The sequence below is a fragment of the Rhinolophus sinicus genome, linkage group LG14 (genome assembly GCF_036562045.2).
Source record: "Rhinolophus sinicus isolate RSC01 linkage group LG14, ASM3656204v1, whole genome shotgun sequence".
Taxonomy (NCBI): Eukaryota; Metazoa; Chordata; class Mammalia; order Chiroptera; family Rhinolophidae; genus Rhinolophus; species Rhinolophus sinicus.
The window spans coordinates 50,781,608-50,910,479 of NC_133763.1; the positions used below are offsets into that span (position 1 = coordinate 50,781,608).

General features: G+C 44.2%; 3 protein-coding genes across 13 annotated transcripts; all 3 read left to right on the forward strand.

Annotated features, from left to right (window-relative positions):
• The first annotated feature begins 11,230 nt into the window (after positions 1 to 11,230).
• RPRD2 (regulation of nuclear pre-mRNA domain containing 2) lies at positions 11,231 to 77,258 on the forward strand. Of its 4 annotated transcripts, XM_074318765.1 has the most exons (12): positions 11,231 to 12,476; positions 40,505 to 40,634; positions 52,075 to 52,175; positions 53,027 to 53,104; positions 54,374 to 54,426; positions 54,997 to 55,123; positions 56,491 to 56,666; positions 64,526 to 64,808; positions 66,049 to 66,309; positions 67,798 to 67,998; positions 71,097 to 72,278; positions 72,419 to 72,650. In XM_074318765.1, exons 1-12 carry the CDS (start codon positions 12,272 to 12,274, stop codon positions 72,505 to 72,507), a joined length of 2,886 nt encoding a protein of 961 aa, XP_074174866.1. In that variant the 5' UTR covers positions 11,231 to 12,271; the 3' UTR covers positions 72,508 to 72,650. The 4 variants fall into 4 exon arrangements, with proteins under 4 accessions (XP_074174866.1, XP_019595493.1, XP_019595495.1 ...); XM_019739934.2 differs by having other exon boundaries at positions 71,097 to 77,258; XM_019739936.2 differs by lacking the exon at positions 53,027 to 53,104.
• A 4,093-nt stretch (positions 77,259 to 81,351) lies between these two features.
• On the forward strand, positions 81,352 to 94,230 carry TARS2 (threonyl-tRNA synthetase 2, mitochondrial). Of its 7 annotated transcripts, none has more exons than XM_074318769.1 (18): positions 81,352 to 81,543; positions 83,212 to 83,408; positions 83,723 to 83,846; positions 84,753 to 84,877; positions 85,671 to 85,788; positions 85,885 to 85,949; positions 86,197 to 86,275; positions 87,383 to 87,529; positions 87,702 to 87,800; positions 88,099 to 88,286; positions 89,188 to 89,350; positions 89,565 to 89,702; positions 89,855 to 89,932; positions 91,592 to 91,692; positions 91,900 to 92,001; positions 92,144 to 92,216; positions 92,759 to 92,873; positions 93,865 to 94,230. In XM_074318769.1, the coding sequence occupies exons 2-18, from the start codon at positions 83,302 to 83,304 to the stop codon at positions 94,011 to 94,013; spliced, it is 1,971 nt and encodes a 656-aa protein (XP_074174870.1). In that variant the 5' UTR covers positions 81,352 to 81,543; positions 83,212 to 83,301; the 3' UTR covers positions 94,014 to 94,230. The 7 variants fall into 7 exon arrangements, 5 of the variants coding, with proteins under 5 accessions (XP_074174870.1, XP_074174869.1, XP_074174868.1 ...); XM_074318768.1 differs by lacking the exon at positions 81,352 to 81,543 and adding an exon at positions 82,783 to 82,913; XM_074318767.1 differs by lacking the exon at positions 81,352 to 81,543 and adding an exon at positions 82,807 to 82,922.
• A 152-nt stretch (positions 94,231 to 94,382) lies between these two features.
• Positions 94,383 to 100,201, forward strand: ECM1 (extracellular matrix protein 1). Of its 2 annotated transcripts, none has more exons than XM_019739942.2 (12): positions 94,383 to 94,887; positions 96,049 to 96,099; positions 96,180 to 96,281; positions 96,437 to 96,517; positions 96,619 to 96,708; positions 97,001 to 97,057; positions 97,215 to 97,229; positions 97,380 to 97,702; positions 97,965 to 98,339; positions 98,844 to 99,064; positions 99,223 to 99,310; positions 99,719 to 100,201. In XM_019739942.2, the coding sequence occupies exons 1-12, from the start codon at positions 94,818 to 94,820 to the stop codon at positions 99,947 to 99,949; spliced, it is 1,704 nt and encodes a 567-aa protein (XP_019595501.1). In that variant the 5' UTR covers positions 94,383 to 94,817; the 3' UTR covers positions 99,950 to 100,201. The 2 variants fall into 2 exon arrangements, with proteins under 2 accessions (XP_019595501.1, XP_074174872.1); XM_074318771.1 differs by having other exon boundaries at positions 97,004 to 97,057.
• The last annotated feature ends 28,671 nt before the right edge of the window (positions 100,202 to 128,872 follow it).

Sequence of the window (128,872 nt, forward strand, 5' to 3'; positions counted from 1 at the left end):
CAGGATGTTATGGGTCAGTTTGTAAGTGGATTAGAATTTGGGAATTTAGCTTATTTCCTCTCTTTACTAATTAAAAAAACCAATCCTTTTCTAAAAGGCAGTGTGTAGTTTCTTTTTTTTTTTTTTTTTTGTCCTTTTCCCCACCACCCCCACCCCAAGAATCTGCCTAGATGTGGCTCTGTTTAAGCACTTAATGTTTCTGGTTTAGCTTTAGGAGTATTTGGATCAGAATAAGTACCCACTACAGTCTAAAATCTTACCACTTCTTCCATTTCACGTTTGCTGTTGAGGATACAGTGGGAAGGGATCAAACACAGGAGCCATTAGAGCTCCTGTAACTTCCTGCTATTGGAGCTTACTAGGAATTTGTGTTGGAGAACGGATACTTGACCAGAAGTTAAATTATAAAATTAACGCTTTTTTAAAAGTTACGTGTTTCAGGTCCTAGTTAGAGCTCCAATTTTAAGGCAGTAGTAGGCAGCAGTAGGATAGAAGGTGGAAAGAGAGAAGGGACTAGAAAAGGACTTCAGGAAAATCACCACAACCTCTGTAACCCAGACAAGCGAGGTGACTAATTCCTGGAGCAGGATGAAATCTCAGAAAAGCCTGCTCGCCAGGACTCAGCAGTGACGAATTCGGGTGCTGGCTAGTGATCATCTCTATTATCTGTGACACGGGAGCTAGAGAAGTGAACTCGTTTTTGATACCCCTTGATTTAACCAAATTCGGGGAAAATTGTCAGAAATAAGTGCTGCTTTTTGAAAGGATTTATCACAAATATGCGTGTAAATTTATACACAACTTCAAAAATACTGCATAAGGCCTAAAAGGTATATTTATAATATGTAAGTCACAGGTCGTTTAATAATGGTGCCATGCTCTGAGAAATGTGTAGTTAGGTGATGTTTGTCGTGCAAACGTCTTAGACGGCACTTACACAAACCTAGATGGTGTTGCCCACTGCACACCTGGGCTACAAGCCTGTACAGCACGTTACTGCACTGAATACTTACAGGCAACTGTAACACAATGGTATTTGTGTATCTAAACAGTAAAGGTACCATGCAAAGTGGTATAAAACCTGGTGCACCTGTACCAGGGTAGCTTACTGGTCCCCTTTACCGTGAATGGAGCGGGCAGGACTGGACGTTCTCTGGGTGAGTCAGTGAGTGAGCGGGGAGTGACAGTGAAGGCCTTGGACGTAGTGTGACTCTGTAGACGATACATTCTATACACTTAGGCTACACTCCATTTATTTAAATTTTTTCTTCAATAATAACCTTACTATTACTTTATAAACTTGTTTTAATTTTGTTTTAACTTTTTAACTCGTAATAACAGCTTAAGACATAAACACACTGTACTGTTGTACAAAAATGTTTCATTCTATAGCCTTTTTCTATTCTTAAAATTCTTATTTTTTAAACTCTTGTGTTAAAAATTACGCTGCAAACACACCCATTGGCTTCCACTCACACAGGGTCTGGATCATCAGTGTATCACTCTCCTGCCTGGAGCTGTCATCTATGACAACGCCTTCTTCTGGAAACACCTCCTGAAGGATCTGCCTGAGGATCTTTTTGGGGAGGCGGCACTCATCAAAAATAAGTCCATGGTGATTGGCTTGGTTTCTTTTTTTCATCATAGATTTGCTTGTAAGCAGACAATGCACCATGAACATTTCTCTCATTAATAAAAAACCTTTTGGTGTTGGGGTCCATATTTTCAAACTTTTTTAAGGAGCTTGTTGAGGTCTGCAAAAGCTTCTGCCAAACCCTTCACTGTAAATTTTCTTAGGGGTTCTCCTGCAGTGTCCTTTGCTCTTGCCTTTTCAACTGTGCATTCCCGTTCGCGTTCCAGGTCCAACAGCTCCTCATTAGTCAATTCCTCAGGAATCTTCTCTAGGAGCTCTTCAGTACCGCCCTCATCCACACCCAGGTTAAAGCTTGCTGTCTCAACCACGGCTTGTGGATGTTTGTCACCTTATTCTTGGAGAACTGAAGTCATAGATGAGTGTCTTCGTCTCAGATGCCATTCATACACTCCTTGGTGACACAACCCCAAACTCATGCAAGGTTCTTGATGCAGTCATAAATGTAATTGTCCCAGAACTGGGTCAGTGTCTTCTCAGTTGCAGCAAAAGTGTGGGCAAAAGGTCCTCAAGTAGGAGGCCTTAAAAGCTACTCCAAGTCCTTGATCTATTGGCTGGATCAAAGAGGTGGTGTTGGAGGGAGAAACAGCACTTTGATATTGGGATGAAAGTCACGAATAAAAGCAGGATGTCCAGGAGCATCATCAATAATAAGCAAAATCCTGAAAGGTATATTATTCTCCAGACTAGTTCTCCATTTTGCTGGCATTGCAATTCAGGAGGGCATCTTGAAAGATCGTCCATGACTTCTTACTGCTCCTGTAGTACACTGACACTGTGTGCTTATTAACACGTAGCGTACGGATCACAAGAATCTTCGTTTTTTTTCTGAGCCATGCGTTAAGGACGGATAACGAGAATTCTCGTTTTTACTGTTGATTCTTTTTACTTTGCACATTTTATTGAATTATTTGTGTTTCGTTAATAACAAAGGAAGCTGCTTTCTGTAGTATCACACCAGGAGGGATTACTAACATCATAGGTGAGTAAATCCTAAAACATTCCATAGAAAAATAATAAATGACATAGAAGCATTTACGCTTTAAAGAGAAGAGTGCATTTTAAAGTAGTTTCTTTTAAAAACTTGTCGGAACAGAGGGGTATGAGGGATTTAAACCCCGCCGTACGCAACGTGTTAATATGCTTGAACGCCCTGGGTTCTCACTGTGCCAGATCATAAAGGATTTTAATTTATAGCCCATAATCTTGTCCCCTAACAAGACTGTTACCCTGTCCTTAAAAGCTTTGAAACCTGGCATTGACTTGGCCTTCTTATGGATGAAAGTCCTTTCAGGCATCTGTTTCCAGAATAGGGAGGTTTCATCCATATGAAATATTTGCTCTAGCAAGTAATTTTCTTCCCCAATCAGCTTTTCTTGAGTTCCCAAAAATTCTTTAGCTGCCTTCACATCAGCACTTGCAGACTCACCACTCATTTCCACATTATCTAATGAATAATGATTCTTGAATCCTTTAGACAATGCAGAACTAGCGGTAAATTCAACACCATAATTGGGTCCAGCCTTTTTTTTCCAACACTTGCAAACAAACCTTTTGCTTGGGCTGTGACCTTCATGGTGCTGAGAAAGAAACACTCCTGTGTCTGGTCTTCAATCCAAGTCATTAGAAGTATGTCCATATCTAATATACGCCCTTGTCGAGTTTTTGTTAGTCTCATTGCCTTCAATGAAGTACATCCGTCAGCAGCTTCTATCACTTTGTTCCTGTTCCTGAAGATTGTAGCTATGGTGGAACAGGACGTGCACCTTTGTAGTCCTTAATCACTTTTAATTTTGTTTCCAGGTCAATCACTCAGTGAGGCCTCGTATGGGCAACATTAGCAGGGGGTTTTGTATGCGTAGGGGCCATGATGAACAAACGACATGAGATTAAATCAAGAGAAAATGATGCAATCAAGAAACATGGCAAACATGGGATGTATGAGGCTGCTGCTGGCGTAACACAGCACACTGTCTTACAGCAGACTTTATTTCAGTCAGTAGAAAGAGTATACTCTAAAATAACAATACGAAGCAGAGTGTAGTAAATACGTGAGCCAGTAACACAGTCGTTTATTATCATTATCAAGCATTATGTACTGTGCATAAATGCACGTGCTATACTTTTATAAGAAAGGCAGTGCAGTAGGTGTATTTACACCGGCACCACCACCAACACGTAAAGAATGTGTTGCACTATGACATTATGTCAGCTACGATGTCACTAGGCAATAGGAATTGTTCAGCTCCATTATAATCTTATGCGACCACCGTCATGGTTCATCATTGAGCAAAACGTAGTTAGGCAGCACGTGACTGTACTTTTGTTCATTATAAAGTGCTCACAATGAGACTTCTTCTTATTGTCTTGAGCAAGTCTTTCATCTTCCTGTGCCTCAAAGTGTTTTTTGTTTTTTTAAGGAGGGCACAGCTCACAGTGGCCCGTGTGGGGATCGAACCGGCAACCTTGGTGTTATTAGCACCACGCTCTAACCAACTGAGCTAACTGGCCAACCCCCTGGGGTTTTTTGTTTTTTTTAATTTTCTTGACCCCATACCGTATTGAGCAGTGTGCTCAATAAGGATTGCCTCCTATATGAGCAGGCATATGAGCAAAACAGATTTTAGAGGTGAGGAATCCGAGGCTTAGAGTGAGTACGTAATTTGGCCCAAGGTTGTGGTTAGTAAGTGGTGGAGCTTAATTTGAACCCAGGTTTGTTTGACTAGAGCCCAAATGCTTAGCCCCTACATATATTGCATACGAAATACGGAGAAAGGAATAGATGTGTTCTTTCAAATGAATGTTAATCTCAGAATAGTTCCTATTTGGGATGCTGTTATCACCTAAAATACTTTGCAAACTTTAGTAATTTCTTTCATAATCTGTTTCAAATTACATACAATGTCTTTCATTAATGGCAGTTATTTGTCCTCTGCAGAATTCTGGAAACAATTTTAAGTCATTTGAAATTTACAATAAAGTGAGGTGATCTAGGTAGATAATGTTTAGCTTTCTTCCTTCAAAAAAATCTGAATATAAAGTCATTGAACTGATTGTTCCCCCACATATGTGGCTTACTTGATGAATTTCCAAAAATATCTTGAACCATGGCAATACCATTGGAATAGATACCCAACAACTATTTTCAGACAAGACAATGCAGTAATAATTAACACTGTTCAGCAATTTACAGTTTTCAAGGTGCTTCTGCAGGATATTCAATGCAATATTCCTGGGGGTAAGAGGAAGATACAAATAATTTCATTCGGGGCAGAAGATGCTATTGTACAAAAGAGAAATTCCATCCAGTTGGAATGATCAGGGAAGTTTTCATGAAAGAGGCAATTTAAGGTAGCACTCGAAAGATGGGTAGAATTTTTATAATAGAAGAGGACATTTTAGTCAGAAAGAACAGAATTAATTATAAATAGAAAACTACAGGATATATTTAAGGAAAACAACAGTTTGCAGCCCAAGGAACTGTGGAGGAAAAGCATTTGAGACAATACTGGGAAGTTAGATGGAAACAATCATGGAAGGTCTTAAAAGCCAGGACTTTTACTTAACTTGGTAGGTAACAAGAAACGTGTGTGTGTGTGTGTGTGTGTGTGTGTGTGTGTGTGTGTGTGCAGGAGAACTAGGAGATTAATCTGGTAATGGTATATAAGCTGAAGAGATAGACTGGGAAGCTGATTGCAATGCTGATACACAGTTCATTAGAATGGTAATGATAATGTTAAGTAGGGAGAAGAAGGGAATTCATGCAAGAGATTTCTACGTAGATGTCTATAGAATTTGATAACTAGATGGGAGGGCTGGAATCAATAATAACTAGATATCCAACTTAAATAAATCTGAATGCAGGTGATAAACTTAATCGTTGGGAGAGGATGAGGAGAAAGAATGAGAGAAGGGCTTAAAAATGAAACTTTGGTAAACACAAGGGGTGAGAAAACTAGCAGAGCCTGAATTTGAGTAGTCTGGTTCTAGAGGTCTTGCTCTTAATGGTCACACTCTCTAAGAGAAGAGTGAAAGGCTAAGATTGTAAACAATGCACTAAAATTGGCAATGAACAGGTCATTGGTGCCCTTGAATAGGGTGTTTCCTCAGCACCTGCTACTACAGTGCTTACCTATTTCACTGAGAAAAGAGAAGCAACTGAGGAGAATTCTGCACATTCTCACCAACAAATCTACCTGCCTACATAAACCTTTTACCTAGATTCTCTACCTTCCTGTCACAAGAAAAGAACTGTCTGTGGCTCTATCACTTGATCCTATCCTCTTCTATCTACTTACTCAAGGAAATCAATCCAGAAATTGTCCCATCTCTATCTTGTATCAATATTCCCCCCAAATGTACCATTTGCATCAGCTACAATTATTTCCCATCTTGAAAAAAATAAACAAGCCCTTGATCCCGCATTTCCCTTCATCTTCCGCTCCCTTTCTCTGTTCCCATTTTATTTCTTGAAAGAGTTGTGGTATTTCTACTTCTCCTGTTCTCTCTAGAAGCCTCTCCAATCACTTCACTTCCCTTGTCAAGATCCCCAATGATCACCTGGTGGCCAAATTCACTGGTTATCTCAGTCCTCATTTTATGCCACCTGTATAGCAATACCTGACAGTTGATTACTCCCTCCTTCTTGACAAATTTTCATTACTTGGCTTTCAGAACAGTTTTCTCTGGTTTCTGTTTCACTGCTCATTCCTTTTCGATCTCCTTTGCAAGTTGCTCTTTATCTCAGTCCTTGGACCTCTCTTCTATCTATACTCACTTCCTGGACAACCTCATCCATCTCACAGCTTTGAAGGTCATCCATATACAGATAATTCTTAAATTGATGTTTCCTACCTACACCTCTCTCATGAACTTCGGACTCACGCAGCTGATGCCATTTATGTGTCTGGTTTCTCAGCCTCGAGATGTCCATAATTGAAATCCTGATTCCTACTCATTTCTCACAAGACTGCTCCTCCCTCTTTCCTCCCCTGGTCCATCTGAGAAAATGGCAACTCCATTCTTCTAGTTCATGCAGTCTCAATGGGGCCAGTATCACCCCATAGGGGAAAAATAATTGGTTCTTGGGGCATAAAAAATAATCTTAGGCATTACAATGCTTTGTCACCCTCCAAAGCTCAACTCTACCCAACAAAATCTTATTCCTCAATTTCTCTCATTTTTCGGGGTATGACACAAGCAGCAGTGACACTGAACTCACGGATGATACACAAAATGTATGCAAGGCCAGTGCTACAAAACTATGAGAAATAGGTGGCTGTGACTGGAGAACTTTCTCTCCCTCATTTGCCCTATTTTGAAGCCATAACACAGGAAGTGGTCTACACATGACTATTGGCTGCCATTTACTACCTTGTGAATGTTATGATTCTCAGTGCTTTGCATCTGACTTGGGCTTTGAGAAGCAAATAAATATAGCTTATATTTTATTATTTAATTCTACAAGTTACTCAATTAATCTTTAGCTATGTCAAATGCCGAGAAGAAAAAATGTCAACAATAGCTCAATGAATATCTAGCAGCTAGTAATTTTCTCATGCCAAATAAAAGTTAAAAGTTCACTAAAATTTTAGTATATTTTCAATTGTTTTACTTTATCTGTAAAATAAGTTTTTTAAATTAAATTTATTGAGATGACATTAATTAATAACATTATATAAGTTTCAAGTGTACAATTCTATAATATAGTATGTTGTATTGTGTGCTCACCACCCAAAGTCTAGTCTCCTTCCATTACCATATATTTGACCCCCTTTACCTTCATCATCCACCTTCCACCTCCCTTCCCCTCTGGTAACCACCATACTGTTGTCTGTGTCTGAGTTTTTGTGTGTGGGTTTGTTGCTTTCAATTTTATATCCCATATATGAGTAAAATCGTATGGTTCTTGTCCTTTTCCATCTGACTTTTCCCCCTTAGCATGATACTCTCAAGATCCATCCATGTTGTGGCAAATGTATTTCTTCCTTTCTTATGGCTGAGTTGTATTCCCTTAAATATATGTACCACATCTTCCTTATCCAATCATTCATTGTAGGACACTTAGGTTGTTTCCACGTCTTGGCTATTGTGACTAATATTGCAATGAACATAGGGGTACATATATCTTTATGAATAAATGTTTTCAAAATTTTGGGGTAGATGCCCAGAAGAGGAATTGCTAGGTCATCTGGTAGCGCTATTCTTAATTTTTTGAGGAAACTCCATACTGTTTTCCATAGTGGCTGTACCAGTTTAAATTCCCCTGCTGTGTAGGTGGGTTCCTTTTTCTCCACATCCTCTCCAACACTTGTTATTTCTTGTCTTATTGATAATAGCCATTCAAACAGGTGTGAGATGGTGTCTCATTGTGGTTTTGATTTGCATTTCCTGAAGAGCTAGTGAAGTTGAGCATCTTTTCATATATCTGTTGGCCATTTATATGTCTTCTTTGAAGAAGTGTCTGTTTAGGTCCTCTGTGCATTTTTTTTTTTTGAACAGGACTTTATTGGGGAACAGTGTGTACTTCCAGGACTTTTTCTAAGTCAAGTTGTTGTCCTTTCAATCTTAGCTGTGGAGGGTGCAGCTCAGCTCCAGGTCCAGTTGCCATTGTTAGTTGCAGGGGGCACAGCCCACCATCCCTTACGGGAGTCGAGAAATTGAACCGGCAACCTTGTGGTTGAGAGGACACGCTCCAACCAACTGAGCCATCCGGGAGCTCAGCAGCAGCTCAGCTCAAGATGCTGTGTTCAATCTTAGTTGCAGGGGGCACAGCCTACCATCCCTTGCGGGAGTCGAAGAATTGAATCGACAACCTTGTGGTTGAGAGCCCACTGGCCCATGTGGGAATCAAACTGGCAGCCTTCGGCATTAGGAGCATTGAGCTCCAACTGCCTGAGCCACCAGGCTGGCCCCACTCTGTGCATTTTTTTTTTTTTTTTGTATTAGTTTTAGGTGCACAAGACAAAGTAATACTTAGATGTTTATCATTTATATCCCTCACACTGTGTGAACCCCCCTCCCCCATCCACTATCCCTCTGACATCGCACAGAGCCATTACATTTCCACTGTCTCTCTTCCTAACGCTATACTCCGCTTCTTTTAAGTATATACATACATATATATACATACATATATATAAAATTATAGTTGGCATTCATTATTGTTCAGCTTCAGCTTCAGGTGTACAGTGCAGTGATCAGGCGTCTATGTCTTCCCTGAGGTGGTCTCCTAAATGGGACAAGTGTCCATCGGATACCCTACAAAATCTTTAGCATTTTTTAATTGGATTGTTTATTTGTTGTTGTTGTTGTTGTGGAAATATAATAGTTTTGAATAATTTAAAAAAATGATTACATTGCTATTATTATATGTTTGTTTAAGTTGTAATTTACATATGTAATACATTACAATTTATGTAAGTAAAGTTTACTCAGCAAATACAGTTATAAAGTTGTTAAATATTAATAGTTTTAACATTTAAAATATTTAACTTAAAGATTTTAGTCATTCTTAACTGCATTGAATAGAAAGAGTAAGGTCTGGGTGGCCAGTTAGCTCAGTTGGTTAGAGCATGGTGCTGGTAGCACCAAGGTTGCCGGTTCGAGCCCCACATGGGCCACTGTGAGCTGTGCCCTCCTTAAAAAAAAAAAAAAAGAATAAACTTCATGTTTACTCTTGCAGAAAGCACAGATATACACATAGTATTATACAGATACACAGCATATCTGTGGCATTAAAATTTCACAGGGGTTGAGGGGATTAGGAAAAAATATCTAAAATGAATCTTTAGCGACAATGATAAGGAAAAAAAGGCTTTGAGAGTTGCTCAGGTCAAAAGCCTTGGTGTCAGACTTGTTTCTCCCACACTCCCCTTAAATCCATGGACATGCTTTTAGGCTCTTCCCTCAAAATAGATCCAGGATCTGACACCACTTCTCGTTATCTTTTTTGTTCACACTCTGGTACAGATCACCATCATTTCCTTGCCTGGATTATTCCAACAGCCTCCTTAACTGGTGGCTCCGAAGTCTATTTTCAACATAGCAACCAATGTGATCATTTAAAAAGATCACCATGTAACTTCTCTGCTTAAAAGGACTCCCCATCTCATTTCAAAGCCAACATCCTTCCAGTGGCTTTGCAAGGTTCCACATGCACTCTCTCCCTTCACTTCTCAGACCTCATACTGTACCACTTGTCCCCTCTCTTACTCTTCTCCAGCCACACTGGCCTCCTTATTCTTCCTTTAATATGTCAAGACATTCTGTTTTAAGAGCCTCTGCACTTGCCGTTCCTTCTGCCAGCATGTTCTCCTCCTCCTTTTCCATATCTGCTTGGTTACCTTGTTCTCGACATTCAGATTGACAAGGAGAAAATTCTGAGAAGTCCTAAATTAAAATACAGCAGGCCAGAGAGTGGAAGGAAGAGACAAAAAGGGGTTAATCAGGTAACAACGGCAGTGCAAAACCAACAAAAGACTGATTACACTGCCTTAGTGTGTCTTGGAACTATTAAATTAACTTCCAGGTGGCCATTTCCAGATTATCTAAAAAAAGAGAATAGCTGGGCTGTGACTGAACCTCAGGGGTCTCTGTTAGTTGTTTACGCATGAGTTTTATGGACTCTCTTGGGCCTATCCCCTTTGTCTATAGCTAATGTAAATTCTTTCAGAATGGCTTACAAATTTCTCCTCCCTACTCCATGTATAAAAATGCCCGCAAAACTCAGAGACTTGGACATGTTGTCTTTCCTACCTAGATATGTTGCTGGTGGTTTAGACTCCACGCCCCAAGACCTGTCTTCTTTTTTCACCAGCAATGGGCTAGTAAACTTTCTTTTAAAAAGGCTTTCAGCCATGAAGTTCAAAATTTTTTGTTTATCAAGATAAAGTGTCACTTCCTTCCAAAAGCCCTCCGGATTCATTAAACCACCATTCCCATGCCCATCTAGGATCACCCACACAATACCACCCATCTCCCTTACTCTGCTTCATACTTCCTAATAGAACTTACTACTCCCTGACATGTATTTGGTTGTGGTCTCCTGACACTAAGCCCTAGAGGGAAGGAATTTTTGTCCGTTTTGCTCTATCCAACATGTAGAACAGTGAGTGCTTGGTTCAACACGTTCAACAACTTTCTGTTGAATACTAGATATGCTTGAAAAACAGATTCTCTGCCTCAAGAAAAGTGAGTCTACTGGGGTGACATAAAAGAATTGAAATATAATAATTACATGTGTTCAGTGGGACACGGAAGCCTCCAAATCTGCCCAGAGGATTTACACAGACAGATGTGATAGAATGATGCTAATCAATATTACTTAAGGCTCTTGTAAATTATAATGTATTATGGAATTCTGAGATTGTGCCGAAGGTGGGACCATATTCTGTCTTTTATCTTTTACTCGTCTCCAAAATTTTACGGGGAAATTTTCGTTTCACTTACTTTACTTCCTCTTCATATAATCCACATAGTCTAGCGGCTATGAATGGTATGGTCCAAGGGGAATGTAAAATGTTTCGTCTGGGAGTCTGCGTAGTGAATGGCTAGCTGGAGCTGGCGCATGCGCACCTGTCAGAGGCACTGCAAGATGGCTGCCAGCCACTTGGTCGAGCGTCGGTGCCCCGAGGAGTCAGCAGCGGCGGCGGCGGCGGCAGCCGCCAGAAAGTAATAGTGGCCGCTGAGCGGTGGGAGATTCCCGGCCTTGTTATGTGAGCTGGATAGCCCCAAGTGAGAGACCTCGCTGGGAAGCAAAAGGCGGGGCGGCGGAGTAACCCCCTCCCCCAACCTCTCCTTAGTTTGACCAGTTCCCTTACCCTCCCCTCCCCGCTTTTCCTCCCAGTCCGCTACACGCTGATGTGCTGCGCAGGCGCACAATTGAAGCGCCTCCTCGGCTCTAGGAGTTTGCGGGCTCCTGCGCGCGCTTCTCGTTCTTCTCCCTTGATTGGTCAGATTGCCCCGCCATGACACCTCCCTCTGCTCTCTAGGTTGAGAAGGAAACGGGGAGGCGGGGCCAAGCGGCGCGTGCGCGATACTGTTGCTGTTCCTTTGCTGCTATTGCGTTGCAAAAAAAAAAAAATCCTGACTAGGTAGCCTTGGGCCTTTTCTGTGCTAGAGGATCTAAAGGAGAGAAAAAGATTTCTGCAACCGAAGGGGCAGTCGGGTAGTATGAAATTTAAGCTATTAACAGCCGCCCTAACAGGAGTGTGGGGATAGGAGTGGGAAAGGGCCTTAGCGTAAAGAGCCCAAGAGTATAAAACCATTAGTTTCGGGGCCAGGCGTTTTGAAAGGCTTTGCAAGGACCTGTTTTCTGCGTAATTCTTCCCTGATTACTGACTGGTTTACACACAACCCCTTGAACAATTCTGATAAACCTTCGAAACCCGCAGCCCCTCCTTGCAGCGTGTAGGAGCCGCCAGCGTGCCTAGCAGCTGGCCCGCCGATCCTACCTCCAGAAGAGCCTAGCGCGTGCACCCCCCCCACCCCCCGGCCTCCTTCCCCACCTACGGCTTTCACGCACTCGCAGTGATTGTTTTGCCCGCTCCCGCCGCCGCCGCCGCCGCCGGCGCCGCCGCCGCCGCCTGAGGAGCAGCAGCGCTTGTGCAAACCGGGAAGATGGCGGCCGGCGGCGGCGGAGGCAGCAGTAAGGCCTCCTCCTCGTCGGCCTCTTCAGCAGGGGCTCTGGAGTCCTCGTTGGATCGAAAATTCCAGTCGGTAACTAACACCATGGAATCTATTCAAGGCCTGTCGTCTTGGTGTATAGAGAACAAGAAACACCACACTACTATCGTCTACCATTGGATGAAGTGGCTCCGGAGATGTGAGTGTTGGGGGTGCCTAGGGGAAGGGAAGACCGGGGAAATGGAAGGAAAGACCGCCCGAATCGCTTGAGGTTTTCCCAGGGAGCCACTGCATTCGGTTGGGGTTGTTCACAGTAAAGCTTTGACCCGAGTGTTCCCAAACCCACACTCCTCCATTCCTAGCCAGGGTTTTCCTGAATTGCGGGAAGCTTCGCATTTCGTGGATCTGTAGCCACTGACTTGGTGTGACCTTGGGCCGTTGGCCCCAGATCTATAGAGATTTACACATTATATCTTTTCAAAGCCTTGTGAGGTACCGTTGACTTGACTGAAGCTTCACGGAAATTGTCGCGTCCGTTCGTTTCTTCTATAGGCCGTGAGGTGTTAATGATTTCTGGTTTTCCTGATGCTAGACACGCTCTGATCTTAATCGCCACTAGTACATCCAACTGTTTCGCTGGAATATGTTGGACCACTCTGTTTTCTACTGACCTGAAACTTGGGATGTGTAATAAGAAGGGTTTATCCGGATGAATGTTAAATAACGTGCGCTCCACGTTAGAGCTGAGGCGACCACCTGGGAGGTTTCCCTGTTACCTGTGTTTGCTGCAATGAAATACAGGCTTCTTGATAGTGACCGGAAACTACTGTGTGTAGTCAAGTATTGTCAATAATACTTTAAAATGAAAAAAAAAGAAACCATATCCGACTACTTTTTAATCACTTGAAGTACCTTTTTAAGGAATTGAGTTTGGTTTCATAGGTAATCATCAAAACAGGAAATCAAGAAATGAGCTTTTTGAATATATAGTGCTCCCCCTCCCCCCAGTTATTACTTTTTTGCCTTTGTGGGGCAGTTTTTCCACTTTGCTGCTTTACTACAGAAAAGAGGTCTAGTAAACTGTCAGGAAACGTGGATGGTGTGTGCCAAGGATCTCAAATCTTTTAGGAGGAAGTGTGGAGAATTCACTGTTGCTTCCTGCTGAGAAGAGAGGGTTAACTCTCTTCTCAGGGATTTTTGAATTTTAGGTCTTTTGTTGCTTCTGTATTTGAATGTCAGCTCTTTTGCTCCCTGACCATGGCTTGTCATCAGTGATACCCATCATCGAGTTGTTCTTATTCCACTTCTGCCATGGCCTCTGAAGTGTTTTGATTTGTGTTTACCTTTTCGGGAACAGATGGATAAAACTCGCAAGATCATGGGCCCCAAGCTTTCAACCATTTGTATATGTAAAGTTAATGTTGGGAGAGATGTTTTGTGGCTCTTTGAATAATAAATGCTCAAAGGGTTGTAGAACCAAGACGGATTACCTATATTTGCCGATAGCAGATCAAAGTTACTTTCTTTTCAAGAGGTAAAATTAGAATGTATAAAACCAAATATGATAACAGTCCTCAAAGACCCTTACATATTAAGTATCTGCTATGTACCTAGACCTTTATTGTCATTTACAGTATATCTCCTACCTGAAAATAACCCTCAGAAATAGATTTATAAATCATTGATATACAGATGGGGAAAATAAGGCTTGGAATATTACCTAAATTGCTTAAAATTACACAGTAAAGTGGTGGAATTAGGATTTGACTTCACCATATCGGATGACAGTGGCCACATTTAACTTTGTAAAATAACGTTCTCAAGATTACTCCTTAATGCACTTGGTCCACCAGTGGGAGCAAGCAGTGTTCATGTGAGCCTGAGGACGTGTTTTCCTTAAACAGAGTCTCCTTCCTGTTTTAAAATATTTTTACTAAATTATGCGAGCATTTAACATTTTCTACCTTTGGGCTCTGGTGCTTTACCTGTATGGTTACATCATTTGCAAGAATACGTTGGTCCTCATCCCTGCCTTGTGGGATTACAAATGACAATTGCAATATTTTTTTCTAGTCAGCAGTGATGAGATACACTGGAGTCAGAATTTTTCTGTCTCTGCTATTGTTGATATTGTGCCTGAGTTTATTTCCCTTGTTGATCTCTTACAAGGGCAAAAAATGATTGGTCTGGGAAGAAAAGACATCATTTGAAGTGCATTATATATAGTTTATAAAGTTAAATGCTTTTGACTTTGTAAAAACCTGGTTTTTGTTTTTCCCTACTGGTATGCAACTTAACTTTATAAAATAGTTAAAGGTAATTTGTAGTCGATTTGTGTTTACAGTTGACCCTTGAACAATGCAATGTTTTGGGGTGCCAATGCCTGAGCAGTCAAAACTCTGTATAACGATTGACTCCCCTCAGACTCAACTACAAATAGCCTACTGTTGACTGGAAGCCTTACCAATAACATAAACAGTCAATTAACATGTATTTTGTATGTTACATGTATTATATACTGTGTTCTTACAATAAAGTAAGCTAGAGAAATAAAATGTCATTAAGAAAAATCATAAGGAAGAGAAAATACAATATTACACGTATTTGTTGACAAGTACAGCCATGTGTAATAACTTCATATTTCTTCACAGTTGGAATTATTTTAGTTTGAGTTTGGTTTCTAAGTCAGCTTTAGGCAAATTTGTGAAGTAGGTGTTTTTGGCATTCCTGCCTTTCTGTCCATTTTCCTGATGGCACTTTTGCTTCTCTTTTTTTTCTGGCATCCGTTATTTAGTAATTTTTATTTAGATCTCTGAATTTAAGTAACTATGTTAGCTCTTCCAGAGATATTTTCATTTTGTCCTTTATTTCATAATGTATAATAAGAAATTTTTGTTCACTTTAAAGGAAATAATTTAGAGAAGGCAAAATATATTCCATGGGTGGGTCCTACTGATTTTATTTAGGCCTTTAATTTGTTTGACGGAGGCATTCATTACCGACATTTCTTAAGTGATCTTTCTGTAGCATAAACAGATGTCATTCCTGTGCTGTAAAATCCTCCAGTGATATCCCATTGCAGCAGGGTTAAGATCTAAACTTCTCTTACTATGGTCAACAAGTTCCTACACTATCTGCCCTGCCTACGACGGCGCAAGCTTCTAATCCCGTCTTCTCATTTAGGTGCAAGCTCAAATATTAACTCCTCAGAACGGCCTTCCATAAGGACCTTATTTCAAGTGGCCTTTTCAGTTGCTTTCTAGTACATCACTTTATCTGCACTATGAAATTAGCTTATTTATTCACATATTTATTGTCTGTCTGCTCCCACTACATGACAGGGCTATGCCTTCTTGGCTGTCGTATCCTCAAGCAGCTGGAACAGTATTTAGCACAGAGTAAGCAATCAGTAAATATTTGCTCACATAATTTTGTGAAATAGTTAATCGAGAACTTGAATTGTTCTAATTTGTTAATCAGAAAGAAACAGTTATAATTTAGTGAAAGAAATCGTAGATGGTTGTCGGCAGGTTGAAGATACAGCTTGTATATGGACTTGATGTGTAATTTGACCAGATTATCATTTCTGTACTTCATTTGTCACTCCCATTTTTAATGTAAAATGGGAAGCAGTACGGAACAGTAGAAAAATACATACTTTAGAATTAGACCTAAGTTCAGATCATAATTCCATCACTTAATACCTGGGTGACTATGCAAAGTACTTAAATTGTGAGCCTCAATTTCTGATCTGTAAATAGAGATAATAGTCTCTCAGGATTGTTGTCTAGATTTAAGAAGATAATACATGTATTTTAGCATATGTCCTGGCGTAAGGAAAACATTCAGATTATTATGTTGACGATCATGACGCAGAAAAAGATAGTCTTAAGATCTTGGGTATTTAGAATAATTACGGCAGAACTTCGTTTTGGGTATAGTGCTGGAAATTACATTCCCAGTCAGGGGCCGATGAATTGGACCTGCCTCTGTAGTGAATTAGCAAGTGCTCTGAAGAACTAGTAGGACAAAATGGAAAGTAATTGTGTTTATGATATCTCCATGTTGTCTTGTTTCTAAACATCGAATAGTTGGTCTGTTTTCTGTAAGGTGGTATGAGAACTTAAGTGAGTTTTTGAAGGAAAGGGGATATAGGAAAGTAGAATTATTTGTACTGCAGAAAATCTGCTAAGCTTACCCTTGAGTTATTTTCGGTACAAACTAAATATGTACAAGATTCAGAAAGTATAATACCTACCCCTCTACTGATCAACCCACTTTACCGTGTTTCCCCGAAAATAAGACCTAGCCGGACAATCAGCTCTAATGCATCTTTTGGAGAAGAAATTAATACAAGACCCTGTCTTACCCGGTCTTATAAGACCGGGTCTTATATAATAAAATGTATTACATAATGCCGGGTATAATATAATATCGGATCTTATATTAATCTTTGCTCCAAAAGACGCGTTAGAGCTGATTGTCTGGCTAGGTCTTATTTTCGGGTAGTAGTTATCAACTTAATGGTCAAATCTTTTTTCACTTAATGGTCAAATCAACTTAATGGTCAAATCAACTTAATGGTCAAATCTTTTTTCTTCTATCCCCTTTCTTTTTCCCCTCCCCCCTTGAAGCAAATCTCAGTGCAGTCTGGTATTTTTTTCTGTAAGAAAGACTGCTATATAAACATGGACTAGCAAAAAGAAATCTCTTCATACAGGATTAATTTTTTGCAGAGAATATGCAAAGTGTAGTTACCATTTTTGATCTATGGCAATGGTTTCTCTGTATGGGTCTCAGGATCCTTAGCTGGACCGTGACGATGGTGTTCAACAAAAAATTTTAACTTCCATGGCTGAGAGTCTTTTTGAAAGAAAGGGTTTATTAGGTCATTGCTAGCCAAACGGAAGACCAGTCTTGGATGTGGAGTCTAAACCACCAGCAGCTTGGCTAGGTAGGGAAGACAGCGTGTCCGTGGTCTCTGGGGTTTGCAAGCATTTTTATACATCAGGTAGCAGGAAGGGGGAAGAAAGGTGTAAACTGTCTGAGGGAATTTACATTCCATTAGCTATACGCATGGGGTGGGAAGTGGGGCCAGCTCTGGGATAGGCTCAGAGTCCACAAGAAGCAATGTCCCCTCCTGTGGATTGGCTGTGGGCAGCAGTCCGGAAAGCCCACGTGTAAACAAAAAGCGGAGGCTCCTGGAGTTCAGGGGTGCTTGGCTGGAATAATTTGCGGAAATAGCCACCTGGAAATTAATCTGAAATTCCAACAAACACAGAAGGAATATGAGCAGTCTTTTGTTTTTCGGTCCGCAGCCATGAACAGACTAACAGTTCTGTGTCCTTCTCGCATTCTCTGGTCGTGTATTTTAATTTAGGATATCTCAGAGTTTTCTCCTTGTCATTTGTAGCTGGACCATGAAGATGGTCATAATTTTATAACTAACTTTTATCAAGTGCTTACCATGGGTCATGCACTGTTTCAAGCATTTTACACACATTAATTCATTCAAGCCTCACAACTCTTTGAAGCAGGTATTATTATGATCCCCATTTTACAGATGAGAAAACAAAGGCACTGCGAGGTTCAGTAATTTGCCATGGTTACAGAGCTAATACATGGTGGAGCCAGAATTCAACCAGGCAACCTTGGTTTCTAGTGTGCACTCTTAGCCACTGTACCAGACAGCCTTTCCCACTCATAAAATACTTTCTACAATGCAGCAAACCCTTGATAACCTTATTTCTTCAAGATTAGGCCGTGTAGATGAACTAGAATGTTGAGATTTTAAATCTTAGTGGGTTTTTTGTGTGTGTGTGTGTGTGTTTGCTTTTTGTGGCCAAACTGATTATTTTGTGTGGACTTGAAGTTCTGATAGGCATTTATTTATGTTTTTGATTAATAATAAAAGGGGAAAACAAGTTGAACATGTTGGTTATTAAAGCTGCCTACTAGATAAAAATCTTTAAATGTGAGGTACATTTAGATTAAATAATAAACGGTTTTCTGGTGGCCAACACTGGTTGGATACAACAGTGGTAAGTGGGGAGTGCAGTCTGCCATCTTATATTTGATATTTCAAAAATCTGAGGGTCTAGGACCATTTTCTGCAGCGGTGGCCTCCGAAAAGGAGCTATTCCTTTAACTGTTTACTTTGTAATCCATCCTGTGTAGGAGACAGGTAGAGTATAACAATGCTGCCGTAGGCAGAAAGGTTTGTAATCACATATCATATGGGTACAAATGACTAATACAGGTGGGCTAGCTCTAGATTCTAACCGAGTTCCAAGGTAAATTTTGCTTATAAGTCCCTAGTTTACATTCAGTTCTTTTCACAAATATTTATTGAATATCTACTGTGCCGGGCACTGAGGATACAGCAGGTGAACAAAATGGAGAGATTTTTTTTTTTTTGCCCTCATGGCGCTTGTACTCTAGTAAGAGGAGACAAATAAAATTAATTAGTAAGATATTAAATATATTAGGAGCTAAAATATTAGAAGTGCCGTAGGGAAATGAAAAGCAGGGAAGGGGGATACAGCATGTTCAAGGGAGTTTGGAGTTTTAAATTAGGTGGTAAGGGGAGGCCTCCCCGAGGTGGTGATGCCGAGTAGGGAGGGGAGGGGAGAATGTTCCAAGAGAAAGAGAACAGAAAAAGACGAATATTTTGAGGTTAGAGTGTGCCAGCTGAGTTTAAGGAACAGCAAGAAAGCTTTTGTGGCTGGAAAGGAGTTGTTAAAATGCGGGTTAGCAGATGAACTCAGAGGTTATGGGGGTGGGGAAGGCAGGTCACAAAGAGTTTTCGAGGCATTGTAAGGACTTTGGCTTTTATTCTGCATGAGATGAGGAGCCATTTGAGCAGAGGAACTGAACTGATTTATGTTTTTCAGTGGCCACTCAGGTTGCTGCAGAACAGATACCAGTTAGGGGGCTGTTGTAGGAATCCCGGGGTAGGATGGTGGTTTGGACCAGGCTGTGGCCAGTGCAAGTGAGAAGTAACTTATTTCTGGATCTCTTTTGAAGGTAGATTCTACCAGATTTCCAGATGGGTTAAATGGGGGGTAAGAGAGGAGAATACCCCCCCATTCTGAAATTATATCCAGAAATAATTTTGGGGGGCCTCTGTGATTAGAAAGAGTTGACATTTATTGATATGGGAAAGGCTGTAAGTGGAGAGATTTTGGGAGGAAAATCAGAGATTTAGTTTTGAATATGTTAGGTTTGGGTTGTCTACATTTAATATCTTTATTAAGATATAATTCACAAATAGAAACTTCAGTCACAGTGTACGAGGCGGTTGTTTCAGGATATTCACAGAGCTGGGCAACAGTCAGCACAGGGTGTCTGTTTAATGTGTAGATTGTCCTTAGAGCCACCAGGCTGGAAGGGAGCTACAGGCGGTGCGACCATCACAGCGTGTCACCTGCTGCACACCTGGGCTACGGGCCTGTGCGCACGTCACCGTACTGAGTACTGCAGGCAGTGGTATTTGTGGATCTAGGCCTCTCGAACACAGGAAAGGTACTGTGCAAAGCGGGATAAAAGCTGGTGCACTGGTACCGGAGTGCCTTACTGGTCCCCCTTACCGTGAATGGAGCGGGCAGGACTGGACGTTCCTCTGGGTGGGTCAGTGAGTGAGCGGGGAGTGACCGTGAAGGCCTCGGACGTAGTGTGAGTCTGTAGACGACACACTCTGTACACTTAGACTACACTCCATTTGTAAAGCGACGGGGCATGAAATCAGGCACAAGAGAAAATGATGCGATCGAGAGACGTGGTGAGCACGAGGTCCTGAGGCTGCCGCCGCCGTAACACGGCACCGTCTACAGCGGACTTGTTAAGTGGAAAGCGTGCACTCGAACGATCACATGAGTCTCGTATAGTAAATACGTCAACCAGTAACAGTCATGTATTGTCATTTTCACGTAGTATGTACTGTACATGATTGTATACGTAACTGTGTACTTTGATACACGTGGCAGCACAGCAGGTCCGTTTACAGCGGCGTCACCACCCACAGGGATTACCTAGAGCTGCGATGTTACGGGCTCTGTCACTAGGCGATAGGTGTTTTCCGGCTCCATTATAATCTTACAGGACCACCGGGTATGTTCGGGCTGTCACTGCCGCGTTAGAAGTCAGTGTGGCATGAGGACCACGAGGAGATAGAGAAGAGGGTCAGAGAGGAGGCCTGGGGCACGCGGTGTTTTAGATGCCTCTTTCTACTTACTTAATCTGATGTGTTCTTGGCTGTAGTTCTTTTTGAGGTTCAAGGTAAACCTGAGCTTAGCTTCCCAAAGAAGTAATAAATCTGTTTCGATCTCTTGCATGTTTCCACTCTCATTTTAGGCTTAATAGCACATCTGGATTAGTGAGGCATAAGCTCTACTGCGATTCCCAATTGTAAAATTATTGCATCATCGGTCCTCTCCCTCCAGTTGGATGCACAGGCCACCTTTTCTTCATTCCATCGCCCTAGCTTCATACAGATGTGGGTGATAGTTTCCATATTTCCTGACAATGTTTCAGAACGTGGAACTACCTTAATTATAATGTATAATGATTGCAATCGTATAAACTAAAGGAGCATTTTTATCTATATTACGAGACTTTACAAGCCTTTAAGTTCTTCGTTTAGCTGCTGTATCTCAAATGCAGAAGAGTGGTATGATATACATGGCCCCAGGTGCATCTGATAGAATATGTAAGAAATAATTCCGCTGTACATCCGGTAGTAAACTGAATGAATTATGGAGCACATAGACATTCCCATAACTCAGTGTGAAGCAATATTGACAAACTTCAAACAGTCTGTGGTATGGAAATATCTTGAAAGGAAAATTTCGTTGGCAATGGAAAAATACTAATATTAAAATTTGCTCAAACAGGCCAGTCCAAAATTACAGGTTTGGCTGTAGAGAAGGGATGAGTGGATGTATGTGTGTAATTTCTGAGGGAACAGAGACTTTCCGATTTTATTCTGAGTGATTGGGCTTCCTGCGTTTCATAAACTGGTAAGTAGTTCCTCCTAGGCTTTGTCAAGCATTTATGATCATGTTTTTCACTTTTCTCAAGTATTTATTGTTTTATAGCTGTATTTTGTAAAGTCCAAAGGGGCTAGGTAAGTTAGTTGTTTTAAAATTTCAGGTTAATTTTAAAATTTCAACTATCTGAGAAATGAGGACAAAATGAGGCTTTTTAATGTGCAGAAGGCACTTAGAGACCCTAGTTAAAATTACTCAAAAACTTATCACTTGTACAAACCAGCTTGACTTGAGTTTCTCATCTGTTTGTCAAGGAAATATAGTAGTTGGTGTTTTGTTGTGTTTTCAGATTTCACTGTCCCCACAGATTTAATTATAGAACACTGGGAAAATGCACATCTTGTAGAGAAAGTAGTAGAACCTAGTTACTCCTTTTGGGAAAAGGCACCATTTCCATCTGTGCTTTGAAACATTAAAAGTCTTTCTGGCAAAGCTAAAGACAGTTTAAAAAATACTTCATTCTCTGTATTCTTCTCAGAGAGGAACATTGAAATAGAGGCTCTTTGATGAAAGAAGTGAAATGTGTAGTAAGCTGGGTGTAAGTTTTGGTTGTGGCTTTTATCTTTTCCCTCATCTCTTTTCGTCCCTCCTCCTCACTCGCTAGTGAGTAGTTTCACTTACTTTCACTTACTTTCACTGTATGGTTCTTGGGTACCCACTAGCAGAGAGAGAGGGAGAGGGAGAGAGAGAGAGAGAGAGAGAGACTTTATTACCCCTTAGTTAAAGTTGCATTGTTAGAGGTGAAAAGATCTTTTAATGTTAGGAATTATAACTTAACAATGTTTAATTTTAAAAAGGCCAGAATGAATCCTGTGCTGTTGTGTTCCCCTTACCATCACAATAGGTTTAAAACTGTAGTATAATGCATCATTTTTAAAAAGCTAATGCATAGAAAGTGCCCCAACTAGAATGTAAGCCCACGACAGCAGGGACTTTTTTTTGTCCACCATTCTGTCCTCAGCACCTGGAAGAGGGTGTAGAACATACAAAAGGCTCAATTAATGAATCTTCCTTAAATCTGACCCCAGACCACAATTCGAGAAATGCTGCTATAGACGTTACACAGTTTTGTCAGATTTACGTACGTAAGGAGATGTACAGTATTGTACGCCGTTAGCTGGCCGATAACAGGACTTTGGACTCCAAGAAGCATTGTTATAGTCAGTACTTCACCTCTTAAAGCCTCCAAACGGGGATGAGAATAGTACAGCCCACCTTATCTGATTGTCGGTGATATTAAACATAATTCATATAAAGTGCTTTGCAAGCTACCTAATATTTGGAAAGCACAGCAAATGGTAGCTGTTGTCATTTTTAAATGCAATTATGGTATGTCTACATTGTATTACACCATGTTTCTCATTCAGGCCTGTCTACTTAAGTTTTAAATTCTTCCAGTTAATCCTGCATACTCGAGGTGAAATTTTAAGGTTCATAATCCAAAGGAATGAACTTGGATTTTTATTTTAATACTAGTGAATGCCTGGAGAACACATTAATTTGAAAACTGTTTACCTATTTTGATTATTTTAAGTACCTACTTATATAACAACATCTTACAGTTCCAGAAATTCATAGCATTTAACAATCTTTCATATGTTTTCGTAATTATTATGCCAATAAGAAAATACATCTCAAAGAAGGGATTTCAAAGGTATAACAATGTTTTAGTATTGCTGGATTTTTAAAATAAATAACCTATTAAAAACAAGAGGGTTTCTAAAAAATTGAAGTTGGAGTAATAAAGACCAAATATTAATCATATTTTTATTTAAATTTAAAAAATTTAAATTAAAGATTTTCTTTTTTTTTAAAGAAAATTTCATACCAAGACATTTTAGAAGCTCCCTCTCACTTTTTAAAAGATTTAAAAAACCTGATCATAGAAAAGAGGTTTGAAATTCATTTATAGGGCTTCCTTACACGTATATACTGTGGTGAGTATCAACTAGGTTAAGAATTCATTTTCATCTCTCAGATTGCCATGTGCAGTACTTATGTGTAAACTGACAAATGTGGATAAGATACAGAGAAAAGAAAACATAGCAATGAACAAAAATAACAGTATGACTTTGTACTTTGTACAACAGCAAAAAGTGGTGATGTTTAGTTTAGGATTTCACTGTCAAAGTTTAGAAACTAGCGAATTAGAGTTAAACCTCGTTTCATGCTACTGGACTTTAGTACCTTTACCAAAATGCTTCATGAATTTCCAAGGAGGGTGATGGGGGATAGGATAGTCAGCATTTTCTAAATTCACTTGACCATGGAATCGGTTTTTTTTTTTTCTTTCTCGTTATCTCACGTGATTAGCGTTGCAAGAAACATGCTTTGGGAAGCTTTGTTATGGAAATTTTTCTAGGAAACCCCCAATTAAAGAACAGCACTAATTTATATTTGTGTATAGTAAAAAAGGCTTCATGGAGGAAACAGTCATTCAAAAAGATGGGATGCAGGTGAAAGAAGGCATCCCAAATATAAACAAAGGTCTGCATCAGAAGCAGGGAGTGACCGTCAGAGGTACACGTGGCCAAGTGAGGAAGGAAAAGACAGAGAAGGAATAAAAGGCATGATTTTTAAGGCATAAGGGGCAGAATGTATGTTAAAAAGAAAGTAACTGTGTGTAGGCATTCAAGCTACCATAGCGATTGTAACACTGGAGCAGTTATTTTTTTGTAATACTGATTCAGTATAATTTGGGATTTTATTCAAAGCTTTTAGAATTCCAACACCGAAATCAAATCAGCAAGGTCAGATATTGAATATATTTCATACTTTTAAAATAATCATATTCTAAAACATCAAGTAAAATATGAATTGATAAACATAAATATTAAACAGATTAGCACTCTAATAGGAATCATCAGCTGCTCCCAGCTTTGCTGCTTCCTTTGACCTTGGTCTTTTTGCCTGAGACGCCCTTATAATTGTCTAGTGTGGTACAAATGGTTGGGTTGGACTTTTTGCATATTTCACTCCCTGACCAGTGCTTTCAGAACCATCCGTCTCTGGTTAGTTGTTCAAAACTGCTTGAAGTTTTGATTCTTTTCTTGGCCAACTTGGGAAAGCTTGCCCTAATGGAGGTCTAAATCCTTTCTTTCCTCAAGGAGAGATACTTTTTTTTATGGAGGGTTTATTCCCTTAGGTGCAGACCCACCCTGTAAGTGGGAGGTGACAGGGTAGAGGGGACTTAGTCCGGGGTTGCCTGAGCTGGTAACTAGAGTAAGAAGTTTGTGGTGCAAGTTAGAGGGAAGGCGGTGGGTGAGTGGATAGGAAACAGATAAAGATAACCAAGAAAGGTGAGCAAAGCTGCTTTGTATTATGCCAACAAAAATACTGTGTTTGGCCTTTAAAACAACACAGTAAACTGCAATATCTGACACTGATATTATGGTTAAAAAAAAGAAATAATACATTTGGGCTAAATGTTAGGGTGCCATTATGATGATCTAACCAAATGACAAAGATCTGAATTAGTACAGTGGTAGTGGAGAGGGCAGACAGGATCTAAGGTGTTTAGAAAGTAGAATTTGGTAGAACTTGCTGACCAGTTGCGTGTTGGGGAAGAAGTTAGAGGAAAGCTTGGAAGCTGGATGCTGTAGATTCGTTCTTGGGTGACAGGGAATTTGGGAGGAAGAGCTAGACGATGAAAGCAGGTTTGAACATATGACGTAGGAATGTTTCCCCGAAAATAAGACCGGATCTTATATTCATCTGTGCTCCAAAAGACGCATTAGGGCTTATGTTCAGGGGATGTCATCCTGCAAAGTCATGCTAGGGCTTATTTTCAGGTTAGGTCTTATTTTCAGGGAAACACGGTAGAGGCCGTGTGAGAAGAGTTGTTAGTAGATAATTAGCCATTTAGATAATGCTTATAATCCTAATGTTGGCTAATATTTGTTGATAGTTCTGTACTTGATGCTATGCAGGGAGTTTTGCGAGGATTATGTCATGTGATATTGACACCCTTTGAATAGGTAGGCGCTGTTGGTGTCCTGTTGTGTAGCTAAGGGGAGCAGTGTTTCGAAAGGGGCGTGCCGTTGGAAATGGGGGCTGCGCTTTGAAGCCAGGTCTGACGGACTGAAATCTGTTCGTAACGTAACCACATACCGTATTGCGGAGGGAGCTTTGGGCTAGAGAGGTAGACTGGGAATTGTAAGCCTATTGATAGCAGGTCATGGCTGAGCCCTTCGAGGGGCAGTGTTTTAAGTGAGAAGAGAATAGGGCCAATCAAAGAACGGGAGAAACACCAGTTTCGGGGGTTAGCAGAAGAACAGGTGTCCTGGGTGGGTGGAGGAGAGAATCAGAACAAGTGATTGCCCAGAAACTCAGCGTGGAGCAAGCTTCCCAGAGGAGCTTCAGGGGAGCATGGTTCTGAGGAGGCGCACAATTGTACTGGGCAGAAGGGTGAATGGGACGACTGCTGTGTCTGGTTAGATGGCACGCTAGCTATTTTGCAGGATCCTGCCACTAAAAACATAACTAAATCCTGCAAAAATTGCAGCTAACGTAATTTCATTTTAATTTTTAATTTATTTTTTTTTAAAGATTTTTATTGGGGAAGGGGAACAAGACTGTATTGGGGAACAGTGTGTACATCCAGGACTTTTTTCCAAGTCAAGTTGTTGTCCTTTCAGTCTTAGTTGTGGAGGGTGCTGTTCACTTTCAAGTTGTTGTCCTTTCAGTCTTAGTTGTGGAGGGTGCTGTTCACTTTCAAGTTGTTGTCCTTTCAGTCTTAGTTGTGGAGGGTGCAGCTCAGCTCCAGGTCCAGTTGCCATTGCCAGTTGCAGGGGGCGGAGCCCACCATCCCTTGTGGGAGTCAAACCAGCAACCTTGTGGTTGAGAGGATGCTGCTCCAACCAACTGAGCCATCTGGGAGGCAGCTCAGCTCAAGGTGCCGTGTTCAATCTTAGTTGCAGGGGGCAGAGCCCACCATCCCTTGTGGGACTCGAGGAGTTGAACCAGCAACCTTGTGGTTGAGAGCCCACTGGCCCATGTGGGAATCGAACCGGCAGCCTTCGGAGTTAGGAGCATTGAGCTCTAACTGCCTGAGCCACCGGGCCGGCCCCAACAGCTATCGTAATTTTAAAAAATAAACTTTAGCATAGCTTTGGATTTACAGAAAAGTTGCAGCGATAATACAGAATTCTCGTATACCCTGCATCGTGTTAACATCTGACATTAGTAGAGGCTGTACTTTATTTGTGGAATTCCTTGATTTTTGCCTAATGTCTTTTTCTGTCCCAGTATCCTGTCCAGAATTCCACGTTATGTTTAGTCATCCCGTCTCTTAGAGTCCTTCAGTCTTTAACAGTTTTGAGGAGTACTGATCAGCTATTTTGTAGAATGTCCCTCAGTTTGGGTTTCTTTGTTGTTTTATGGATTAGTTGGGTTGTAGTTTCCTGGGAAGAAGAACATAGAGGTAAAGTGGCGTTTTCATCACATCGTACCAAAGGTATCCTAGCAACATGACATCGCTGATGATGCAGGCCGCGATCACCTACCGCAGTAGTGTTTGTCAGGTTTCTTCACTGTAAAGTTACTCTTTTCCCCCCTTGTCCTGCTGTACACGTTGGGAAGAAGTCATTGTACACTACACGTGCAGGAGTGGGAAGAGGTTCCCCCTGGAGGGGGCAGTGTATGTGGAAATTATTTGAAAGTCTATGTATGGAAACTTATAGGCGTCATTTTGATGCTCAGCGTCTGGTGTCACTTACAAAAGTGAAGACTCAGCTCATATTCTTCACTGTGAAGACTCAGTTCACAGGAAAGCCAAGGTTGCCCTAAAGGCAAATGCCCATATAAGCACAAAAGAGAGACTGGCTTTGGGCCCCAGCCCGTGAAAGCTCTGTGAGGAGGATGGTACATCAGACCAAGGTCAGTACCACCCCTGACTTTGCCAGAGCAAATGCAGATAATGTGTTGAGAGGAAGCGCCTTCTGATTAGGCTCTCTGACTTCCCACAGATAAAATGCAACAAAATATAAGCTCGCAATAAAAGAGAATTATGAAACACAAGGAAATCAGCCACTATGAGTGAGATCTGGTAGAAACAAACCCCTAAAGACTTAAACTGTTGGAATAGTAAGATATAAAATATAAAACAATTGTGTATAAAATGTTTAAATTAATAAAAGATGGAATCTAAAAGACAGTAAGAAATTAAAGGCTCTCAGACGTGCTTACGTAGATTTGTAGAAGAACCAAAGTGAAGTGTTACAAATGAAAAATAACAGTTGTTGAAATTAAAAGTTCAGTGAATGTATGGATGAATGAAATGAAAGATGGATTGAAAGTAAATTCCCAGGTTGTAAGCTTACAGTTTTAAAGGCTCTTCCACCGCCGTGGTAAGATTAGACTACTGGGAGCAAAGGACAGAAGCAGAGAGACCTATTATAATAGCACTGTAATGGCCCCGGGGAGAGGTGATTGTGGCTTTCACTGACTGGCAGGAATCAAGGTGATAAGAAGTCAATGATTTCTCGATATCTTTTAAAGATAGAACAGATTGCTAACAGCATGAGAAAAAAGAGAGGAATTCGAGATAATTCCCAGGTTTGTGTCCTGAGTGATAGAAGGATGGAGTTGTCATTGACTAAGTGAGGAAGGCTTTGAGTGGACCAGATTTGGGGGAGATCAAGAGTGTAGGTTTTGCGTTTGTTTTTGTTTTAAATTTTTCGTGGGGAATGTTGGGGAACAGTGTGGTTTTCCAGGACCCATCAGTCATTGACCTTCAATGTAGTTGTGGAGGGTGCAGCTCAGCTCCAAGTCCAGTCGCCGTTTTCAATCTTAGTTACAGGGGGCGCAGCCCGCCATCCCACAACCAACTGAGCCATCCGGCCGTCCCTCCGGCCGCTCAGCGGCAGCTCGTTGTCTTCAATCTAGTTGTGGAGGGCGCAGCTCACTGGCCCGTGTGGGAATCGAACCAGCAACCCTGTTGTTCAGAGCTCACGCTCAAACCAACTGAGCCATTAAGGCGCCCAAGAGTTTAGTTTTTAACATGTTGAGTTTGCGATGTCTTTTAGGTAGTAGTTAATGGAGATGTCCAGTTAGATAGGTAGATACGTGGGTCTTGAGTTAAGGGAAAAGGTCTGGGCCTTTGCCAAGGGGAAAATGCGAAAGCATAAATAAACAATATTGGGAATGGAAAAGGAGACATGCCTATAAATAAGTAGAAATTTAAAAATTATATGAACAACTTTATGCCAAGAAATTTGAAAATTCAAATGAAATGGACAAATTCCTGTAAAAAAAAATTTAAGAGCGATCCAAGAAGCATTAGTAAATTTGAGTAGTTCTGTAAATACTAACCAGATTGAATCAGTAGTTTATAAAATCTTCCTATGAAGAAAACATCAGGCCCAAGGAACAAACATCTTGGGCCAGAGAGCAAGAAGGTGCTTAAAGATGAATGTGATCATATCCAAAGTATGTAGAAGTTTACTCGGAAAGGATTTTACTGACTGCGTGTGGGACAGTTTGTGTCAAAAAGAATAACAGTAATGAATGAAGAAACCCGCCCCCCTTGAATCCATAGGCATGTTATTAAAAGAAAAGAAAGAGAACAGGGAGGGGCAAAAAGGGGAAACTCTTCTTTATAGAAGAATGTCAACCAATAAGTTGCATATGATTTTTTTTTGTATGTTCAATATTAAATGACGAAAAAAAAATTTTTTTTAATAGTGAATAGTAAGTGAGGAAGTAGAGAGATATCTGGCCATTGTAACAGACGGTTAGTTCCAAGTATTTGAATGAAAAGGTAGCTGCGATGGATTATGTAGTTAAACAGTGGTTATTTTCAAATGTGAGTGACTTCAGTATACTGGGAGCCATTACCTAGTTTTTTAAAGCTGTATTACTAAAGTACATGGTAAATAAAAGTTAAACAATACACGTGTTATAAAATGAAAAGGAAAAGTAAGTTGCCTTCTGTCTTCTTCCTCTATATGCCCAGTCCCATTATTAACAATTTCTTGTGTACATTAAAATCGTTGTGCAAACATCACTACAATCCATCTCCAGAACTTGGTTCGTCTTCCTAAACTAACTCTGTACCCATTAAACAATAACTCCCATTCCTCTGTCCTTAGCACCATTCTACTTTCTGTCTCTGAATTTGACCATTCTAGGTGCCTCATATAAGCGGGATCATACAGTATTTGGGCTTTTGTGACTGGCGTATTTGATTTAGCGCGATATCAGGGTTCATCCATGTTAGGCTTGTGTCAGAGTCTCTGCCTTTTCTAAGGCTGAGCAGGATTCCACTACACACACACGCGGACACACATCCATATCCCGTTTTGTTTACCCATGTGTTCTTAAAAGAGGACTATCTATACACAGAGATTTTTTAAAATTATAAACAGATGTTCAACTTTACAATTAATAATTTTGAAAGCCTAGAAACAATGTCCATGAAAATAATAACCCTACTAGCTCAGGAAATGGAAAACCTGAAAAACGCCTCAGACCCAGCCGGTACTCAGCCACATTTGTGTGATCGTGTATGTGTGTTTGCTTTTATTAACGTGTGTTTTATGGCTAAGTATTAATTTGAAATAATGTTTTGTACTTTCAAAATTTAAACAAGGATGTTTTTCATATCCAAGTGGATGTTTTTCTCAGGGTGCATCAGATCTCATCAAATTTTTAAAAAACCAGAAAAACTCTGTAACTTATATTCATGAGCTCTAACTATTCAGCATTTAGTCTATATTACATTTTTCTATGATGAGTAATGCTGTTTAGATCCTTTTATACCTATATCTTGAGGCAAGAGTGGAAATGCTGGATTGAAGGGGATGCAGCTGTTTAACTTTACAAGTACTGCCAACTTGTTTCCCATTTAAAACCTCATTGAAAGTACTTTGAAGCGATCAATACAATTGATAAATCTTTAGCCAGACTAACTAAGGAGAAGATATAAATTACTAATAAGAATGAAAAAAGTACAGCTCCTGCAGACATTCAACTTCTAGAAGTTGTATAGTTAGGTTTTACATTTAGGTCTATAATGCATTTTGAGTTAGGTTTTGCAGATGGTATGAGGTACAAGTTGTGTGTTTTTTTTAATGGATGTCCAACTGATTCAACACCGTTTGTTGAAAAGATAGTGCTTTCATCATTTTTTCATTGAATTGTCTATGCACCGTTGTCAAAAATCAATTAACGATATGAGTCTATTTTCTGGACTCTGTTTTTCTTATTAGATAGGTAGAGAAAAAGTCAGGGCACAGTATCTAACTGTGACAACTGGTTGACAACAAGTTCTGTGGAAACTAATTCTTCTAAATTTTTTGTAAATGTATAATTTTACAACTCCTGGGCTCAGATGTGCTTTGTTCGGGGTGTTGGCACTGATAGTGACATGTCAGATGATACGCTGGTTAATATATTGTTTTCTCATGAGTTATGCTTTCCTGCTCTTTGCAGCATCTGTCTTCCTCGCCTGTTAGAGAAGTGGAAGGCGTGGGGAGTGAGATAGATTGTCGTGATGTACGTAAGCTTAAGCATATAGTCACCAAGGTAAATTTCTTAAAAGAATCCGTACGATATATTCTAGGTATTCAAGGGAAATGTTTTGGGAATTAATTTGTTTGGATCAGCCACACTAGTGTTTCCCTGCATTAATGTAAATAGTCAATAGTTGTCTTGTGCTATGATACTCATTGAAGATGAAAAGAAGTAATCGGACGTTTGGGGGCCCCAAGTTAGACTAAGGCACACAGGCAGTCAACAAATACATAGAAAAGAAGTAAAAGGTATAATTCTGTCTTCAAAGAGTTTACAGTTTAGCCGAGGAAAAGCTGATACGTGAAACACTGCATGATATTAACTCTAAGAGCAGTCCGAGTTCGGAGCAGAGAAAGATGGAAGTGTTTTGAAGAGCTTTCATTGAGGACCAGGAATTTGACTTGATTTTGAGATGAGAATTCTAATGAATGGAAGGAGAAGAGTAAGATCATTTTAGATGGGAGAAAGTGTGAACATTTTTAAAAATCTATGAGCAAACAGTTCAGCTATGTGATTAACCGACATTTGTATTATGCATGAACAGAGTTTTGGTTTGATCAACTCTTTAGAACATTTCGCTGATTAAATGTATGTGCATAGTTATTATCCTGCATAGCTATTAGGTACGAACAGTTAAACAAGTCCTGTAAATATATTCAGTATCGCTACAGGCACACCAGCCATTGCTGAAGTCAGCTGAGAAAACAATTGGCTTGAAGCTCTAAGACTTCTTTGGAGACGAGGGTTCCCAAGTGGTTGGGCCTCTGAGTTTTTGGCAGCCTACACGTTTCCCGGGCCTCCTACGTGTTAGCAGCCAGAAACGGAGCAAGGGGAGTCCTGGGAGTGGGCGAGTTAAGAATCATAAAGCCTTTTTTCTCCCCGTTTTCAGAGGCGAGAGTTAAAGAAGAAACTGTTATCATATCTTAATTTAGATGAGTTTAATTAGATGGCGTTCTCTCTATACCCATCTGATGCATACTAGCTTAGGAGGAAGGGAAACTGGGAGAAAACAACTACTGTCAGGGAAGTGTTTGGGTTGCTCTGCAACAAGTACAGCTATTCAACATAAATTACTGATTCCTTCCAAAAGCCGTTTGGGCTATTATATTCATTTTAAGATATGGAAATAAAGGCGCAGTGACATATAATTTCAGCCAAGGTCCTGACCCAGTTACCGCGTTTCCCCAAAAATAAGACCTAGCTGGACCATCAGCTTGAATGCGTCTTCTGGAGCAAAAATTAATGTTAGACTGGTCTTATTTTACTATAAGACTGGGTCTTATATAATGTAATACATAATATAATATAACATAACATAACAACATAATATAATATAAAATACTGGGTCTATAATATAATATAATATACCGGGTCTTATGTTAATTTTGCTCCAAAAGACACGTTAGAGCTGAAGGTCCGGCGAGGTCTTATTTTCGGGGCAACGCGGTAGACTTATAGAAGATGGGCTTGGTTAACAAGGGATGGGAGTAAAAGATGATTTCTTCACATCTTAGATCATTGTGTGGTGTTATCCAGGAGATTCCAGAATATGCGTATTTGGGGGTAATTGATAGAGAGAAGCAGAGAATTTGGAGCATGGGGGAAGATTTTGGAAGGGAGGCGTGGCTGGTATTCATTTACCCAACAGAAGAGATTTATTGTATACCTGCTAAGTAGCTGATTGGCACGGAGGTGGGTACAAAGCCACGGGGGTCTGGTGGGCTCCGAGGGACCAGTGCAGCATCTGCAAATGAGCTGTTTAGCCGTCTTGAGGAAGGGCATAAAATGGAGCAGCAGAGGAGTACTTTCTTTTTAATCTTTAAGGTATTATTTTAACTACATAAATACTTGCCTAAGGCAAATTCCAAAAGGTGTACAATAAAAAATAAATTAGTCTATCATGACTGCCCTGGTCTCTTGATGGCTCGGTTTCCTTCTGTAGCGGCATCACTGTAGCAGTTACTTGTCTGTCTTCCCAGAGGCATTCTCTGTGAATATAAAGTATGTGCTTGTCGGTATTTTTTATACATGTAGAGTAGCACACTAGACCCGCTGTATCTTGTGGTTTTCACTTTACATCTTGGAGCTAGTTCTACAGGGACTATAGAATGTCCTTGTGTTTTTTAATAGTTATGTGCAACTCAGTTGGGTGACGGTAACCTTATTTAGCCAGGCCCCTGTTCATGGATTTTTAGGATACTTCCAGACGTTTGTTGGAAATAGTGTTGCGAAGAATATCTATACTCAGATCTTTGCACAGAGAGGAAAGCGCATCCGTGAGATAAGTTCCCCGCAGTCTGGCTACCGTATCGAAGGCGGTGAAACGAGACGCAGAGATCAGTGCTCAGCAGGTTTGTTGTAGTAACGATGAGAGACCGATAAGGTGCTGGCACAGGGAATGGGGTGGGAGAGGATGCAAGAAATGATGTCATCCATCAATTCTAAGTTGCACATGGTTTTTTCACATTTTTGCATGTTTGAAATCAGTGTGCATTTTCCAGTTGATGGCTTCAGTCAACTAATTGGAAGTACTTGTAAAATTTCTTGGTGGCACACAAAATGGCGCATGTTATAAACAATGGTTCCTTAAATTCAGAAAAAATATCGTTATAAGGAGGTAGGATTGACAGGACTTAGATATAGAAAATAAGGGGTAGCAAAAGTCGAGGTTGATGCAGCATTTTTGTTTTCACTTTCAGTATGTAAACGGTTTTTCTATTTTCTGTATGGTCTTCATATTTAATAGTTACATTAACTTTGTGAATTTAATAAACCAACTCCACTATGGTGATTATTTAGGTTCTAAGGTTTTTTTTGGCTCTTTGCAGATCACTGATAACACTGAAGAGATTTGTTCAGAATTGGGCAATATTTGGATTTAGTAGGTTTCTAGATAATTGTGTATAATGATATTTAACAAATGTTCTGAGTGCAAAATCATTTAAAGAACTTCTGAGTTGATACCTTATAAATGTTAAGAGACGACTTTGAAATTTTTCGTTGATCGAAGTCATTTTATTTGGGACTCCGGTTCTAAAATAGTACTTAAGACCACAGATGAGCCTTAAAATTTGTTCCTAATTACAGTATTTATGGTTTTTTTTTTATAAACAACCTTGTACAGACATATACGCATGACGTATGTAATTGGTAGGATATAATTCCATAGAGTGAATCACTCAGAAATGAAATCAGTTGAATGTTTTGATGCTTGGAATTCCACCAGCAAATTTAGGGAGATGCAAACTTACTGGTTCTTCTGTTTCTCTTCATCTTTGTGAAGATAATTTTATTATTTCTTCCAGTTCATTAGTTAGTATTTTTCTGTGGCCTCTAATTGCTTTCTGAAAATAATTGCCGTTGTCCCTGAACGTTTGTTTAACTTTGTTGTTAATTGTTCTTGCTCTTAAGTTCTGACTACTTATAGATGAATTCTGATAAGTGTAACTATGATGTGACTTCCATTAACCTATAGACCTTGAGATCTCTAATTTCTGTGTTGGGATGTTCCTTGTACTTCACTTTATGGAGCATGTGCCAGGCTTCCCATACTGTGTATCACTGAGTTAGTATGTTGTTTTCCAGTTCCAACAAGGACACCTCATCAAGAGGGAATTTTACGTACATTCAAGTTTGTTGGTAAATCTGTTCCCAGGTAAACTAATTGTAAATCTAGGCCCCAAACAAAATATTAAAGCTGTTTGTTTTTTAAAAAAATAGTTCAGTAAACAAAGTAAGCACCTCTGACATCTGTACGTATACCACTGTTCAGTATTTTAAGTTCATAAAAGAGAAATAAAATTGTAGTTTAGCTTTAAAAGGGGCCTTAGAAACCATTTGAATGCATTAATTTTACAGAAGCTTAGGCTAGGTCTTAGCTTAGCACTACACGTAGGTGACCACGTCCTGATGTGATCAACTCCCCTTTCACACTCATAGTGTCCAGTTAGATGCTGTATGTGGGACGTTAGATGCTATGTGGGACGTTAGCTGCTCTGCGGGACGTTAGATGCTGTGTGGGACGTTAGATGCTGTGTGGGACGTTAGATGCTCTGCTGGATGTTAGATGATCTGTGGGACATCAGATGCTCTGTGGGATGTTAGATGCTCTGTGGGACATTAGATGCTGTGTGGGACGTTAGATGCTGTATGGGATGTTAGATGCTCTGCTGGACGTTAGATGATCTGTGGGATGTCAGATGCTCTATGTGACGTTAGATGCTCTGTGGGACATTAGATGCTGTGTGGGAAAGAATGTTCCGTCCTCATGTAGTGGTTGGTGGAGCAGTGTGGCACTCAGATTTCCTCTAAAGTTCAGTGTTCTATTACCTTGATGTAGTAGATAATTATTCTTGTTGACCCTCAACAGAACAACTAAGTGATTTTAAGGAAGTCAGGATTTATATTTTTAAAGAGAAGATACGGATTCTTTGGAAAAAGGTGTAATTTTCTTTTGATTTGTGTGGCACTGCCATTTTTGTACTAAATATTCTCACAAATAAATATTTATTTAATTATAGGGTATTAAAGCCAGAGGATATATTATAGATAATCTAATACAAATCAGTTATCTTATATGTTCTTTTTTCAATACAAAAAATCATATTGTAGAAATTTTGGGAAATAACTGTGCGGTTTTATATGTGGTATATGTACATTTTTCTTTCCTGTGTTTTTCACTAATTCTAATGCAACGATCTGTATGTTATTTACAGACACTTATCAACTGCATAATAATGGATGTACCTTTACTTAGCTACTATTGTTATTCTTCAGGGTACTTGTCGTTTTTCTATAATTATAAACAACATTTTTGTCCATGTGGCCTTTTCTTTTTGTTTTTCCTTTCAACATCCATCCTCGTTTTACAAATGGAGTCAGATTAAAGCTAGTGGAAGTTAATCCTTCCCAAGGGTTACAACTCAGGTGTTCTGACGCTTCTTCTGCTGCGCCCTTTCCCTTGTACCGTCATGCTTGTTCTCTGTGATTGAAGGGCCACTTGGGCTGAAAACACTTTCTACGTTATATCAGCTGCCTTAACCCATTTTTGGAACAAGGCAGGGCAGACATAAAATATTAATAATATGTCGAGTTAAAATTATGTAACCCTTCTGCCATCAGGTTAATTTAACAATTTTATTTTGAAGATACTTCAGCTTAAATCAGTAACCCTCCTTTTCCTACTGTCAGTCTCTTTCCCCTTCTTCATAATGCTTTCAAGAGGGTTTAGTACTTAGTTTCTAGATTGTTGAGGAATTACTGTTGTGAGAACACTAACTTTATATCTAGATGAATTCATACAGCAGCCCCTAGAAACCTAACTGTACCTCCAGGGAAGTAGTCGCTTTCTATTCTGTAGTTTTGCAGAAGGCAGCTGCCTGTGGGATTATTAACCAAACCAAATGGAAACTACGCGTTGTTCTTCACTCCTTTTCTTTTCCTTGTATTTTCCTTCTCTTTTTTTCTGATTTATTAATTCATGAAATAGTTACAAAAGCCTGTTATGTGTTTGGCATGGTCCTAAGTGCTGAGAATTCAGCCGTAAACAAAACTGACAAAAATCCTTCCCCTCACGAGGCTTATGTTCTCATGGCTTGGGGGGTGACCGGCAAAACAATCAATTATGTAGCATATTGGGAGATTACGTGTTATGTGGGAAAAGAAAGCAAGGAAGGAAGATAGGAGTGCTGCAGCCTGGTGTTGCAGTTTTCCTGGTCAGGGAAATAGAGCAAGTCACTGAGAAAGTGACATTTAGGCAGAGATTTAAAGGTGATGGGAGAGCAAAGCATAAGAATACATGGGCAGAGGGAGCGAAGAGCTCCAAGGACCCGAAGGCAGGGAGCGTGCCGGGTGTGGTGCACAGTGGCCAGGATGGGGCGAAGGGTGATCAGGACCTGGGAGCGGAATGAGAAAGCGGGCGGAGAGAGAAAGCAGGCCGGTGTTCAGACCTTCAGGCCATTGGAAGGACTTGGATCTTTTCTCTGAGTGAGGAGGAGAGCCATTATTGGAGGGATTTAAGCAGGGGAGCAATATGGTCACATTTCTGCTTTCAGAGGATCACTTTCTGAGTTGAGATTAGACTGAAGTGGGACAAAGGTAGAAGTGGGGAGACCAGTTAGGTGGCTACTACAGTAATTCACGCGAAAGGTGATTGTGACTCAGATCGGTAGGCAAGACGTGTTTTTGTTTTTTTTTTTAATTTGTAGTTTTTAAGTAATTTAAAACTGGTTAGTCCAAACCTATATCTGATACACAAATTAATCACATCAGATTGCTATGTCCCTTGAGTCTCGTACATTTTATGCCACTGATTTGTTGATGAGACTGGGCCAGTTGTCTTGTGGAATATCTCACCATCTGGATTTGTCTGGTTTCTTCGGTGCAGTGCTATTAGCTCTTTGTATTATTTCTAACAATAAAATTATTTGCTGCTTTTTCTAAAACACCCTTCTGTATAAAAGCTTTTCATAGCTTCTTGATAGCCACAGAATAAAGGCTAACACTTTTTAGCTCATTATTTAAATCCCACCAGAAATTACCATCTTTGCCTAATCTCCCGCTGTTCTTCCACCCGAGCCTTTCTGGTCAGGCAGAAATAGAAATAGACAGTGGTTAAGAATGAAGATTCTGGAGCCAGCTGTCGTTAAATCCCAGCTTTACCGTTTATTAGCTGTGGATTCAGACAATTTACTTCACTCTGTCTCTTAAGTGGAGATAACAAATCAGTTGATATTTGCATCACCTTTAGAACAGTGTTTCATAAGTATTTGTCAAATAAATTAAAAATGCTGGCCTAAATTTCCCCTTCTCCAAAACAAACCCTTATTGCACTGTCCTATTCAGCACCTTTGCTCATGACTTTTCTCACCGGACTGCTCTTCCCTTTCCTGCCTACCCACGGAAATTTAAATTCTCCTTCAAACATTGAACTGATATTAATTGAACACCTATGGAACCACGGCTCTGATCCAGGTGCAGATGCTGACTTAGTCCTCGAGGACGTGACAGTGTCTCACCTTCAGTAAGTTTCTAGAACTCTACCGAGGATGCAGACTAACGAGGTCCCTGCAGCGTGCTAAGTGTTATGACAGGTTGAGTTCAGGGTGCACCAAAGGCAAAGTCACATGGAGTCAGGAAGCTTCTGGGAAGACGTGAGGTGTAAGCTGAGACTTGAAGAAAGAAAAGGAACTGGCCCATTGAAATGGGTGGCAAGACCGAGGCAGAGGGTGGCGCTTGGAGATTAGAACAAAGTGCAGTTCTCCAGAGGGGAGCTTTCGGGGGAGAGAGTGGCTAACGGTGAGGCCAAACAGGGAAGCAAGAGGCAGGTGCCAGAGGGTTTGAAAAGTGTTAGGATGGGCCTTCTCACCTCCCACGCCTGTGGGCATCTTCCCAGGCTCCTCAGCCAGCTTCTCTCATTGCTCCTGAACTTCCGTGCTCTGACTACAGTGGGGGGTTGGCATTGGGGAAAGTGGCAGTAAAATAGTCTGAGGTGACTTGTTTTGGGAAGAAGTAGAAATGAGATAGGGGGTCAGACTCTGACATGAGTTAAATAGAAAATTTTGGACTTTTTCCTATGGATGAGAAGAAAATACTAAAGATTATTCAGGTTGGGTAATCACAGAAAAGGAAAATTCTCAGAGTGGGAGGGAGAGGTTTCTAGGAACTGTAATTCATTAAAAATGGAACTTTGGTTTTTGAAGGGGAGAAGAGATGAGACTGGAAGAGAAGGTTAAGATCCAGGTTATAATGGAGACTAAGGTATTTGGGCATTTTCCAGTAAGAAGTTGGAAATCATTGACAGATTTGATATGAGAGGATAATGTTTGCATATCTGACTTAAAACCTGAAATCTTGAAACACTGTCCTGTGGGTGAATAGAGAAGAGCGCTCAGGTGAGAACCCCGGGGAGCAGTGACATTTAAAGCATGCCTGGAGGCAGAGCTGCCTCTGTACCTGCCCACCTGTGTATATAGGGGAGGAGCCAGGGAGGTTGGGGGGAGGAGTCAGGAGAATGGTTATGATAGAAACCCAAGGAGGAATTACTAACAAATGATTCTGTCTGCCCAAAGCCACAAAGAAATAACATTTTAAAAAATCTCCATTGGGTTTTAATAAGTTGGAATTTATTGTTAACCTTGGTAATTGCTGTAACCTTGGAGTATTAGCAACATAAATGAGATAGCATAATTTATATAAAGCTCTTAGTATAGTAGATTGCTTATTTGAGTTACAGAATGAAAAGGTAGCTTCTGTAATTAGGGCATTAAGAGCAGTCACAGTGGAGACAGCGAGTACATAAAACTCTGAAAGATCTTGACTGACGCAGATGCGTTGATCTGGATGGGTTTAAATATGGATGGATAGATACACTTTTTTGAGAGAAGTAATTCCCATCTAATGAATTCTGCTTTCTCTGTGAAATTGCATGGAAGCTTCTCACCTGAGAGTGAGAAGGAATGCGGTAACTCGGGGCTTGACAAGAGTGGTCAAAGTTTGAAATGGCTCTTACAGCAAATGAGAAGAGATGCTGACTGAGGGCATTGAGGGTCCAACTGACGGAGCCTGAATTTATGTGGTTTCAGTCCTCCTGGTGTGATTTTTCTTCAGCAGGACCCAGGAGCAGAAAGAAAGGTGAAGTAAAGGCATTCTGTTAGATGAATCCGGATTTAGGATTTTGTCGCATATGCTAGAAAGGATAAATTTCGGGGGAGGAAGAAAAGACAATGAAAGTTTAAATAATGAATCAAAGACTCTGGAATTGATTGAGAAAGAATTGAATATTGGAAGAGACTGTAGAGAAAATAAAGAACTAAGAGTTTGTTGAAATTGAAGAACAAATACGATGGAAATGGGAGGTTGTGGTCAGAAATGGGGATTTTGAAATGTACAAAGGAGTGGTTCTTGGAAGTCACTGAATTTGAGATCAAGAAATCGAGAGGCTAGAGAACATGATGGACCATCCATATGAATATGAAAAGTGTCCAGGATAACAATGAAACTTGGGGTGGCGTTGCTCAAGGTTCCAGATGGTGAATTGATTGGGCCTCGTCATGGGCCTTTGAGAAAGGTGGACGTAGGTGAGTTTAGGGGATCAAATTGCCGACTTACCAGAACATCATCTAGCGGTGAAAGTAGCAGCACTAGCAGTGGGGCCTGTCTTCCTTCCAGTAGATGGGAGGACTTGGGTGTGTTTGAGTGGTATCTGGACTGGCTGATGGAAGGAGTCTGTCTGCAGTAATCATGGAGATAAGAGGAGGTGAAGCAATTTGCCCAAGGTCACATTCCGATTGGATTCTAAAGCCCTTGCTCTTTCCACTAGCCCTGGTGTTTTTGCAGCAAGTCGAGCTGCTTCCACTCAATTTTTTATCTTCCTAAATGTTTGGGAGAACAGTTTTGTTTTATTTTAGCTTCTCCAGAGTTAATGAGTTTTTTTAGTGCCGAGTATCTACAAAGTGAAGTAGAAATTACTCAAGTACCTTGAACAAAACCTTAACCTGAAGCAGACAAGGGTTTTAAGCATTAGGTTCAATAAATTAATCACATGAGTTCATTTATCTGTCCATCCATCTATCCAATCGCAGTTACACAGTTTGAGAACACTATTTGGAATAAGTTGAACTAAGTATAAATTGACTCATTTGCTTTTCTTGTCTTTTGTCATGTCTAGCTGCCTATCCCCACCGTTTGAATCTCTTTTACCTTGCCAATGATGTCATACAGAACTGTAAAAGGAAAAACGCAATCATATTCCGTGAATCATTTGCTGATGTACTTCCTGAAGCAGCTGCTCTGGTGAAGTAAGTAAATTCCTACTGCTCTTGGGATCTAAGCTTAGAAAATTTGGAATTTTAGTTTTCCTTTTGACTCATTATTCGTAAGAATTGTAATAGTTGCACATGCTTGGAGAGCCAAGGATATTTTGCCGAAATTGTTCATTGCAACTTTCCAGCTAGTACACACATTTTTCCTTTGTTCCCTTTTTGGAAGCTTGTCTTTTATTTACTGTCTGCCTCCTCTCTCCTAATTTGACCGTATATATCTCCTGGTGGTACTCTCTGGCTGTACTTCTTTCAGACTGCTGCTTTTGTTTTTGTGGTTTTGTTTTTTTCACACATTTTCATACTTCTTTCAGAGTCTGAAATCTTGCCCCCTCCATGAAATCTGTGTAATTAAAGGGAAATGGAAATATGTATTCCCAACTCCACATTGATTTACTCCATTCTTAGCAAAATTGTATCCAGTATTTCCTGAAGTACTGGAATACTTATTTCCGATCTTATTTTTGTCCTGTATTAATTGTTTTTCTTGTGTTTCGTTCATATTTGTAAGTTGTTTGGTCAAGAGAGACACACACAATTGGAGGATAAACAGTTATATGGAACAATCAAAATAGCTAAATATTTCCTCAAATTATATATAACGTATAACGTATAAATATATGAATATTATATGTTATTGATCCATTTGTCAGCATTAACCCTGTCAGAACTGAATGATCCTGTTCCTTTGGATCGTTAACTTGAGATGTCTACTTAGGTATTACAAAAGATTAAAATAGGGTCCTACTTGAATGTACTAAGTAATAAAGATTTATACACATGTCAGAAGTACATAAAATAATAATAATAGCACCTAACATTTATTGGACACTTGAAATTGACCAGATATTATACAATATTGTATATGTGTGCCTTAAGTCATTTAATCCTAGAACAGCTTAGAAAGTGGTTACTACTATTACCCCATTTTAAGGAGGAGGAAACAGTGGCTTAGATTAAGTCGGTTGCCTAAGTTCTCAGAGCTCCCTGGGTGGCGGTGCCGGGCCATGGAGGGTGGGGCTTGCAGAATTCCCACCCACTCCGTGGAGACCCCAAAGCCCATGCTGTTTGCCACTTAACCACTAATCCATGCTGCCTCTCTACATAAAGAAACCCAGTAATTTTGAAAAAGAAAAGCAGAATGCTGGATGATCTCCACTTAGAGTTTCTGCTGTATATATCACTGTAGTCTTTTTAAAACTTAAACTAGTATTTCCTAGATTTAGATTTCATGACCTAGTTCACCGATTAATATAGGGTTGTCAGCTTCTATTTTACCGTCTAAAGATACTTCAAAAATAATTACTTTGTATTACTATTACTATTTCACAGGAAAAGGTGGGAAGGACTAATCTCAGAATAAAGAACAGTCCTTTAATTAAAATTTTAAGCTTTGAAAAGGTTCTTAATGAAGGGTATCTTCAGAAACCTCTAGTACATAAAAAAAAAAAAAGTGAATTAAAACATTCTGAGACGGCTGCCTTCTGTCCTCATTATTATTCACCATTGTGTTGGAGATGCCATTCATTTCTAAATAAAGGATGCATTTAGAAGAGACAGAATTGCATTGTTTGAGGACAATATGATAGCCTACATCAGAGGTAGGCAGCCTTTTTCTGTGAAGGTCCAGATAGTATTTTCGGCTTTGCAGGCCATAGGATCTCTGTCACCACCACTCTGCCATTCTAGCATGAAAGCAGCCATAGACAACACATAAACGAGTTGGTGTGGCTGTGCTCCAATAAAACTGTCTTTACAGAAACAGGACGCAGGCCAGATAATGGCCCAAGGTTGGTAGTTTGCCACCCCTGGCCTACATAGAATCAATTCATAAGCGAGTTCCGTTAATTAGCCAGATTCAAGTTCAACATAGAAAAGTAGCTTTTCTGTACGTGGTAGCAGTACCCAGTTTAAAAATGTAAGTCCCAGGCAGGTAAGACAGATGAGGGAAGTGGGTTGAATGAGAGGAAAAATACATCTAAAGGGGCAGCAGTTCCTCATAAAGAAATATGGATCCAGTGCTAACACTTGCTGCCAGACGTTCCAAAGACTTTCCTCATTTTAAAAGGTCAAAATCTGGATTTTTATATGCAGTCTCCAACTTTTAAATGTGTGAAGCTAAGTCACATTTTAAAAATGTGTATTGTTAGCCAAACTAAACGCACCTGATAACTACATTTGAGCCATGGGCAACCTATTAGAGACCTCTGCATGAAAGCGTTTATTCCTGTAATCCCTTTAAGGAGTTACTTGACTTCACTTGATTGAAAGTTGCTATGGGGTGGACTCACTCATCTTAAGAGAGATGAGCCATCTTCCAGATGAGTTGGGGAACTTTTTTTGCTTTCCAAATAATTGTCTAATTATTCCAGTTCCTTTTTATTAAATTGCAGCGTATCCTTCCCTCACTGGTTTGAAATTCCATAGGCTGAGAACCTGGAGATTTTGTTTTAGATATGCTGGTTACTATTGTCATGAAAATATATGTGAAAGGGAGGGTCATAAATGAAGCTAAACCATCCTGATGAGATTTATTTGTCATTTATGTCCTAGACATCCTAGCTGAGGGACAAAAATGCCAGTTCATCTGCATGTGTCCATCATTGTGAGAACAGTATAGTTGAAACTCCAATTTGAAGTACAAGGAGAGTGTCTGTGAATGTCTGAGTCGAGTTACCACCTGGAAAACTATGGACTATTCTTCCATTTCTATAAGTGTTACACACACACACACACACACACACAGTTGTAGAAAAATCCCTATAATAAATGAAGGTTTGCTTGTATTATGTCAGGATTGTGTGATAGTAGATATCTTTGATGTTGGTGGAACTTTCCTAAGGCCTGTTGCTATCCCAGGCTTCCATAAAAGGCAGTCATTTTTGCTTTAAAATTCTCACCTTTAATTGAACTGAAAAGTGAATTTATGCTTGTTATCATCAGAGCTGTGTGTGTGTGTGTGTGTGTGTGTGTTTTGACTCTGATGGTATGGAGAGAATTGTGTGTATGACCTTTGTTGGGAAAAGATGTCACGACAGATTTTGCGGAAACAATGAGCTTGGTACTCTGAAATAAAGCCAACATAAGAAGGGTTTTGGGTGTCCTCACAGCTAGTTGTTGGTTAGTGAAGAAAGTCTTGAAACTATTTGGAGTTTGAATTTTGGCAGTTTTCTTACTTTTTTACTAAACTGTCAGACCTGCCTTTCACTGTCTTTACACACTTTCTCTCAGAGACTTATCTACTCATGGTTTTAACTGTTACTCGCGTAGCAATAACTGCTATATCTATATCTCTGTTGTCTAAAACAGCAGTGCGCCTTATATTTGTGTAAAGCCCCACTCCTATAATTTATGTGAAAATGTTATAAGTTGAAATTGTTATACAATGTTGTTTGAAACTCCCAGTAACCAACTTTGTAGGTGAGCAGACTGGATTTTATTATTCCGTTTTACAAAATGAGAACACTGAAGCCCTGAACAGTTAAGAAATTGCCCCGAGTAAAATGACAACTTAGTAAAAGAGCTGAGACTGGAACTGAGGTTTTTTTTGACTCTTAGTCCTCTATTATTTCTGTTCTACCACATAGTCCTAAACCTAACTTAAAGATTTTTATCTTATAGTGGCCCCTTAGTCATTTTAAATTCTTATCCCTTCATTTCTAGTCTCTTACTAGGGGCTGATTCTTGTTTCTTCCTCTTTTTCTCTCTGCCTTCTAATCTCTATTTGTATTATCTCTGTTTGATACATTTGTATTATTAGAACAGTCTTCTAACTAGTTTCTCAGTTTCTGATCTTTTCATTCACTTAAGGCTACATACATTTTGGTGTCCAGAGATCTAATGGTTTAAGAGCATAGGCCCTGGAACCAAGGTACATGGGTTTGAATCCTCTTCCGCCACCTCCCAGCTCTGTAACTTTAGGCAATTTAAATTAGCCTCACTTTTCTTATCTGTATACTGGAGCCAATAATAGGCCCTACCTTACAGAGTTTGGGAACTAGATGAGTTAATAATACATACAAAGAGCTTAGAATAGTAACTGGCATATAATAATAAATGTTAGCTGCTGCTATGAGGATGAGGATGAGGATGGTTACTTCTACTATTAACCAACTAATGTCGCCAAATCACTGCTCTGATCATTCTTTAACGTACCTTTTTATATCGCTTTATGATTTAACAAATTCCTTTCCACCTTTGTTATTTTCTTTGATTCTCAGACTAATGATATGATATAATTAGGGCAAAGATTATTATCTTCATTTTACAGGTGAGGATACTGAAAATAAATGATATAAAACTACTTTAAGATAGGTAATTGAACATTTAAAAAAATAAGAAAGAATGAGGTCATGTCACTCGGTAGCCTTCACGGAGCTTTTTTTTTCACTGTGCAAGTACCATCATCCAGGCTCCTTGGAAAGGTCCTTACAGCCCTCTGCCATCAAATCAACCTTCCTTCCATCCCGTCACCAGCTCTCCCATGTCCAAATAATGAACCATTGCTCTAGCCAAATACTCATACGTTTTAATGTAAGTGCTTGGGAATTTTTCTTCCTGGAATCTCTCTTCTTTCTTGGGAAGCAGTAGAGCTTAGAAGTTAAGAATGCAGTCTTTGGAATCAGGTTGCCTAGGTTCAAATCCTGGATCTACCACTTGTTAGACTAGTTATTTTTCTGGGCTTCAGTTTTTTCACCTGTAAAATGTGAATCATAATCCAGCTTGCGCATTTCGTGCCAACTGCGCTGTCCTGATTGTTGCCGGTGGTGTTGGTGAGTTCGAATCAGGTTCTCTCCAAGCCTGGGCAGACCCATGGGCATCCCCTTCTGGCTTATACAGTGGCTGTGAAACAACTACTGGTTGGTGTTAATAAAATGGATTCGATGGAGCCATCCTTCAGCCAGAAGGGATTCAAGGAAATCGGTAAGGAAGTCAGCACCTACGTTGAGAAAATTGGCGACAACCCTGACCTAGTAGCATTGGTGCCAATTTCTGGTTGGAATGGTGACAACATATTAGAGCCAAGTACTAACATGCCTTGATTCAAGGGATAGAAAGTCACCCGTGAAGACGGCAATGCCAGTGGAACCACGCTGCTTGGAGCTGTGGGTTGCATTCTGTCACCAGCTTGTCCAACTGCCAAGCCCTCTTGTCTGCCACTCCAGGATGCCGACAAAATTGGTGGTGTCCCTGTGGGCTGAGTAGGCAGGTGTTCTCAAATCCAACATGGTCGCCTGTATTCTGATCAGAGTTACAGCTCAAGTCCCGTCTGTGGAAATGCACTGTAAAGCTCGGAGTGGACTTCTTCCTGGGGACACTGGGGGGTTCCGTGTCAAGGATGTGTTGAAAACATTTATCGTGGCTCAGGTGATTATCCTGAACCATCCAGACCAAATCAGTGCTGGCTATGTACCTGTGCTGGGTAGCCACTCAGCTCACGTTTCCTGTAAGTTCACTGAGCTAAAGGAGAAGATTGACCACCATTCTGGTAAGAAGCAGGAAGATGGTCCCAAACGCTTGAAGTTACTAATTTTGTTTCTGGCAAGCCGATATATGTGGAGAGCTTCTTTGACTGTTCTCCTCTGAGACTTTTTTGTTGTTGTCCTCTCGTGAATATGGGACAGACCGTTTCCGTGGGTGTCATCAAAGCAGTGGACAAAAAGGCTGCTGGAGCTGGCAAAGTCACCACGTCTGCCCAGGAAGCTCAGAAGGCTAAGTGAATACCTGCCACCCCACACTTAATCAGTGGTTGGAAAAGCTATCTCAGAACTATTTGTCTCAATTGGCCATTTAAGGTTAATAGTAAAAGAACGGTCAGTGCCTGTAAAACATAAAGTCTATTAAATTAAAACCATATAAAATACATGATAATTAAAGCTAAAAGGACAACAGTGCATCAAAAAACCAGAAGGAAAGGAGGATGTTTTATGGACCATCTGATTTTTTGTGTGGCAGTTTTATTAGTTTTCAAAATTAGTACTTTTTAATGGAAACAACCAAAAATCTGTCACAGAATTTTGAGAGCCATTAAAAACTTCCATGAGGAAAAAAAGAAAAAGAACATCCCTGACCTAGATCCTTCACCAGCAAGTTCATCAAATATGGAAGGAAGAAATCATTCCAATCTGTACACACTTGGTCAGAGAAAAAAGAAGAGAGACAATGCTTCTCACCTTATCTAAATGAGACTTAGCATGACCTTGACACCAAAACTGGCCCAAGAGTGTATGAGAAAATTATAGACCGGTCTTATTCATGAACACACATGTAAGAAACAACCTGAGACAAGCAGAACATAAAGAGTATAATACATCATAACCGTGTGGGGTTTGTCCCAGGAATGGAAGCATGGTTTAATATTGGAAAATTTAAATTCATATAATTCACTGTGCTCACAAATGAGAACAGAAAACTTGAATGATGATCTCAAAAGGTGCAGAAAAAGTGAATGAAAAATTCATTTATTAGAAAACAAACCAGAAATAGCAAAGAACTTTTCGTCTAAGAAACACATCTCCCCAAAATAAAAATCTATAGCAAACATGTTACCTAAGAGGAACAAAACTAGGATGGTGCCCAATAGCAACATTTCTCTTTAACTTTGTAATGGAGTTCCTACCTAGAGCAGTAAAGGAAGAAAAAAAAAGAACGTGCACGCAAGAGAGAGAAGGTATAAATGAAAGAATTGAAAAGAGAAAAAAAACAAAATTGTCATTAATTGCAGATGATATGATTGTACGCATGGAAAATGAAAAAAATCTACAGATAAATCATTACCATTAATTGAGAGAGTTTAGCAAGATTGCTGGACTTACTGTAGTAAAATTATTTTAACTATATATATGCCAGAAACAAAGTAAGAAAATGAAAAACATTTTAATTCTTTATACTGGGAAAAAAAGAAAAGAAACACAATTGATTCTTGTTACTCACGGTAATTATGTTCCACAAAGCTGTCATGAACTCAGTTAACAAACACTGAATCATTGTTCCTGGGGGAAATACAGGTGCGAACAAGGCCTTGGTTACATTTTCATCAGTGGATCACTACATAACCTTCCTTTATGTGTGTTTGCATATAAAAATACCTTATTTCATATATATTAATGTATTGTTGATTCATTAACACTGACCTCACAGTTAACAACACTATAATGCCTAAACAAAGTTTAATACATGTGCTTAATAACACTACACAGAACTTTACCACTAAGCTTGGAGGCCATTTTAAACAGCAAAATCATCAACAAAAGCACAAAAATGCAAGGAAATTGGGCACTAAATAAACTATGAAAAAGACATTTGTTTCCCGTTTAATAGCTAAAACAAGATGACAGGGATTACCTTGTTTGAGCCTCATCTGGAACATACACATCAGCCAACTCAAAATTTTCGCTACACGTCCAAGAATGACTGCAAAAGCAAAAGTATTTCTGTTGGGGTTACAAATAAATTTTAGCAAGTGAATTTAGCAATTGCATTTGCAAATATAGAATGTGCGATTACTGAGGATCAACTAGAAATCTTAAAAGATATGCTAAAGATCTCTATAGGAAAAATTATAAAACATAATTGAGAAACATTGTAGAAAACCTAAATAAATATTTGTGGATCGGGAAGACTGAATATTTAACAATGTCAGTTCTTCCCAAATTGATTTTATGAATCCAATGCAGTCTTTATTAAAATCTTAGGAGGGGTTTTCCCCCCAATTTTACAAATTGACTTTGAATTTTATACAGAGCTATAGAGAATTCCCACCACCACCACTCCACAAAGAGAGAGAGAGAGAGAAAGAGAGAGAGAAAGCCGAGAAACTCTGGAAGAATGACAAGGTGGGAAGACTGGCTTTACCAGATTTCAAGACATAACCATAAAGCTATGATAAATAAAGCAGTTTGGTATTGGCCCAGAGATAGCCAAAAAAACTAGTGGAATATAATACAAAGTCTAAAAACCGACCAATGTATATGAATATTTGATTTGTGTATAAAACTACACATAGTGAAAAAAGCTTTTTCATAAATATTGCTGGCACAGTTGGCTGTTTATATAGAAAAAAAGAAATTAGATCCCATTCGCACCATACAGAAAAATTAATTCCACTTATTTTGGAATTAATTACCCAAACATGAAAGAACTATAAATCTTTTTGAAGACAATGTAGGAGAATATCTCATGACCTCACCTCATAAGATTGATAAGTTCAGCTGCATTAAAATGAAGAACTTCCATTTATCAAACGACACCATAAAGAATGAAAAAACAAGCCACACAGTGGGAGGAAATATTTGCAGTGCAGTCAACAGTGGGATTATAAAGAATGACGAAATAAGAAAAAGACAAAAAAAGGGAAGTTTACCTGGCACTTACATTAGAAATTAAATTGCTTAAATATTTATTAATACCACTTTTATTTTATTTTTTTTAAGATTTTTTTTTTTTTATTGGGGAAGGGGTACAGGACTTTATTGGGGAACAGTATGTACTTCCAGGACTTTTTCCCAAGTCAACTTGTCCTTTCAGTCTTAGTTGTGGAGGGCGCAGCTCAGCTCCAGGTCCAGTTGCCGTTTTCTAGTTGCAGGGGGCACTGCCCACCATCCCTTGCGGGAGTCGAACCGGCCATCCAGGAGCTCAGCAGCAGCTCAGCTCAAGGTGCCACGTTCAATCTTAGTTGCAGGGGGTGCTGCCCACCATCCCTTGCGGGACTCGAGGAATTGAACTGGCAACCTTGTGGTTGAGAGCCCACTGGCCCATGTGGGAATCGAACCGGCAACCTTCAGAATTAGGAGCATGGAGCTCTAACGTCTTGAGCCACCGGGCCGGCCCCATTAATATCACTTTTAAAACAATAAATGTGAATAACAAAATTTTTTTTTTTTTTTACAAAATTTTTTTTTAAAGTTTAGTGAGGAGAGTGGTGGTGGTTTGAGTTCTTAAAGATCTCTAATACATGGCTTAATAGCAGACAGCTAAATTCTCTTTGATGCTTCTGCGTTCAGTCTGTTGTGATATCATGTGTCATACAACCTTAGAATTGCCGAGATATAGCATTACATATAAGTTCAGTCAGGAGAGAGAAACCCCACACCAGTAATTTAAACGAGGAAAATGTAACTTAAAGAATTGTTAAGTAGGGGTGGCCAGTTAGCTCAGTTGGTTAGAGCTCTGAACGACAGGGTTGCCGGTTCGGTTCCCACATGAGCCAGGGAGCTGCGCCCTCCACAACTAGATTGAAGAAGAACGACTTGGAGCTGATGGGCCCTGGAGAAACACACCATCCCCCAATATTCCCCAATAAAATTTATTTAAAAAAAAAAAAGGGGGGCCGGCCCGGTGGCTCAAGCGGTTAGAGCTCCGTGCTCCTAACTCCGAAGGCTGCCGGTTCGATCCCCACATGGGCCAGTGGGCTCTCAACCACAAGGTTGCCAGTTCAATTCCTCGAGTCCCGCAAGGGATGGTGGGCTCTGCCCCCTGCAACTAAGATTGAACACGGCACCTTGAGCTGAGCTGCCTCCCGGATGGCTCAGTTGTTGGTTGGAGCGCAGGCTCTCAACCACAAGGTTGCCAGTTCAATTCCTCGACTCCCGCAAGGGATGGTGGGCAGCGCCCCCTGCAACTAAAATTGAACACGGCACCTTGAGCTGAGCTGCCGCTGAGCTCCCGGATGGCTCAGTTGGTTGGAGCCTGTCCTCTCAACCACAAGGTTGCCGGTTCGACTCCCTCAAGGGATGGTGGGCTGTGCCCCCTGCAACTAGCAACGGCAACTGGACCTGGAGCTGAGCTGCGCCCTCCACAACTAAGACTGAAAGAACAACAACCTGAAGCTGAACAGAACCCTCCACAACTAAGACTGAAAGGACAACAATTTGACCATTGTTCCCCAATAAAGTCCTGTTCCCCTTCCCCCAATAAAATCTTAAAAAAAAAAAAAAAAAAAAAGGAAGAATTGTTAAGTAGAGAAAAGGTAACTACCTACTAGAAAGAATAAAAGAACTCTAAGGTGTGACAGATGATATAGTATTTGCAGAAAGCAGGTACTCACTTCCTCTTCTGGACCCAAGGGAAAAGTGAGAAAGGAGCCCCCCTCTCCTCCCAGCTGAGATTCAGAACTGAGGAAAAAGTGGATTGAGACAAGAATATGCCACCTGCCACTATAATGGCCAAGAAACAAGGTGGAGCGCACTCACCACTTAACTGCTAAAGCAACCCTCCCCCACTCCCTCTGTGCTAAAGACATGCTGCCAGGATGCCTGAATGCAGCCTGAAGCTCTCTGGTCCAAAAGAATCCCTACTGCCTCTTCCAGCCTCTCATTGTCACTCCAGGGCCCTCTGTTGGCACTCTCACAGTGAGCCAAGGGGAAGTAGAGTGCAGTCTGGCTCCAGTGTCACTAAGAAGGGGCATTTAGAGCGGAGAGGCAATAAATTAATAACTGGCACACACCTACCACGTAGGGTATAAAATTGTGAAGTCCACCAATACCAACAGTAGCAAGATTGAGGCATGATGGGAACTTTCATACACTGTTGGTTTGAGGGTTGACTGGTATAAAACAACCTCCTTTTACAAAAGTTTATTTATGAACACCCTGTGACCGTGCACTTCTACCCCTCCCTAGTCATCCTCTGGGAAACTTGCATGTGTGCAGAAAGTCTATGGAAGAGAATTTTTGTAGCACTATTATTCGTGGTAATAAAAATATGTAAACGCCCCACATCTTTTTCTGCAGTAAAATGGATGCTAGTAACCTCCCTGCATTGTTTTTATGTTTCTTCTACAGTTCCTGTAAGATAGGATTTTAATTTTTGCTTCTGATGGTTTTTTTGTCAAGCATTTTTATTTTAACAATTTTCCTGCTAAAGTAAGATGGCCAACCTGACACAGAAGCCCACCTGTGAAGCAGGATAAAGTGATGCTCCTTACCTCCACCCTTCTAGATATGTATTGTTATAATATTAAGTGATAGCTTTTTGGAAAACATGTTATAGTATGTGATTGATTCATATTTTCAACCTAACCTTTAAGAAAAAACGAACTATTCACATTGTTAAGCCTTGCCTTACTCTGTACTAGTGCAATTGGTTTTTTTGGACCAGGTTCTTCATTGTTAGATTTCACCTTACTAGATTCAGTCTATCTTTTGGGATACCAGTTGTGTCAGTGAGTGCACTGAGTAGCCCTCTCAACTTTTCATCCATCAAAAAGTTTAGTGTGTCGTCCTCATCTATGCTATTGATAAAAAGTATTGAGTAAGAGTACTTAAGGTTTTAGTCTTAGACACTGTAGAAAAGCATTGTTTTAAGTAAACATCAAAAGACATTTGGAAAATAATTGGTTGACAACTTTATTTTCAGATTTCTAGTTTGAGATATAAGTGAACATTTTTATATATGTATCTCACTTTTTCTTTCTCCTCAGGGATCCATCTGTCTCTAAGTCTATAGAACGGATCTTTAAAATCTGGGAAGATAGAAATGTATACCCAGAAGAAATGATTACGGCATTAAGAGAAGCTTTGAGTAAGTGTCTTTTCTCTCCTAAAAGAAAATTGGAGTCATTGTTCAGTCTTTAAAATTATATGTATTTTTATAGAGCTGGTCCTATTGCGTAATAATGGAAAATAAAATTTTGGATCTGGTCTTATTTGTTTAAAATTAAATACTTCTAAAAATGTGAATTAAAATTGAAATAGAATTGATTTGGGGAGGGTTGGATTTTGTTTTTGACTAAAGAAAGTCAAGCATATTAAGTGATGATGGCCATCTGGTTATTTTCCTCCTTTTGAGTGTTTAAACTGTTCATTTTTTGTGTGTTTAATAATTACTACCCTGTTCTCTTACTGTTGGAGAATTTTTGGAAAGGGTTTCAGTTTTCACTAAGTATTTAATATTAAACATATATTGATATTCTTCAGTCTCTATTTTGGTTTAGATTTGCGGTAAGTTGGGTACCTGTTTTTTAAAAAGTTATTTAGTTCCTGTGTATTAGATGCATGGAATTAAGTCATTGAATAGAAGCTGGTAATATCTGATATCATGACCATTATTTGGTTAGAAATTTGTTTTGAAAATAGCATCTTCTAAGAAGCTGTTAAATTCTTCATTGAATGTGTTAACTGGTATTTTTAAGCTTCCTGCCCTATACTTCTCAAAATCTGTAATTTCATTTACTATAGAAATCATGTTTATTTGACGGCTTCTTAGAGATCTGGTAGGTATTTTTAGTTTTTTAATAAAAGTGGCAGTAAAGGGAAGAAAGAAGCGGCACACAGTCTCGGATTGCCTTTTTTCATGCTACAATTTTGGCACTGAAGTGGACAGACAGACAGCTTCCCATAATGCCAGATTGCAAAAACTGAAATGTTTTCCAGGTACCACTTTCAAAACTCAGAAGCAGCTGAAAGAAAATCTGAACAAACAACCGAATAAGCAGTGGAAGAAATCACAAAGTAAGGAACAAAATCTCAACTAATATAAAATTAACTCCTCTTTTGGGAGCAGAAGAAAATGTAGACCATTTGACATCGTACGTCCATAAACCATGGGCAAGCCTGTGTTTTCCAGGCCTGGGAGGCCCCCAGTGACTTACACTAAACAAGCCATCATGGAGTCACTTCTTTAAAAACAAACAGACAAAACAAAACTACCTTTAAGCAAAGGACATGCAGGAAAAGGGTTTAAATGAGTGAAGATTCAAGAGTAGTTGGGGGATTGAAAGAAGAACATGATACTTGGTAGTGGCCAGGCTGCCTCTCGGGTTGAAAGATGTCCGAATTAGAGGCAGCTGGCATTAAACAGCAGAGCTCAAGAGGAGCCTAGGCATTCAGAAGCATTTCTGTGGGAGCCATGACATCCTTCAGATTGGGGGACACACTCTGCCAGATTAGACATGGGCCTCAAATCCTGGCCAGAAGCTCGTTCTCTAACAGGAGCTCCTGCTATGTCTGTCATGCTTACCCAGCATGGGACCAAGGGAGTGGAATACTGCATGCGATAGACGGCCGTGGGCCACACTGAGGAATATTGAGAAAGACGTGAAGGTGTGGAGGGAACAAGGTAAAGGACAGTGAGAAGTGGGAGGTGAAACAAGACACTTGGGATGGTTTTGCTCCAGCAAGCGCATGGCACTCATCAGGATTAAGGGAATCCTCTGACATCATTTTGGTTCTAAGTTGCATGCCTAGGAACCCCAGGAGCCGCCATTTCAGCCACAGTTCAACCACAGTGATAATGTACTTAGAGCTTGTCTTGCCTGTTTTGCTGAGAACTGAGTCAGCAGGAAAAGAAATCCAAAGCTAAATAACATAGGAATAGAGTTGATGTCTGTAAGTGATTGTCTTCAGCCAGTGCGAGGATTATTGGATGTCCTGCTCCTGGACACTCTTAATTTGAGGTATTGAGATCCTTTTATACGCAGTCAGACTAGGACAAACGGTACTACATGTGTCTCCCAATCAGTAATTCTAGGACTTGATGACTTAAAGGGTCTGTTGGAGGTAAGTAGGTCAGTCCTCTCTAAACAATATATTTTTATATTGACCATACTTGGCGGGGTTGACATTTGATAATCCTGTTTATTTTAGGAATTATGCTATGATTTAAATATGCATGTTTGGCATATGTTCAAAGTACACCCTTAACTAGAAAAGCTAAAATTTTCCTGAATATTAGTCAACTTTTTCTATCTGTATTGATGACTTTTTGTTTCATTCCAACAGCATCCACGAATCCAAAAGCTGCTCTCAAGTCTAAGATAGTTGCTGAATTTCGAGTAAGTTACAGCATATGTTTGACATGCCAAAGCATTTTACCCCCTTTTTGTGTTACCGTTGTCTGTGTAGTCCAGTAAGATTTCTTTTTACACAGTTGTACATCAGTTATATTTTAAGTTCTAAAGGAATCCAGATTGGGATCAGATTACTTGGAGTTTCATCTGTTCCCCTAATGGAAGAAACAACCTTCTTAGAGAATACCTATTACGGGCTTTCTGTACTGAACCCCCCAGCTGGGAGTTCATCTTTCTGTGAAGCTCTACTAAATTAGAATTTGCTTAGAATTAACATAATAAAACTATTTATATAATTGAAATGTAAAGAAGATATAAGTAGACCTTTGTTTTAGTCTTAACTCTATAACCATAAATTAGATATGAATAATTAAGGAAAAGGATCTTTTAAAGCATATGACTAAAAATAGGGTTTTGACATGAGAATTGACATCGCTATCTCTGACTATGAGGAAATGTGAAGGGTTTTTCCCTCTTGGGGTTTTGTTAGGTTTTAATGGGGAAAGATAAATAAGTCAATCTCGTAAGTGCAATTGGACTCTGCTCTGTGTTCAGTCTCAGGCGCTCATTGAAGAGCTGTTGCTGTACAAGCGCTCAGAAGATCAGATCGAATTGAAGGAAAAGCAGCTGTCGACTATGAGGGTGGATGTGTGCAGTACAGAAACTCTCAAATGCTTAAAAGGTAATTTGTACCTCCTTTTACCTAGAATAACTCAGATTTTCTTTCCAGGTTTGTCATTTTCTAATGATGAGACTGGCTTCCCCAGGAAGACAACCTTAGTTTGTAGAGAGCAGCTTGGGGCTCCCAGGATTTCTTAAGTGAAGTCCTGCCCTTCACGCTGTGCCCCTTAGACTGGCACAGTGGTACATGCAGGTTACATCTCCACAAAGCTGGAGAAAAAGAAATTTAAAAAACCCCAAGAAATTCTGCCATTTTCATCACTTCTAGTGCTTTCTTGATGTATTGGCTTACATATAGACAGCTGTATTTCACGTGTGTGGTTCAGTGGTTCGGGTATGTTCTTTCATGAGGTTACTGTATTGCCTCATAAAATCTAGTTGGTTGCTCTCTTTTCCTTACATTGTAAATTACAAGGACTAATCATATTAATAATTAATTAGAATATAAATCTCATGGAAGTAGAAATTATCCTTATTTGTTCACTGCTATATCCAGCGCCTAGAGCAGTGCTTAGTCCGTAATAGGCTTTTCATAAATACTTTTGAAATAACAAGTAAATGGCTACTAGATATTCATTTTGGTATCTATTCTTTGCTTGCACCATGCTTTAAATTTAACATGTTACCTAATTTAATCTACACAACAACCCAGAAGCATAGTAAAATCCTCCGTTTTGGACATGAGAAATCCAGGGCTTCATAAGGAGATGAGTAGCTTATCTCAGTTACCCAGCTGGTAAGAGCCAAAGCCAAAATTTGTGCTGTTATCTAAAGCCATATTGCAACAGTCATGAGAACGAAGTATACTTACTTAGGAGCATAAGTAGTAGTTTGTAATGTCACTGTTGTTACAAAGCATAATTCATGCTTTGTGCTCTTCTGATACGAAATTATCAGGGGTCTTTTTCTGATAGGAAAGATGGATTTTTAGTGTGATTCACACAGAGGTCATTTATCTTTTCTGAGCCTAAGCTTTCTCATCTGAGAGCCTATCTTCTGCATTCCATAGGGTAAAAGTTAATGGTAGAAGTGAACAGAATCCAGCTTCATCCATTATTCCTAAGTAGCAGTGTGGCGTCAAGTTTGTGAAAAAAACTAATCAGCAGATTTTCTTTTAGTTGGACTTTCTTTTGTTTACCTTAATTACACGTGCCTTCGTCATGCCCTCTTGTTTAACTTGCAAATTCACAGGAATCATTTTAATGATGTCCTGTGATTTGGAGAAGCTTTTTAAAGGTGAAACTATGAGACTAAGATTATTACACACTAAGGCAGCAAGAACAGGTTCACAGATCACCTAGAGTGGGGTTTTCTTCAAAAGATTACACTTTTTTTATCCTGAAATGAATACTTCCTCTATTATTTTAGATAAGACAGGTGGGAAGAAGTTCTCCAAGGAATTTGAAGAGGCAAGCGCCAAGCTGGAGGAATTTGTGAATGGATTAGATAAGCAGGTGAAAAATGGGCCCTCACTAACAGAAGCACTGGAAAATGCTGGAATTTTCTATGAAGCACAGTACAAAGAAGTAAAAGTGGTGGCCAATGTAAGTAGTAATTAATTAAAGCTCTTCCATGGATTGCTTACTACGTGGCAGTGACTGTTCTCTGTGTTATCTAAGTCTGTGAGGATAAGCAGTTATTACCTTCAGTTCACAGGTTAAGAAGTTACTTTTGAAGAGGGTCGGTAACCTTGTGCAGCTAACGTACAGAGGACATCCCAAAAAATGTAGACACATTTTAAGAAAGGAAAAAACTATTAAAATTTGCTGATAGGAACCACTTTGAGCACCTCTTGTAATTGCAGAAGTCAAACGTGACTTGTATTCATCTTTTGTGTTCGGTATATATTGAGTATTACAATTTTAAGACAGTTTTTTCCTTTCTTAAAATGTGTGTACATTTTTTTGACACCGTCTGTATATGGCTAACAAGTGGTGGAGTCTAAATGAAGACCTGGGTCTTTCTGACGCTGAAGCTCATTCCCGCCCTGATTGTTAGGCCTCAAGGTCTTAGCATTTCAGGGAGGTACTGTTACAAGATATAAAATCAAGCTGAAGTATGTGTACCTTTTTTTAAAAAAAACACAGAAAAACTCAATAGAAACATTCTGTTACTAAATTTCATGTAAGTGGACTGAATTAAGGGCCCTCTTTGTCCCCATCTCCAGTGGAAGGGGAGTTGATAATTAGACATTTGTCGAATGGCCTCTGCATGTACTTACGTAATTTTTTCTTAAGTTTTAATCACTATCTATGATCGTAAAAGCACATGGTATTATAGATCCCACCAGTCCCACTTCCTAGGCGCAGTTCCTTTTTAACTCATTTAGCTGTTTTTTTTTCTGGCATTTGCCTCCATATTTCTAAATAATAATGCCCATATTGTTCTTTGTTGGTTTGTCCTATTTAATAAATATCTATTAACTTCTTGATATGACAAAGGAGGATTTAGCTTATACATTTCTATCCCTTTTCCTAATATTATTATATAACTTTTAAATCTGTGGCTTACTGTTGCAAGTTCAAGTATAGTTGAACCTTGAACAGTGTGAGGTTTAGGGGTGCCGACCCCCATTCCCTGTGCAGTCAAAAATCTCCATATAACTTTTGACTTCCCCCCAGACTTAACTACCATGCAGCCACCCCTCAGTACTCACTAGGGATTGGTTCCAGAACCCCCTGCAGATACCAGAATTTGCAGTGCCCATGTAAAATGGCACAAAATAATGCACACTTTCAGCCCTACTCATCTGCAGATTGAAAATAGCTATTTTTGATCCGTGGTTGGTTGAATCTGCCGGTGTAAAACACAGGGTTACAGAGGGCTGGCTGATTATATATTTACTGAAAAAAATCACGTATAAGTGGACCCGTGTTGTTCAAGGGTCAACTCGACTGTTTGTGACTGCTAACTCTAGACTCGCCCCATTTTGTAAGAGAGGATATTAACATCCCTATGGTTTCCCATTAGTTTTCATCCAGCCATTTTCCAACTTCAGTGAGCTATATACTTTTATTTTGTCAAGGTTAATGATAGTTACATTCCATTCTATAATCATATTTGTCTTACTTCCTTGCTGTAAAGGTTGAAAATTAATAAACAAAGCCTACATCATAATGTTATAAACATGGTTCACTGCAAGGTCTTATGGTAACTGTGATTATGTTAATAGATGTTTGGGTTTTTTCCCCCTAGAGTTTCTTTTTTTCTTGCATTGTTTGCCTTCTCATAGGCCCCACTGCCCAATTCTCTTATCACATCAGATATTTTGAACCTACATTTTCCCCAAAGGCCTCCCTGCCCAAACTTCCATTCTCCTGCTTCAGTTTTATGTCTTAGATTCTATCCTAGGACTTCTCTTTACTGCTGTTCTTAGATGAGCCCTCTATTTTTCAGATTCCGTGTCTTCTTTTCTTGGTACCTCTCGTTGTGCTGGAGCACATCCTCAATTAATTTCCCCAAAACGGGTTTTCAAGAGAGAAATTTTCTGAATCCTTATGTCTAAAAATGTCTTTCTTTTTTTCACATATACTTTGATATTTTTGGCTGGGTAGAAAGTGTTTCACTCCGCAGTTTAGAAGACATCATTTCATTGTTGATATGAAGTCTTTGCAAGATCCTTTGTAGATGACTGCTGTGTTTTTTTTGTCTGGAAGCTTTTAGGGACTTTATCCATGGTGTTCTGAGATTCTTACAATGATGCATGCGTGTAAGATTCTGTTTTTCATTCATTATCGGTTACTTGGTGTGCTCTTTCAGTCTAAAGATTGGTATTCTTCAACTCTAGGATAATTTCTTTCTCTCCATTTTCTTTACTTTCTCTTTCTGGAACATTGATTCATCAGATGTTAGACCTTCTAGATCAGGGGTGTCCAAACTTTTTTCAACGTTTTTCATCAAGGGCCATATGCGGTAAAATACATAAACAGCCAAGCCACTCGCTCGAGGTGAAGTACGTATTGCCTCACCTGGTTTATTTAAGTAAACTAAATATATTTTTGGAATTTGCTGCGGGCCAATTAACAATGGATTGCGGACCTCATTTGGCCCGCGGGCCACAGTTTGGACACCCCTGTGTCCCATGTTTTCTCAATCTTGATCTTTTTGTTCTGCTTTGTTGAAGATTTCAACTTTATCTTCCAGCTTCATCTTTTCGTATTTTTATACTTGACACTCATATTTTAAATTTCTAAGAATTCTGTTTTATTCTGTTCCATTTTTTTATTTTTTTTACAGCAATTCTTTCTGATTTTATGGATATCTAGGGCCCCTGAAGATAACAAAACCTTTTTCTCTTTCCTGAATTGTCTTATTTCCCTCTGGAGTCTTTTTTTTTTTTTTCCTCCTTGGTCTTCCTCTTTTATAATTTTGACTTGCATCAAAAACTCAGGTATCTCTTTGTCCATTCATATTGAAGAATGAGGTATGAAAAAGTTGATTGGGGAGTCTGTATCCATGGGTAGGAATTATCGGCTCCTTGGGTTTAACCTTTTAAGTCTGTGTAGTGAGGAGCTGGCTAGGAGGGCAGGAAGAGCCCTAAATGCCAGAAGGCTGGAGGCTTTTTGCCAGGCTATTTTACCTCTAGAGAAGATCTCATATTTTTTGCCTGGGACTTAGGGCCATGGCCACCAAGTATGAAGGTTGCAGAGGGGTGTGTATTGAGTGATTGGTACTCCCACTTTTAATTAATTGTCCTGATTTCAACCCCACTTCTCAATGCCACCCTTTTATACTCATCATTTTCTGGATCAAAGCTTTTCAGGGATTCTGCAGACAGATCACCTCTCCCAGGTGTCGCTCCCCTTCTCGTATTCCTAACCTCATTTTCCTCCACCCTGCCTCATCACATCTCATGTCTTCCATTCACTTTCTGCCTTCTAAAAATCTGTAGAAATCTTTTTCTCAAGGATGCTTCTTCTTGTTGGTTTATAGCTTTGTGTCCCTTTATTATTTTATAGGCGGCTCAGAAGGTAGAAAGCATGAATGGGAATGGTGAGTTCATCACTTTGACCCAAAAGACCATTTTATCATTTTGAATAGTGACCTGTAATCCCTAGCCTGTCATTTATATAAAATCATTTAGTCTGCTTTGGAGGCTCCTCATCAAATGACTGGGAGAGGTTTATTCAGCAAGCATTTATTGAGCACTGATTCTGTGCCAAGCATTGTGCAATAACAGAGGAAAGAGACACTACTCTCATAGAAGTCTTTGAGCTGATGGAAAAAATAGAGTGAAATACAAAATTGCAATTCTGTGTGATAAATGCTATAATAGAGGTAACTACAGGGTACTCTGAGAACAGATTGAATAGATACTTCCCGTAGTTTGGGAGTGGTGTGGAAGATAGGGGTAAAAAGGACTTTCCCAAAGGAGCTGAAATTGCAGTAAATCGATAAATGAAAGCCCATCGTCTCTGAAGAGCATTGTCAAAAGCATGGGCACCTAAGAGTGAGGCAAAATTGGTGGCTCTGAGAGCAGTTTCTTGTTGCTGGGTATGTATGAGAACATGATAAATAAAACTGAACAAATAGTCAGGAACAAGAGTCTCAAAGTGGTAGGAGGCAGTTTGAGGATTTCAGTTTTGCTAGTGACGTGATCACATTTACATTTCAGAATCAAGACAGCAGAATGGCAAATAAGAGAATATGAGGGGCAGGGAGACAAGTTGTTTTCTCTCTGTCGCTGGTTTTCAGCAGTTACACAATGCTATGCCTGGGTGTGGTCTTCATAGTCATCTGGTTTGGCGTTTGCAGAACTTTTAAAATCAGTGGTGTATTAGTTTGTTGGGGCTGCTATAACAAAGTACCTCAGATTGAGTGGCTTAAACAACATTAATTTATTGTCTCTACTTCTGGACGCCAGGAGTCCAGAATCAAGGTGTCGGCATGGTTGATTTTTTTCTGGGACTGTGAGGAAAGGTTCTGTTCCTGGCTTCTCTCTTTGGCTTTTCATGGTGGTTTTCTCCCATGTTTCTTCGCATTGTCTTCCCTCTGTGTGTGTCTCTGTGTCCAAATGTCCCCTTTTTATAATACCAGTCATACTGGATTAGCCCGTCCTAATGACCTCATTTCAACTTGATTACTTCTGAAAAAACTCTATCTCCAAATAAGGTCACATTCTGAGGTACAGGGTTAGGACTTCAACATACGATTTGGGGGGCGGGGCAGGGGGAGGACACAATTCAACCCATAATAAATGGCAGGATGGTTTTCATAAATTTTAGGAAATTCTTAGCTGTTACCTCTTCAAGAATTGTTTCTATTCCATTCTCTTTCCTTTCTTCCTGGAACTCTATTAATATGTGTATTAGGTCTCATCACTGTGTTCCAAATGGCTTTTTTTATGTTCCTTTTGTGTTTTCTATCCTTTTAATCTCAGTGCTTCTTTCTAGGTATTTTCTATTAACCAGTCTTCTAATTCATTAATTCTCTCTTCTGCAGAATCTTATCTACTGTTAAGCCCATCTATTAATTTTGGTTATTGATTTTTCAGTTCTAGAATTGCCATTTGATTCTTTTTTAGAAAGAATTCAATTTTCTGGTAAAATTCTGTGGATCTGTTTTTGTTTTTCATCTTTGCTGCTCTTTTTTTTTTTCAGTCTTATTTTTTTATTTGGCAACAATCTCAACCTTAAAGAAATATCTTATGTACATTATGAAGATCTTTTTTCCTGAATCATTTGAAAATAAGTTGCTAAAACCCTATCATCATATATTTTCATGTGTGTTTCCTGCCAATTTTATTCTCCTTCATAACTATAAGGTATAGCTATTTAATCAGGAAATTAATCAGTACATTGACACACTATTATTATGTAATCCTCAGATCCTGTTCAAATTGACCACTTTTTAATAGCAAAAGATCTAGTTCAGAGTCACAGTTTGCATTTATTGCATTTCTCTTTATTTTCCTTTGATCGGGAATAATTCTTCAGGCTTTTCCTTGACTTTCATGACCTGAATGTATTCAAAGTCAAATATTTTGTTTAGTGTCCCCTGATTTGGATTTCTGTGGTGTTTCTTTGTGATTGAGTGTATGCATCGTTAGTAGGAATATCACAGACGTGATCCTGTGTTGTTCTTATTTTATTCTTTCAGTTAGCACACAAGTTTGATTTGTCTCCCTACCTGTAATATTCCCTTTGATATCTTTTACTAATGTGGCATTGTCTGGGCTTGTCCACTGAAAAGTTTTCCCTTGGTAATTGCTTTGGGTTGAGTTGTGTACCCCAAAAAGATATGTTTACACTCTGACTGCTAGTACATGTGAGTGTCACCCTTCTTGGAAATAGGGTCTTTGCAGATATAATCAAGTTAAGATGAGGACATTCCGGGTGTAACTGACGTCCTCATAAGAAGAAGGAAATTTTGGATACACACACATGACAACTGAGAACATCATGTGACAAATGAGACATATTGTAGTGATGCACCTGCAAGCCAAAGAAAGCCAAGGGCCAAGGCCACCACCAGAAGTCAGGAAAAGGCAAGAAAGGATTCTGCCCTGTCTCAGAGGGAGCTTCTGCCGGCTGACGCCTTGATTTTGGACTTCTAGCCTCCAGAACTATGAGACAGTAAATTACTGTTGTTTTAAGGCACCCATTTGTGGTACTTTATCACCACAACCCTAGGAAACTAATACAATAATCAGTAAGTGTTTTATACAGAAGTATTTTGAAACTATGTAAATGTTTCTCATCAAACTTACAATTTATTCATTTATTTATATCATCATGGACTCATAGTGTCCTATTTATTCATTGTTTTAATTCATTACTACCGATATTTATTTTGATGTTCAAATTTTCCCACATTTGGCCAGTGAGAGCTCCTTTCAAGCCGCTTTCTTTGTTCTTTTGACATGTCCCCATCATTTTTGAGCATTTCCTTACTTTTGGAACAAGGTGTTCCAGACTCATCTTGCACTTTCCCACTCAGCCCTGGAATCAGTCGTTCCTCCAAGGAGCCTTGCTTCCTTTTCATGAAGAAGCGTATGTAGAAACCAAGGATTGAGTACTAGGCTTACTCATTGCTACTGGGCTAGCACTGCTGCCAGACTGTATCAGTGTACAGAGTCAGGAACTCATGTTTGTATGTATGTGCATACGACTTACGTACACACACATTTACGTCTATATTGATTTCTGCATCTGTATACTCGTATGTTGAAAACCAGGAGTTCATGCTATTGTCACCAATCCAGCCCAACACCACAGGTTTGTTCTAGTTTCCTTCCTTCCCACATGTGTAAATGCTTTTCTGTCCGTGTAAAACCTTGCTCCCCTTGTCTTCAGCATAGTCACTTACCTGGTCAAGCCCCTGCCTGCGTGTCGCCGCTCTCCCGGCACTTCTCTGCCCACTCGCCTCTGGCCTTGCCCTTCACCTTGCTTAGGCTTCCGTCCCCCATGCAGTGCCTTTCTCCCATGCAGCCATTTTTCTCACCCCATTTGGGCTCCGTTTTCTTACTCTAGGCTATCGATGCTTCCCCATTAGCTCCAGCGAATGAGTTTTGGGCCGAATTGTTCAAGAAGGGAAGAAGGAAAGATTTTTCTCTAATTTCTTGAATATATAAAACATAACTATTTGGTTTTTGTCAGGTAATTCCAGTCTTGGCTTCCCCTGTTCTGTTTCTACTCTTCGGTCATTTGGGCCTCCCTCTTAGCACGCGTGCTGCGTTGTTATTGAACTCCAAACACTGTACATGACAATTCTGACAGCGTCTTCGGGTGATTTCTCTTCCTCTAGGAAGGATTCACCCTTACCTTTGCTGAACAGATGTTGTGAGAGCCAATCGTATTGATCAAATTGAACCTGAATTGACGTAAAGCTGAATTGCAGTTTGGCAAGGCTTTGTCTTCCTCTGGTTCATCCAGCTTCTGGGACGACTAAGAGCCTGGAATGGTCGCGCGGGCCCCTTCTCCATGGCACAACTTGAACTCTAATCCTTGCCTCCTCCGCACCATCTGACTGCGTTCAGCCCCGCTTTGTTTTTCGGAGGCTTTCTTCTTGGCTTCTTCATTCCCTCCTAAGCTGCTTCAGAATTCAGCAACTATCCTGAGGGAAAAAACAATAGCATATTGTTGAGCCGGTTCTGTCCTTCCTCTTTCATCAGAATCTTAGCCTTTCAAGTATATTGGTTGATTAGATGGATAGAAAAAAGCAAGGGAGAATGAATTACAGATATAACCTCTAGGTTTCTAACTCAGACACCTGCATGGATGGTAATATTCACTTAGGGAATACAATAAGTAGAGATTGGAAACTACCCCAGGCTTGACAGATGACGATATTTTCTTTTTTTATACCAGTGATTTAGTTAATAATAATGAGGAAATCTGATCAAAGTCAGAAAGTAACTTCTTGGTCCTTTTCTCAGAGGAATAAACGTTTTTTTATCTTTTAGGCATACAAAACCTTTGCTAATCGAGTGAACAATTTAAAGAAAAAGCTGGATCAATTGAAGTCAACCCTTCCGGATCCAGAAGAATCACCAGTCCCTTCCCCAAGCATGGATGCTCCCTCCCCAACTGGTTCTGAGTCTCCTTTTCAAGGAATGGGAGGTGAGGAATCCCATTCGCCAGCCGCAGAGAGTGAGAAATCTGCTACACCTGAGCCTGCAACCGATAATCGTGATGTGGAAGACATGGAACTCTCAGATGTGGAAGATGATGGGTCAAAAATCATTGGTATGTCCTTACGTGATTAGCAGACAACTTGTTCCTTATCTCTTACCTGCTTTACTTTCCTAGCAATGAATCTATCACAGGCAAGTGTTAAAAGATAGTTCAGACACCAAGGTAGCGTTATGGTCTCTAGAGCAGTCAGGATTTGGTCAGCCACGTGGCCTAAGTATCATTGCTCAAGCTCTGTGTTGTTCAATATGGTAGCCACCGAGCTACATGTGACCACTGAGCATCTGAAATACGGCTTGTCCAACGTGAGATGGGCTCTAATTATAAAATTCACACTGGATTCCAGAAACTTAGTACCCCAAAAAAGAGGGAAAGTATCTCATTAATTATATTGAGATAAAACATTATTAAAATTAAATTTTGTAATGGGGCTACCAGAAAATGTACACTTACATATGTGGCTTGAATTATATTTCTATTGAGCAGCATTGCTCTAGGGGGAGGGGCACTTATGCTGGAATTCCTTATTCTCTGTCACTCTTGACTTTCAAGATTCTAAAGCCAGAGATTATTAATTATACTTTCAAAATTAACCTGAATTGGTGAATTATTTCTCTGACATTCCCCTGCTTTTATAATTATTAGGGAGTTCGACTTCTGTTGAATTTAATGCACTATGCATACAGTGCATAGCCTTTTAAGTATTAAAAAGACATCAAGAGTTAAAACATTTCAGTTTCGGGGCGGCCAGTTAGCTTAGTTGGTTAAGGTTGCCTGTTCGATCCCCACATGGGCCACCGGGAGCTGCGCCCTCCACAACTAGATTGAAACAACTACTTGACTTGGAGCTGATGGGTCCTGGAAAAACACACTTAAAATAAAAATAAAAAAGAAAGAAAGCTCTCAGGTTAATGAAAAAGTGAAAAAACAGGACAATTTATGACATAAGTATCATTACCAAAAGCCAGAACACAAATGTGTACCAAATAATAGCATGCTTCCAGAAATGCACAAATTTAATACACAGATACTGAGAAAAGATGCAAAGAAGTCATTGAAAGGTAAGATAAAAGATGAATTTGGGAAATTGATTTTAAGCAGGTGTTGGAGTCAGGAAGGATCATAGATTATAAAGAGCACGACTTTTTAAAAAGTCATGAACTGAGTGGTTTTCTCTAAAGCATAGTGGTTTTTACCCCCAAATCAGGAAATGTTAGGACATATCGTTGCATACTGGAAGCAGAGTCTGGAAAGTAGTAGGACGCAATAATATCTGTTTTCTTTGTTTAAATAGTAGAGGACAGGAAGGAAAAACCTGTGGAGAAGTCAGCTGTTTCCACTTCTGTACCTACAAAGCCAACGGAAAGTACCCCAAAGGCGTCTTCGTGTACCCCAGTGCCTGTGACCGTGGCAGCAACCCCGCCTCTTCCAAAGCCTGTGACTACTTCTCTTCTGGCCCCTTCTCCAGCACTGGCTTTGCCAAACCTGGCTAATGTGGATCTGGCCAAAATCAGTTCCATCCTTAGCAGCCTGACATCAGTCATGAAAAATACTGGTAAGTGAGCCCAGGAAGAAAGACAAAAGGCTGACTTCAAGCGTTTTTATTGAACCGTCAGTCTGGTTTTTTGGTTTACTTTTTAAAATTAAAAGTAATAGTTTTAATTAAAAAATAAAACCAACGCTTAGTCATTATAGGAAAATTAGAAAATAAGAAAATAAAATAAATACCTATAATCCTACCCCAAAGGAAACCACTGTGTCTAACCTTACCAGTGTATGTATAGATGAATGTTTGGGGAGATTAAATATTTGTAATAATTTTTCTTGCAATAATTCAAGCATGTTGCATATACTGTGTTAAAAGCAGCTATTTAAAATTTAGCTGTATATCATTCAATGGTATACAGCTAAATATAAACCTTTTTATTATTAGACGTACAGTGTGTTTCCAACTTTTTGTTTGTTTCCAACTGTTCACTGTTAAAAAGAATAATGAGCAACCTTGATGTTAAAATTTTATGCACAACTCTTCCTATAAGTGTTGAAGAGTAAATAGGGCTTTTTTTTTTAATGGAAATTTTAATGAAAATGCTAAACAGCAGCTCCATGTACTCATCACTATCTTCAACTGTATAAACACATGGCCTACCCAGTCCTGATTATTTTGAAGAAAATCCCAGTTATTTCATTTCTTCATGAATACTTAAATATAATTTCTAAAAGACAAAGACAAAAAAATTAGCATCTAAGTTTTTTAAGTCTTTTCATGTTATAACTAAAAGATCTCCAAAAACTATTTATATTCCAAGTACTATATGAAAGTTCCCGTCAGTTCCTCAGCTTCTCCAAAGCTATTTTGTGTGATTTTAATCTTTGTCAAACTCAGTCTTAAAAAATTGTTTGTTTTAATTTGCATTCCTTTGATTAAAGTATTTTTCATTTGCTTATCATTTATTTTTCTTTATGAAATACATGTTCACATTTTTTATCATTAAAAAAATAAAAATTAGTTTATTTTTATATACATTTTCCCCATGTTAAAAATCAATCCAGTGTTTTAAAATGTAAAAATGTAAAGGAGGTTGCTTATATAATCTCATTTTATAGGCCATTTGAAAAGCACAGAACTCACTAATCACAGACTTACGCAATGGCTGAGTTCCACAATTGCAGTGCCTCTGCTCGTTATAATCAGCCAGTAGTATTTATCGAGCGCCCACGCGACTCTGAGGTGTAGGTTTCATTCGTGAGAGAAGAAAGAAATGGGTTCCTTAGTCTATTTCTATTGGAGCTGTCAAAACTAATGGAATACATATAAAAAAAAAACTTCATAGGTGTTTATTTTAGGAGTGTTCCAACTAGACGGGAGCAAATCTTAATCCAATTTTCAAATTTGTGTCTTTGTACAAATGATGATATGGACCATTTGTGAATCAGTCACAGAATAATTCCCGTTAAAAATAGCAAACTCGTTTGAGTGGAAAGTACGGATTTAAAGGTCATTTTGAATTGCATTTTCTTAAATTAATCTTTCTGCCACTAGGGGTCAGTCCTGCATCAAGACCTTCTCCGGGAACGCCCGCAAGTCCCGGAAGTCTCTCCAGTGGCCTGAAAACACCTGCACCTGCCACGACAGCGTCGCACAATCCTCTGGCAAACATCCTCTCGAAGGTGGAGATCACCCCAGAGAGCATTCTGTCTGCTCTTTCCAAAACCCAGACACAGTCAGCCCCTGCCCTGCAAGGTAACGGACATGTACCCAAGGGACTTGAAGGATGAGTGTTTGTCTCGGGCTCAAACCTGCGTCCCATGTCTGAGGAATCCCAAGCCACGAAATGTACAATACAGTGAATTCATTATTCTATTTATATTTATCATCTCCGAGCTGACATTTCTAGAATCACAAAATGTCAAAGCTGAAAGAGACTTTTAAAATCATCTAGTCTAATCCTCTCCTGTTCAGGTGAGGAAATGAAGGCTCAGTGAGGCAGTGTGACCTGCTCAAGGTCACTGATGACCAGAGACTAAACCCAGGTTTCTTGACTAGAGTCCAGTGTTCTTTTTCCTACTCCCATGACCCTCCGAGGGGCTGCATTTGTCCCAGCTCTTAGTACAGGTCAGTGTATGTTGAGGTTTATGTATTTTAATGTTAACTGAAGCTAAAGGCAGTGAGAAAGATCAGTGTACGATCAATACCTTATGAGATATGATTGGCTCCTGTTTTATAAGGGCCTCTGTGGTAACGTAGTAGGTCTGTTTTCTTTTTGCCTACGTATAATCTCTTCCATATTTTAACCTCTCTATTCAACTTTACTGGTTATCTCTTTTATGCCTAAAACTGCTTCTAACATTTTTTAATAAAACTTAACCTGCTCTCTGTTCTCAGACCTTCCAGATACCAATACAGCTTTTTATTTTCAGCATCTCAATAAAATTATGCAATGAATTACAAATACCAGAAGAATATCTTTAATATAGTGATTTACTCAATGTCAGGTTCTCTACCAGGAGCCTCCAGGGGCCATTTGACAATGTCTCTGAAGACATTTTTTGTCACAGCTGGAGTGCTACTACATCTAGTGGGTGGAGACCAGGGTTGCTGCTAAACATCCTACAATGTACAGGACGGCCCCCACAATAAGGAATTTTCAGCCCCAAATGTCAGTAGTGCTGAGGTTTATATGAATACGGAGCGGTACAGGTATCTGTTAATTTTCCTATTTCCTAAACTGTTCTGTAGGTGGTTCAGCCAAGCATTGTGTTTTAGTGAACTCTGTCTTAAGATACAAGAGAATTCTGTTAATAGAACTAAATACTAATCCACAGCCCCCATGTGTTGGCACCAGCAATAAAGAATGATAATACAACAGCCCATTTTATGCTACTGATTTCAGGGATGGTTAGCCTGAGAGATTGGCGTGTTTGTGATTTCTCCCTCCTAGTCCTATAGTTAGAGTAAAAACCTTGAGCTCACTTCTGTTGTAGCTTCTTACCTGGATACAAGACTTATATCTCAAAGAAGCAGCTTTTCCTTTCCGCAGATCGTTACAACACTGTCACGTGGACTTTGTCATCAGGCAAAATTTGAACAGAACTAGGGGTGTGCGCTGACAAAATGAGAAGTGGGAACCCCAGAAAACAGCCTTTGTGGGCTAATGGATTAGTTCATCACCTTTCATTTCCTTACAGAAAGTGGAATTCTCCTTGACTGTAAAGGAAATCTCTTAGAACTTTTCCTCTGATTGTGTCACCCACAGCCCTTACTGACAGATTTTCAAAACAAAAGAACAACCTGAGTGGGCAAAGGGTGTGGAGAAAAGTAGTATGTAGTAGCACTAGACTGTACCACCTGTCACCAGAAATCTGAGTAGTAGCTTTCCTAACAGCGTGGTCTTTTGAAGAATTTATCCCTCAACAGCTGAAAGATACGCTGAAATAGCTTTTAAATCATATGAAATTGTCATATATCACATTCTAGTGCCTGAGGACTTCCGGTTTGGGTAAGAACAGTCACTACTAAGAATTAAATCATACCGTTAGAAGGGGGAAAATTACATAGCTAGGGAACTTTTTGGAAATGAAACATGGATTTTTTTTTTTCAGGAGGAGAGCTGAAACGATATTTCAGTTATTTGGATATTATTGAATATTCGATAACAATACAAACCATGCACCATTATTTAGAAGTAGATGGCAGTTAAAAATGTTACAAGGATGGAGCCTTAAAATTCTTCAGACCTTACACCTCTTAGCAAATATACGTTAAAATTAAAATTTTGAAGAAACATTAATTGAGCTATTATATGAAATATTTTCTTTCACCATATCATTATGAAGGAGCAGTTTTAGCATATGGCTAAAAGCTGTAAATTTGGGTGAAGTGTACACAAATTTTCATTTATAACCAGAAATTGGGTAAATTTTCCAAAATACGATTGAATTTATAGGACCTTCTCTTACCTTTTTGTCAAGTGTTTTTCTGAAAAATTTTCTTCAGGCACAGTTTGCTTTGGTGGAATTCAGCAAAGAATTCCTTCTCAGTGCTTCTGAGAAGGTTTTGTCTGTCAGTGAGTAGGATTGACTCTTACCAGAGTCATCCTAGGTAGAGCAATAATCCTTGAGTTTTCCAAGCCAGAAGATAGAAATTGTGTGTTTTCTTATGAGAGGATCAGTGCACCCAGTGGTCTAGTTTTGTAAGTCTTTGTGGCGTGTGTTTGTATGTTTATTATTGCTACATTTTACAACCAAAAATGATAGCTGAGAGCATTGTTTCCCCAGAGGTAACACCAGTCTAGCAAGAGATCTTGAAAAAAGTGTCCTGTTCAAATAAATTGCTGCAATTTGCATATGCTATCTCTCACTTGAGAATAATAGTGTACATTAACTTACTAGAGACAATTGTGGTTGGAAAGAAAGGGTAAGGCAGAATATCTGTATTTAGAGAAGCAGTTCCACATACCAAACATTAAGAAATACTGGCTTAAAGTGTTATTTTAAGAGTGATTTTGCTTCATTTCTCTTCCTGCTTTGTCTTGTTTAAACTGTGAATGATTCTGACACTAAAATCTCCCCCTTCCGGTTCCCTTTTGTTATGCTGTGTTGGACTCATTTCATGACTGTACTGGAAACTTTTCAGTGGTTTGCTTTCTTTATATTAACAAATAGGTCCAGTGTTTTCTATGACATTCAGCCATTGCTTGTCTGGTCTGGATTCCCTTTGGCCTCATACTTTAATGTCTGTCTGGTTCCCACTGGAATGAATGACAATATCCTATTGGCCTCAATTGTTTTTATTATGAGGTAGGGAGTTCTTTTTAACTCATCTAATCCTTGTTTCCACAGGCCTGTCATCTTTGCTTCAGAGTGTTACTGGGAACCCAGTTCCAGCCAGTGAAGCCGCATCCCAGAGCACGTCAGCTTCCCCGGCCAACACCACAGTCTCCAGCATAAAAGGAAGAAATGTGCCCTCCAATACCCAATCCTTTATTCCCAAAAGCTTCAACTATTCTCCTAGTTCATCAACATCCGAAGTCTCTTCATCTTCAGCCAGCAAGGCCTCAATTGGGCAAAGCCCAGGGCTCCCAAGCACCACTTTCAAGCTCCCGTCCAACTCTCTGGGGTTCACAGGTGCCCACAATGCCAGCCCTGCTGCGCCGCCTTCTGAGGTCGCCATGTGCCAGTCTTCAGAGATCTCCAAGCCAAAGCTGGAGTCCGAGTCCACCTCCCCGAGCCTGGAAATGAAAATCCACAACTTCTTAAAGGGCAATCCTGGTTTCAGCGGCTTAAACCTAAACATCCCCATCCTGAGCAGTTTGGGGTCCAGCGCCCCAGCAGAAAGCCATCCCCCGGACTTCCAGCGTGGCCCGACTAGCACGTCCATCGACAACATCGATGGAACCCCTGTGCGGGATGAGCGCAGCGGGACGCCCACCCAGGATGAGATGATGGACAAGCCCACATCCAGCAGTGTGGACACCATGTCCCTGCTTTCGAAGATCATTAGCCCGGGTTCCTCGACCCCCAGCAGTACGCGGTCACCACCGCCCGGGAGAGAGGAAAGCTACCCGCGGGAGCTCGCCAACTCTGTCTCCACATATCGACCCTTTGGCCTGGGCAGTGAATCGCCCTATAAGCAGCCTTCGGATGGAATGGAGAGACCATCATCCCTGATGGACTCTTCACAGGAAAAGTTCTATCCAGATACTTCTTTCCAGGAAGATGAGGATTACCGAGATTTTGAGTATTCCGGGCCTCCACCCTCTGCCATGATGAACCTCGAGAAGAAACCAGCCAAGTCCATCCTGAAATCAAGCAAGCTTTCTGATACTACGGAGTACCAGCCAATCCTGTCCAGTTACAGCCACAGGGCCCAAGAATTTGGGGTCAAGTCTGCTTTTCCTCCATCTGTCAGGGCTCTTCTGGACTCTAGTGAGAACTGCGGCCGACTGTCCTCGTCCCCTGGGCTCTTTGGTGCCTTCAACATCAGAGGGAATGAACCTGGGTCTAACCGGTCCCCGTCACCGAGTAAGAGCGATTCATTTTTCACCCCCGACTCCAACCACAATAGCCTGTCTCAGTCTACCACTGGGCACCTCAGTCTGCCACAGAAGCAGTACCCAGACTCTCCTCACCCAGTCCCACATCGTTCCCTTTTCTCTCCGCAGAACACCCTTGCTGCCCCCACGGGCCACCCACCCACATCAGGCGTGGAAAAAGTCCTGGCCGCCACCATTTCCACCACTTCGACCATTGAGTTTAAGAATATGCTTAAAAACGCCTCGCGAAAGCCCTCCGATGAGAATAAGCATTTCAGCCAGACCCCCAGCAAAAGCGCTTCCAGCGATGGTGTCAGCCTGTCAAGCCTCGCCCAGCCCAGCCTGCCGGCCACTGAGCAGCAGCAACAAGAAGAGCACTTCCGCATAGAAACGCGCGTGTCCTCCTCCTGCTTAGACTTGCCTGACAGCACCGAAGAGAAAGGGGCGCCGATAGAAACCTTGGGTTACCATAACGCAGCCAATAGGAGAATGTCTGGGGAGCCAATACAGACTGTAGAGTCCATCCGAGTTCCTGGGAAGGGAAACAGAGGACACGGGCGTGAGGCTTCACGGGTGGGTTGGTTTGATCTGAGCGCCTCGGGCAGCTCTTTTGACAATGGCCCCTCAAGTGCCTCTGAGTTGGCCTCCCTTGGGGGTGGGGGCAGCGGAGGCCTCACTGGCTTTAAAGCAGCACCATACAAGGAACGGGCACCCCAATTTCAGGAAAGTGTCGGCAGCTTTCGTTCCAACAGTTTCAACTCGACATTTGAGCATCATCTCCCCCCGTCCCCCTTGGAACACGGGGCACCCTTCCAGAGAGAGCCAGTGGGGCCGTCATCTGCCCCACCTGCCCCTCCTAAGGATCACGGTGGTATCTTCTCGCGAGATGCACCCACGCATCTACCCTCTGTGGATCTTTCGAACCCCTTCACCAAGGAGGCAGCCTTGGCCCATGCTGCCCCACCCCCTCCTGGAGAGCACAGCGGAGTTCCTTTCCCCACCCCTCCCCCTCCTCCACCCCCGGGGGAACATAGCAGCAGTGGTGGGAGCGGTGTCCCCTTTTCTACTCCACCCCCTCCTCCCCCTGTTGACCACTCTGGGGTCGTACCCTTCCCAGCCCCACCACTGGCAGAGCATGGAGTGGCAGGGGCAGTGGCAGTGTTTCCCAAGGACCATAGTTCCCTCCTTCCAGGGACCCTGGCTGATCATTTTGGGGTGCTCCCAGGACCCAGGGACCATGGGGGCCCCGCCCAACGGGACCTCAACGGCCCTGGCCTTAGCCGTGTACGAGAGAGCCTGAGCCTACCCTCCCATTCTCTGGAGCACCTGGGCCCAGCCCATGGAGGAGGAGGTGGGGGAGGCAGCAGCAGCAGCAGTGGCCTGCCCTTGGGTCCCTCACACAGAGACACCATCAACCGGAGTGGTATGATTTTGCGGAATCCCCGGCCAGACTTTCGGCCTAGGGAGCCTTTTCTCGGCAGAGACCCGTTCCACAGTTTAAAGAGACCCAGGCCCCCTTTCATTAGGGGCCCTCCGTTCTTTGCACCAAAACGCCCATTCTTCCCTCCCAGGTACTGATGGAAACCAAGGGCAAGGCGTTTTGAACAGTCTAGAGAGCAATGGAAGTAGGAGTTTGGTTTATTGTTGTTTTTATTTGTTTCCCTCCTTTGATTTTTTTTTTTTTTACTATGACAAAGGGCCTCCCTTCCAAAGTAAAAAGTCGTATACGCTTACATTTCACTATTTCATCCAGTCCTCCCTCCCACTGCACTTAACTACCTTCCCCAAGTTGTTTGTATTTTAAAGGGGGTGGGGGGCAGGCAAAGAAACACAACCAAAGCCACTTCCTTTGGCTGGGGATTTGACTGGCGGGGAAGAAAACATCTTACTTTACCCATCTCCTGAAGAGTATTATTACATTTGAAATAAAACTTCCGTCAGTACAGATCATAACATGTGCAATGTTGGGGTGTTATTTTGGGCTTGGCTTATCAGTAGTCAGTGAAGGGGTTCCGCTCCCCTTCTCTCTCCAGCTGAGTTAACAGCTGTGACAAACAAGCTTGGCTCCCTTCCCTGTGTGCTCTCTGCTGACAGCCAAGAGACGTTGCCGGAGAGGAAATGTGGGAGACCTTGGACCTGTCAAGCTGTTTTGTTTTGTTTTGTTTTGTTTGAAAGGCATGTTGAAGTTAAGTTCTTTACTGAGTTGCTCCTAAAATCTGTCTTTAAAAAGCCTGTTCTAAAGTACTGTGAGGTGGTAACTTTGAGGAGATTCAAACCTCATTCTGTCCTAGTAAAAAATGTTCCCCCTTTATCCCTGGAATGAAAGAGGGAGCTGGATGTAATTGGGAGGTTAAAATAAGGAGTCATTACAATGGGGAGAGTTAGAGACAGGAACCCTTAGCGGTGTGAAGTGACCTGCTCATCCTCCATAAACTTTCTTGAGGTAGCGTCACCCACCGAGCTCTTGCTTCCTGCTTTTCTTGCTTGGCTTTTCTTTTTCTCCTTCAGTTTTCACTTCTACTTTGCCCAGCACCTACAGTTGACAGTTGTTACAAAGGTGCAACTGTAGTGTTACCCCTGTATCTTTAAATATAAGTAGACATTGTTACCACGGTGCCTCCCTGACGTAAGTGATACTTGGTGGTGGTTTTCAGCAACGCTAACTATTAGGAAAGGGAAGTACTTGTCTTCTGTCTTCCCTTTCGCCTTGTCCTGCCCCGTGTTCACCCACATGCTTGGTATTTCAAGGGGGGAGGGTCAGCAGCGTCTTTCTTTACGTGATACCTCTTCAGATGTGTCTGAGTAGCAAGTGGATGTCACTGTCATTACAGAGAAACAGGAGCACCTGGTAAATGCAACTGCACCCCATTCTGCAGAGAGCAGCCTGTCACACGTCAAGAATCCTCACCTCCCGCTCCCACCAGGAAATAAGAACGTTTCTGCCCGTAGTCATTTCACACAACAGAGAAGTTCTGTTCTTTTCCCTGGATTGAAAGGCTTCCTATTTGTATTTCTGCAACTAGTACTGGGAAAAAGACAATCACCGCACTTTGAGTGTTTATATCTTTATATCTAGGGACACCGAAAAGCAAATGTTGTTTTACTGCTGTTTTTTGTTAATTAGTGTCTTACCCCAAGGTACACACTGGTAATCTCCAGCTAGATAAGTAAAACAGTAGGCGTTGAGTTTTTTAGCGAATCCTGGTAAGTTTCCTATTTTCTCCCAAGTTAGTACGATGTGAAACTAAGCGTGGGGTTGCTTTGGGGTCCTGCAATGACAGTGAAGTTGGGGGGCATGGCCAGTGTAGTGACTGAAGGTGATTCTTTGTCTCCGAATGAACTTGCTTTTCCGATAAAGATCAGCATCAGCCAGGTGTGTGTCATAGTTTGGGAGTTTCGTGTAATTTATTCCATGTTATTTATTTGGGCTTGACGTGTGTTCTGTGGTTAGGAGGCTGCAAATCATTCGTCTCCCTAATGCATTTCTGGTCCTAAGCCTATTAACTGTTCTTTCTTTGACCCTCTCAAGCCTCTACCCTGTAGCTCTCCCCACAAAAATGCATGATACCTACCATGGCCTTGTAGGTGGGATAGGGGACATAGTGTAGCAAAGCAAAGAAACAGCATAGTGACCTTGAGTCCTAAGACATTTGTTTAGGAAAAAGGAGAAGAGACTGGGTCTGGGCAGGGGGAGGGGGGAAGAGTTCTGTTTGGCTCAAAACTGAACTAGAATTTTATTTTTTTTGTTGCAGAAATTAGGTGGGATGTTTTTCATTCTAGAATAAAAGAATGTGAATTCTTTCTGCTGCTCTTGTTTAAGCTAAAAGTAGTGTTTACTTGAAAAGGCTCTCTGACCATTTGATTTTATCAGAAAATGTGGGGCTGTCAGGAAAGTGGCTTCTTGAATGTTGGGGCAAGGTAATTGTCCTTGAAAGCACGATCGCTAATACATGAAAGGAAGACCTTGTTGTACTGTTTAAAAGATGGACTTTTTTTAAGGGTTGGGTTTTTTTTGTGGGAGTTTTGTTTTTTAAGCCACAAAATCCTCAGTGCACTTGTTTCGGGGTGGAAGTGAGGATTTGTGATTGTCAGCTGTTAACTTTAAGGAAATCTGTCTACAGCAGTAAATGAAGACAATGTATATATGTGATATAGCGAAACAAAAAAGACAATTCTGGCATTCATAACATGAAACAAAGGGGTTTTATTTCTGTGTCTGTGATTTAAAATTCGGTGCCCATGCTCTGACTTTTGTATTTCAATCTGAGTTTCAAAAATAAACAAGATATTTTTTAAAGAAAGCATAGCATAGTGTGTCTTGGCAAGGACATGATTCATGAAAGTATATGCGAAGTTAACTGAGGTCCTTGGTGCTCACTGTAAAATCACAGACAGAGAACCGGTAGGGGTCGCGAATACACTGGTACCTTAAAACTCAGTGACAGTATCAGAAATAGAGTCCTTCGGTATTTCAGAAGTGTTTGCTCTTCAGTCAGCTCGAATGAAAGCTCTCCCTGCTTGCCTCTGCCCTCCCAGAGCAAGGAGGATTTGGTTTGATTCCAGGCAGGGTGAAATGATCAGAGAATAGGACTTTGATCCTTTCCGGTCCCGGGAATACAATGTCTGTGATATATATGGTACCGCAAACCTATCTAGATAATGTGAATATGCTAAACTTCCTAACTGCAGAATATTCACTATCCTGAAGTTACTGGTTCATGCAGAATTTAAGCTTCAGCTGTTATTGTTTTGAAGCCGCTGTAAATTACTGCTTTCCCCCTCCCTTTCTCCTCCCCTCCCCCCTTTTTTGAATCGGGGGTGCCTGTTATGATTAAAATTAGACATGTTGGATTGATACTCTCACGTGTTCAGTGTGGAAAACAAAACAAGTACGTGCTTTAGAGGCAACAACAATGAAATCCTTTTGAAATGTGTATTAATATCATTTAATAAAATAACTAGTTCTAAAGGTTTGACATTTTTCTTTGAGATTTGGGGCTTTAACCAGGGGCCCCTGGTTTCTCTGGTGAGTCAAGTAGGAGGAAACCTCCAGGAGCTGAAACTGCCGTTTTGTGTTTGGAAAACCTACATTTTTCTTCAGCAAAGACCCTACATGACTGTCCAGGGCTGAAGGTGACACGAGCTACAGAATGCAGAAAGAAAAGCCTGGATATCTCTCTGAAGATATGATTGGATTGGCTTTTGGTCTCAGAGTGCGTGGGGGGAGAGTGGGTGGTGGGTCTGTCCGCACATTTCCGAGGCGCGCACACAGATACCACAGACCACCCATCTCGCCCTTCCCTTGTGACCACTTGCACTTTCCTCTCTTCCGGCCATTCCTTTTTTTTTTTTTTCAGGTCTGTTTGTCCCAGTATTATGGTTTTGTTTTCCAGTTTAATAAAGTGTGGTTTCCTTTGTTGTGTGGTTCACTCTTCCCCTCTCACATGGATCTTGTCCAGCTGTCACCTTTGACTTCTGCACTCGGTGTCACTGAAGGCACTAGGCTCTCCATGGCCTCGCAGGTTTTCTGTTTGATCGTTTGTGTAACGCAGTTTTGGAAAGCGATGAATGATGGGTGGGGTGAGATCAGAGACGGTCAGAATGGAGGGTATTGAAGGGGGATGTACTGTATGGATAGTTCTTGTGTGTGCCTTCCAAAAGTTGTGCAACTGTGAGCAAAGAAGCATTTTTAAAGCAAGCATAGAATCGGGGTGGTGGTGACGGGTCCTGGCCAACTCTTCGCCCACATCTCCCCTTCTCGCTGCAAATTGGCAGTCTCATGCGGAAGCCACACACCCTGCCCCATCCCTTTTTCATAGTTCAGTGCGGTTTAATAAATGCATTGTTGGATTTAGGGGTAGAGAGAGTCACAACTTCCAGATCAGGCCTGGGTCACTGGCAGGGTAGAGGCTCTGAATAGCAGCCTTGATTACGTGTCACTTCACATATGTCAGCAGACACTTCAGAAATAGCATCGGCCTGGGAACTCACCCAGCAGGTAGGGTGTACCTCTGAACTGGCTGCTTCTGGAATCAGGCTCACCTTTCCTTCAGGTCCCATCATGGGACCTTGACTTGCCCACCTGATTTCTTGTCTCCACCTCCAAGGAAGCAAATGTTTAGACTTCCTCACTGGCCTCTCTGGACGTGTTCAAAATGTCTCCTCTCCCCTAAATTGTTTCACGTAAGCTGATCTGGTATAGGAGGGATGAGTGAGTTACCCCCTCATGTAGGTAGACACAGTAACAAACTATCCGAATGCGTGTAGGGTACTGGGGTGTTCCTCATACTTGTTTATGAGTAACTGGGTGGGCAAGTCCGGTCAGCTGCTGCTCGCAATTGCTGAGTAATAACTCACTGAGGCTGCACAGACAAAGCTACAAGAAGGATATAAGGGAGCTATCGCCTCTTAAGTAAACATCCTGTCCCCCCCGCCGCCCCGCCCCACGTAGAAATAAAGAGGCACATAGGCTTTAAAGGAAAAGAGCAAGTGCAGTGTAAAACCATCCAATTATTCCTGACCGACTGCTGGGGGAGAACAGGAGAAACCTTGAATGCTTAGTTACAAGTTTGAGGGGAAGGGGACAAGAAGACCGAGATATATTTAGAAATTGATATTGCAGTTACCTTACGGTTCTTTTATTTTTTTCCCCCGTCCTTTCCCTTTGTTCTCCCTGTGGCAAGAGTCCAAAGTTGAGAACACAGCTGTGCATGGAGGGGCTAGTGAGCAATGCCAACAAACAAGTACAGGCTGCAGCTTTTTGTGTTTGACTCAAGGGTGTTGGCTAAACCAGTCCACACTGGACCTGTTGGGATTCATAGCACATGAGATGTCCCAGCAACTTCCTTTCTCATCCCGGTTGTAGCCCCTTATTTCTGAGAATGATTCAAGTTCTTTGCCACGTAATTTGTGGAAAAGAAAGAAGAGGACTTGCGACTTCATGCATTTTCCTTGGGGTAATTCCGTTGGAATGGGTAGAAAGAAGAGATGGGCAACAAGCAGTTCCTTCTGTGTCGCCTGCCCCTGGCTAGGAACCCTTTGCGCCTGCGTGACAACACGTAAGGTCCCCTACCTTCTGGGTGGCCAGTCATTGCCAGGGCAGTAGAGATGATTGAAGGATTAATTTGAAATCTTTGTTACCAGATAGTTGGCCTTAGTTGTATATTGCCTTCTATAGATGTATCTAGGACCTGGCAGAATACTTTGCTCTTTCCTTTGTTTTTTACTTCAGCTTTGAACCTAAGTTGATATCCCTGCACTGGCTCCTGCGTTTGGGAGACTTCCCTGTTATTTTTTCCCCTTGGCCTTGACCTGACAAACCAGGGATGTTTAAAAGGTGGGGATAGAGAAGGCTCTGCCCTTGTTTCTCTTCTACAGACTCAGGAGATGTCTTGGGGAAGGGAAATCTTACTAGAGGTTTTAGATGAGCCCAAGGCTTTGTTTTCAAAGCCAAGTTCAACTTATCCCCCTGCTCCTGATAGAAAATTTCCCCCTCCTTATTTGCTTGGCAAATTTGGCTGGATTTTTGCTCTTTTTGTGGCATCTTAAAGCAGTGTTAAAGAAAAGCTTGGCCCCATCCCAGATCTTTATTATTAAGGGGAAAAAATTTTAATAACCCTAACCTCCCCACACCACCTACTGTACCTTTAGCCACTTGGCTAGTTCTTTGAGCCTCAAGCATTTGGTGGCAATGAGATAAACCTTGATATATTTTACCTTCTTAAATTTATCTTACCTCCAGTATCTTTTCTACCTCTGATGCAGGGAAATTTTGCTTCTAAGATCTAAGATCGATTTGGGGGTATGTGTTGATCTGACGACAAGTGGAAAATGTGCTTTGCCTTCCGTGGAGAGTATTCTTACATAAAGTTTAAGATTATAAAAATACCACTTCAACCAAAGCTTTACCTAACTTAGGGTGTCTATTCTAAAAGTGGAGTAAAGCTGAGAATTTACCAAAACGTGACTAAGGGTCTGGGATACCCTTTACTGAGAATTCCCTTTTCCCTAGACTTCTGTGAAATCGGGCATTATTTTATTTGGTAGAACAAAGTTGGTAAGACACCTCTTTTCCTGGCTTTTGATTGGACCCCTCTCTTCACCGTATGTTAAGGGCCTTTGGTACCCCAAAGGCTCCCAGTAATGTACCTGGACAGAAAAAGGAAGTTGTGCTACCAAACATGATGCATGCTGACTCTTTTCGTGTCTGAGAGGCAGTGGAGCATGGTGTATACAGGTTCTGAATTCAGATGGATTGGAGCTTCTCTCAGGGTCATTTTCCATGTTTTAAAGGGAACATACGAACAGCTTCTACTTGTCAGGGTTATTCTAGGAATTAAGATAGTAAAGGCGCAGCAAGTAGGTGTTCGGTGATGTTCTGGGTGGAAGGTAAGAACAGTTTTAGCGATAGATGTTTGCCACGCAGACTAACGGGTTAACATTCCCTGAGGCGGAGACATGCTAGGCACCAGTCAGAAGTTGTAGAACTGGCTACTGATGAATTGACCTTAGCTAGCTTGTTCTGCTGGTTTGCTTGCTACGGGGGGAGAAATGGGTCACTTGGCATTCCTTCCTCCACTGTAACACAAGCTGCATGGGTGATGATGTAGTAGTTGACTGATCAGCATTGCCTGAGCACCCAGCTCTGCGTTGCGCATAGTGAACAGTCAGCAGATGTCTGAGGGATGAGTGCAGAGAGCCACCATAACAGTGATGCTTACTTACTCCACCATCCCTCTACTGTCCGCACGAAAGAGGGCAAGGCAGAATGATGAACGAATGTGGGTGTCAGTATATGTATCATTTGGAGTTCAAGTCAGTACAGTGATTGGTACATTCTTAATTCGGTAATTATTTACTAAGCACCTACCATTTTGTTGCTGGCAGTGTAACACTCCCCTGTCCCAGTTGGTGCAGGGCCACGGGAAAAGTTCTGCCTGTTGTCACATTTTTTGAATGCCATTTAAAAATTCTCACTACCTTTTCCCAACTACACACACACGTAATCTTCCTCTTGCACAGTCTTTTTTTTTTTTTTTTTTTTTTGTATTTCAGGGTGTCTGACATCAGAAGGTGGAGCCAAGATCCAGAGTGGTGCCTGTGACACATCAACTGCTGCCTTCCCCAGACAGAACCTCTGGCCTCTGGAAACCTAGATTCAACAGCTTTCTCTGACAGCACTTCCTTCCTGCACAATCCTTGGTTCCATCACCACTGGAAACTTGAGAACCAGCTCTAACTGTCCCCACTCCCAGGTGAGGGGACTAATGGGAATTACTGAGAACCTCACAGCTGCCCCCAAGTCCATTTCCCCTCACACTTGACTACAAATCTGCCCGTGTTTCTGTTTTTTACTGGGTAAAATACATCAATATACTTAGTCCCGTGTCCTAGATACAGCAGGGAGAGGGAAGAGAAGGGATAAAGGAAGTTGAGAGCTGAAATGGGAACCAGAGGCAAAAGTCTTGCATAGGAAGTAGACCTCTTTCTGAAGTGATGGGGGACTATATAGGGACTAAACGCTATTACCAGCAAAAGCCTTGTGTGGAAGAAGAATACAAGACTTGGATTGAATCCAGCAGCGGCACTTAACTGTTTGACCTTAAATCATTTACCTTCTCTGACCTTAAATTCCTCCTCTGTAAGAAAGGACTCTTAAGAAGTGCCCTCTGCAGATTCTCTGTTCCAACCCTGCATGCTGTTAACATTCATTTATTCTAATACTAGCTTGTCACTATTGTTGCTCGTTACCATGTGCCACGCATTATATTAGATGATTTACAAAAAATCAACCTCAACAATGGGAGTGGTGCTATTATTCTCTTTTCATAGATGAGAAAATTGAAGCATAGAAGAAATTAAATAATTTACCTAGAATTACATAGTGAATGGCAGGCAGATCCAGGATTTACACTAGTTGTGTCTGGTTGCAAATCTATGCTCTTAACTTTTCTACCTCAGCAAAGACTATGTAACAGAAAACTTAACGTTTAAAAGGAAATGACTAACTGCCCTTTCCGGTCCGTTTTTTTCTCCCACTGTGACTAGAGTTCTCCTACAGTACCCCTGTCCTCAAAGCCTCAGGACACCTTATAGCTACTTTGGGCTGAAACTGCAACCGTATTTCCCGGAAAATAAGACCTAGCCGGACAATCAGCTGTAATGCGTCTTTTGGAGCAAAAATTAATATAGGACCCAGTCTTATTTTACTATAACATAAGACTGGCTCTTATATAAGACCGGGTCTTATATTCATTTTTGCTGCAAAAGACGCCTTACAGCTGATTGTCCGGCTAGGTCTTATTTTGGGGGAAACACGGAAGTCTCGCTCTTGCCGGTGTAACAGTTTAGGTCTTCCCGTCAGCCGGAACCACCCACACCACTGCTCATGCTGTGTGGGGTGTACCTCTCCGGAGTTCCTGGAGGTGGGCCCAGGCCAGAGTGGCAGCTGCAGTAACCAATTGGCATGGGGATTGTTGGGCCAGAAGCCAATGAGGCGTCTGGTGAAGGACAAGAGGCGTTGATTTGTTTGAGGATGTAGGCACCGGTCTGAAGGAACATGGGGCTGTATCAGAGGTGGCGACGGCTCCGGCTCGCAGGGTTACACGCCTGCGCGCTACACACGGTGCGTGAGGTATCCAAAAGTTCCGAACCTGCCGAAGCACGAGGTGTAGGTGGTCAACCCAGCCTGACACCCCCTGCTCCCGCCCTGAGTCCCCGGGCCCGGCTACGCTTGCATTTAGATGCTCTCTTTCCCAGGGTCAACAGCCTGGGGCGCGCAGGACGCCCAGCGCAGGGTCCTGTATCCTCTTAAAAACTAGGGATTAGGACCACGGCCACTTAAATATCCTCATCTCCCGCCATCCCCAGTCGCAAGAATGACTGATGGGGCCGGGATTAACTCCTAACATCTTTCCCTCCAGGCAGCTGTGTCGACCCCTCCACCGTGGTTGGTAGAGCGGCTGGGCCTTTTTGAAGAGCTATGGGCTGCTCACGTAAAGAGGTTAAAAAGCATGGCACAGAAGGAACACCGGACTATTAAGATAACACTTCCCGGAGGCCAGAAAGTGGAGGCTGTGGCATGGAACACAACCCCTTACCAAATAGCCAAGCAGATCAGGTACCAGGCCCATTTATTACCTACCAGTGTTATCCTTCTATCTCTGTACTCTGAACCTGAGCAGGGAAAGAAAACTTCCTGTTTCTGTTCCATCCCATCAAGATAGCTTTTCCTGAGGATTCATGTATTATATGCATTTGTTTCAGAGTCTGCCCTTCCTCTGTTATCTATTGGGGAAAAAAAATGATAGGTTCTATTGCTCTGGTAACACATTTCCCCTTTGTAAGTTTGGAGTTGCTAAGTGATCAGCCCCTCTCTACCCCTGTGGTTTGTAACCCTGTCTTTTTCTTTATCCCCACCCTCTACTGCTGAAGTTCAACACTGGCAGATGCTGCAGTAGCTGCTCAAGTGAACGGAGAACCTTACGATCTGGAGCGGCCCTTGGAGACAGATTCTGACCTCAGATTTCTGACATTCGATTCCACAGAGGGGAAAGCGGTAAGTTTCTTCCTTATGGCAAATACAGTGGCTACTAAACTAAAAAATATTTAAGTAGGCATTTCTAACATTTATTTCTTTTGCCTCAGTTTCTCCATTTGCATTTGGGAGGGAGACCTACCACAGATTGCTTGTCTTGACTATTCCTGGCTAAGCTGGAAACTTATGATGAAAGTTTTTGCGTAGCGTAGGTCCATTAAGCAGACATCATTTGTGCTAGTGAAAGGGAGAGAAAATACATTGAAAACAGCAGGATTTATGCCAAGTCAGCCAACGCACCCCCAACTCTTGAGACACCCATTATAAGTCATCTGTAGCGTATATTTAATGCTAACGTGGCTTCTACAACTGAGCTGCACAACCTGGCCTGCTCCCCATTTTGTCCTCTTAATGTCAGCTTAGGTAATGTAGATGTCATCTATTAGGATCCAGAAAATGGAGTTCTCATGTCACCTATGTGACACGGTGACCAATAAATGGTAACCAAATCCTAAAGCAGTGGTTACATCATACTAGATTCGTGGGATAGAAAGAAAAAAAAAGGACTAAAAGACTGAGCAGTGCCCTTAGGAATCAGTCCTAAGAAAGTAGTTTACTCTGAAATCCTAAAGGAGATGTTATGGAAGAGCAAAGGAAGACCGGCCAGCCTCCTACAACTGTGCTCTGGGACCGGGAAGCACCGAGGAGTGGGGCTGGGGGCATTCTCTCCTTCGCACTGCTTCTACTGGCGTGCTTTCTTTTCTAGTCACTCTTTTCCTTTTTAGCTATGTAGTGGTCACCACCTCTGTTTTGTGGTAGTTATTCCTAAAAGAGCCGGGCTCACTTCACACCAGCTTCTCGGAGATCAGAGAGCTAGTGTGAAAGGAGAAGGTTGTGAACTATTGAGCTCCTTTCTTGTGAATGCAGGTGTTCTGGCACTCCAGCACCCACGTTTTGGGGGCAGCAGCTGAACAACTCCTGGGTGCCGTACTCTGCCGAGGTCCAAGCACGGAATGTGGCTTCTACCATGATTTCTTCCTGGGAAAGGAGCGGTGAGCAGTGCAAGGAAGGAGGAGGGTGATACTGGGTGGTTTCTTTTTTAGAGACTTCACCATATTTTATTTTTTCAGGTGTTTTGAGATATAATTGACAAAATTATATTTTTAAAGTGTACGATGTAATAAGGAGGTATTCGTATACATTGTGAAAGCATTCCCACAATCGAGTTAGTTAATACATCCATCACCTCACTTTTTTTTATTTTCCGGTGAGACCGCTTAAGATCTACTCTAAGCAAATTTCAATTATACAATACAGAATTATCAACTGTAGTCACCATGCTATACATTAGTTTCTCAGCATTGCCTTTAGCTTATAACAGCAAGTTTGTACCTTTTTCCTGAGGTGCTTTCAGAGACCCTTTTCTGGGGCCCCAGGCATGTTCGGTTTGAAGGAGCAAACTGGGAGGAGGGCCTCCAGGCCTCAACTGTGACATTGGTGCCGCCTTCTCCATTCATTCCTGTTCCTTCCCTTCTATCTAATTCTGCTGGAAACTTACCTCCTCTAGACTTTAGGAATTCTTCAGCTTTCACTTCATCCTTCATTACTATTGCTTTCATTTTGTCCATCCAGATTGCCTGCCTTCATCTTTTCATTTCGTACCTAGAGCATTTGCTCCAGCTGTAAAATTTGTACCTGATTTCCTATGCATGTTTTCTGTCAGTTTGTCTTTGCCAATCATGCTAGATGTTTCTGGAGGGCAGGATTTCACCCCCTAGCCAACAGGTATGTCACCCAGGTGATGCTTCTAGGAGGATGCAAGCCAAGCAAGTTTCATCTTCCCAGGACTCTCCGGGGCTCAGAGCTGCCTGTTTTGGAGCGGATTTGCCAGGAACTTACCGCTGCTGCTCAGCCGTTCCGGAGGCTAGAAGCTTCCCAGGATCAGCTTCGCCAACTCTTCAAGGTGGGGAGGGAAGAGCAGAGGCAGGACAAGGAGTGGCTCTCTCGCAGGACATCTTTGTGGGGGTCAAACCTTGGCTTCACTCTTCCCTTCTTCCAGGATAACCCCTTCAAGCTTCGCCTGATCGAGGAGAAAGTGACGGGTCCAACAGCAACGGTGTATGGGTGAGAGTTGCGAAGATGGAGAAAAACCGGGCGAGGTGGGGATGGCCAGAAGGAGGATAAGGGAAAGAAGATAGAATCCGTTGCTCCAGAAAAAGAAATGGGATCACAAATTGATTTTTTATCTCCCGTTGCGCTCTCTGTGAAACAGTTCTTCACTTCCTCTTTCTGGCAGCTAAAGGCCATGAGAGGGAGACAAGGAGAAGCCCAAGAATTGGGGAACCACTCACTGGCCCCTTCTGTCCCACAGGTGTGGCATGTTGGTTGATCTTTGCCGGGGCCCCCACCTTCGGCATACAGGACAGATTGGAGGACTGAAGCTGCTCACGGTCAGTTATGAGGACAGACAGGCTGACACGCCTGCCTTCACTGGAGTGAGCAGGGGAGGGGGAGTGGGAAAATGGTCCTCTCAGCCCCTTCTCCACTCTGACAGCTAAGTGGGGAGTCCAGGAGGAGAAAGACACTTAGTCCCTGCCTTCTCTTATAGAAACCTTGAGTCTGATGGCAGGTACAAGACACCCTGCCAGGGCCCAGAAGCCAATTCAAATCCCATGGTAGGACATCGATGCTAAAGGAGATGGAGGGACAGGGTCATGGAGGGCGAGCTCCTGTGACTAGAGGGGGCGTGGGATGTCATGTGACAGGCACAGGGAGAATACGCTAAGGCAAGGGAAGGCCTTTTATGAAAATACTGTCCCTGGGCAAGGTGAGTTATTAGATGGAATGGGAGCTTCTATGTAGAGCAAAAAGCCCTGGACTGCAAACCTGGCCCTCTGTGCTTCGTCCTGGCTCTGCCACATAGGAGGTGTGTGGCCTGGGGCAAATCTCCTTACCCATTTTTAGCATCTAAGAAATGAGGCTGTTCATTCCTGTCCTACGAGTATATCCACATGTAGAGACAGAATCACCAACAAACGCAGGGGGAAGTGTTTGAGGAAAAGTAAAAGTGCTGTGAGACTGTTTCTTGGTGGTACTTACTGTTCAAGGAAAGAACAGCAGAAGCGTTTGATTTCATGTGGCCAGGAACAGGGAATAGTGTGGGAGACGGAGTTTTCTAGCAGCTCCGTGGGAAATGAGTGAGGGACTGAGAGGCCGACATTTGGCCAGAGCTCCTGGTCACTGTCCTGAGCACTCACTGATCAGAAGGGGAGGAAGTGAGTACAGGGTGCTGGCAGGGCCGCGGCCGTGAGTATGGGGAGAAAAAGGCACAGGATAAGGCTCAGCTTAGGCAGGACACATGTAGGAATCAAGAGCCGGGCTCCTCCAAGGCTGTAAACACGGTAAAGGGCGTCTGGAGGACCATCCTGCTGGGGCGATGGTGGGAACAGTGGTGTGTGCCTGTGGGGCTTATGCTGACAGCATCCTGAGAGATTTGAAAGGGGTTGGGTGGCTTCAGTGGTCCCCGCCTTCCCTTTGACTCCCTGTGTCCTCCACAGAACTCCTCCTCCGTGTGGAGGTCTCCAGGTGCCCCCGAGACTGTGCAGCGAGTGTCAGGGATTTCCTTCCCCACAGCGGAGGAGCTGAAGGCCTGGGAAGAGTGGAGAGAGGGAGCAGAGCTACGGGACCACCGGCGCATTGGGAAGGTACAGAGAGGATGGGGGATGATGAGAAGGCTGGAGAGAGATGAAGGAACCCGACTGTGAAGCTGGGAGCAGATTCATAGCCCAACAGACTCAGCAGCTCCGTCACGTATCTCTTCTGGGTCCCACATCCCTGCATCCCCCTTGAAGTGACCACGGCCATTCCTGATCCCAGGAACAGGAACTCTTCTTCTTCCATGAGCTGAGTCCTGGGAGCTGCTTCTTCCTGCCTCGAGGGACGAGGGTGTATAACGCACTGGTGACTTTCATCAGGGTAGGGTAGGGGCCCAGGGCCGGGGCAGGGAGGACTCGGGAGGGGCCGAGGGCCTGGAAGAAGCCAAGTGTTAAGGGAGGGGGATCGGAAGCACAAACACAAATACTGTAAAGTGTGGCGATCGGACTGAGACACTAGCAATGTGTGGTCTGCCGCGGGGGCGTGTGGAGTTAACTTGGTACCTAGTAGGTTTGGCTGCGATCAGTATGACCTGAGGGCCCAGGACAGTCACACAGCTGCCACCTCTCTTCTCTCCTGCAGTCACTGTGACCTGCCATGTCTGTACCCTGCTTTCCAGGCTGAGTACACCCGCCGTGGTTTCTCAGAAGTGAAAACCCCCACACTGTTTTCTACGAAGCTCTGGGAAGTGTCAGGGCACTGGGAGCATTATCAGGAGGACATGTTTGCCCTGCAGCCCCCGGGTCCCCAGAGGAGCCACCCCACAGACACACTCGCCCTCAAGCCCATGAACTGCCCTGCACACTGGTGAGCCGGAGCCTGGAGGCCTGGGTCCTCCCCGGGCTGGGGTCCTCTCAGGGCTGGGGCCCTCCCCGGGCTGGGGTCCTCCCAGGCTGGGGTCCTCCCAGGCTGGGGTCCTCTCAGGGCTGGGGCCCTCCCAGGGCTGGGGTCCTCCCAGGGCTGGGGTCCTCTCAGGGCTGGGGCCCTCCCAGGGCTGGGGTCCTCTCAGGGCTGGGGTCCTCTCAGGGCTGGGGTCCTCTCAGGGCTGGGGCCTCCCAGGACTGGAGTCCTCTCAGGGCTGGGGCCCTCCCAGGGCTGGGGTCCTCTCAGGGCTGGGGTCCTCTCAGGGCTGGGGTCCTCCCAGGCCTGGGGTCCTCTCAGGGCTGGGGCCTCCCAGGGCTGGAGTCCTCCCAGGCTGGGGTCCTCCCAGGGCTGGAGCCTCCCAGGCTGGGGTCCTCTCAGGGCTGGGGCCTTCCAGAGCTGGGGGTCTCCCAGGGCTGGGGGCCTCCCAGGGCTGGGGCCTCCCAGGCAGCAGGTTGCTGAGTATAAAGTAGCAGGAAGCCACTTGCAGGAGTAGCGGGATGCCTGACTCGAGTCTGGAGTGTGCCCTGTAGCTCCCCGTGTGAATCGGGCAAATCATTGAACCTCTAGGCCTCAGCCTAGAGCTTAAAGTTGCTGTCCAAGCTTTGTTTCACCTCAGTGCCTGTCACAGCGCGGGGCACAGTAACTGATGTCTGTCATTGTCGTTACCGAGAAGTCCCCGTGGAGCCAGGCAGGGCTCTGACCGTGATGTGTGGAGTTGACAGGAGTCGGAGGGCACGCAGAGGGCGTTGGCGGCGGTGCAGGGAGGAGGCACGGGGCGGGCTCAGGAGCAGACTTCAGATCGAGTGCTCCCTGCGCCGCTGACCCCTGTGCACCCCAACCTCAGCCTGATGTTCGCCCACCGGCCCAGATCCTGGCGAGAGCTACCCCTGCGCCTGGCGGACTTCGGGGTCCTGCACAGGGCCGAGGCCTCTGGCAGTCTGGGGGGACTGACCCGGCTGCGGTGCTTCCAGCAGGATGACGCCCACATCTTCTGTGCGCAGGATCAGGTGGCGCTTCCCCAGCTGCTCCAGGGCCTCTGCCCACCTGCCCGCCTCCCTGTGAACCGCCCACATCCCAGCCCTTGGCTGCCCTCTATATGCTGTAGTGCAGCTGCGTGCCACCCCTGCCTCTCCTCTCTGTTTTTGCCCTGTTCCCCCAACCGCCCGGGCCCCAGCGCTCTAGCTGGCACTCAGCTCACCCACCCTCATTTCCTGCCCCCAGCTGGAAGCAGAGATCCGAGGCTGTCTGGATTTCCTCCGCTCTGTCTACGCTGTCCTTGGCTTCTCCTTCCGCCTGGCACTGTCCACCCGGCCGTCCGGCTTCCTGGGAGAGCCTTGTCTCTGGGACCAGGCTGAGCAGGTAGAGCGGAAGCAGAGGCAGAGAAACCGCTCTGCGATGGAAGGGGAGGGAGGCCGGAGTCAGGGTCCTCAGTAGAGGCCTGTGCTGGAGGGTCGTTTGCTGGGGCCCAGGATACGCTGCTCATCGTCCTATTTGTCTCATTCCCGCCAAAGGTCCTGCAGCGGGCCCTAGAGGAATTTGGAGAACCCTGGGACCTCAACCCTGGAGACGGTGCTTTCTATGGGCCTAAGGTAAGCTGGCGACTCTTGAGAGGGTTTCATTTATTCATTTTGTGTTTTTTATTAAATATTTAATAGATACAAAGGAGTCGTTTTTAACTTGTGTAGGATATCAGGAGTGATGTAGGTCTGCCCCACAGGACGTCTGCTCTGGTGAGGGCTGTGGGAGGTAAGGGGGGGTTCCAGCCCTGTGGGATCAGGGTTGCACAGGCTCTCAGGGAGCGTGTTCCCCAGAAGGGTCGGGAAGGGCTTCCTGCAGGACTCCCTTTCCACTCCAAGGGTCATCGTTGGCCAAGTAAAGAGGTGTTTCAGGAGCGAAGCGGGTTGGCAGAGGCTGGGGGAAGGGTGAAAATGCACATGGTGAGCTGGAAGAAGTCGGAAGGAAAGAACAGAAAAGTGTCTGCTGGATTTAGTAAAAAGGCTGTTAGGTTTTAAAGGACTATTTTTGGTAAAGTGGAGACTGGGGGTGGAGTCAAGTGAACGAATGAACATAACTCAAGAAGTGTGGCTCTTAGCGAAGCAGAGGAGACAGCTAAGGGCCTGGGTAGTCATGTGTGTGAAGGGAGAGACGAGCACGTTTAAATGCTGTGATGAGAGGGCGCGTATTTGGGGCGGGAGAAGTTGAAGTCGTTGAAGGTTTCAGTAGAGGGACGTTCCTGGGGAGGCTTGGGGGTGGGATTGAGAGCTCTCCACAGAAGGGACCACCTTTGCCATTGTTTGGGGGGCAGAAGGAAAGGCTGGGGGAGATGCAAGGGAGTGTATAGGTGTGGGAATAGAAGTTGAGACATTTTCCTGTCTCATGATATTAATTATCTGAATTCTCCATGAGATACGAGAAAGGATCATTTGATGAGAGGGGAACGGGGGAGAGGAGGGTTGGTGGTGAGGGGGTGAAGACATGAAGGGAGAGGAGAGAGCTTGAAAAGGCTGGAGGAGAACAGGACACAGAGCTGACTGGCGCAGCCAAAGGACTGGTGGCCGCAGTCGGGGTTCAGCTGAGGTTCAGAACAGTGACTTGCATGGTGGCATCAATTCCTGGTTTTGCGTCTGTGTGACATATGACATGTTGGGCAGCACCGAGCAGTGGTGTTGCAGGGCCAAGGAGGAGGAAGGTGATGGTGCCGCCAGGGTGGGCTTTTGCCATGTGGATGTGACAGAACAGGGACGTGGGGACCAGGGAGAGGGGTTACAACTAAGTTGGGAGGAGTCATGTGGGCGGGGCCTGTGAATGGGAAGAAGAAAGAGGTGTTAAGGGATGGAGACATTGAAGAGCTATTAACAGGAATAATTGTTAGAGCTATAAAACCAAGAGATGGTACCCAGAGCAGGTGGCCGATGCATCGTCCAGGTGCAGCCATCTGGACGATGACAGGACGAAGGGTGGAGCCACGGTGTGGGTGTGGGTGCAGGTCTCTGAGTAGGTTTTCAGGAATCACGAGGCCAGCGTGTGGGTGGGTCACTCATGGAAATGTGGAGGTCCCCTCATATAAATGCCACTGTTGAGTGGAAAGAGCCACCGAGAGTCACTGCTCAAGTCCCCAGGGAGTGGAGTATACAGCCGGGTGACATGTCTCAGAGCAGCCTGGGACGTGGGTGGGGAGGAGGGGTGGTGCGCACAGCGGAGGGTACAGGTTCTGGCTCCTCTCAGGCCCTCCCGTTCGTCTCCTGCAGATCGACGTGCGTCTGCATGATGCCCTGGGTCGGCCCCATCAGTGTGGGACAATCCAGCTCGACTTCCAACTGCCCCTGAGATTTGACCTCCAGTACAAGGGGTACGGAACCCCGCCTGTCCCCGTCCCCTCAGCTGCCCACGGACTAGCTGGAGAACAATCTCCCTTTACACCTTTAAGCCCAGAAACAACCACATCCTCCACCCCCTCCCCTGCGGAGCCGGAATATTTCTAAACACTGAAAGCTGATCTTGGTTACACAGTCTGTGCGCTTCCTCCATTCCATGCACCCCTCGTTTTCCCTCTAAGGCAGGCGGGGGCCCTGGAGCGTCCAGTCCTCATTCACCGAGCCGTCCTAGGCTCTGTGGAAAGGATGCTGGGAGTGCTGGCGGAGAGCTGCGGGGGGAAATGGTGAGCCCCGGCCCCCACGCCCCGCTGCAGATCCTGGCCCCCTCACACTCTGCTTCTGCTTCCCTCCTGAATCTGCTCCCTGCAGCCACGCTTGTCGGGGCCAGAACAAATCATTTGCCCTCCTCTGTCCTCTCCCACGCAGGCCACTGTGGCTGTCCCCGTTCCAGGTGGTGGTCATCCCTGTGGGGCCTGAGCAAGAGGCGTATGCCAGGGAGGTGAGGAGGGGGTGGTAAGGACAGGGCTGAAGCAAGACCATTAGGGGAGGGACATGGCACGTGGAGGCGCCAGGCAGCTGGAATGGCTGTGGCCTGGGTGCTAGAAAGTCAACAGCTGAGAAGTGAGACAGATCCTGCCTTGTGGAGATGTGTGAAAATTAAACAAATCGGCATACGTGAAATGCTCGCAATAGAACTTGGCATAGGAGGAGGCTTGGGTACCTGCTGGTTTTAGTTTTCCTTTCTAGGGAGAAGTAAGGATATGGATGGGCCCACAGTGGAGCCGCTGCTTGGGTGGAGTGGTGGCGAGAGGCAGGCGAGCCCAGGCACGTACTGGCCGGCTCAGCTCCTGTAGGAGGCAGGCAGAGGAGCCTCAGGGGTGCGGGCAGGGGGCGCCTCAGTGTAGACGGATGAGATGGGGCCATCTGTGAGAACCGGAGAGCCTCGAGTACAGTGCAGGGCTTGGGAAGCTTGCTATCAGACTGTTCTCACTCCCCAGCCTCCCATTAAATGAAGTCCCTGTCACCAAACCTCTGTCCCAGGCACAGCAGGGCCTGCGGGCTGCAGGGCTGGTCGGCGACCTGGATGCGGACTCTACAATGACCCTCAGCCGGAGAGTCCGCCGGGCTCAGCTCGCCAACTACAATTTTCAGTTTGGTGAGTGACTGTGTCCCGTGCCTGCCTTCTACACTGTTCTTTCCCGTCGAGTACGCTGGTCATCTGCATGTTTGGGTTCACTGGGTCTCAGTTCCTGAGCTGGGGCGGAGCTAGGATTCGGGACGCCTGAGCCATTTGGGCCCTCAGTTTCTTCACCCCCTGACAGCCACCTCTGACCCCCAGGACGGTTTTCTTCTGCCCTTAACATAGCTCTTGCTGTCTGTTAGCTTAATTACCCAAGGCATCATCAGAGCGAAAGGGACAGGAAGGGTTATTAAGGCATTAATTAGTTCACTTTGTTTATTCTAGACTAGATGGAGTCAGCCCCACGGGATGAGGAGAAAGGCCTTGTGGAGAAGAGGCTGGCCCTGCCTGTTCTTTTATCATTTTCCAAGGTTCAGAGCTCTGTCTAGAAAGCAAGGAGCAGACACTCCTCAGCTGATTCTCTAGTTTTACACACCCACCCACACCGCCAGCGCTGGGCACAAGCTGCCCCCTGATCCTGTGGACTTGTACATGTGTCTTCCACCCCTGCCACCTCCCCTTTGTCCAATGTCCCACACACGTGCATGCACATGCACACAGACATACAGAGACACACACGCACACGTATGCACACAAATACAGACATCCACGGAGACAGACACACAGACACAAGTGGACATGCACACACACACACACAGACACACACACATGCACAGTTTCTCTCTGGTCACTTCTTGATCTTTGTCTTTCTCTGGCTGACCCTACTATCTCTGACCCCTGGGCTCCTGACTGGAAGTGATAATGCCTGGAACATTCTTTATCTCCTCAGGATGAGCAGGGAACTGAAAAGCAAGAGACAGCTAAATATATCCTTCCCTGAACTAGATCTGGGCTCTGCTGTCACCCCGCCTAAAGATTCGGGTCTCTTCAGTTCCTGCCCAGCAAAGGGCCACATCCCCTGTGGGTGAGTGTGCCCGAGAGTCCCAAACCTCCCCTCTTCCTGCAGTTGTTGGCCAGAGAGAGCAGAGCAAGAAAACAGTGAACATTCGAACCCGGGATAATCGCCGACTTGGAGAACGGGATCTGACGGAGGCCGTGCGGCGGCTGGTGGAGCTACAGAGCAGCAGGGTCCCGGATGCTGAGGAGATCTTCTGAGCGTTTGCACAAGGACGTGGCGGAGACCTGCAGGAGCCACCAGCCTCCCTGAACACAGGGGAGGCCAACCTCACTGACAGAGTCCCCTCTGGAGTCCCCAGAGCCCTCGGAACTCGTGTGGGGAGTCTGCCCTGAAAAGAGAGTTGGTCCCAGGAAGCTGTAGCTGTTTGGATGTGAGGAGAATGAAACGAAAAATAATAAACTGGAAGCTACTGAGGATGTGTCTTCATCTCTGACTCTCATGGGGGATAAAAAGGAGTTTGACTTTGTCTCCCTCTCTTTTGTCCCAGGGTGTTGGGGAAACTGAAAAGGTCTCTCACTGGTAGGGGAACCCCTGGGGTCACTGTCCTGCTCCCCACTCTAAACTCCTTAGTGCCCTGTTCCCCCAACCCCAGTTCAGCAGGTTGTCAGATCCCTTCTCCACCTGCAAGTGGAGAAACTGAGGCACAAAACAAGCCCTCGGACACGCCTTGCTCCATGATTCTCAGAATCAGTTTCTCTGGGGCCCACAAGAATGCTCCCCTCTCATCACCCCCATTCTTCTCAATCCAGTCAGGAGGCCTCAGGGTGAGTCTGGGAGGAGTGGCTGCCAGAGGAGGAGCCACCGGCCTGAGTCACGCAGGAAGCTGAGGAGGGCGGGAGCAGTTCCCAGACAGCCATATAAAAAGAAGAACGAGGCCCTGAGGTTCACAACAGCAGTAATAGCCACAGAGAAGCAGGCTTCCAGCAGCCCAGCCACCCCAGTCCACATCTGCCTGAGCAGACGCACCTCCTGGGTGGCCACTGACCAGTCCTCGCCCCAGGATGGGGACCGTGTCCAGAGCAGCCTTGGTCTTGGCCTGTTTGGCTACTGCTTCTGTAGCCTCCGAGGAAGGTGAGTTAGGGTTGGAGTCAGCACTTGGGAAGGGGTCCTGGCCAGCAGGGGCCTGGGCCCCGAGGCCGCTGTCCTAGCTGGCTCCTCATCAGCAGGGCAGTTCTCCATTTGGCCTCCTGTCTCAGCAGGCCCAAGTGGCCCAGGCTCTGGGGCCGTAACCAGGGATGGGGAGCAGCGGTGCAGGGGGAGAGTGCTCGAGAATGCTGCCAGGAAACAAAATTGGAGTCAAAGGACAACTCCCGGGGTGGGGGGGGGTGGGGGGGTTCCTAGGGACGGGCCTCTGCCTGAGGGGGATCTGTAGGGGACCTGTTAGGCCGGGGAGAGAGGAAGGGGCCCCCAGGCTGCTCTAAACGGTGTGCTGACTTAGAGCCTTGGCTGACTACCTGCCTGGTTAGGAGAGGAGTAAAGGGGGTGTCCATCCACAGGGGACTAGACACAGCCCCCCTTTATCTAGCACACACACCTTACCTACTTGGATGCTGAACAGAAACGCCTCTGTTGAGAGCATCGTAGATCTATCTAGTCTCTATGACCCCATCCTGACATCCCTCCTGCGTCCTAGTCTTTGTGACTGCAGGCCAGCTACAAGCCATTCCTTTCCCCGCAGCCGTAGGGTGATTGGGTCCTGACTCATCCCTGGTCCCCATCCTAAACTGAGACCTAAACTAAGGAGGATCTGGGACGAGCAAAAGGGGAAGCACTTGAGCTTCTGGATGCTCCTTGTCAGAAGGTCCAAGGTGGTCAAAGGGGCTGAGGGGATCTGGGGGAGGCAGTGGACAGTGGAGGCGCCGGACTTCTTCCTCTGAGAGGCAGGAAGCATCACGGCAGAGGGGCTGTGGGGAGGGGAGCCAGAAGCCGGGGACAGGCACTGACAGGAGATGAGGGCCATCCCCTCAGCGGTATGCCACATTCCCTTTAGGCCCAGACTTGGGGAACCCAAGGCTTTGAGCCGGGAGAGGTGAGGCTGTCTCAGAACCCAGTGAGTCACAGCTAGGTGTGTTTGGGAGCGGATTAGGAGACATGGGGCAAGAGTAATACAGAAGGGCGTCTGGTGTCTTGGTGGTCTTTCCTACACTCATGACCTCTACGGCCTCCCCACCCCGGCTCAGGGCCAGGAAGGGCCCCTCAAAATGACCCCTGACTCACCCTTCCTCACTCCAGGCTCCAAGCCTTCAGGGCAGAGGGAGCTGGGGCCAGAGTATCTTCATGAAGGTAAGAGTCTGGGGAAATGGCGTGGGGTTGGGGGTGGAGCAGGAGCTATAGGCTCTGACCACCTCCCCTCTTGCCTCTAGTTGGCTATGCAGCACCCCCATCCCCACCGCTGACCCGAGTCTTCCCCGGGGATCACCATGACACCTCCCTGCATGGCTTTCACTTTGAGGGCCAGAGTGAAGGTAAGTCCACCCCTGCCCTGCTCAGTTACCCCTCCGCGTTCCTAGCCTGGCTTCCTTCCCTGGGTCTTCAGACTGGGAGGGGAAAGAAGCCCCTGCCCCCTCTCCTGGCCTGCTAGGAGAAGAGGTGGGCTCCTCACGCACTCCCCCTTCTGTAGTGCAGCCCCCTCCCTTGCAGGACGCCTTTCTTGTCCTGGAAGAGGAGCTGACCTCTCCTGAACTCCTTGTGGAAAAGACAGGTGAGTGCTCGCCCAGTCCCTCACCTCCGGCCCACGAGGACCTTACTGACCTCAGTCTGATCCTTGCTCCCGTGTGTCCTTACCCTCACGGTCCCCCTCAGCCTCAGGAGTGGATGCCCAGCGCCCTCCGGAAGCCATCCCCCTCCAAGAAGAGGTGCCTCCTCCCCAGTACCCTGTTGAACAGAAGGAAAGTAAGTGACTCAGTCCCCCTGCCGGTGGCTTTGGGGGCTCTGCGGTTTCCTAGCTGTGTATCCCCGGGTAAGGGAACTGTCCTAGCCTTCCTTTCCTCATCTCTAAAACTGGGCACATACTACCTATTTTATAAAGTTAGCAGATTTTAATGGCTTTAAAAACAGCATTTATTTTCACTCGCTTCACTATTGAGTTCCTTTCTGTGAATGGAAACTGGCCAGGTCCCCCCTCTTCTAGAGAAACCCATCCCAACGTGGTTTGTGATTTGTGCTTGCACTTCTTCTACCCCAGTAGACTCATCTGTCACACCGCAGAAGGAGCAGGGCTCGCCACCTAAGCAGGGAAACAGTGAGTGACAGCTCTGGCCTGCCCATACCCCTGCGTTACTGCTCAGGATCCTGGGGAGGGGGCCAGGGAGCCTGCGCCTGGGGGGGCAGCACAGGGGGCAGGCCTGATTTCGGGGAGCTGTGATACCTTTCATGCCTCGGTTCTCTTTTCCTTTCAGACACTCAATCTGAAGGTAAGAGCCATAAATTCATTTCTTCTTTTCTCGTATCCTCCCAACCCTTCCTCCTCAACCCCAAGTTCTTTCAATCCTCCCAACTCATCCAGCCTTTCTCTATCCCCGCCCCCCATGTTCCCCCTGCCCACTCTGTTGTCCCCATTCTAGAAAAGCCAGCTCCCTTCATGCGCCAGGCTCCCTCAGAGCCCCAGTCTTCAAATGCAGCCCAGCACTGCCAGCAGGGCCGACCCCGAGGGGGCTGGGGCTACCGGCTGGATGGCTTCCCCCCTGGGCGGCCTTCTCCGGCCAATTTGGACCAGATCTGCCTTCCTACTCGTCAGCATGTGGTGTACGGCCCTTGGAACCTGCCACAGTCTGGCCACTCCCACCTTAGTCGCCAGGGTGAGACCCTCAATTTGCTGGAGACTGGATATTCCCGCTGCTGCCGCTGTCACAGCTACACACACCGCTTAGAATGTGCACAACTCGTGGTAAGGGCTGGGCGCATGATCCTGGGGGTGTCCTTTAATCCCCTGACATACGTGATGTTTTAAGGAGCAGAGGCCTAAGCCTGGGTATTCTGGAGCCTCAGGTCCCTTCGCGGGCCCAGTCCGGGGCCTCCCCAGCGTGCCAGGAGAGCAGACACAGCCTGTCCTTCCTTCTGATCCGTCCGCCCTGGGTCCTTTTCTGGAGCCTGGGAGGAAGCCGATGTGGACAGTGGGCTGCTGCGCTGACCCACCCCTCTTGCTCTAGTGGGAGAACGCAATGACCCAGTTCTGTGAGGCTGAGTTCTCGATTAAGACCCGAGCCCACTGGTGCTGCAAAGAGCAGGGAGAGGCTCGATTCTCCTGCTTCCAGGAGGAGGCTCCCCAGCCACACTACAAGCTCCGGGCCTGCCCCCGCCAGCAGTCTCTTCTTTCCTCGGGCCCCGAGCTGCCTTTCCCCCCTGGGGTACCCACACTGCACAATATCAAGAACATCTGCCACCTGAGACGTTTCCGCTCTGTGCCACGCAACCTCCCAGCTACTGACCCCATCCGAAGGCAGCTGCAGGCTCTGACCCGGTTGGAGGCGGAGTTCCAGCGTTGTTGCCGGCAGGGGGACAACCACACCTGTACTTGGAAGGCTGTAAGTGGGCGTTCCAGCCACTCTGAGAGCCTGCCCACCCATCTCTGAGCTCTGATCCCGCCAGTCCATTCCTCCACGCACCTCCCCACTGTGAGCACGTCTAACCATCCGTCTGCTTGTGAATGTCCGTCCATCCGTTGTGTTCGTCATCCGTTGTGTTCGTCATCCTGAGCCTGCATCCTGCCCTCCGGGCCTCGTCCACCCATGATCCCACACACATGCACCCGTCGGCCAGGCAGCCGTCCAGCTCTGGCCCCACGTGACCCTCTCCGTCTGCAGCTCATCCCCCAGGGCCAGCTCCGAACCTCACCTGTGCTCCTAGCCTGCACCTGCCCAACCGCACGCATCCACAGCTGCCTCCTTGCCCTCTGGCTCTTTGCCCTTCCCTTTCGGTACCTGGGGTTGGGGGTCCCTCACCTCAGCATGGAGCAAGCAGGGAAGCAGAGGGTAAGGAGAGAAGGGGCCATGTGTCCAGGCCTCTGACTTCGCTCTCTTTCGCCACAGTGGGAGGACACCCTCGACGAATACTGTGATAAGGAACAGGCTATAAAGACCCACCCCCACTCGTGTTGCCACTACCCTCCCAGTCCTGCCCGCGATGAGTGCTTTGCCCAGCAGGCTCCCTACCCCAACTACGACCGGGACATCTTGACCCTTGACCTTGGCCGAATCACCCCCAACCTCATGAACCATCTCTGTGGAAACCGAATAGTTATCTCCAAGCAGTGAGTCTTGCCTAGTTCTTCCCCAACTCTCTTCCCGTCCCAGAAACCTCCCCTCGGGTGCACTCATGGGAAGGGCAAAAGCATAGTCTCCCAGCACTGTTTTTTATTGCCTGGGGGTTCCCCAAGGCCCTGACCCCCCCCTTTCCCCACTAACATAGTAAACAGATCCCTGGGCTGATCCGGAACATGACTGCCTACTGCTGTGACCTGCCATTTCCCGAGCAGGCCTGCTGTGCCCAGGAGCAGGTGAGTGTGGCTGCAGGCTGTCACAGTCTCCTAAGGGGCGGGAGATGGCTAGAACTGCAGGCTACCCCTTCTTTTAGTACCTCAAACCAGCCCACAGAAATAAAGAGGACCGGTGGGGGAGATCTTTTGTCTTGGCTTCAGAAGTCCTCATTCCTGACCTGACCCGCTCTCCACAGCTGTTATGCCTTCTCTGGGCCTCAAGCTCAGGCATTTCCAGGTGTGCACATCTGTCCATCACAGGACGTCTAGCTGTGCCAGGCAGCCTTGTACTCTCTCTGGGCCCCAAGAAGGGATCCAGGGAGAAAGCAGAAGCTGAGGGAAAGGGGACTTTGGGCACCCAAGTATCCATGCCTGATCACAGGGAAACCCCTCCCCCACCATCTCTGCTTTACTCTTTTCCTTCATCAGAAATCAGCCTTCATCAGTGACCTGTGTGGTCTCCAAAGTAACTGCTGGCGAGACTCCGCCTTCTGCTGCAAACTGAGTCCTGGGGACGAACAGACCAACTGCTTCAACATACATTACCTGAGGAATGTGGCCCTAGTGTCTGGAGACGTGAGGGATACCCAGGGCCAGGGGCACCAGGACCCAACCCAGGGAGCAAATATCAGCTCCACCTCTGAGCCCATGGAAGGATGAGTCACCCCAGAGCCTTGGAGGATCAGATTGGGGGAACCCCACCCCACCCCACCCTCCTGGAATATTCATTACAGTAAACACCTCTGGGATTTGGTGTGCTCATTGTCTGTAACATGTCACAGACAAACACACCCTAAACCTGCTGGGATTTTCTTGTGACTGGCCCCTGTGGCCCACTGCCCTGCCCCCACTGACTGAGCAGAAATCATTCCATAGGCTGTGATGGAACCATAACTAAATGGCTGAACTTCACTATGTGTCTTCTTGAATTTATTCACATACTTAAAAAGGAACATCACCTTGTTAGTTAGCTATCGGTGTCCAGAGGTGAAAAAGATACGGTTCATGTCTTTGGTGAGCCCTGCCTGTCATGTTTAAATCTTCCCTTTGAATACTTGGAGTCCATGCGTTGATTCATTCATTATCCATCTATTGAACTATCGACGTCCATCCACTGTGCTAGACCGGGATACACAATCCCATCCGTCAGGTTGCTCACATTCCAGGAAACTAGGCTTCCAGAGCGCCTGCATGCTCGGGGCCCAGAGGTGGGTAGGGGAGGGCTGGGAGCAGTCCGGGTGCACCGGGGAGGACTCAGGGTGCGGTCAAAGCTCCTCCAAGAGAGAAGCAGAGGGTGCAAGTGGCAGGTACAGCCCAGAGAGCTCGTGCAGAAGCACAAAGGCTGAAGGGCCTGACTCCGTGGTGTTCCTCCGAGATGTGGCTGGAAAGATAAACTGGAGCTCAGCACGAATGTCTCATCCGCAGCTTTTCAAGTGGATCTCGGCGCTTCAGCGGCGCGAGGGCACCGGCGGTTTCAGGCACAGGATATGTTCAGATTTGCCTTTCCCAACGTCTAGTCAGCAGCCAGCCAGGCAGGAACCTGGGAGGCCAGTTCGGAGAGTGTCGTGCTAACGCCGAGGGGAGGGGCTGTAGCCGTCAGACCTGAGCTGGACCACAGGGTAGCGGGACTCTCCAGCCCTTCGAGGCTGCCTCCAGGAATCGGAGCTGAAAGATGACTCGGGTCCCGTGGGGACGAGTCACTTGTGACCCCGCTGCCAGGACAACAATCCAGAAAGCCGCACTTCCCACGCCCAGGTTATGGCAGACAGAACAGGGTGAACCAAAGCCCACCGTCCTGCCCCAGCCGGGGACAAACGGACAAGCCGAGCCCCAGGAGCTCTCAAGCTGATACCGCCGCTCCCGCCTCCCCTCCTCCACAGCCTTTTGTTTATTTACTCATTTATATTTTGCCGGGATAGGTGTTTCTAACCTAGCAGCGTCTTGACAGCCTCTCGGCCAGTCCGCCAGCAGGGGAGCCAATAAGCGAGCGAGAGCCGCGCTGGGCTCCGCCCCTGCGCCGGCAACCCCGCCCTCCCGAGCCTGGGCGACCCCGGCCTCGCGTCACGTGCTCGAAGAGCATCACGTGCTCGAATGCGCTTACGTCGGGCTTCCTCCGACTGATGCTGGGACTCACGGGTTAGACTGGGGCAGGCGGGGCCCGCTTCCCCCCCCATCCACCCACTGGTCCTTCGTGCGTGCCCGGGTCAGCATTAGCTCGCGGGCGGGGGCGGAGCCGCGGCCGATGCAGGGACGCGTGGGCGGATCCGCGGGCGGAGACGTCTTGAAAGAGCCCTATCCTTCCAGAAGCTTCCGGGAGGTGCTTTAGGCTGCATTTGGGAAGCGCGGCTTCCACTGCTGGAGGGGGTGTGTGAGAGGGTAGGACCGCCGTCCCGAGCTCTAGGAGTTGACTGGCTACCGGGGTCGGGGGGAAAGGAAGCCGTAAAGCGATAGTGAGCAGCCGTGATGAAAGGATAGCGCTAGATAGATAGAAGCATCCTGAACTGGGTTAAAAGAAGTCATTGTCTCTAGTGGTCTGCGAACTATTAAATGATGGAGGTGGCTTTGGATAGAGCCCGGAAGCATGAATAGGATTACTGTTAGTTACCAAGATAAGGTGCGCGTGTTAATGTTTATTGCAAGTTCTGTTGATAAGCTATTAAAATGTAATTCATTAAGTTCAAGGGCAGCGGATAAAGGAGTCGGAGCCCTAAACTACTTGGAGTGGCCCGGGGAAGGTTCATGGAGTAATTCAAGTTTGATTGGGATTTTGCTGGAGGGGAAGGGGAGATTTACAAAGCCCAGGTTGTTTGCCAAGTTCAGCTAAAATAAAATAGTATCCTTTTGGTGTTAGGCAGAGCGCTAAGTAAGCTGGCTATAAAGAAGACTGAAACAGCGTCCTCAAGGGTTTTTAGCTCCATGGAGACTTGAATATCGAATGATAGACATATTCTCGGGATTCCATGGGAGACACCGAGCGTGGCTTTCAGGGAGTTCGTCTCGGAGGAGGCCCTAACGCAGAAAGTGGTTGGTATATATTTGAAGAGCCACTAAGTAGTAAACAATGGCGTGGGGGTGTAGTTAGGCATGAGATTGCAGAGGTAGGCCTCGTCATGCTTTCTGGAAGACGTTGAAGGTCTCTTGAAGTCATGCCAACTTGGAAATAAGCACCTGTGAAGGACTGAAAAAGAAAAGCGATGTGAACAGATTTTTTCTTTTCTACAGATAAATCAGATGGACAGACAGGTGGACAGGAATAGATAAGCTGGAGAGAGGGTAGAGACAGACCAGAGGTTGAAATTGTAGTTCTTCAGTGTCAATAAAACTGTGAGGAACCCTGAGATCCAGAACGTGGTTAATGGTACAGGGGATGAGAAGGGAGGGGGAACCTTTTAAAGCTATTTAGGAGATAAACCCTGTTTGCTGCAGATGTTCAGGATGATTCCCCAGTTTGAGGTTTGGGTAAGTAGGATAGGATATAGAAGAGAATAAGTTCAGTGTTGGAGTCCTCAATCTGTTCCCCGTGTTCCAGGCAGAGTGAGCTGCTAACTGATTCAGTCAGGTCACGTCACTGCTTTAAAACCCCTCAGTGACATCGCACAGTTCCCTTAGGACAATGTCTACAACACCCACGTGTAGCTGTCCCGCCGTCCACCATCTGGCCTCTGCCCAGTCTTCTGGGTTTGTCACTCACATCTCTTCCCTCTCGTTCCCTAAGCCCCGGCAGAACTGGTCACCTTTCAGTTGCTCAGGGCCACCACATTCTCCTCTGTGTCTGCCCCTTTGCCGCACTGGTCTCTCCCAATAGAGCCTCGGCCGAGTGGGTGAGCTCTGTCCCCCTATGGCAGGCACTTGTCTACTCAGCAAGCCATCCTCCTCCAACCCCCCAATACTTCCTTCTTGCTGAAATTTAAATTTTAAAAAAGCACTATGAAAAATAACACGTTTAAAAAGTGTGCTAGGGGCCAGCCCGGTGGCTCAGGTGGTTAGAGCTCCATGCTCCTCACTCTGAAGGCTGCTGGTTGGATTCCCACATGGGCCAGTGGGCTCTCAACCACAAGGTTGCCAGTTCAACTCCTCGAGTCCTGCATGGGATGGTGGGCAGTGCCCCCTGCAACTAAGATCGAACACGGCACCTTGAGCTGAGCTGCCACTGAGCTCCCGGATGGCTCAGTTGGTTGGAGCGCATCCTCTCAACCACAAGGTTGCCGGTTTGACTCCCACAAGGAATGGTGGGTTGTGCCCCCTGCAACTAGCAACGGCAACTGGACCTGGAGCTGAGCTGTGCCCTCCACAACTAAGACTGAAAGGACAACAACTTGACTTGGAAAAAAGTCCTGGAAGTACACACTGTTCCCCAATGAAGTCCTGTTCCCCTTCACCAATAAAATCTTTAAAAAAAAAAAAAAAAAGTGTGCTAAACATAAATGTGTATAGTTCAATGGATTATTATAAAATGAAACCCTGCAACAACCACCCAGGTCAAGCAAAGGACAGCCCCCCGGGTGCACCCCCATAATGCCTTTTTCTGGTCACAGACTCCTCCCACCCCTGTAAAGTAACCACTGTCCTGCTGTCCTGGTATCAGGAGTAATCACTTACTTGGTTTTTATTTATAGTTTTACCACCTAAAAATGAATCCTAAAAATCATTCAAGTTTTATAAAACGTTATTGAAATATTTACATAACCATACAGTCTACCCATTTAAAGTGTGTAATTCAATGATCTTTGATACTATTTTTTTAAGATTATGGTAAAATATATATAACAAAATTTGCCATTTTAACCATTTTTTAAGTGTACGATTCAGGGGCATTAATTACATTCACATTGTTGTGCAGCCAGCACTATCTATTTCCAAACTTTTTCATCACCCCAAACAGAAACTCTATAACCATGAGGTGATAACCACCTCCATTCCCACCTCCCCCAGCCACTGGTAACCTCTAATCCACTTTCTGTCTGTATGAATTTGCCTATTCTAGAAACCTCGTGTTAGTACCTTCAGTATTGGTAGGTACTTTTGTGTCGCTGATTTCACTTAGCCTGTTTTCAAGGTCCATCCACGTTATAGCATGTGTCTGAACTTCATTCCTTTTTATGGCTGAGTAATATTCTCTTGTATGGATAGACCACATTTTGTGTACCCATTTCTCTGATAAGGGACATTGGGGTGTTTCCATCTTTGGCGAGTGTGAATAAAGCACAATCATTTACTGTTGCCCCTTTTAAAAAATATTTTAAGAATGGAATCAGACAGAATGTAGTTTTTCATGTTATTCCATATACCTGTCTTCTTCCTCCTTTCCTCTTCCTCCTCCTTTGCTTTGAGGTATTCTTCACAGACCAGCCTGTTTGTTTATTTAACTTTCACTTGCTTTTGCTTCCATTTTACATTGCTTAGACTTGTTTTTCTTTCTTTCTTTCTTTCTTTTTTTTTTGTAATCTGAAGATTTATCCTTTTCTAACTGTCTTTTTTTACTTAGCTCCAACTTTTTCAGGGCAGCTTTGCCCATCGCCTAGGACTTCTAACTCCCTTTCAGTGGAATTGGTTTTTGAAAAACAGAAAGGTGAGGGCTTAGGCTCAGAGGTGGCTATCGGAGGAAAAGAAGATGCCTCTTAGCTGTAGAGTCTTGAGCCTGGTGGTTTTTTTGTGTGCACACGATCACATCAGCTGTGAATACCAATAGTTTTGTTTCTTCGTTCTAATCCTTTTGCGTCATTTCTTTTTCTTTTCTACTACCCTGGATTACCTCCAAGTAATGTTGACGGAAGTGGAGGTAGAGGGCATCCTGACCTTGTCTTGTTCCTGACTGGGGTAGCCAGCCTCCAAGCTGGCCCCCAGACAGCCTTGTCTACGGGTGTTCACACCCTTGTGTAGTCCCTTCATATTGTTGGTGTCACCAGCTGTGCATGGCAGAAGTGATGGTATGTCACTTCTGAGGCGGAACATAAAAGACAGTGGCATCTTCCTCTCTCTCTTGGAAACTGGTTCTGTGGGAAGCCAGCTGCCCTCTTGTGAGCAGAGGTCCATGTGGTGAGAAACTGAGGACACCAGCCAATAACCAGAAAAGAACTGAGGGCTTCTCCTAACAGCCATGTGAATGACTTGGAAGGGTCCCCCAGCCCCAGTCAGGCCTTCAGGTGACGCAGCCCCCAGCTGACTTCTGGACTGCAACCTCCTGAGAGACCCTGAGGCTCAGTGAAGCCACTTCCAGATTCCTAATACACAGAATGTGTGAGATAATGTTTGTTGTTTTAATCCATGAGGTGTTGAGGTAATTTGCTGCACAGCAGTAAATCACTGATCTCAAAGGAAAAGCTTTCACCATTTCCCCACTAATATGAGATTTGCTGTTGGTGCTTCACAAGTATCCATCATATTAAGAAAATCCTCTTTTATTCCTAAGAATTTATATCATAAATATATGTTGAATTTTATTAAGTGTTTTTTCCTGCAGCTATTGAGATAATCTATGATTTTTTTTTATTTGGTTTGTTAATGGGGTAAATTCATGATTTTTGTTTTAAGTTAAATTTAGCTTGCATTACTAAAATAATAATAAACACAACGTGGATATGATATATCATTCTTTTTTTTTTTAATTGCTGGATTCCACTTCCTCATACTTGTTTAGAATTTTTGTGTCATTGTTCATGAAAGATTTACCTGGAATTTTTCTTCCTCATTCTGTCTTTATCAGGTTTTGATATCAGGATTATGTGTTTTGTGGTTTTGATAGGCTGCTCAGTCAGATGAGTTCACAAGAAGAAAGGCTCAGGAAAAAAAAATTATTATACTCACAGGTCCTGGAGACAAGAAGCATTCCATGCCACACAGGGCCACATCTGAAAGACTAGTCAGGAGGCAGAAGACAGTGCAGTGGGGGAAGGTTATTGGGGTGTCTGTGGGAAAGGCAAGGCAGGGTCGGGTGAACAGTTTAGGACTGGCTCATTTGTGATTTGGACTGGCTGTGGGCTGTTGGGGTGGTCCCTAGTTACCTGGCAGCTGGCCCTGAGATGATTAAAGAAGAATGTTACCTCCTGGGTTGCAAGGGCCAGAGAGAGGAGGTCTGGCTCTGGCTTATGCTCCAGCCTGGGCCCTTTGCTATCTCTAAGAATTATCTCTCCCCAGCCAGAAAAGATTTTTCTTAGGATAGGATTTTTTAGGATTTTTTTTAAAGACATCAGACTATATAGAAAAAATTTTAAATACATATTTGCAATATATTATAATAGCCTCAAAATGAGTTGGCGAATGGAATTACTTCTATTCTCTAAAGAGTTTGTATGAGATTGACCTCATTTCTTTTGTAAATGATAGAAGTTGCTGATGAAGCCATGTGTGCCTGCATCATGCATTATGGGAAAATATTTAACTAGTATTTCAGTTCTTTTAAGTTATTGGTCTATTCAGAATTGCTGTTTCTTCTTTGGTAACATTTCGTAAACTGTCCTTCCCCATTAGAAATTTATCCATTTCATAAAAATTTCCAAATGCTCTAGCATAAAGCTCATAATATCCTCTTGGTTTCTTTTCACATTCTGCAGGAAGTATCGTAATGCCCTGTTTTTCATTCCTGATGGGGTTCATTTGTGCCCTTCTATTGTGTGTATGCTTTCAATGAGCTTATTATTTCCTTTCTAATTTCATCAAGTTTAATTTGCTATTCTTTTTCTACTTATTTTTGATATTTAGTTCATTAATTTCCAGCTTTTCTTTTTTTCTAATGTAACTATGCAAGGCTGTAAATTTCCCTCAAAAGAAGAGCTTGTAGCCCACAACTTCTAATATGTAATATATTTAAATTATTAAGTTCAGAGTTTTAAGTTTCATTATAATTTCTTCTTTGATCCATAGATTGTTTAGTAGTATATTGTTTTATTTCCAAACATATTTCCAAATATTTTCTCGTCATCCTTTTATTTTTGATTTCTAGCATAATTGCATTGTGGCTAAAAAATAAACTCTGAATGATTTCATTCCTTTGGATTTGTTGAAACTAGCTTTATGGCTCCGTATGTAGCCAATTATGGTAAATACTGTATGTGTGTTTGAGAGTAATATGGATTTTGTAGTTTTTCAGGTAGAATGTTCTATACATTTATTTGGTAGTTAGTTAATAGTGTTATGCAAATCTCTTATCTTTACTGATTTTTTTTTTTTTGCAAGAGTGAAAATGTCTCCTATGATTTGATATTTGTTTATTTTTATTTTTATTTTTGCTTTAAACACACTGAGGTCATGTTACTAGGTACAACAAATTTAGAATTGTTATATCTTCCTGGTGAATTGAACCTTTTTGTAATTACGAAGTATCCCTCTTCGTTTCTAGAACACATAGCTGGATTTAAAATAGTTGGATTTTTAAAAATCCATATATGGTGACAGACAGAGATCAGACTCTGGGTGGTGAGTACACAATGCAACATACAGATGTTGTATTACAGAATTGTACACCTGAAACTTACATAATGTTATTAACCAAGGTTACCTTAATAAATTTAATTAAATTTTTAAAAATCCAGTCAGACAACCAGTGTCTTTTAACTGGTGCGTTGGTCCACTTACATTTAACATAATTAGTGATATTTTTGGATTTAAATTTATTAGTTTCGGGCTGGCCCGGTGGCTCAGGCGGTTGGAGCTCCATGCTCCTAACTCCGAAGGCTGCCGATTCGATTCCCACATGGGCCAGTGGGCTTTCAACTACAAGGTTGCTGGTTCAACTCCTTGAGTCCCGCAAGGGAAGCTGGGCTCCACCCCCTGCAACTAAGATTGAACACAGAACCTTGAGCTGAGCTGCCACTGAGCTCCCGATGGCTCAGTTGGTTGGAACATGTCCTCTCAACCACAAGGTTGCAGGTTCAACTCCCACAAGGAATGGTGGGCTGGGCCCTCTGCAACTAGCAACGGCAACTGGACCTGGAGCTGAGCTGTGCCCTCCACAACTAAGACTGAAAGGACAACAACTTGACTTGGAAAAAAAAAGTCCTGGAAGTGCACACTGTTCCCCAATAAAGTCCTGTTCCCCTTCCCCAATAAAATCTAAAAAAAAAAAGAAAAGAACAAAATTTATTAGTTTCAGTTTGTCCCGCCTGTTCTGTGTTCTTTTTTATTTTTATTTTTTTGGTAACAGCTTCATTGAGATATAATTCATTTACCATATAACTCATTCATTTAAACTATACAATTCAAAGGTTCTTAGCATATTCACAAAAGTTGTGTAACCATCACCACAATAAATTTTAGAACACTTTTATCACCCCCAAAAGACTGTGGTCCTCAGTCCCCCGTCTACCCCCCCAGTCCTAGGCAACCTCTAATCTACTTTCTGTCCTTACAGGTATTTGCCTGTTCTGTAAATATCACATGAAGGGAATCATTCAATGTGTGGCCTTTTTTTTAAATTGGAGAACAGTGTGTTTTTCCAGGGCCCATCAGTTCCAAGTCAAGTCTTTGTTCTTCAATCTAGTTGTGGAGGGCGCAGCTCAGCTCCAAGTCCAGTCGCTATTTTCAATCTTTAGTTGTGGAACCAGCGACTTTGGTGTTATAAGCACTCACTGTCCCATGTGGGAATCGAACATTATAGTAAAATAAGACCGGGTCTTACATTAAGTTTTGCTCCAAAAGACGCAGTAGAGCTGCTTGTCCGGCTAGGTCTTATTTTCAGGGAAACACTGTAGTTGTTTTTTTACTATTGAGTTGTAAGAGTTCTTTATATATTCTTTCTTTCTTTCTCTCTTTCTTTTTTAAAGATTTTATTGGGGAAGAGGATCAGGGCTTTACTGGGGAACAGTGTGTACTCCCAGGACTTTTTTCCAAGTCAAGTTGTTGTCCTTTCAATCTTAGTTGTAGAGGGCACAGCTCAGCTCCAGGTCCAGTTGCCGTTGTTAGTTGCAGGGGGCGCAGCCCACCACCCCTTGCGGGAGTCGAACCAGCAACCTTGTGGTTGAGAGGATGCGCTCCAACCAACGGAGCCACCATGAGCTGAGCGGCAGCTCATTGATTTCATTCTAGTTGTGGAGGGCACAGCTCTCTGGCCCACGTGGGAATCAAACCGGCAGCCCCATTGCCCAGAGCTCATGCTCTAACCAACTGAGCCCCATCTTTATATATTCTAGGTAAAAGTCCCTTATCACATATATGATTTGCAAATATTTCCTCCCATTCTGTGGATTGTCTTTTCACATTTGTGATGGTATCTTTTTTCTTTTCTTTTTTTAATTTTATAGGGGAATATTGGGGAACAGTCTGTTTTTCCAGGACCCATCAGTTCTAAGTCAAGTCGTTTCTTTTTCTTTTTTCAATCTAGTTGTGGATGCACAGCTCACTGTCCCATGTGGGAATCGAACCAGCGACCTTGGAACCAGCGACCGGGGTGTTATGAGCACTGCGCTCTAACCAGCTGAGCCATCTGGCCACTCTGTGATGGTATCTTTTGAAGTACAAAAACTTTTAATTTTCACTAATTTTTCTTTAGTTGCTTATGCGTTTGGTGTCGTGTCTAGAAAAACATTGCTTAACTCAAAGTCATGAAGATTTACTCTTATGTTTGTTTGCTTCTAAGAATTTTAGAGGGGCCAGCCCGGTGGCTCAGGTGGTTGGAGCCCTGTGCTCCTAATGTTGATTTCCGCTGCCTCAGCGGGGGGTAGGGTCGAGTACAAGGCTCATAACACCAGCATGGGCCAGGGAGCTGTGTCTTACACAACTAGACTGAGAAACAGTGGCCTGAACCAGAGTGTGTGGGGGAGGCAGAAGAAAGGGGGGGAAAAAAAAGAATTTCATAATTTTAGCTTCAGTCTTTGACCCATTTTGAGTTACTTTTTGGTAATCGCTTCACTGAATGTAATTCACTTACATGACATGAGATATAGGGGTCCAATTCCATTCATTTGTATGTGGATAAACAGTTCTCCCAGAACCATTTGTTGAAAAGACTTCTTTCCCCACTGAATTTTGGGCACCCATGTGGAAAATCAGTTGATCATAAATGTGAGGATTTAATCTGGACTCTGAAATCTATCCCACTGGCCTGTATTATATGTCTACCCTACGCCAATGTCACACTGTCTTCATTACTGTAGCTTTAGAGTAAGCTTTGAAATCCGGAAGTGTCAGTCCTCCAAATGTTGTGGCATTTGAAGGTAATTTGTTTTGTTCTGACTGCTTTTATGATTTTTTGTCTTTGCTTTCCTGCAGTTTCACTTTAACATGTAAGGCTGTGGGGTTGGGTTTTTTGTTTGTTTGTTTGTTTGTTTTGTTTTAATCCTGCTAAGGATTTGTTGGATTCTTAAATGCATGATTTGGAGTGTTTCATCAAATGTGGAAATTTTTGAGCCGTTTTTCCTTCAGCTATTGCCTATGTCCATTCTTTCCTTTCCTTATGGAACTCTGTTTAGACCTTTTCATTGTGGCATCCATGTCTCTTACCCACTCTGCATTTTCTGTCTTTTTACTCCATTATGCGTCATTCTGGATAGTTTCTTCTGATCTTTATTCCAGTTTTTTCACTTCTTAATTTTGGTTACTGTATGTTTAAATTCCAGAATTTACTTTTTTTTTTTCCTGTTTAAATTTGCTACATCGTTTTGTTTTTTTTCTTAAATTTCCAGTTCCCAGCCAAATTTTCCTTTTTGGCTTTTATTCCTTGAACATACAAACATACTTGTTTTGTAATCTACGCCGATAATTTCAATATCAGCGACCCTGTGAGTCTATTTCTATTATGTATTGTATCTGTGTTCTTATTCATGCTGTCTTATATCCTTGGGTTATCTTTGTGTACTAGACATTGTTTTTGAAAATTATTTTTAGAAATGCCTTGAGGCTCAAGATAATATTGTCTTCCTCTAAAGAGAACTTACTTTTTTGCTGGTTCCTGAGGGCACTAGCAATTGGGAACCACCTTAAATCAAGTTCAAGGGTTGAGATTTTCTGGGTCTGTCTTAGGCCTAGCATGCTTCCTGTCAGCATCACACCCAAAGCAGAGAAATGCTCACTAAGGTACTTAGTCTTGGCAGGGTTCTGACTCTGAAATTTTCACCCTAGCCACTTGAGGGTGTCAGAATTGCAGCTCAGACTTTCCCAGAACATAAACGTCCAAGTCATAAGCAGCCTTCAAGGAAGTTGTTACAGTGTTTCCCCGAAAATAAAACCTAGCCGGACACTCAGCTCTAATGCATTTTTTGGAGCAAAAATTAATATAAGACCCGGTATTATAATTATATTATATTATATTATATTATTATATTATATTATATTATATTATATTATATTATATTATATTATATTATATTATATTATATTATATTACATTATATTATATATTATCTTTTTGCTCCAAAAGACATTGGAGGTGATGGTCCATCTTGGTCTTATTTTCGGGGAAACACGGTGCTTCTCCATCCTGTTCAGTATCTCAGTATTTCAATTCAGCAGTTCCTCAAATCCTGTCACTTCTCCGATTCTTCTAAGATGACTTTTTAGGGTTTTGGGGTTTTTTTAAAGTTTTTATTACTATAAGGGTTTGTGTGAATTATCTAGGCTTCCGTATCCAGAATTGGTGGTCCCTTTCACCCTCAATTGAGGGGTCCAGTAGGCAGCAGTATCTTCAGAGAAAGTAGGGTCTTCACTGTGCTTTGGGATAAATCATGATTGGTCTAAATAAATCAAGCCCCTTCCTCTTTGCCTGTCTGAGGTGGGCACAGGACCCATTTTAGGGTAAAAAGACACAAAAAGAAAGTTCCTGGGAACTTGTGAATGGATGTTTTGTGCCCATTTTAAAGACAGCTGTTTGGGAATCACAGCCCTTTCTCTCCTCTCTGTTTTGGGATGATGTTATGTAAGGAAGTCACACTTGCATCTGTGACAGCCCGGACTGCGGCTAAAAAATGACTGAGGGAAAAGCCCAGAAAATGGCAGAGATGTCAACTCATGGCTCTTGATATTGTTGAGCCACTTAAAAACCCTGGAACCTTTTGCTTCCAGGCTTCTCAAGGAAACAGGAAACATCGTCCTGGTTGCACTGTTTGGTTTTCTGTTGTGTGCAGCTCCAAGCATTTGTAACTGACATACCATCCTTCAAGACTGGGCTTTAAGTGTCACTCCTTCAGGGAGGGAGCCTTCCTGAATCCCCCAGGTCAATGTGTTTGATCATGTTCTCTCCTGTCGCTTCAATAGTCTCATCATATTGTAATTATTGATGGAATGATAGTCTTTCGGTCTAGGCTGTAAGCTCCATGAGAACAGAGACCATGGTTGGTAGCCCAGAGCCCAGCCCAGTGCCAGACAGGGTCGTCTCCAAAGAAATAGCTATCCAAATAAACAAAAGAGTCAAGAGCATAAGTGGAGGGAGAAACTGGATAAACATCTCAGAGGATGTTAAAATGTGTGCAGCTGTGCTTCTGCTAACACATGAAAACTTTGAAAGCTCAAAGAATCATTAAAGAAGGATTGGAATGGCCATTGTAAGAACTGGGTTTGTGTTGATCTGGTACAGGAAGAGGTTCCAAGTAGTGTTAAAGACCCAGCTGGCATGAGAAGCCATAAGTTCACTGGCATAACTCAGCAGAATGATGAGATTTCCTCCAGCAGGGTTCAATTGTCTGGGGGTGGGAGAGAAGTGGGTCATGAGACTGCTCCAAAGATGGGGGCTCTCAGAACACTGCTTTCTGTTCTGTTCTCTGGTGAAGTAAATAAAAGGAGACACAGAATTTTGTTTCCACTCTCTCAATAAGTGAAACCTTCAGAACACAAAGGCTTGCCTTTTCTTTCCAGACTGGAGATTATCCCTAGGCTGAAGCCCTAACCCCAGAACTCTTCTGCCATCACCCACTTGCAATGGAAAGGCTTGAGGGGGATCTGTGACTTTCCTGAAGTGTGTGAAAATGGTGTGTGTGTGGGTCTGTGCATTTGTCTTGGGAGAGTGTCGACTGCTTCCACTAGGTTCTCTAAGGGGTATGAGATCCAGAAAAGCGAGATCCACTGACTTGGGGTTGGCTCCTAGCCGTGGGCCACTGTGTGGACCTACTGTGTGGATCAGGGCTGGTCTGATGGGTCGTCACCGCCCCGCGTGACAGGAGGTGGCATGGCACCGTGGGAAATATTTAGACTTCAGGGTCAGACAGAGGCCTGGGCTGTTCCACTTGGCTCCTCAATCTTCTTTCTATAAAATGGGAATGACTGTCACAGTTGCTTATTCAGAGGGCTGTTGTAAAGATTAAATGAGTTAATACATACAAATGTTCAGGACCATGCCTGGCACTTAGTAGGGCTGGTTTTTATTGTAACTAATGATTAGTAATGTGTCAGGAGACACATGCAAGGATAAAGGCAGCATTTAGGGGAGCGTAGTAACAGTTCATCTTATGCAAAGCATACAATTGAAGCTGTCTCTCCTTTCCCTGATACTTAGGGTGTGAACCTGGGCAAGTTCCTTGACTGCGCTGTGCCTCAGTTTTCTGTCCTGTAATATGGAGATAATATCCCATAGGATTATTGGGGGGGTTCTATGCAAGCTCAGAGCAGTGACTCAAACTCACTAAATGCTGGTATTATTACTATTATTATTTTATTATTATTGCCTAGGTCCATTCAGGTTCATGCTGATGAGAGAGGCCCTTTCCAGCCGCTTCCCATGGCTTTCCCTCACAATGAATCCTTCACAGCCCACAAAGCACCTTCACACACTCTGCGTCTGCCTCACAGTGGCTCTGTGGGGTGAAGAATGAGACCCAAGGAGAGTAAGTGACTGACCCTCTGGCCCCTCCTCACAGCGTGCCCTTCCAAGCGTCTCCCCTTTCTCTCCCTGTTTCCATCTATAGCAGCCCCACTGGTGAAATTCCACACTGACCATAAAGCCTTCCTAACTGCCTAATCAGAATTCCCTGTGAGACCTAGTCGTGGGACATGGTGCATAGCTCTGCAGTCATGGCAGCCCCCACCTCCCTCGCTAAACCGCTGATGGGACTCAGGGCCCGCCCAGCCCTATGCCTCATGCTGTACCTGTCACCATTCTTTGTGCAGAGAATGCCTTCTCTAGAGAGCCGCTGAATGAAGGAAATGAAATGGAATACTGGATGATTCTACTATTCCAAGGCATTCATATGTTTGAGGGAAGTAAGGAAGAGTCACGGAACGGCTGACCTCTGCAGACTAAGGCTGAGCACACAAACAGACAATGGCCCGGCCATATAGAAAACTAGGACTCAGCTCCCCAGCCTGCAGCCACCTGCCCAGGAAACCAACTCCTTATCTAGAATAAACCATATAAATCTGTAAGTCAGATATGTAGGAAGTCAGACTATCTCTAGTAACAATCCAGGAAGTGAAACAAAAACTTCTGGAACAATTGGCTCAACTTGGCCAGGACCTGATTAATAACTGACCACTTCCTTAATTTTTGTCCCCGTTTCAACTTAGGACCAACCAGAGAAGGCCAAGTATGCACTCCAACCATGATGCCGGGCTGCTAGTCAGCCTGCCTACACCCTCCCCATGCCAACAGCCTCCCCGAGGGCACACCTGAAGCTCTTGTCACTATACAGCTTCCCCCCCTCCCCGCCTTTCCGTCTCTGCTAAAACACGAGTGACCATGGCTAACTCTTGCAAGCTCTGAATACATAGCCTTTGCTTTCCTTGTTTGGTTGGTCTTAGTTGATTTCCACAAGACCCAGGAATGAAAGGGCAGGGGGCGGAGGCCCACACTGGCCTCTGTCAGTTCCCTGGTTCCCCCTGGGGTGGAGCTCTGAGCCCTCTGACAACAGGGTTGCTGGCTGCTCTACTGGAAACGCTGATCAGACCTTTGGACTCAGCTGAGCTGGAGCTGGAGACGCCAAATTGACTCAGATGCGGTCCCCCAGGCATAAAATCACAAAAGACTTTTTGTTAGATGCTGATTGGGAGGGAGGGGCTCCAAAGATCTGGGGAAAGGGTAGGATAGCTGGGACTAGAGAAATGAGGGGAAGGCAGGAATTTTGCTGGAACAGGAGCCAAAGACTGCCTGGAGCTGCCTTGGTGGGATGGATAATGAGTCAAGATTTTTATCTAAACTCCACCAAGATTCTTTCCTCAGGCCACAGATATTTAGTGACTACTAGTGTGTTCCAGGCACTGTTCTAGGTGCTGGAAATGTGACAGACAAGCCACCGAGTTCACGGAGCTCCCACCCCAGTAGGGGCAGACAGGCAAGTAAATGATAGAAAAAATAAGATCATTTCAGAAATGGTAAGTACCCTGAGGACAATAAAATAGGATGAAGCGATTGGAGAAGGGTGCTGGGGGTGGGAGCACAGCACCAGGCAGGGTGGTTGGGGGAGCCCTGTCCGAGGTATGCCCTTTGTGCTGACACCAGAAGGAACCAGCAACACAACTCTCAGAGGACACAGTTTCCAGACAGAGAGAACAGCTTACACAAAGGATGGGACCTGATTTGATATGTTCAATAGGGAACAGAGGGTGGGCATGGCTAGAGCAGTGTGAGCAGAGGGTGGGCATGGCTAGAGCAGTGTGAGCAGAGGGTGGGTGTGGCTAGAACTGTGAGTAGAGGGTGGGTGTGGCTAGAGCAGTGTGAGCAGAGTGGTCAGATGAGACCAGGAGGGGACTCAGGTTAGATCATGCACAGAGGGCCTTCCAGGCCATGTTAAGAGTTTAGATCTCATTTTATTCTAAATATAATAGGCAGTTATGGAAAGAAGGCACAGCATGGCTGCCTACCTCAGTCGTTTTATGTAGGCCTTAGAAAAGCTCCTGTGCTGAGATCTTGTGAAGACCCCGGCAGTTGGGGATGTGTGTATGTGGGGGGACAGTGTTAAAGAGATAGGATGTAGCCAGATCCAGTTACTTAGAAGCCATAACCAGAATCCCTTGTTGAGTAGAACAAAACGGGCCACAGAGTGTGTGTAAACCCCTGAAATTGTACACGACTTTTTTGTGTGTACCCTATTTTAAGGCAGAGCCCAGAGCATTTTTAGACTCTCAGAGGAGTCTCTGACTAAAAGAAGATAGAGACGGAGAATATTGACCATACGCTACCATGTGCACATGACAATTAGCAAGGACACGCACTTGTTGCCACAGAGGAGAGCGGGGGTTGGGAGGGAAGGAGACTTTTCACTGAGTGCCACATGCTTTACCTATTTTTAAAAATCCACTTCAGTGTAAAGGACTGAAGCTGGAGAAGAATGGGCAGGGTGGGGAGGGAGGTGCAAAAGTCTTGGTGTGGCCAGGGTGGGGCAGTGAGGAACCCACTGGTCCTAACTTGACCCACCCCACCCCTAACCTGTGCTCACAGGTCTTACTCATCCCAGAGAGGTGGGTGTAGGCAGGGGGGCCACCCCTAGCCCTGAGCCCACAGAAGGCTGGGTTGCCCAGCGAGCACCGAGTACTCTGCTCTGGGCGAGTGGCCGGAACAGAGCCCCTGGAGATGCCCGTCACTCAAGTCACTAAAGCTGCTGTCCTCTGTCCGTGCCCCAGGCCCCCCTGAGCCCTCACCTTCTCGGAGGGAAGCCCGGGCCTCCTCAGCACAGCACCCTGCCAACCCCACCAGAAGCTCTTGGCTCAGATGGGGACAGCTCTCTCAGCTGCTTTTATGCAGAGTCCATTCCCAGAGTCTTGGTTGGTCATTTTGCTTTAAGTAAAAGTTCGTCTCGTTCTGCTTGGTATCCATGCCCAGTCCTAGCCGGGCAGATGGAGGCTGAGATGGGCATGTTTTCTCTAATTCTCGCCAGAATCTTGGCTTGGACTTGCTTTGCCTTCCACAAATAGGTCAGGCCTGGCCCTCAGGACCCACCTGTTGTCAGCGATCCGCCAGTGGGCAGGGACCCATTTCCCTGGGGTGTTCAGATCCCCAGTAATCTCAGGCCACGAGTCGGGGAGTGGAGTCAGCTGTGGGTGACAGGTCCCTGGCAGGGTGCAGAGCAGGCCAGGGCCTCCTGGTTCAAGCTCAGGGAAGGTTCCAGGGTGTCTCTGTGCAGGTCTGTTAAACCACAGAGCTGCTCTCCTGCTGTGGAACAGTTCAGAACTTCCAACAGCTTCTTCCTGGGGCCACCTCCGGGGTGTCAGCACAGGTACCCATACTTGTGTAGCCAAATGGAATTTTACAGCCAGTCTTCTGCCAATTGAATAATAATACCAGCCAATATTTGTGGGGACTCACTATAGGCTGAGCGTTGTTCAGTTAACACTATGTGTATCTCTCGTTTAAACTCCACAGAACCCCAATGCGGTAGCATGGTGACATCCCCCTTTCACACAGCCGGTTGGCCAGCGAGCTGGGCTGTGACCACAGATAGTCTGGGAGCGCTGTGCTGATAGCTGCTCACCAACAAAAACAAAGTGATTCGCAGAAGGGCTCCATAGCCTCTCACCAAATGGGATCCGATCTGCGGCCCAGGAACCGGAGAACAAAAGCGCAGGTCCTGACTGGTCCAAACACTGGGATCCAAGCACAGAGCAGGGCGTTTGCGGCCTGGAGTCGGGGGACCAGCTCTGCTCAGCAGTGCAGACCCTGTGGACCCGGGCAAATCAAGACCTCCTGGTGGGTTCCTCTGTAAAATAAGGGGGCGGCCTGCATCTTTCCAGCCATCCCAGCTCAATGAAAGGCTGCTGCCACTTTGGATTGAAAGCGTGAGCTCCTACTGCTGGGGCGCTGGCCCATGAAAACCTTGGCTGAGCTGGCCAACCCTCTCCTTGCCCCAGCGTCCTCAGGAAGGTGCTAGGCCCAGGGTGGGATTGCTTGGGTTCTGGCTTGGGTTCTGCTTCCAAAGCCATGCGCTTGGCAACTCCTGCCTCGTCATTCTCATCTGGTAAATGAAAGCAGGTCCACCAGGCCACCCCCACTTTACAGGGCTTTGGGGGCACATCAAATGGCATGATGAATCTAAACTGTCCTTGGAGACCTTGAGGCCCCGTGCTCACTGAGGAGTTCGGGGCTGTGACGTCCTCTTACCCCTACCTATTGGTGTTTCCCAGTCACGGAGATGAGGACAGGACGTGAAATCAGAGAATGGCAGGTGGACCGGGTGAACGCGCCCCTCCTCCCACGCACAAAACAAGCAATGCCTGGGTCTGGCCACCCCTCCCGTGGCAGCGGGGGACTGAGTGCCTTCAGGGAGCTGACCCCAAGTGACAATTCTTTCGTTCAACAATGTAACTGAGCACCCACGATGTACCAGACACGAGAACCGTGAGCTCGGGGATGCCGAAGGTGGAAGCCACAATTCCCAGTGCCCTGTGCATCACCCAAGCCCGCACAGCCAAGAGACTGGCTGGGCCTCTCTGGAGACAGGACCTGAAGGGAAACAAGTTGGAGTGGCAGCCAGCGCCACCTAGGGAAGCTGAGGAGCCAAAGTCCCAGACTGAACACAAGGCCACTGAGCTGGGACCAATACACTTCTCAGCCCCAGGGAGAGCCGTGGTCACTTTCGAGCCCCAGAAATCCCTCTGGGGCCAGTGGTGGCAGCCAGAGTCCAGGCGCGTCTGTGCTTCTGTGGGCGGATGACCCTGGGCCTGTGGTTACCTGCTGCCTCACTTGCAGCATCTCCACAAGCCTCCGCCCGGCCGTGTCCTCCATGTGTACAGTCTGTCCCTTTGCTCTGGAACGAGGTGCCTGCTGGGCTGACTCTCCAGCTCTTGCCCTCTCCTTCAGCCACTCAGGGAGCTTGCTTACTCCATGAATTAAGCATGTCCTTCTTAGTTTCTGTCCCCAGTTCACTTGGGCCAACGGCTCGGTGGACATTTCTAAGCATTTTGCTGAAGTCTGCGCTCTTGGCATCCACCACACAAGCCGTGACTGAAATGTTATCAGGTAGGTCCTCCTGCCAGGTCCTGCTGGGAACCCGGAAGTGCCAGGCGAGGCCCTGCTCTCAGGAATTTATAATCAAGTCACTGAAACTTCCTAGCATGAAGACACAGCCGAAACTCCCAGGAGCCCTGTGCATTCCTGCTGAACGCAGCTGCAGGAGTGAGCTCATGGCCAGCCAGCCCTTTACGCTTCTTGGAAGAGGTGGCATTTGAGCTGACCTTGAAGGATGAGTGGGATGTGAAGGGTGGGAAGCAGGACAGAGGCATTCATTCCATGGGTGCCAGGAGCAAAGTGTCACACATTTGTATTAGTCAGTGTCACTGGGACCCACATAGGAGGGGAGGAGAGGTTAGTCAGGTGCCCACAGAATGGATGGGGACATGTTACTATGTGAAGGACAGGCTGTCTTTGGGCCAAAAGCACTGAACTTCATGTGTATGACACGATCCGGGATCTAGTTCTGGGTTTGCCAGGAATTGCCACCATCTCTTCACCAGTAAAAGGAAGGGACTGGGCAAAATGACCTCTAACGTTCTGTACTGTTCTGGAATATGGAGAGAAAGGAGGAAAGGTGACTCTAGAATTTTGAAGAACAGTCCCCACAAGAGAAGGAGAGAGGTCAAGAGAGGAAGCAGGTTTGGGGAGAACACTTCAGTTTTAAGCAGATTGAGTGAACCCTTCATAACCCTTTCTTCCATGGGGTTATTTGTCTTGCCAGGGCCTCGGCCACTTCCCACCTCCGGGAGAGCGTAACCCTGGCTCCATCATGGCCAGAGCAAGAGAGGCACTGCCTTTGCTCGAAGAGCTTTTTCTGCTTCTCCCTCGGGGAATAAACACCTGCGTCATCAGCTACACGGTCTAAGTGTACTCACAGGTGAGGAGAGAATCCCCTAAACCGACAAGTTCCCAGGGGAAGGGGCGCTTGAAACAGAAACTCAGCTGCTGCTGAGAAATAAATTGAAGTGTGGTTCCTGCATGTTTGCGTTCCAGACCCCAAACTAGTACCTGGTTCACAGGCAAACCTCCCAAAGAAGGTGTGAACCAGGGGGCCTGCTACACGGGTGCACACTGGACCCCCGTTGAGCTCAGGGATAAGATCATGCAGATTGGGGACCAGGCACCTGTATTTTAATAATCCCTGAGGCAACTGTCAGGCACACCTAAGAGAGAGGCTCCACAGCTGCTGAGGCCAAGGGTTTGAGAGAGGTGGTCCAGGCAGGTCTGGGTTCACTCAGAGACAGACTGAGTTGGGGCTTGGAGGGTGGATGTTCAAGTGTGTGTGAGGGGGTGCACTCCAGGCAAGAAGGCACACAGGCCTGGCTGGGGGCCTCGGCCTGTTTGGGGTGAGGCTGGAGAGTTGGGCAAGACTTTGAATGCCAAGCTAAGTGCCAGGACCAGGTCCTGAAGCTGCGAGGAGCAAGCGAGCTTGTGAGCAGAGAAGGGAGACCCATTCCGGCACCCATATCCCCTTCTTTATCCACGCTCAGGGCCCTTGGGGTCTCTGAGATGAACCTGGGCCTCTGGTTAGAGGGACCAGCCCGCACTGCCTCCTGCTTCAGCAGCACCTTCACGGCAGGCCCTGACACTTTGCTTTCTGACTTCAAGTCTTTGGTATGTATGAAATTCCTGTCCTCCTTTAGCAGCTCTGCCCGCCTCTCTGGACACAGTTTTGAGTTTTGTACCTGTGGGGACAGAGTCCCAGAGAGCAGTTTCCAGGCTCTCGGCCTCACATGGAAAGGTGCTGGCTCAAGTAGTAGATGGCCGTCAGCTGTGACTAGTTGGCCATCAGCCGTTACTGATTAGCCATAACTGCCGTGGCTAAGCTAGCAAGCTCGGATTACAGTTAGCAAGTGAGGTCGGTTGGCAGAGAACCAGACGGCAGGCTGCGCATTGTGTGGCTCCTGCCTCCTGTGTCTCCAACCCAGCCGCCAGCGAGAATATAGTTGTATGACTCCCCTATCTAGGGCTCCATTGGGTTCCTTTCTGGCCTCACCATATCCTGCGTCCTTATGTGGGGAGCAGGACCAGAGACCCCACATGAGTCCCTGCATGACACATGGCACAGCAAGCAGGGTGTCATGTGGGGACTCAGGGACCCAAAATGCGGGTGGCACAGACCACCACCCTCACCAAGTGGGGTGCCTACTTGGAGCAACGTAGCACCCTTAGTTCAAGCCCTTTGAGCACAGAGCTACAACAGGTCCTGGGGCCTGTGGAGCTTGTAGCCCAGACTGAGCCAAGCGCTCTGCCTAGAGGGGAGGACTTGGAGCCCTCGCCCTACAAAGAAGAATAGCCCCCAGTACCTGAGGATGCCTGGTTTACTGATGGTTCTAGCCGAGGAGCTGCAGCCGTTTGGACGGCTATTGGTGTGCAGCCCAAAACAGACACTATTTGGTTTGATACTGGGATGGGCCAGAGTAGCCCGTGGGCTGAGCTACGGGCTGTGTGGATGATAATCAGCCACAAGCCCGGGCCCCTAGTTATTTGTACTGACAGCTGGGCGGTGTTCTGGGGCCTAACGTTGTGGCTCTCCACGTGGAAACACCAAAATTGGTTGGTAGGACACCGTCCATTGTGGGGTCAAACCATGTGGTAGGACCTCTGGGACCTAGGGCAGAGAAAGGAGGTGACCCTAATGCATGTCACAGGTCACTCCCCCTTAGTGTCCCCAGGTAATGATGAAGCAGATGCCCTAGCACGGGTCCGATGGTTAGAACGGGCTCCTGCCACTGATGTGGCCCATTGGCTACATAGGAAATTGCAGCACGCTGGAAGCCGAACCGTGTGGCAGGCGAGCAGATGCTGGGGTCTGCATTTGAAATCGCAGGAGATAGCAGATGCCTGCTATGACTGTGCCGTCTGTGCCCAGGACAGCCCCCAAAGGCGGAGGCTCCCCTGGGAGACACAGCAGATTACGCGAGGGAGGGTGCCCCTCACTCGCTGGCAAGTGGATTCCATTGGACCTCTGCCTAAGGCCCGCAATGCTATGTATGCGTTCACAGCAGTGGACACTGCTACAGGGTTGATGTTTGCTTGGCCGTGTCCAGCTGCGGATCAGCGGCATACAGTGGTCGCTCTTACATGGCTGTGCGCCCTCTATGGGTGCTCCCAAGTCATTGAAAGTGACAGGGGTACCCATTTTATGGGACAAGAAGTGCAGCGCTGGGCTGCCAGGATGGACGCGCAATGGTTGTTTCATGCTCCGTATAACCCACAAGCCGCTGGCATGATTGAATGCTACAACGGCCTTTTGAAGCAAGGCCTCCGGGTGTCAAAACACCCTCCCACGATGCGTGACTGGGCCTCACGTCTATGGGATGTCCTGAGAGTCCTGAATGAGAGACCACGGAAGGGAGGGCCCGCGCCAGTAGAAGCTCTGCTACATCGAACGGCCGCTCCCATTCAATTACAAGTTACCACCAGTGAGACTCTGTTAAAGCCAGGCTACGGCAGAAATGGGAACATTTTGCTGCCAGCACCCACATGCTTGAAAGCAGGGGAACGGCAGCAATGGACTTGGCCCTGGCAGGTCAAAAGACCCCCACTCTTGGTGGTTGGGCCTGATAGCCTCATGGGGAGCTGGTTTGGCCCATGATTTGCAAGTGACGCCAGGGGTGATGGCCGAGTGGGCACCGCAAGTGATTGTGGTATACAGAGGTCCCGATGCCGGGATGATTTTGTGGGGAACTTACGTGCTCTCATTATGGCCTATTATGGGGTCCCCTGTTCTGTTACATGTTGAAACTATGCAAGGGACCCCAAGCACTGCCATAAAGATCTGGTACCACAAACCGGGAAAGGTGCCAGTGGCAGCAACCCTCCTTTCCCAGGACAAAAAGCTGACATGTATTCTCCCAGATGGAAGGGATTTGCCATTGTTGGTTCCTAAGACTACTATTTCTAACCCCCAGCCCCCCATAGGTGCCTATAGGCTAATATGGCACAGGGCCCCTCGTGGAAGACGCTTGTCACATAGATTGTGAGGCAAGACCCTGTAGGGGTGGAGTGTGAGGACAGAGCCCCAGAGAGCAATTTCCAGGCTCTCGGCCTCACATAGAAAGGTGCTGGCTCGGGTAGTAGATGGCCATCAGTTGTGACTGGTTAGCCCTTAGCCACTGATATAACTGCCGTGGCTAAGCTAGCAAGCGGGGATTGCAGTTAGCACAGCAGATTGCAGTTATCACGGTGGATTGCGGTTAGCACGGTGGATTGCAGTTAGCAAGTGAGGTTGGCTGGCAGAGAAGCAGACGGCAGGCTGTGCATCGTGTGGCTCCTGTTTCCTGTGTCTCCAACCCAGCCGCCAGCAAGAATATAGTGGTGTGACTCCCCTATCTATGGCTCCGTGGGTGTTCCTTTTTGGCCTCACCATGCCCCGCGTTCTCGTGTGGCGATCAGGACCAGAGACCCCGCGTCCAGAGACCCCGCATGAGTCCCTGCATGACAGTACCCTAACTCCTACCCTTTTATGTCTGCCTTTTTTAGGCCTTCAGGACACTCTGTTAAGATTAGTTTGACCCCAAACTGGCTTTCTCTACAAAGTGCTGAGAAACTAGGATTTTCTGGGCACAAGAGCAAGACTGATATTGGGAGTCCTGAGGGCCGTCCTCTGTCTCCACTGACACCACACTGGAGAAAGAAGCCATTTCTTTTTTTTTTTTTTTTTTTTTTAAGATTTTATTGGGGAAGGGGAACAGAACTTTATTGGGGAACAATGTGTACTTCCAGGCCTTTTTTCCAAGTCAAGTTGTTGTCCTTTCAATCTCAGTTGTGGAGGGTGCTGTTCAGCTTCAAATTGTTGTCCTTTCAGTCTTAGTTGTGGAGGGCGCAGCTCAGCTCCAGGTCCAGTTGCCGTTGTTAGTTGCAGGGGGCGCAGCCCACAATCCCTTGTGGGAGTCGAACCGGCAACCTTGTGGTTGAGAGGATGCGCTCCAACCACCTGAGCCATCCAGGAGCTCAGCGGCAGCTCAACTCAAGATGCCGTGTTCAATCTTAGTTGCAGGGGGCGCTGCCCACCATCCCTTGCGGGAGTCGAGGAATCGAACCAGCAACCTTGTGGTTGAGAGCCCACTGGCCCATGTGGGGATTGAACCGGCAGCCTTCGGAGTCAGGAGCACGGAGCTCTAACCGCCTGAGCCACCGGGCTGGCCCCAAGAAGCCATTTCTTGAAGCTCAGTTGGTGGAGGTGACTTGCTCAGATTCTGGCCCCTGGTACCCAGCCCTCTCCTCTCCTTGAGGATCTTCCCGGCTCTGCTGTGAGGATCGCCTTCCTCCAACAACAGAGAGGGCCCACGTCACCTCCGAGCCTGCCTTTCTGTACACCTCAGTTCTGCGCAGAAAAAATCCTTCATTTACTTCCGGGTTTAGGCGAGAGGTTGAAGATTGGGCCCAGTTATCACACGGAGCTTTACTCTCTCACAGGAGCCTCTTTGGGGAGGGAAGATGGGCTTCTGTCACCTTCCTTACTGGGGACAAAATGCTCTATTTCCTATTCTTCATTCACATCTGCAGCTGATCTCGGAGTTGGTCACAGCTGTTGGTGTGGCCAGTGCATTACGAGCAGTTTCAAACTCCAGGGAGAAACAATGAGCTGCTCTGTTTTCTGTGTGGAGTCTTCAGGTCTCATCCCCGCCACCTCTGGGAAGCGTCGGCCCTTCTTTCTGTGACCTGGCCCATCTTCCCAGAGCATCTTTGTCCCCAGCAGCTGCTAAAACCTGTGCCAGCCCCCAGCCCCTCACATTCTGGTCCTGGAACCCCAAGGCACGAGGAGTCTGCCAAAGAGGATGACCTCACAGAACTGGGTCCTGGTGGCGCGTCTGCTGCCAGATTTCTCAGCAAGGCAGACCGGTCCTGCCCAAATGCGACATTACATTTTCCCCCAACCCCTGGCACAGAGGCTACTGCCAACCTGCTGTGAGAACACATGAACGTGTGCTCTCTGTCCCTGGCCCCTCCTGGAGGAGGCTTGCTGGGTTCCGAGGGAGCAAAGCATTCTGGGAATCGTGATGAGGCAGCTTCATGTCTTTGCATAATGCAGATCTATGTGGCACATCAACCAAAAATAAATGTGAACAGCGTTGTTCGTGATGACACTAACTTACTTTTCTATATGACCCCACCGCTTTCGCACACTGCTATCGTTTTTATTTTGATTTTGACCACAGCCTATGAAGTAGATAAGCTGGGTCCTCTCTAAGATCTTTAGGATGGGGCTGAGTGGAGATTTGTGTCAGAGGGACGGTCCTGGCTAATTGTTCCTGGAGATAGGTACCCTTTTATTAAATCTGTAAGTCAGTCATGACAAGTCTATAACAAAGGAAGATCCAAGAAATCTTCCGAACTTAGCAGACAATGAATATGCTCACACACTCTGGAGACCTAACCCAGAAGCTCCAGCTTATGGCCATGTTTCCCAAACACATATCTAAGAAGATGTGCACATGGGTTCAAACTCCTTATCATCGTTGTCAAAGTACTGACGATTTTGCAGTCTTTTTTTAAAAAATAAATTTTATTGGGGAACATTGACGGACATTGTATTTCTCCAGGGCCCATCAGCTCCAAGTCGTTGTCCTTCAATCTAATTGTGGAGGGCGCAGCTCACTGGCCCATGTGGGAATTGAACCAGCAACCTTGTTGTTCAGAGTTCGCACTCTAACCAACTGAGCCATCCAGCCGCCCCCGATTTTCCAGTCTTAATGGCTGCCAAGGTTATGCCAGATCAATTCCTTCAATTCCACAAACATTGAGCACTTCCTGTTTTCAGAATGCCGTTGAGCAGTCACATGGCTCAGGGTGGCACAGAAGCAAAGTCTGTCACCAAGGCCACCGAGACCTACCTGAGAGGCACTGGTAGATTGAAATGTGGAGATCAAATCAAGAAGAATTCTGGCTTTGGGTGTTTCTGATCCAATTTAACATCTCCAGAGGAGTGACTAGGAAACCAGAACGTCCCATCCATGTCTCGGTCGTCATCCTACCAGACGGGTCACATCCTGTTTCTTCATCGTTTCATCACCCTAGAGCCAGCTCAGCCATGGGGCGAGACAACAACCAGAACGTGCTGGAACGTGGCCAGAGCTGAGGCAGTACACCATTTCTCATTCATGGGCTCATCCCCCAAGCATTTATTAGATGCCTACTGTGTGCAGGACAAGGTGATGGATACAAAGGAAAGCATGGCCAGGTGGTCCCCCCTGCCCCCCAGGTTGCTCATAGAGAATAGGTCACAACAGCCTGTTCTCATAACCGTTGTGGGGTGAGCTAACTGGGCCAAGGCAAAGCCAAATGGTTAGAAGAATGGTATCCGTGAAAGAAAACAGTGTAAAATAACGTGACAGGACACCGGGAATCAACGGTTGGTGTGTAGCGACTGGGAATAGAGTGGCTCTTCTGGAACAAAGGAGTTGAGCAAACCGTGATTCCGAGAGGCAGAAAGGCAAACAGCAGGCTTTCTGAAAATGGTTGCTATGACCACAAACCAAAAGACAGATAGTTTCACATTAGTTTCTGGCTCCACCTGTACCCACTGGTATTAGTGTCCGTATGATCTTGGAACAGGGACAATATCTCACAGGAAACATTAGTTTAAAATATTATTTAATTCGATGTAAATAAAACTTCCTTAGTTTACTACCAGGAAAACAAATTATTAACTGAACTCAGCTAAATTTCTCACAAATTTCACTTACACACAACATATAGAGATAATAGCTTCTAATTGTGAGATTTGGGCAAATTACTGAATTTCTCTTTGTGTCTTTGTTTCCGAATCTGTCATGATGAGGACTACACAAAATATATATACATGCTAACTTTATTATTATCATTATTATTATTATTAGTGTCCATAGATTTTATCTTGCATTTCACAAGTTGTGAAATTTTTGTCTTTATACAGTAGTTTCAGCCCCCCAAGTCAGGGGAGGTGACAGCTGTAGTAAATCTCGCGAGCTCTTTGGTCTGCAGCCACTTCTTAATGGAAAGGACTATTTCTGACCTTCTGTTCAAAGCAGTTACAAATGTCAAAGGCAGACCGTTTCCATCCTCCCGGCTCCCTTCCCACTCTGCTGTCTTCAGGGTCACCTTCCGGCAACTTGCCTCCTTGTAGATAAGTGAATGCCGCTGGGGTGTAACTGCAGGGCACTGAAAGGTCCCTGACCTAAAATATCTTCTGTGCCCCTGTGGGCTGGGTATTTCGTCACCTGCATTGTACTCTGAGGTCTGAGCAAAAAGGCTTCCCACTCCAAATCCATGACTATAAATATGCCTCTTGGTTAGGACTGTGTGTCACCCACAGTCCCTAGATAAACCACCCCTCCTGGGAGGGGGGCATTCACCTGTTATCTTCCCATGCTCTTTAAAAACACAGGACCAAGCAAGACTGAGAGTGTTCTAAGGAGAGGCAAAACTTGAGGCCTACAGACAAACCTGACCTTGGTGTGTAAAAGTTTTGTTGTTGTTGTAGTGACTTTTCAATATCTTAAAAACAGTATATTATCACTGCTCTTGAAAAACAAAATTAGAAAAATAAAAGCACTAGTAACATTGTCCTGCATTGCCACAAAATCACAGGGATCTCGGGTGTCCCCAGCCAGCTTACCCACCTGCCTATGCACCTCTGAGCTTGGTTGGAAAAGCCTGGAGAGCAAGCCTGGGCACTGGGACTCATTTGTCTGTTCTATAACATTCCAATTCAAATATTTCTTTTAACCCTACAAATCCACAAAAAAACAAAACACAAATGCAATCTATAAAAAGGGATTTACTGAGGAAACAAAATATGCACGTTAAACTTCAAATAAGGATCCAGTTCTTGCATTTTAAAAGCCTTTTATATTTTCACTTCCCTCATCTCTTAGAGATAACATTTGCTTCTGTTGAGTCCAGTATTTATGTCCTCATGGCTGTCTGTACCCAGCTCGACCCAGCTCCTGGAGGCCAGAGATTATCATCTAACTGTGGCCTCAACACCAAGTACCAAAGGTGCTCACTGTTAGTCGGGTGGGAGCATCTGAGACCCTGTTATTTTATGGGGATGCAGAACAACGTTGCTTAGAACTTCTGTTTTTTAGTCTTTATTTTCATTTTTTAAAAATTTTATTGGGGAACAGTGTGTTTCTCCAGGGCCCATCAGATCCAAGTCGTTGTCCTTCACTCTAGTTGTGGAGGGTGCAGCTCACTGGCCCATGTGGGAATCGAACCAGCAACCCTGTTGTTCAGAGCTCCTGCTCTAACCAACTGAGCCATCCGGCCGCCCCTATGTCTTTATTTTTTAAAGAGAAGTTATACAATATCCTGGTTTTAAAATATTGACAAGTCACTGAACAAAACAAAAGCTTTAGAATACTGAGTAGACCCAAAAATACAGGACTGTGGCTCGTGAGTAAATGGCAGGTAAAAATTAAAAAAATAGTGACCATTTATTAGCTACTCTATGCCAGCCATTGTATGTATATTATTTATTTTTAAACGTAACTAATAACATAACACTTATGGTTACAAATTCAAACAACACATAAACACATAGTGTAAAGAGCAAAAACCCGTTTTTCCCCCTCCCCAACCCGGCACCTCTCCTCAGCTGTGGCCACATAGTCCGAGTTTGGAGTGCATTCTTCCGAATATGAATCGATATAGACACATTTCCAAGCTTACTGTGTGTGTGTGTGTGTGTGTGTGTGTGTGTGTGTGTGTGTGTGTGTCAGATTAGCCCCATTTTACAGATGGGGAAACTGCAACACAGAAGGGTCCCCAGAGTTGGCAGGTAAGTACTGGAGCTG

Excerpts from the sequence above, each read along its gene's own strand:
- RPRD2 (XM_019739934.2), top strand. The coding sequence starts at position 12,272 with ATGGCGGCCGGCGGCGGCGGAGGCAGCAGTAAGGCCTCCTCCTCGTCG. Across the intron at positions 56,667-64,525 it reads AAGTAAAAGTGGTGGCCAAT|GCATACAAAACCTTTGCTAA; the intron begins GTAAGTAGTAAT and ends TTTATCTTTTAG. Across the intron at positions 66,310-67,797 it reads ATCAGTCATGAAAAATACTG|GGGTCAGTCCTGCATCAAGA; the intron begins GTAAGTGAGCCC and ends TTCTGCCACTAG.
- TARS2 (XM_074318766.1), top strand. The coding sequence starts at position 82,848 with ATGGGGCTGTATCAGAGGTGGCGACGGCTCCGGCTCGCAGGGTTACAC. Across the intron at positions 85,789-85,884 it reads AGCTTCGCCAACTCTTCAAG|GATAACCCCTTCAAGCTTCG; the intron begins GTGGGGAGGGAA and ends CCCTTCTTCCAG. Across the intron at positions 85,950-86,196 it reads CCAACAGCAACGGTGTATGG|GTGTGGCATGTTGGTTGATC; the intron begins GTGAGAGTTGCG and ends TCTGTCCCACAG.
- ECM1 (XM_019739942.2), top strand. The coding sequence starts at position 94,818 with ATGGGGACCGTGTCCAGAGCAGCCTTGGTCTTGGCCTGTTTGGCTACT. Across the intron at positions 94,888-96,048 it reads TTCTGTAGCCTCCGAGGAAG|GCTCCAAGCCTTCAGGGCAG; the intron begins GTGAGTTAGGGT and ends TCCTCACTCCAG. Across the intron at positions 97,703-97,964 it reads TAGAATGTGCACAACTCGTG|TGGGAGAACGCAATGACCCA; the intron begins GTAAGGGCTGGG and ends CTCTTGCTCTAG.